Source organism: Macaca fascicularis, chromosome 11 (assembly GCF_037993035.2).
Source record: "Macaca fascicularis isolate 582-1 chromosome 11, T2T-MFA8v1.1".
NCBI lineage: Eukaryota > Metazoa > Chordata > Mammalia > Primates > Cercopithecidae > Macaca > Macaca fascicularis.
Window position 1 is genome coordinate 104,492,269 of NC_088385.1, and position 144,179 is coordinate 104,636,447.

A 144,179-nucleotide genomic window follows, 5' to 3' on the forward strand; every position below is an offset into this window, starting at 1 on the left:
AAAAAATGAAAACAATTTTGACTACATAAGCTCCAATGAATCAAATCTGACAATGACCAGAACAGACACCTGTGTCAGGAAGGCATTTCAGAATATCGGTCAGTTCTCAGAAGTTAAGTGACTTTTATAAAAGAGTTGTATTATTATTCAGATGGGGCTCTTTTTATTTGATAAGAGTTCACCTATAGAAGAGAGACTGTGGGATCAAGAGGACACTGAAAATTTCTCCAATGTGAAATTCTTCACATTGAAGGATAGAGTCTAAATTTAGAGCAGATGAATATTCAAGTAAGTAGACCAGTTTCAGCATTGCATATGCTACTATGCTTATTTCTCCAATGTTTACAATCAAATACTACCTCATTCGATTTTCAGGCAATAGAAATTCTGGCTTTGTACAAAAGTTTATGGAAACTGTATGACAGTTGTAATGCATTAAAATGTCAAAGATTGATATGCATAGTAATTGATTTCATATGGTCATGCTATATTTAGATAATTATAAACATTGCTAATCTAATGTTTCAAGGTACTTATGAACAATTAGCAATTCTGCACTAGCATCTCAAACACACTTTTGATGACAATAATATTGGAGATAAGTTCTATAAATCCCAAAAGGGCTGTTGTGTAAATGATATTAGAAAAAAATCAGAAAATAAAACTAGAGTGTTCTAATAGTAAGCATGCAAAAATTCAGTAAAATTAGCAAGGGGACTCTATTGCTTTTCAATGAGGTGCTTGTTTAAAATAAAAAAAATATGCCATCTGCAATACTGACTTATTTGGACTTCTGCTACTGTTAATGACTAACTTGGCTGTGTAGCCTTTAGCATTTCCACAGTGCTTTCTCATACGTTATAAGATCAGTTATACAGAATCAAACTGAAGTGTGTGTTTGGGTACCCTAACATAAATACAGGCATACTTTAATTTGAAAATATTTAAATGCCTCATACATACTGACTTCACTGATTTTGTGTGTGTGTGTGTGCATATAATGAAAGCCAATTATCTATGGAGAAAAACTTGACTAGGTGGAAGGAAATTAAATTGTTTTTTAAAGACTTCCTTAAATAGCAATAGCTAGGGAAAGGTCCAGTAACATTTTAGGTCAGGAGCATAAGGAGTTTACCGTGTTAATAAATCATGCTTTATCCTGACTTTTATCAGAAGATTTGGATGGAGAAGGCTCCACATGACAGAAGGAAGGGAGATGAGCACTTTCATGTGATGCTCTACCTATCTCAGAATAATACTCTACCAATCGCTGTGCAGCTCTGCAGTCAGCTGTTGGAGAAGCTGGGTAGGTCCTGTGTCACTTAAAGAATGGGATGTAGAATAATAACATATGTTTTGTAAGAAAAATTTCTAGAATGGCAATTCTTGAAGAAAATATGCATATTCTGGAATATTCTGAGATTTTTCAAAAATGCTGTACAAAATAAATGTAGGAAAATCTTTACTACTTTTTTTCTGCCCAGTTCCTTTTGGGAGTTTCCCAACTTCTATGAAATGCTTGTGTGTTAAATATCAACTCTCATCAATCAGCTACATGGACATTTTTTTTTTTCATTGTGATGTAAGCCCCAGACTATTTAAGAGCGCATTTATAGAAACATTTATGGAAAACATATTGTTTCATTTTCATACGCAGCAATACACGTCCTTTCCCTTTGTTACCATTCAAAATGTTCACATTCTGGTCTCTGTGTGCATGTTCTTAGAGTTGACTTCCAGCAGCTACCTTTGAATAAAGAAGGGAAAATACACCACTGTTACTTCTAAATGTCTGCTTGCTTACTAATTAATGAATAAAATACTTCATTGAGCTTTTCTGAAACAAATTTATCTAATTTAAACTGTATATCAGGAAGTGATGAGGTAGACTTTGTAAAATGTGTTATTGCTTTGCAGTGAGAGGATTGTTAGGGAAAACACATATCTTTCCTTCGGCTAATTATCAAATGGTCATACTATAAAATGTTGTAAGCACGTAGATAGTATGAAGTAATTCCTAATATTTTCCATTAAATGTTCCATGACTTTTTAGAACATCATTCTCAGAAATACTGTTTTCACTTAGTTATGGATTAAGTGGAAATCTGATGTTTCTTCTAACCTGGATCTTAAATATTGAAAAGCCTTAGTTTGTATTGCATAATATGTTTTCTAGTCAGTCAAATTACATGATCGAATTTTTCAATATTTCAATTTCGAATGTAATAATAGGCATAATTTCCTCTCACACTCGCAGAAATTTCATCTCTCATGTCTTTCTCCAACTCTCAAACAAGTACATTCCTATGGAATAGAAGTTACCAGGGAATCTCTTCATGTCACTCTATACTCACCATCTAAGGAGGATCTCAGAAGTTGTTCATAGTTTTGGAATATTTTATTTCTATTAGCAATACTCTGTAACACTGCCACTAATTTCTAAGTTGCGATCATCAGAAATCTTGATTCCGTGTGAGCTTTCATGCCAAACCTGTATTTGCTCTCTAATATCAAATTGGCCAACTGAGATAAGATGAAGACTTTTAATTAGAATTTTAATATGTAATCTAAGCCATTTGTAGATTATGCACAGAGGTGATCTTCTATGTATTTAATAACTGCATGGAGAAACTTAGATAATGTTTAATTTGGTGGAGAGATGATTTTTAACTTTGGTAGAGTTTGGTTACTTTTAGCATTCCCAGAGATTCTCTCAGAAGTTATGTCAGCATGAAGTTTACTGTGTGAATGAATAACAGAATGTGGCTGGAGCATGTCCTGGGGAATATTATAAAAATTGGAACATTCTGTAATATAAAGAAGAGATTCTGTTTTCCTTTCACATTTTTTTCTCTGGGAAACCTAATTTCAAGTCTCTCAAATCAAGTGATGTGGATGAAAAGGGATAGATACCCAATGGACTCTCAGGAGCATTAGCCTGTCCCTAACTACTATTAGTGAGTGGTGCCTCTAATCCTCAAATGTTTATTTCTTAAAATCCTAGAACATGCAATAGTTATGGTTTGTTTTCTTTCAAGAAACAGTTGACATTTCATGTTGGAGTCTTGCTTGACATGAATTATTTGGCAAATTAGGGACTGAAGTGTGAATTATAAACTCAGAGCTATATAATGGACCTCAGGGGTGTTCTAGGGACAGGTATTTTAGTAGGGACTTCACAAAAAATTTTATTGAGAAAGAAATGATGCTTTTGCATATTCATGAAGCATATAACATGTATTTTGCACAAGTATGATACTTCTTTATACACACACACATATCTACACTCTTTATGGTGTCTCTGTGTTTTATTTACATGTGCCCATGATTCTCATTAATGGTGATAATCCTCTGTATACACCTCTAGAAAATAATGGACGCTGACTGTGAGAACTGTCTGTATTCAAACATGTTAAGAGCTGAATATTTAAAATTTGTTTGGCTTACCAAGCTTGGCTTTCTGAAGACAACAGAAGTGTGATAAAGAGATCAAAAGAAAAAAAAAAAACATAAAAGGTAATAACATCTGGATAGGTCCTGGGTAATGCTCTAATTAAATGTACTTACACCTAAGTCTTATCACATGCTTAGGAGTGAGCGCTTAGATGCCTCTTTCAAACTGCAACGTTAGTCAGTCATGGGGGCCTTGCATGGAAGCTGTCACCTCCACTGTGATTCAGCTCTGTTCTATATGTGTACCTACCCATAATCTATCCTACTTTCTTTCACTGAATGGGCTTCTGCTATTTTGCTCTTAAGATAGTAATGTGAAACAAGGTTGTCCTTTGACCTTACAAAGATATACATGTTCTTTAAAATGGGCTTGAAAATCATCAGTTCACGCCACTTAGAAGAAGCAGGCTACAAGATTCTCTTGTTTTGTTCTTGGCTTATAGGTTATGATGAGTTTAGTCAGAAACCCCGTATACTTTTCTCGTCATTCAGGCAGTCTTTTGACGTCCTTTCCCTTCTGAACATAATAGAAGCTCTCCCTGAGTAGAAACCACAAGGCAGCTTTTTCAGAAGTCACCAAGTTAAGCAATTTTGACTTCTGAAAGCATTTCTAAAGGCTATATTAATTGCTCAGTCCTAGCTAAATTAGCATGACCTAAAATGTTTTTAAAATGCTGGGATTAGGACAAGAGACAATGTGAAAGGAGGTAACTGTATTTTCTAGGTTGTTATTTTTGTGCGTGCGGAGTTTTGAAACATCATGCAATCTCTTATTAATTTCTTTCTAAAAAATAAAGAATACAAACACTAGATATTTAGAAGAAGCTGTTTGGCAGTGCGCAGATATGTTCTACACGTCTCATTACCATTAACAGCCATGCATGGCTAAACCTCCCCCTATTGCACTGAGGATTTACCCTCTGGCTTTGTTAAGTGATGCCTGAGTGTGGATTTTACAAAGGAGTTTCATAACCATTTTCTACACTATGCAGCACACCTACTATATCAGAATATGTTTCTTGGGTGAATGGTAGCAATTAATGAGAATTGATGTTTATTCAAAAAGAATTCAAAGAGCTTGTATATAAAGTCTTCTGGGGAAGGAGAGTTCCATCTCTTATTTTAACTAAATGACAAGCTACTTTTCGTTTTTCTATTCCTTGTGTTCTAGTATTGCTAAACAATCAAATGCAAGGTATTTTGTCTTCTTTAACTCCTTAAAAGAAAATCAATCAATTAATACACAAAGATAAAAGTTAGAAACCTACTGGAATCTATTAAGGTCCAGGAATTTAAAGAATCAAATGTACCTTCTGGGTTTCAGAATCCATCGGGGAGAATGTAGAGTAAGTTATTTTTCTCTGACCTTCCCTAATTTTGTTTCACTGCCTTAGGTATAATTCAGACACTGGAGCAGTACTGCGGGTGGGAGGTGTTTTGGGGTGCTTGAGAAAGCAGTGGGATCTAAAAAAGAGACGCCAAAGACTCTAGCCTCTAGGGAAATAGGTCTACTGGGGTGGCTTTTTTTTTTTTTTTTTTTTTTTTCTTTCAGGTTTTCAATGTGCCACACCCCTTTGCAAAAGGATAGGACCCCTTGGCTTTATTCGCCCTGTTTGTGTTGGAGTATATATATTTACACTTGGAATGTTTTGAGCAACCCTTATTTCTCTCTTTTTAAATCGGCTGCACTGTTCATCTTGAATATCAAGGTTTTCCTATACTTGCTAAGTCTTGCTCATGTAACCTAATGCTTCATTTCTTCCCAGAAAAATAAGATATTTGCATCAAATTCAGCGTTTCAATAGCAAAAAAGTCCCTCTTTGTAAAAGATACAGGATTAGTTTCTGCTGTGAGTTTATCTGTATCATCTCCATTTATTTCTCAGGGGTGATGAGAAGACCTTGCATTTGACCAAAAAGCACTAGTAAATAAGGAGTTAAAATGAAGGCAGGCTCGCTGGTTTGCTGAGATCTGTCAGAGTCTGACTGGCTGGCTACATATCTGTCTCTGGAACAATAGGTACCTGTATTCGGCACGGACTGCTGGGCAGCACTAGCACTCTGGAGAAGGTCTGCCGCTGTCTGCACTTTCCTGGTGAGAATCCCCAATGACAGTCCCACTTTTCAGTGGAGGAGAACAAAATATCTGTCTACTCTCTTGATGAAGGACAGAGCTTTGATCATTTTTGTTCAGGCTTGACTTGGCTGGAGGTTTTAGGTTCTTAGTCTCAAGTCAGCAGTCTCTCTCTCTCTCTCTCTCTCTCTCTCTCTCTCTCTCTCTCTCTCTCTCTCTCAAACACACACACACACAGGGACGCGCACACACACACACACTCAAGCACACATATACACAAGCGCAAATCCTCTCTCTCTCTTTCTCTCATTTCCCCTCATAGGTTCTGTGCAGGCAGATGAGTGTCACAGCTGTAACTGAGGCACAGAGCAGTACATATAGTGGAGCCGATTTCCGCGATGGCGAGAGGGGGCACCGGAGGTGACTACAATAACAAGACCGTCCTTCAGACAAGTTTTAGGTAAGAAAACATTTACGCCCTGATTCTTGTATTTCTGCACTTTGTGTCTGCAACATTGAGATAGAAAGCGACTCTGGATAGGAAAATATTTTTGTGAGGGTATCATCTGTGCTGTCACTTGCCTGCAAACCTGTGTTCTCGGGGCTTTGTGTTACTGGAATCGTTGGAGGTGAAGTGTGAGCGGAGCTGAGTGGAAGGGTGAGCTGCTTTTTGTGTCTGTCTGGTGATATTCAGCATGCTGTTTAAATTTATATCTGGAAAAAAATTCTGTTTGATGATAGTTAGCAATGTTTTGTGCAACGTAGAGCAGCATATGGCCATGCAGAATTCAAGGGATGCTCTTTCATTCTTAATTTGTAATTATTTTTACACTCAACTGTACTGAGGTCAGAGAGTTTCAAAAATTAATGAGAGTCCCTGTGGAGTTCAAATAGTAATATCTACGTGAGCTGCCATAAAAAGATAAGATTATGATGGTATGTTTTCAACATAGATTTAACTGTCTTATTTGGAATATACTCCATTTGAAATATATATGAAATGTACAATAGTTTATAGAAACCTCTATGTTTTTGGAAATTAGTCGGTTTTTTTTTTAGTGACGAGGAGAAATTGACTCAAAATTAGACTGTAGAGGATGAACACTTTGTGTAGACATATTACTAAAACTTAATAGACATTATTGTTATGGCAATGGAGAATATCTTATACTTTCGAGGAAATAAGAAATAATGAATGAGTCGCACGCTAAAAAGAAATCTGCAAATGTGTTTTCATTTTAAGTGATACAAAGAAACTCAGCAGATATTTAGGGTGAAACATTGCTGGCATGAACAAAGAAGCAAGTGTACACATAGATGAGAATTCTTTGTCACAAAAATGAGTCCAGGACATTGATTTAGGAGGTTAAGTGATTTTTATGTTCTCAGTGCCCCACAAAAGGGGATCTATTGGGATGAGAGCAGACATTTGAAAATGTACCAAAAACTTTCATTTCCCACAATTTAAAAACATTGTTTATGTTCCTGATATAACACATTGTTTAAATGAGGGGGACCGAAAAGCAGTCTGAATATACAGTAATCGGGGCTAAAGATGTTTTTTATCCCCAGGTCCCCATTTATAAGACCCATTCGGAGCTTCCTGTGATATATTGTTATGTAAATACTGTTCAGCCAGGGAAAGCAGTACTATGGAGATTCAATTTACTTTGAAAGTTGTTCATTATAGCAGGGATGAATGTTATTTATTTGATGTGATTCAAAGGCTGGAAATGACTTTTTCATTGTGGCGCCTTTTGTAATGGGTGCAGGGTGATCTAATCTTTTTAATTTTGGCTTTCACACCAGTGGAGATGAAAAGAGATCTGAACTCATTTATCGGTTGCTAGGTCCTTCTGGAGGCCCAAGTCCTGTTCGTGGTTGCTACGGCCAGTCTGACCTCAATCTCCGTGGTTTTGGGGACTTAGCAGTCTTTTTTTTATTGAGGAGCATGTACCTTGATTTATGTCCAAAATTGTGGCTGAACGTCTTTGTCTGCAAGTGATAAATGGTGCCGAGCAATTCATCAGTTCTTACAAGTAAACACTGCTGTCCCACTAAAAATATGTTTTGTTCCGAGTTAATGGTATGGAACAAGGCAGCCTCCACAAACAGCTATCTTTTATTGTGGAGGGGCCACTGAAACTTGGAGCAAAGTGGAGGAAATTGGCATTCATTTTCTTGTACATTAGCATTTCATTTGTGATTCGGATGATGCAGCTCTAGGTGGATTGACTATGAAAGGGTGAGCCTTCCATTTCCTTACCTTCTCTCTAGTTGGGGTGCCTGTGAAACCATCAGGCTCTCTCCAAGTGCCTGGATTCTGCTGGGGGAGTAAGAAGTCAGGAGTAGTTTGTCTGATGGTATTGGGCTCTGCTTTGCAATTGCCAAGCACTAAGGCACAAGCTGGCAGATGTGCTGTGGCTCTGCTACGGGCGGCTCTGTCGCCTTCAGTCTCAGGCTGGTTCTTTGGGGGAAAGTTGTATCCAATATTGGTGACTCCTGGGAATATTCTGCTGGTGTGCTACTTAATGGTCTCTAGGCTTCCTTGTCTTCTAGAACCTTGTTAGAAAGGAGCCGTGGTGATTAAGAGGCTATGGAGTATACAGCCTTGCTTAGCAGATGAGCCCTGATACATTTCCCGTTTCCTTAAAAACGGCTAATTGATGGATGCTGCAGAAAACATGCACTCTGCTAATAAGATGGTGATGACAAAATAGGTATCAGGAAAGGCATTTATTGCTTATAAGCACCATCAGCTTCCTTCCGAGTGAGATTGTGGCTTTGTAGTAAAGTTTTTTATTTTTATTTTTTATTAAGTAATATGCTAATAGTTTTATTCTAAATCAGCCAGCGCTGAATATCTTCAGGAAAATGGGTTCCATGAGAAGTGACATCCTCCTCAAATCAAAAGGTAAACATTCAACATTTTTAAAAGTGCAATTTTCAAAACATTTCCTCTACTTCTTGCCAGTAGCATTAGAAAACTGCTCTCTAAATATAATTATTTAAAATTTGACTTTTTTTAACATTAAAGGTTTAAAGAGAAGAGCTTAGAAAATTTGATTGTTAGTCATTTTCTGAAGATTGGCTAACTTTGGTGATAAAATGCAATCAGGTGCTCCCTATGTTTCCCTTCAGCCTTGAAAATAAGCAGCTTTTCATTTCTTTAGAGAAAATGATCATTTTGGAGATCAATAAAATTAATACTTACGTTATGTGGATTTTATTTCTAGAACTAGTAAATTAAGAACCAGGGTTAGGTGATGTCAAAAGGTCTCTTCTGGCTTGAAAATTCTTTATGAAGTACCAGTTTTCTAAAGGAGCCAATAACCATGCCTATATTATTGTAATCGCACTTATTCAACCAATGTTTAGCTTTCTTTAGTAGAGCAGCAGCAAAAGTTCCATGCTTCGGTATACAAGTAATAATTGTGGCTTGAAGTAATTTCCAAATAATTGATTTTTGAAGATATTAAAAAAAACCCCTGATATGTTAGTGCTTTATTAACTCTGGGATTTTATAGAGCTCAACTTGAGGCTCCTTTACTTGGGTTTCTTACTTCAAGTCCTCTTGAAGGTAATATTTTATATAAGTGGTTAATTTCCCAAGAATTAATTTTAGGTATTCAGAGACAAGTACTCCTCAGTATGTATCTATGTATGTATATGAACACATTTTAATATAAAGTGTCTTATAAATTTCACATTCTGTTTTGCTTTGCTGTTATTTCAAAGGATTTAAGTGAATGGTGGATAGTGCTCAATTTCCTGAAATGATTAAATTCACTCTCTGAAGAATCTGGGGAAAAGGCCTGTAATGACATTTTGATGACTTTCATTTTAAGGTGTAATAGAAATTGAGTAAAATGTTTTAATAGCTATTCTCTAATATCTTGTTCCAAATACAATGTTTTTATTGCTCATTCTAGCTTACAATTTTGTGGTGATAATAATGTTGGCTGGTAATTGTTTCTTGTATAGAAATCATTTTATCCTTATGTAAAAGTTATTTCAGAAAAGCCTTCATGCATTTATCTCAGATGAAGCAATTGCATTGAACTCTTGAGATAAAACAGTGAGTATTTCCAGATTGCGCCTACTTTAATTCGACACTTCCTTAGGAGAATTAGGAGTGTCTTAAAGGGAAGAATATTTGATACGATAGTTTGTAGTTTAAGGAGAAAAAACAAAGAGGCATGCAAGTCAGAGAAAGCTGAGAAAAGAAAAAGGAAAGAAGGAATAAATGCTGAGTGATTTTACTTTGCTTAGTTTTACTTTGTTTGCCAGATGTCATATATGCTTTAAATTTTAAAATTGGATTAAGAAATTAAAAAGTATGTAAATATGCTGTTGTTATAGTTATCTTTATTAAATAGGTAAGTGCAGAGATATAAACTTAATAAGATTACAGCTAATGTTACCAGGAACATCTTTGCACCTCAATTCTTTCAGGAGATGTACACATAAGTAAAGTTAATCACATAGCTTTTAAAGAATCAAATCTTTTGGGAGCTAAAGTTATGACATATTAGATCAATTTTCATGTAAGTCAAAATGAAATCCTTACATCAATTTTTCTGTGCAAGTTACACAAAGCCAATAGCTTCCAGACTGCTTTGTTCTAAATGCTAATTAGACAAATTTTTATACAATTTAACTTGATTATAGTAAATAATTAGTCAGAATATAATACTGCTGAATTAACACACCATTAGTGTAATTTTTTATAGAAGTAAAATTAAGCTCTGGCATCTGATTACATTATTCTCTCCTGATATGTTTACTACATTTCTCCAAGTTTGCTTTCTTTTTGTCATTATGTTCCTTTTCAAATACCACTATTACAGATCAGCTATTATAATACTTACTTATAGTTCCTTTCTGCCTACTATAATTCTGCCTTTGTCTTTGTGCTGTGCCATTATTCTTATCTGTCACCTAGAAAGGTGTATTGACTTTGAAGCTATTTATCTACCCATTTGCCTGAATTTGGGTGAGGTGGGGGAAAGGCTAAAACTTGGTTCATTAGAAATTGTGTATGAAGTGCTAAAAGAGTTGGCTTTGGTATGTCCACGGGATTGATATTAGGATATGGATTTTCTTAGTAGTAGCCGGTTATTTGTGCAATTCAATAAAATCTTTTCTTCAGCTATCTTGGTTTATTTTCCACAAAACAGAGCATCATCTAGGAAATTTATTATACAGAATGCACTGTCAGGGAGGGGCCCTCTTAGATAGCTAGTAAAAATATCACTCCAAGTTACTGTTCTACCTGTTGGCAAGGATACGTGGTAAAGCTTTATCTACAGGTTTTGTATGTAATCATCTTTGTAATCCAACAGCAAATTTTCATTTGTTTCGCTATCAGTTGGATAGCTGTTGCTTAAATGCTAGCAGAATGATTTAAGAAAAAAGTTATCCTAGAAAGCTTAATTACACACTCTAGGACTCACTAATAATTTATTCAGATTTTAAAATGTGAGCATTGTATTTGCTTAACTGTGTTTATAATCTCTTTTCCAAGAGAAGGGCTATATAGGCTCGTTATGTCCCTTAATCCTTCTAAAGTTGCTAGACTTTATGATCCTATAATACTATACTGTATATTGTACAAAACCTTTTTGCATCCTTACTAATATCTCTAAGCCATGCATTCATGCCTTTTATGTTACTTGACATTATTTAAGCACAGCATGCTTGTGATTTATAAGTCTGTGAATGTCCTGTGTTTTTCTGACAATTGAGTTCGTAGTTCAAATGCAGTTACTGAAGTATACTAGTAGGCTAATAGTTTCCTTAGAGAGAGACAAGGTAACACACAGTGGTCAGGAACATATGATTTGTAGTTAATTATCACAATCTCAAGTGTTTTAACATAGTTTACTGTAGAGATCTTAAAACATGCAGAATTTCCAGAAAATATTTGAAGAATTCAGTTTGCTAGAAATTGGAAACATGGAAGTCAAATGAATTATTTTAAAAATCTCCTCCCATATGGATTTAGAAAGCATTCATTTATTCCCTTACTCATTCATCAAATGTTTATTCAGTGCCTACCATGTGCCAGACACTATTCTTGTGGATCTTGATTTGTCACCATTAGTTCAGTATTTTATATATTTTCCTGCTTTTGTAGATTATGGGAATCTTACTAGTGATTTATACATCATCAGTGAATCACACATCACAATCCATATTATTTTGGAGTGTATATTTCTCTTTTCTACTCTTTAAATGGCTTAAGATATATTCTAGGCATATATACCAATTTAGTAAAAAGGGAAAGATTTATACAATCTGAAGTGAAATCAGAGTGTGTATGTGTGTGTGTGTGTGTGTATATATATAAAATATATATATACACCAATTTAGAAGAAGATATTAGTAAAACACTCAGAATGTGCTTCAAGAAGTTAACTTATTGGTATGTATTTAGAAAGTCTAAATTTATCCCATGTTCCTTATTATTCAGTACCACTCTGCAGCAGACACTAAATTGGTTTTATTGTTTTTATGCTTCCTTCCAAGGCTTCCTATATTATTTTAAGGGATTTCTAATTCTAATTATCAATGGCTAACATTTACCTTCTATATGTCAGACAGTGTGCTAAGCCCTTTACCTTCATTTTCTAATTTAATCTTCTCAATCACTTTATGAGAATGGTAGCATCATTACTCCTGCTTGTAGATGAGGAAACTGAGGTTTTGAGAAGTTAAATAACTTCTTCAAGGTCACAGAGCTAACAAGCAGCTGAGATGACTTAAAATCTAGGTCCTTCCGGTGCTATTAATTTTTCTTGATATTCAACACATATTATTGAGCCTCTACAATGTCCTAGGCTTGTTCAAGATGTTCAGAATAAAGCAGTGGCTAGAACAGGCTTTAAAACCCTGTACTTTATTGCCTAAGTCAATGCCCTGAGAATACAGGTGCCTCATAACTACCTTGACACTTTTATTATGTTATTTTCTTCGGCATTCAGGGATTCCCCAGAGCCAACAGGATACAATTTTAAAATGTCAAACCTTTTTAGATCTTATACTATTTGGCTTCAGTCTTTCTTTCCAACTGTATCATTGTCTATTTCTAAATAGGGATGTTCTACACTGTATGGCTGATTTGCTCATTGCCCCCACAAAGTTTGTCTTGCATTTTCTCTGGCCATTCCTGCACCTGAAATAATTCTGCCACTGCCTTCTCAAAGACTTCCAACCTTCAATGTCCGTGTCAAAGCCCCTGGCTCTGAGGAAGCGTGTCTTAGAAATAAAATCCCCAAATTCTTTTATCTGCATTGATTATTTGACACATGGCACTTGTAACAACTAAGATTATTCAAGGCGAGATGATCCTCCACATTTTTTTTTTTACCATGTCTATGTTTGTAGGTGTGCCCAACTGACATACTGGCTAAGAGTTCAGGGACCTAGCAGTGAAATAAGAAAAGACTATTAAAAAGATAGGACCTGAAGACTAGGAAGTAAGAGCCCCCACTGCCTAGCATAGTGCCTCACATAGGGTATGCAGTTCATACATGTTTTGGGCCAGGAAAAGAGGAGAAGGGGAGTGAGGAGGAAGAGAATGACAATGGAGGAAAGCTTACAGGGAAGGAGAAAATAATACTCCTAAAATCATATCCTAAGGCCTTTAAATGTCTTTATATATTTATATTAGGGTTAGAGATATCATTAAGGAACATATTAATATATGCAATACATTTTTGATTCCTCCTGGAATAGATTGTCACTTTTATCTATATTAATACATTTGATATAGAATGGACATTCTGGTGTTTCTAAGGAAAAGTGCAATTGTGTTGTGTTTGTGTGTTTTCCATCACAATTCAGGCCTACAATGCTGTTAACCCTAAGTTGATTTTGCTGTTTTACACTGTAAATGATTATTTTTCTATTTCCTGGGACATATTTCAGTACCATAAAAGTTGCTGACCACCCACCACTCCTCAAAAAAGAGCCATTTCCTTAACCATCATAAAGTTTTATTACCTAATACCTCATGTTGGGTTTTTATTTTCAATAAAAGCCAAATTCAACATTCAAACTCCTAGTGCAAATCTCCTGTATCAATAAACAGTACTTGTGGTTAATTTTATTATATTTTTTTGCTTGATTATATGCAAAGGTGTAGCCTTGAAATCTTAAGAGAGATATGTGTCTGTATTTTTATGAACACTCCAACCAAGTTATTAAGATAGAAATTTTACTTTATAGGAAAATCCATGTGGATATTTAAAAAAATCAACTACTACATCTGACCTCTGCTGTAAGGCTGTTTTACTGGCTGTAAGAGCCAGATTAATGTACACAGATATAAACATAGATAGGGCTTCCTTCAAGGAGGCATTACTTTTGCATAATATATGTGTAGCATGTGCTAATTTTCCTGGGTGAAGCAAGCTAGAAAAGTTGCTTCTTAAACCAGTGAATGAACTTATATGGGAGGACCCTGCTGAAGCAGCCCCGTTTTTGAGAATTCCTACCTGCTAGTGGAGACAAGTGAGCATAAAGCTTTGGCCATAAGGCTTTGAGTTGTCCTGCTTTTAAGAAACAAGAGATATTTCCACAGTCTGTCTTGTAGTAGTAGTAGCTGAACAGTCCATGAGAGTTCCAGAAACGAACTGTGCTCCAAATGCTTATCACATGCTGTGTTGACGTCGGTAAAATGCAGAGGATGAGCTGGGCTCCCCTTTAACCCTAACTTTCTATGGTGCTTTCATTTTGACACTAATTTCCGACATGAACCTTGGCACTTAGCTACAGTGTGTAATTGTTGGTATCTCGCTGCCACCTGGGTGCACAATGAGAGTAGCAAATGGAGAACAATATTTAGCCTCTGTGATTTGCCACAAGAACACACAACATGCAGTTGGAAAGGGAAATATTTAATCAGCCAGTTTTCTCGTACAGTCTCCATCAGTTGAGTTGGTTGAAGATTTTCTTCCTCTGTATTAACGGCTTGTTTTGTCACTGTGAAGATAAATCCTTTGGCTTCCTCTTGAATTCATATTATGCAAATTTGGGGACATTGCATGTTAATTTGAACATACAAGCATAAAGAAGATACTTTTATGCTAAATTCACAGCTCACTTTGGTTAAAAGATTTTTTTAAAAAGCTCCTGGAGTCCTCTGTTTTGTTAGTTGGCTGCGGACTTAATATGTGAAAGGCTGTAAGTGACGCACGAATAATACCATTCCATTTTTAGGCATGTTGTATGATGATGCTGTTGATCTTTAAAAGAAATTCCATTTGGTGACATTTACAGAAATAGTTTTGTGTTAGCAGCTTTTAATTTTAATTTTAAAAAATATTGAGAATGGTGTAACTTTCAAGTGGTGAGGAAGTCATCTAGAAGGTATATACTTATGTAATGGAAATAGGAGACATACATTGACTCTCATCAGATGTTGTGCTTATATTCAATCCAGGGAAACAGTTTGACAAGTAAGAATATGGTATAGTGCAGAATGCCAGTATAACCAGGCGGATCACCTTAAAGACTCAGATCTATTTTATTTTAAACCTGATGTTTTTAAAGTGCTAGGAAGATCCGAATCCAGAGTCGAGTAGTCCTCACTTGAATCCTGCTGATTCAGGGCGATGCAGTCCAGTCCACGACAATTCACTCAGTTACTTACTGATTGGATCTCTAATATTTATAAGCATTTTAAACTCCTCCAGTCAATTATCTCTTTCGTAGTATTATTTTATCTTTCGGTTGGGTAACTACAGTAAGATAGATGGGTACATATGGCAAAGAATTTCTGGTTCTTTCCCACAAAACAAAATATTTCAAAGAGTTCAGAATTTCTACATGGTTTGGAAATTTAATTTTTCATTCCAAATTGGGTAAAAGTCGGTATAGTGTATAATCTTTCAGACTAAAATGGTTTCTCTTTGACCCCAATAATTACAATTATTATTATAACTTTGGAAAGATTTTCATTCATTCACTCAATCATTCAATTGGTTTTTTTCCCTAATTATCTCATCTGAACAATGTTGCTAATGGCACTGTGAAGGATTTTATAAAAGGAGAAAATATAACCGTTCTCTCGTCAACTGTAGTAGAATTGGAGAGAAAAGAAAACCTTGAAGAACTAATTGAATAATATAATGAAATTACTGTTAGCAATCATACTTTAGTAGTGTGAAGGGAAAAGCTATTTCTGCACAGGTAGAAAGCAGTATTAACCATCAAATATAACTTTCAGGCTCAGAATATAGGTTCAGATTATTTGTTGTGAGAATAATGAGAATATTCAGAATAAAGGCTAATCCTTGGAAATGGATTTTAGAATTTTCAATTGATTTCATCAGCAAAAACATAAGGCTTTCATTTCATAAAAACTTAAAAAAAGTAACTACGTCATCCTGTTAGTGATTAATTCAACTGTCTAAAAATTACAAATATTTTTCTTTATTGAAGGTTTATAGTAAAATACGTGTATGTGTATCGAAGACTGGGGGCTTAGTGGATTTATTGGTGCCCTTATTTAACTTTGCAATAGTCTTCCAAAGTTTGGACATGAATGTAAATTGAAATATTTTAAAAATAGTTTACATCATTGCTTATGCCTATCTTCTGAAATTTGTCAACTTCCTCACTATCTTGAGAAGATAGGCTAACACATTCTATGTGATGGAAAACTTTTCAAAGCTGTCTTTCACATCTCAGGATGTGTAAAGCCCTGCCCATAGCTTCATTCTCTGGCAGATATATTATACCATTTACCCACATAGATAAAAACACTATCTCAAACAAAATATAACATTAAGCAAAGAGCTTTGGTATTGGTTCAATTCTCGCTTTCTATCTCAAATATGAAAGTTTACGATTTTAAGGAAAAACAACTTTGTATGCATGTTCATTACCATTTTCCAGGAAAGCCAAAGATTAGCAGGCCAAAAAGAATTGGAAAACTTCACTTTAAAAACCTTGACATTTTTGCCCTTAGTTACCTGTGTGTTGAAAAGCAAAGGCCTAATAATGACTTAATTATTCTCTTCTTTTCTCTAGTGGAGTTTCTGTTTTGTAGATGTAGAGAAAAGAGCCTTGACTATTTCTGGCTTCTCTGTGCAGGGAAGGGAAGAATTGGCTTAAAAAGTACACATTCCTAGCAGATATTTCTTATTGACAGTGTATGGTATTCTGTGAGCTGTGGAAGACAGATGCCCTTTTATTGGGGGCAGGGAGAGGATGTAGCAAAGGACCAATTTTCCTGGAGATCCTATTATGTGAAGGGACTTATACTAGACACATCATGGAGAAAATCAGAAAGAAGGCTGCTTAATGAGACCCACTCCTGGATGCAGCCACTCTCAATTCTCAGTGTCTTTGGGAAGCAAGTTTCGCCATCCACTTGTCTAAACAGATAATGACAGCAGAGGTGCTACACACCTTCTCCCTGTGACTTGTGAATGCCTTTGGTGCTCCCAAATAAGGAACTCCTCTCACTGCTGTCTGCTCTGAGCTGTATTTCATTTTGATAGCCATTTGCAGGAGACACCTTTGAACTCCATGCAATGTAAAAGATGTGGTCGAGAAATTCTTCGGTGGAATTTCTTCTCCTTTCCACCACCCTCATTTTCCTCTGGGTGATTTAGAGCTTGAAGATTAGGTATTTAGAGAGAGTATATCTGACCCACCTTTAAAAATACACATTAAGACTCACACAATTTGAAGAAAAAAGAAGCCAAAAAACAAAACAAAACAAAACAAAACAAAAAACCTTGAGAAGGCCAAAGGATTATAATATTGAGAAAATATGGTATATGGTTAAATTTAGAAATCAGAAGAGTTGAAAGAAAATATGTGGAAAAAATTGTTTTTATTGAATTGCAGATTCAGCTATTCCCAGTTTCACTTTCACTTGCTGGATCATAATGATCATAATGTCCAATGTCTTCTTCCAATTTAATTTTAGTGTCGTCCTTCTAAAGTAAATATGCTTGAGAGTAGGCATACTTACTGTTAGGAGATGGTACACCTCTTTGGTTCATCTCCAGTGTACTCATTCATAATAATGTAACTTTGGCATAAATTGCTCATTGCCTTCTGTCTTTTCTCCAATAATGTAGCCAACGTATTTTGAGTAATGTTGCTTCTGAAAACAAATACATCTCCTTAGCTTTCATCTTGAAATATTTAAACTTGAAATCTGAATTGCAGCGCTGCATCACAGTCAATGTCCAGCAGCACAAAGTTATTTTCTTGCACCTCTGGTGAATTCATATCTTGTCAGTAATCAGTGAGTTTCTACTTCTCAGGTGCATGTTAATTTTTCTAGGCTATATTGATCAGTCGTGGTTTCAGCCGTTTTTACCTTGGAGTTTGTACCCTGTGATTTGAGGGCCTTGGAAGGCTTTTGAAGGTCGAATATTCTAATATCTGAGCTTACACTTTCAAGAGAAGGTAATTGGAATATAGGCATCTATGTCTGATGGTATTTGGAAGATCTCAGCTGATGTCGTCTTTTCTTTTTCACTTTGGGACCATACGAGAAGCAGCAACCTTTGTGGAAGAGTACAGCCTTTGGAGTCAAACCAAATTAGATTAAAATTCCAGAACTACTACGACCTTGGACCAATTGCTTAGTATCTTTGAAACACAGTTTCTTCCTCTGTAAAATAAGGATTATAATACCCACCTTAGTAATTTTTTTAACCATTTCCCACATGTCAGGCATCATTTTCACATGGACTAAAGGCAAGCATTATGATCCTTCACACTTTACAAGTTACTATACAGAGGTTTAGAGAGGTTAAAAAAACACCCAAGAACATACATAGTTGTTAAGTAGTGGGTCCTCTTGTTGATTCTCTTATTTCAGTAGAATTTGTTTTTAGAAAAGGACGCGCAGGGTCCAAAAATATATACTTAATAAATATAGTTTCCCCCATGTGATTTAGTTTAAGCCCTTGGGTATATATTAGAGATATACTAAAGTATTAATACTGCAGTGTTAAAGCTGTAATTTCTATTTCACCCATGTTGCTGCATCACATACTGATGCTGTTTGAGAGTGTGCTTTTAAGTGGCTGTGGAGGACTATATGCTATGAGAGCTGCTTTATGCTTTTCTTTTTGAAGATGTTGATGGTGCTCTCATCTTGATGAGCACAACTCCTTTTCAGTAAAGATTCTGGATAAATGTCTGTTGCATGGAATTGAATGCTAGTCTACAAGGCAATTTTTATACCTTAGATGAAGAGTGGATGCCATTTGCAGAAGAACTTGACATTCTCAGGGAGTCATTTTATAGCCTAAAAGAATTTTATATTTGTGATTGTATGACTCTGGATAAAGAATAAAAAAAAGAATGATTTACTTGGAATTTAAAACTTTCATTCCACTGTGGCTTCATCTGCTGCCCATTTGCAGGACACTGATAACTTCAACTTCTTCTCCTGCTTCATCTGCAGGCTCTTGAAGTCTGTGGGATGTCCAAGTGTGTATAGAAACTCGGAAATAGCACAGTCCCTCTGGTTAAGAATAACATGTCAGTTTTCTTTTCTTGCTTTTGTGTGCTCTCTGGAGCTCACCCATGCATGATGTTCCAGTGGACTTCAAAGGCAAGTCTATGGTTGGATTAGCTCCACAGGACAGAGAGCAAGGTAAGAAATAGGCTTAGTGCTATCAAGGCCCACTGGGGAACTGATAGAGCCAAGCTATGTGGTTTCCAAAATGATTTGTTCATTCATGTCCTCATGGAAGAATAGGCAAATTTGCGTAATACTTTCTATTTTATTATCACCATTAAAATTTCTGCATTTTCAAAATGGTATCTGGACAGTACTCCAAAAGGCTGATTTATAGTTATACAATACCTGCACTTGAGGGGTTGAAGATCTAAAAAAAAGAGATATAGATATAATACATTTGGAATTAGAAAATACTACTAAAGTCATAACGACATAAAATATTCAAATCATAGGGTAATTTGGGGTATTAAAAAAGGAATGGAGGAAAGAATGGTGTGTACTTCAGAAATTGCAACTAAGGGATATTTGCTTTCCAGAAGTTGCCAGCAAAGATGGGCTTCTTATGGAATTCTAGAGCCAGGCATTACTGAGGAAAGGAAGGTGGAAGATTAAGTGATTTAAAGACTCAGGACACACTTCAGGGGAAGGTTTAGAAATAAAATAGGAATGGTTAGATGATGAGGGTATGGAGGTGACTTGACTGAGAATAACATGGCAGACTAAGGAGGGTTAAGAGACATAGTGGATCGGGCGGAGTCAGGTGCCCACATGCGCTTCGAAGTTAGGGAAGCCAACAATATCAAGTATCAATGTGGAAACCTAAGGAGGAAGTAGATGTGGTGAGGTCCATGGATAAGCAGTGGAAGCAACCCTAGCAGTCCTGCTGAGTATTGTTGATAGTCTTTTTTATGAAGTCTTGAAGCCTTGGAAAGGCAGATGAAGAATCTTAATTTTCAGAAATCAAAAGACCAGATAGGAAAGGCCACAATAATCCAGGTGAGAGTGCAACAGATCCAGGACTGAGACCATAGCTACAACGTGAAAACCAAAAAGGAGGATAAATTTAATAGTTGTAAAAGATTATATAAAACAAAATAACAACATCAGCACAATTTAACACTATAGGAGAGGAGGATTCAGAAACATTAAAGGATAGAAAAAAATTAAAAACAACTGGTTATAGGTTTTGCTTCTCTGATAGAAAAGCTACTCATAGAGCAGGACTGAGTAAGAATATGTAGGATCCCAGCAAACCTTTAAGGGACCAAACATACTTATTGCATGGTTTTTCTTCTGTCTCTGGAATGAAGAAGAGGAAGGATAAGGTTATTTCTTTGCACTGTGATTTATTCCATTTTATCTTCAGGATCACAAGTATGTGTTGCTTAAATTTATATAAAGCTAAAAGCACTTTTTAATTGTATAGTTCCCCTCTGACAGTTCTTTGAGGTCATTTTATTCAGCATTGTCTAGGGAGACACTGCAAGGAGAAATTGCAATCTGTGTGGTAAAGAAATCCATAGACTTGGTATGACTGACTGTCAGATTGAATCTCAGCTGTGGTTATATCCTTCTAGTGAATAGAGCAGAAACAGAAATGAATTATTTGTCTCCAGAAATTGTCTTTCTGACTTTGCTTTTGGAGACAGTGGCATATGTACTAAGGCTGGAACAATTCTGCTTTGATTTGTCATCAAACACTTGGTATTGGACTTTGAAAGGGAAGGAAAATATTGTGTAATTCAAATGAGCTTTTCATTTGAAAACGAACAGGCTCTTTGTATAGCTAGTGTTCCTAATTATTATCAGTAGATATTTCTTTGCTAAGATGTACACCATAATTTTATGACCTGAGAACTACTCAATATTTGCTTCAGTATCTATAAATTGTATTTTGATTTAATTTCCTACATTGTAGAAAGTACAACTAAATTATCTGTAGTCTTCTCTTAACTGGAAATTCTGGTAGAAGAAACCATGAAGTGGAAGCATCTCATTTTATTGTCGTAAGGAAGGCTGAACTCGGAAAAAGGAGTTGTTTAAGGTCACACAGCTAGGTAGTGACAGAGCCAGGAAAGTCTCAAAGCTATTTATACCCAGATGAACCTCCTGTAACTATGATGTACTGTCCCTTCTCCTTTTTTTTTTTTTTTTTTTTTCCTGAGAAAAGGTCTCACTCTGTTGCCTAGCCTGGAGTGCAGTGGCACAGTCATAGCCCACTGCAGCCTCAAACTCTTGGGCTCAAGCAGTCTTCCCACCTCAGCCTCCCAAATAGCTAGGACTACAGGCACGCGTACCACTGTACCTGCCTAATTCTTTTATTTTTATTTTTTGTAGAGATGAGGCTCTCTGTATGTTGCCCAGGCTATTCTACAACTACTGGCCTCGAATGATCCTCCTGCCTTGGCCTCCCAAAGTGCTGAGATTATAGGCATGAGCCACAGTGTCCAGCCTTTTCTTTGTTTTACAATTTCCAGCATCTGGCTTCTGCTCCTGCCTCACTACTGATGAACCAGTAATTCCTGAATTGCTAAATCCAATGGGCTTTATAATTCTTTCCTAGATCTCTCTGTGCATTTGACCCCATTGATACCTCCCTCCCTCTGAAAGTTGTCCATTCCCCTGGCTTCCACCGTACCATACCCTCTGGGTGGTCCTCTAATTATGCCTTTTCGCCTCTTTCCTGGACTTCTCTTCTTCCTCTTCCCCTGGGTTCATCCTCAGCCTGTTGCTCTTGCCCTGTACACTTTCCCTCAGTACTCTCATCCACCACCATGGTTTGCAGTTACTCAGACATTTTATTTGTAGCCCAGTCTTTTGTCTGCAGTTCAGACTCAAATATCCAACCGTTTGCCATATCCAACACGCACCCTCCAACCTAACATGTGCAAACTAACCTCATCATCATCCTCCTTAACCTGGTTCCCCATTCTATGCTCTCTGTCTCATTTTGTGGCATCACTGTCCACTCATTCATCCAAACTAGAAACTTAAGACTCACTTTTGGCTCTTTTTTGCCCACTTTTGTTTTCCATATCAAACCCGGTACCAGGAACTGCTAATTTTTCTTTCTTTTCTTTTCTTTTTTTTTTTTTTTTTTTTTGAGACAGAGTCTTGCTCTGTCACCCAGGTTGGAGTGCAGTGGCGTGATCTCGGCTCACTGCAAACTCTGCCTCCCGGGTTCACGCCATTCTCCTGCCTCAGCCTCCTGAGTAGCTGGAACTACAGGCGCCCACCACCACGCCTGCTAATTTTTTCTGTTTTTAATAGAGACGGGGTTTCACCATGTTAGCCAGGATGGTTTCGATCTCCTGACCTCGTGGTCTGCCCCGCTCAGCCTCCCAAAGTGCTGGGATTAGGGAACTGCTAATTTTTCATGCTAAATATTTTGTGAATCCATCTGCAAGGCTCACAATCACTACCACTGTTGTAGTTGAGAACTACTGCTACTTCTGATGTTTCATCTCTTGCTTGGACATCTGCACCATACAAATGACCTTTCTTCCATTAGCCTTGTCACCATGCAATCCACCTAACATACAACCCAAAGCAGACCTGCTGTGTGCAAGCTTAAAACCCTCTGGTGTTTCCCTACTCTGCCAGATAAAGTACAAAATATTCCTAAGCTAAATTCTAGCCTTAAATCTGCTCCTTCCTCCCTCTTTCTAGTCTTATCTCTAACAATTTCCTGTCTTGCACTTTGCTTTCCAGCTACATGCAACAGCTTGGAATTCTACACATGAACCATATTATTTCTTTGCACATACTGTCTACTTTGCCTCTAAGTCTCTTCTCACTCTTCTTTCCTGGCCCACTCCTACTTTTTCTTCAGTCAACACAAGTGTATCACCTCCTCCAAGAACCTTTCCCTTATGTGTCCTGTCCCCACTCCCATCCAGCTAACCTTAGCCTCATCAATACCCCGTACATAATCCAGTCATTATATTGATTATATCAGTATCCAGTTTGTGTTAACCTGAGCTATTCAGTCCATTGATAGCTGTTAGCAACTTATTTTCTTCAACTAAATTCAGACTTCCTTGAATAAGAATTTGGCGCAGAACTGGAATGATCTTTGTCTGTTCCACTGCTGATAATTGAGTCGTGAAGCTGTTCATGTAAGGATGCATTTATATATTTTTTTAACTTTTAATTTTTTTCTTTCGTTTCTTCTGAGGAAGAGCAAATGAGTCACAGATACAAGTATCTTTTATCTTTTTTTATGACATCCATACTTTATGTATATTTTACTCCAAAAAGAGGCTAAAATTAAAGAAGATGAAGTTATTGGCTTGCCTGGAGCATCATAGTGTCAAAGTATCACAAGAATCTGTTTTCTGTTTCCAGAACAATCCTCTTACTATTTTATTACCTTCTTTCTCTGTGATTTTTTAAACATTTAAAGGTCTATTTTATGTTAGCTTTATTCAGTCACATACTAAGAACACGGATTTCCCAGGGTGGCCAGTTACCATGCCAAAGAAAGTCTTTTAAAAGCTTTATTTATCCACATTTCAGATATATTTTTTTCATATCGAGAAATAGCATGCTGAGCTTTGCTGTCCCCAAAAATACTACACATGCTATTTTCTCAGGAAGAAGAGTGAGGTTTATTTTTTGTTAATGAAATGCCAAACAAGCCTGGCTGATGTGCCAGGCAGAATTAAATTGGAGCGTCTTTGGCAGTAGTCTTCATTGTTCCATCCGTGCAAGTGTGTTATGAAAATTTAGCTGAAACATTTTTAAAAAATGTTTTGGCCAGATTCTTTTTAGAATAAAGTTGGGACATTCAGAAATTTGGGCAGTACTCATGATATTATAAATATTTCCAAGACTGACTAAATAAGCCCCATTGTGATCTTACTCATTTGATTCAGGCTGTTCTTTCCACATCCATCTCAAAATTTCAGCCCTTGGCCAACACGAACATGAATGTAGTGGCAAAGTTCAGATTTACAAACATTGTAAAGTCATTCTATTTTTAATTTAAATTCCCTCAACCTATGTTTTACAACACTGTTTATTCACTGTCTCTTTTTGTTCCTCCTAATATCAGAGAAGGAACAAACATACATGCCTTAAGGAATCCCTTTGGAAACCAAAGTTTCCCAAAAGCACACAACAAAATGGAAAATAGACAAAAAGTACATTCCAGGTTTTAAGTACATTGTCCAGTTTTTATTAACATCTTGGGGATTGGCAAACTTTTACTTAGCTAGTTTAGTGAGTATTTTAGTTTTTGTGGAGAATATGAGGTCTATTATGAATACTCATCTCTTCTGTGGTAGCTCAAAAGCAGTCAGAGACAATACCTAAAGAGAAGAGTGTGACTGTGTTCCAATAAACTTTATTGATACAAACAGGCAGCAGCCTGGGTTAGGCCACTGGTCATGGTTTGCCAGCCCTCCATGTAGGTTCCCATTACTCCTCATTACTTCCATTAGTAACTTTTTTTTGTTTTGATTTTTGACATCATGGAAATAAATGTTTATGCTTTACTTCCATCACAAGTAAAATTGTAGGTTATATCAAAGACAAATACAGGAATTTCTCAAAGATTAGAAAAAATTGATACTCTTTAAGATTTTTTCCCACATTTTTATTTATTTGTTTATGGGGGTGGTTAGTGCAGAGGAACCCAGAGGCCCCTCATGCCAAGCACCACCCAAGATTTTTTCTATTTTTGAAGTTCCTGCTTACACAACTGTAAGTTTCTTGAGGGGAGCAAATAGATGAGAATTTGTCTTATACTCTCACTATGACCAGGTGCATGGCTCATGGGACAGTCATATTTTCAAATGAATGAATGAATGACTAGGGCACTGTATGTTATTGTCAGTTTGATAATATTGTAGACAAAATATGAGACTTGAATTTTTAGTTTCTTGGCCCTTTGTGCTCTGTTATTTCAAAGCTTCCCATATTAGTTGCACAGATAAAGGGCTAAAGAACCACGCGGTTGATGATGGTGAAAGTGGGATGTGCTTTCACCTAAGCCCGTGTTCCGAAACAGCTACTCATGGAGGTTTTTGTGTAAGCATGTATAGATAGGTTTTTAAAAAGTAGGGTACAATTTTTATTTCTAGTGCTTTAAATCTGTTCAGTTAAAAACAAGAAGGAACATTCTTTTTGTGGTGAATATGGGCTGAGAGCAAGATGGATTTACTAGTATTTTCTATTCCTTAGATTTGAGGTTAACATGAGCATAATGTCCTGGATGAAGCTTTGGAAGTACTTGTGAAGGGTAAGTGGCCGTAAGCCAGAAAAGATGCTATGTCCTTCAATTAAAAAATGTTTATTTTGCAGAACAATGTGACCAACAGAAATTGGTAGACTCGATGATTTAAAAAAGCTTGTAATTACACTCAATGTTCTCTATGTGGAGGTGCTATGACGTATATCTCCTTCGTTTCTTTAAAAAATAATTGTAAAAATAATAGCTATATTGAAATTTAAATAGTGAAAAGGAACTGTACCTCCACCCTCCCCAATTCTACTTCTTTTCCCAGAAGAACTATTAATTGATTTTTGTCATTTTACACTTTTTTCTTTAAGTACACTTGTCTTTGTGTGTATGTAAAGCCCAAGTGGAACGATATTATACTTAACGTTCTACAAGTTGCTTTTTGACCTAATATATATAATGTATCATTCCATGCTAGCCAATGTAAACCTCCTTCATTCTCTTTATTACTGTACTGCCCTTTATATAACCATTTTATACATTCCTTTCTTTCTTCTTTAAGCACTATGGATTGTGCTTTGCTTATACGCTAAAGATACTTGTATTAGTTAATTAAGGAGATGGAAATAGCTCTTCTTGTGGTGGGGAAATGAATATCTACCTTTATTAACCTAGTTCTACTTTTAAGTGATTTATGAATGATTGTCGATGGAGTTTTATAGCCCTCTGCCAAATATGTCCTCAGTTCTTACAGTGATATATTTTTGTGTGAATGGGTGTGTCTATAGCAATACAACCATAAGAGCTATGCCTGCACATGCACGCTCACTCACATATGCAGATTTATTTATTTCAAGTAGACAGTTCCGATGGCCAAGCTCAGAACCGGAGATCATTCTGACATGTATCTGCCTTTTGTGACAATGACATCCTAACAGATATAGTGTGCAGATGCTGAGCTTTTAGAATATTCTACCATTCTGCAATAATTGCTACATGCTTTTAGCCATATTAACAAGAGCATCTTTAGCTTCCTATGTGCCGAAACCTTTTTACTATTCAGAGACAGTTATTTTTGAAATTTCAGAATTTGCTTGCAGCCTTTTTCTCTGCAAGATCTTCCCATCTATTTCAACTGTGTCAAACTATGATAAAAACAGAAGAAAACAAGGATAGACTATACATGTCACTCACATTGGCTGAGACATAAGCTGAGAGAGCAAGAATTGGATGATGAAGGAATAAATGTATCATCATTTGGAAAAGAGCTCTTCCCTTTCAAGCTATATATAACTCTTCCATTGTAAACTGAGTAAGACTATTAATAGCAATAATTATAATAATACCTTAGACTTTTCTAGTGCCATATAATTTACAGAGTCTTCCTTAGCTTTTAATTCCTTTCATCTTTTTGACAGTCTCATCAATTAGTCAGCACAGAGCTTATTATTTCCTCTCTATTTCCCCTTTCAGCAGTTACTTCTTGCTGTTCTTTCCACACCTGGTGGATCAGGGTCAGGCATGTAGAAGGCTTCCAGCCTTGAACACTACCCACAAGGCGTTATGTTTGGGCAAAATGCTTGGTGATATGTTAGAATGTGGACATTTGTGCTGAGGTTAACATCCCCTTAGGAGAATACAAATCATCAAAAAGCTCAGATCAGATAACTTAGAATGATTGAAGTCATGCTGCATTTTTGAAATAGAGACCTGTGAATATTAAAAATGGATAGCATGGATTCATTCCAAAGATTTATTCTCAGTTATACCATAGAGTCATTTGCATTCCATCCATTTATCTGGTAAATTAGCCACTGATAATCATAATTATGACCCTTAGGTACAATAAGACAATGAAATGCCTCCTGAATTATTAAAAAGTGTTAATTTATGTCTACTCTGTATGCAGTTTTTGAGTATTTTACTGCATTTCCACTCACTGAAAATTGGTTACCTATACATATGATAGATACATAAGATTAAATTTTACTCACAGTAATATTTCATTAGAAGAAATTCCTATTCCTAGTGTTGAGCAAGTGTGGTTATGTTATATACACATTTCCTCTAGATTTCTGTTTGATATACATGATCTTGACTGACTTGCTTGTTAGCTTTAGGTAATTACTTAAGAAAAATAATGCCAAGCATCTGCCTGATAATTTCTTATGAGCCAACATTGTCACATACATTAATTAATTATTATATGAGCCCCCAAAGGCATTATTACCAGTATTTTATAAAATAAGCCTCAGGAAGCATAAGTGGTTTGCTCAAAGCTACATAGCTAATAAGTGGCAAAGAGGAGACACAGGTCCATCTGTCCAAGTCAAGAACTTTTTCCATCAAGGCGCAGCCATGTTGGAAACTACCCTCGTAGCATTTACGTCAGAGTGTTTCAGCAAGCCTTGGGCCTCTCCACATGTAGGCCCACCTGGCAGTGTTTCTTTTTAGAGCTTGTCCAAGCAGGTAATATCAGCCAACAAGCCAGAGATCCAGAAAACTTGTAATCCTGATTATCTGTGCAAAGGGATAATGTTTCCCATAATACATTGCATTCCATCAACTTGGAGAGAGGTACACAGAATGCATCCTTTTGTAGAGGCTGCTTTATTTATTCTACAAGCCAGACCATGATAGAGTAGTACTCTTTGTAATAGCCTTTTACCATAGGTAAGAATGGTAAGCTTTGAAAAAAAATACAGGTATAGACATTCTCCATTTACCTTGGATACAAAACAAGTTTTCTGCCTTTGTCTGATAAAAACAACAGGCAGTGCCCACTCTAAAAAGGCAATGTGAAATAAGAGAGAACTCTGAATGGGCTTAATAATCACCTCCTGCTTTTTAAAAAAAATTCTAATCAGAAATCTGTTTTTAAACAAGCTGCCCTAATGTGAATAAGTGACATAGCAAAGTCATTACCTTGACATCCTCCTATGAAAAGCAGCAAAAGAAGATGGGGGCCATCTTTGAGGAAGAAAGACCTTTCCCATTAATATTAAATAATTATTTGTAAGAAACAAATGATGTCTGAAGGTAGGGCTGATCTAGAGAAATTGGAAACATTAGAGCAGGTTTCAACTTTTTCATGAGATATTACTGATACTGAATGTAAATTTCCAACCAGAATAAAGCTGATAACACAGCAATACTACATTCATTCATTCTGGAATATTAAAGAGAAATGGCTTCTGTATATATTAACCCACTTATAATTATTTCTGACATGTTGAGTGTACTGGAGACAGAGAGAATAGAGGGTGATTGGGAGAAACGAATTTTTAATGGGATGTCAGTCTTCAAAGATTTGAATGAGTCATCCCAGAAATGATCATTCTTTAAGTATGACATTGCCACTTAATAAACGAACAGAGAAAATATTGAAAGGAATTCTGTCAACATTCTGGAACGACTGTAATTTTGCACAATCAAGCAAAATGACAAGATCAAGCTTGATGTCATGCTATATGACTTGTAATTCTGTGAAATTATAAAACTTATGAACAAAAGGGAATGAGAAATGTGTAGCATTGACGTGGGAGCAGCAGGGAGATGAGGAGCCTGAGATTCCAGTTCTGTCCCCTCTGACCTTGCTGATATGCAAATTGTTTCATTATGTAAAAAATAGCAGGGGTGAAACAATCAAGGTTTCCTAAGAAAAGAATTTCCAGTTTCACCACAGAAGAGATAAGTTTTGCGTTTGGAACATCTGAGAGCATCTGAAGTGTTGTCTCATTAAAATTTATGATCATCAGAATTAATTCACATTCATTTCTTTAAGAACCAAATCACCTGGGTTGGATTTGTGTGTGGAATCATAAGAAAAGGATAATGAGAAATGACAGCAGGTCTATGGAGTAGCCAACGAGAGACACTGGGTAGATGTGACCTTTTTTAAACTTTCCATTTGATATTTGGAGATTATTTGTTAGACTTCATATATGATATGAAATAAGGAGTATCCTTTCTAAAACTTAAAAGATCTAAATGTCTTTAAAAGAGACCTAAACATGCAACAAAAAGAAAAATGAAACTGCCACAGAAAATAATAATTTTGTAGTTTGTTCAGAAAATCTGAAAAACACATTTGATGGACCTCGAGCAGCTGAGGTGGAGGGAGTGGGGCATTGAGTAGCAGCAGAAACAGCTGCAGCTAATAATGTTTGTTGAAGATACTGGAGATAATGCTGTGACTGACACTGTGCTTAACATAGAAAGTCTGAACATCATATAACTTCCCCACATAGTTACTGCAACAGTCCATTCCCTTTGCTAGGGAAGCCTCATCCTCTCCAGTGAAACCAGGTTACCTTGTTTAGCTCCTCACAGTCTTTGTTCTTCACATCCCCCTGGTTGTCTGTGCCAATAATTCACGGTTGAGGTTGCTGACATCTCTTGCCAGTAGAAGTCATGTGTGTCTTTCCCTGTGTTTCCATTTTCCTTCTAATCAATTAATTGCTGTGAAGAATTTATTTCTTCTCTAACACTTCAGCTGTCTCCTTTTACCCCCACTGGTTCTAATTCTAAAACTGCTGCTCACTCTGTGAGACTTTCGGCAGAAGGCTGTCTCTGGGACATGCCGTCCCCATCTAGAGACCTGGAGACTGATGATTGCTGAGATCCCATTTCAGAATGAGAGTTTTCTGGCCAGGTGCAGTGGCTCACACCTGTAATCCAGCACTTTGGGAGGCTGAAGCAGGTGCATCACCTGAGGTCAGTAGTTTGAGATCAGCCTGGCTAACATGGTGAAACACCATCTCTATTAAAAATAAAAAAATTAGCTGGTGGTGCATGCCTGTGATCCCAGCTACTCAGAAGACTGAAGCAGGAGAATCGCTTGAACCTGGGAGGCAGATGTTGCAGCGAGGAACCTAGGTGGGGCAGTTAGGATTCACATTGAGACACATTGATTGTGCCTTGTTTTCAGTCTACTCTCTTTGTCCCTGATGAGGCTACACACCAACCCCTTTATTCAAAACTTTAATTCTTGATCAAGCCACTATCTATATACATCAAAACTTTCTTTCTTTGAGGATTGCCAAAGAATATCTGGTCCCTGAGGTACTGGGAAACGAGGCAAAGGTGTCTCTCTTCACTGCTAGCTCCTTGGGGACCAGCAAACGGCTCTCAAGTTCCACGGTGGCCAAACTGGAAAAAGGCAGTTCAGTGCATCCTGGGAATATCCAGGCGAAAGTGTGAGATTTACCTAGAATAGCTTCTGGGCCTCTGGGGTTTTCACACTGTCTCTGGTGAAGGTGTCCATTTTAGAACTGAAGCAAAAAGGTTTCAATCCATTCCGTTTTCTTTGTATAGCATTTACCCAATACCTCCACGCAAGTGGGCACTCAGTAATTAATTTTCTCCTAGTCCTTGCATTACACTTTCTTTGGGATGGAAATTTCTATTTTATGCTCCAGAGTAGCCATGTCTAACTCATCCATGTCTAACTGACCTCAAAGAGTTGGGACTTAAACATCAGCCTAAGCACTCAGATTATCGAGAAGTGTGCATAGAAAATGGACAAACTGAAGATATGGACAATTCTACTGATGTTTAGTTGCACAATTGTTAAAATTGCATCACTGCCATCAAGGTCAATTTGACTTAAGTAACTCTACTTAGAAATATGAATTATGATATAAAAACAATTAAGCAAGCAATACTTTTATGTTATTTAAAACCTTGCTGTATAGGAAAAGCTACTTTTAGGCCAGCCGCAATGGCTCACACCTATAATTCCAGCGCTTTGGGAAGCTGAGGTGGGAAGATCGCTTGATCTCAGGAGTTTGAGAGCAGCCTGGGCAACATAGCGAGACCTCATCTCTACTAAAAATACAAAAAATTAGCCGGGCATGGTGGCATGCACCTGTAGTCCCAGCTACTTAGGAGGCTGAGGCAGGAGGACCCCTTGAGCCCAGGAGGTTAAGGCTGCAGTGAGCTGTGATCATGCCACTGTACTCCAGCCTGGATGACATAGAGAGGCCTGTCTCAAGAAAAAAAGAAAAGAAAAAAAGACTACTTTTAGTTTGTTAGGTGATAACATTGTAAACTCCAATGACTTTTTAGGTGGTCTGTCACAATCTGTAATTTGTCTATGTTCTTGAAAATAGGGGGAATAAAATTATTTGTGAAAATATGTCTCAGTGAATTTTTAAAGCCAAATTGTCTCTGTGATGAAATGATTTCCTGTGAGAACAACCAATTTTTCTTAAATCTGTGTTAATACTTTCACACTACAATGTCCAATTTTAATTTTTAACGCTTAGTTGCAACTGAAGGCTAGTCTATATAAACCAAATATAATAATAACAATAGCTCATATTTATCAAATGCTTGCTATGTGTCATGCACTGGGGTAAGCATTTTATATGGATTAATTTATTTAATCTTCACAATACTAAACTGTAGTACTATTTTCATTCACATTTTAGATAATGGAACTAAGTCATAGAGAAATAAAACAACTTATCTAACCTGGAATAAGTAGCATCAGGATTTGACCTCAGTAGGCCTGATCCCATGAGGTTACATTTAGGTACAAGCTCTATTCTTAGACCCAATTTAATCATTTTTATTCTTACAGTTCCTTTCTTATGTGACATTTTTCACATTTACAAACATCTTAAAATGTAAGTGTTGAAAGGTGTAAAGGAAATCCTGAATGAGATTTAGAAGAATGAATGAGTGAGAAATAGAAGAATGAGCCTGTTGGACAGACAGAGTAGTTTACAGAGTAAAGTCCTAGTTCCAGGCATGTTAATTCCACTCATATAGGAAGGAAAGAGCCAATGTAAAAACACCACCTTTTAATTTAAATCTGTATGCATAATGATATGCCAGTTTCATCACTGTGGCTAGGCCAAGCACGGCACCATCTAAGAAAGTACAGACACTGGAGCCAGACTGCGCAGATTCAAATCCATCTCTACCATTTACTATGTGATCCAGGGCAAGTTACTTGCTGTCTCTGTAATCCCGTTTCCTCATCTGTTAAATTGGGCTAACAGCATCTGTCTTACAGGGTTGTTGGGGGATTAAATGAGTTTCTATACACAAAGCATTTAGGACAGTACCTGGGCCATAGTCAAGTACCATAAGGATGTTTGCTATTTCATTATCATTACCAGCACCAGCACCAGCACCAGCACCAGCACCACCACCACCACTACCATCATCATTATCATCAATATGTGACTAAAACATGTTTGGCAGCAATTATATTTATATTTATATTTAGACATTATCAGGGCTTTCATATAGAAAAAGAAGATATAAAATTCAACTGATCTTAGATGAACTTTGCTAAACAAGGCAATTAGAGCAACTAGATTTCTTTTATTTTATAATCTGAGTGACACTTTAAAAAATTGATCAGCCAGATGTTGTCATGACTTCATCTGAAGTTGGAAGTTTGCACCCAGCAAAAGGGGATTTGATGTATAAATTGCATGACTGTCAAACTGAAACAGAGTGACTGAACACTTATCTTGAAAATCTGAAGTTGGGATTGGCAAAAAAGAAAAGTAATGAGCTACTCCCATTTGCAAAGTCCAAGTGATTATGGAAAATGGGTTTGCATTTGGCCTAATTAATTTATTTTGGGGTGATATTGATAGAAGTAAGTGTACCTCATGGATAACAGTTCTGATAGATTCCCACACAGTTAAACCTTTGCTTCTGCTTTCTTCAATGAATCGAAATGCATGCACTCTGAAGCCCTCTGACAGCATTCACAGGGGTGAAACAGGCTTTATTCCTTCAATGCAATTTAGTCCAACTCTGCAGCTCACCTGTGGGGGAAGGCTGGCAAAATTCCAAAGGTGATTAGTGTCATTTCTATTATTTCACAGGGTGGAGTGTGTTTGGATGGATGGAAGGGAAAGCCTATAATTTCATGGCTGTTAGTAGAACATTTCTGCTACACCACTTTTTATCTAAAACGTTCAAGATGAGTCAAGGGCACGGTATTGTCACCAGAATCGAATGCACCCATAGATGTTACTAAATCTTAACTGATCAAGTCATAAAAATGTAAATGTTTCCTCCAAAACGTTGATTACCTTTTAACTCATTTGTGTGTGTGTGATCAAAATCATCTTTTTAATTATTTAAACTCTGTGGATTTCTCTGTTAATATAAGATTAGCATTGCGAGCTTAACCTGGACCAGTTAGGAAAAGGTATTGAAATTGCATTTTAAAATTGTGCCACCACTGTCTTGTTTAGGAAGAATGACTTGGGTAAAACCAAATGTTGAGTTATCAAGTATTTTGGTACCCATATTCATCATCTGCTGTAAGTGTAAGCATCTTCTCATTCTTATAGATTCTTTGAATTACATTCTAAATGACTACCATGTTAATAGATTAGAACAACAATCATGTCATGCTTTTTTGTTGTCATGGGTCATTTTCATCAAATGTTCAGTAATTTCATTGCACTGTGTAATTAGGTGAAGAAACTCCACCCGAGCGTCCATGGGTCAGCTATGTGGACTCTAGCTGCCAAAGGCGCTTCTCCTTCTGAACAGAGCGCTTTGCTCAGCCAGTGTAGACATGGCCTGATAAACAATGGAACTTCTCCCTTGCGAACTGGAGTTTGGATTGATCTAATTCTTTAACTCAAAAATGTACACAGGTTTGATGTGTGGTTAAAATGCCTGCCTTTTAGTGAAACGAGAGCTTAAATTGACAGTACTGTGAAGAATTCTGTAATTTATAATGAACTCGAAAGGCAGTAGCATTCACTGTTGCAAAAGCTAATCAAGGGACTATCAAATCAAAGTTTTCACATGAGTTTAAATATCTGTGGCAGGGAGGTTGTTCATGCAGATTTTTATCTGTCAGGTCTTAACACTAAACCTGCCAGAGTGCAACATGGTCCTGTCACTTTTAACCAAGATGTCACATATATTGTGGGAAACACACTGCTCTGCATTTTTTCTAGGATTTTACTGGGAAAAGCAAATGTAAAATAAAGTTTTTTGTTGTTGTTGTTTGCTTGTTTTTTTTTTTTTTTAAACACCGCATTTTTATTTTGCAGATTCTCAGGATGATGGAGTGAGTGATGGAATAGGTTGCCAACTGTAGTTACTCCACTCAGCGCAGAATGGCTGCGGGGAAATATAATCAGACATGCCCAAAGAAGTCTGCTTAGGGTGAAACAAATACCTTTGAGGTTTAAATCAGGTGTGTAAAGAATATTGCAAACAAGATTTGTTTTTTGTTTTTTTTGCATTTGTGTTTGTCAAGAAAAGTAGAAAGGCTGATGCTTCTTGCCTGTTTTTCCAACTCTTTTAATGCTATAAAATACACCCCAAATTTAACCCATTTTCTCTCCTAGGATTTGATATACCCTATTTACTCCCTTGAAGGTCCTCTATCTCATCAAAACTTTAGATTTTAAAAGCATGACGGTAGATTTTTATATTCAAAAAGATTTTGATTTTGGAGATATTTTAAAATTGGGAATTGAACTCAGATAGGCTTTACCATTTGTCTATTTCCTTAGAAGAATAAATACTATTTACAGTATAGGAGTTAGCTGCCAGAAACCTAAGAAAGTTATGTTCAAATTATTTTTACAAATAGATGTTCACATCACCTTTAAACAGTTGTTAAATGGCTCAGAAAAATCAAGCAAAGTTAACATTTTTAAAAAAATACAAACCACATTTCTTTACAGGATGAGGTTGTGCTTAATAACCTATGCTTAATTCATTCAGAAACTACACGATTTTTGTTGCTATATTTTGTTAGAAAGGAAGGAGAGACTGTTTCTACAGGTGTCATAGAAAAATCAATACTGAGCCAAGGATTATTGGATCCCATAGAACCATGGAGGCGTGGCAGTGAAATTCTCCCAAAGGTGAGTAGGGGCATTGATTTCCCTTCCATGCCTGCAGAAATATGACACAATGAACAGAGGCTAAATTTGGACAGGAAATAAGTCTGATTTGAAACTGTACTGTAAAAAAAATAGTGATACCTTTTTTTCAAACAAATAAATGAGAAAATGTAAGTAGAATTTCAACATATGCATTTTTCTTATTTATTTTCTTAGATTCTTTTCTTTATCCTCTTGAGTACTTTTGAAAAATAAACCCCCAAACCTGGACTCCTTGACTGATATTTTATCTGTAATTCAGATCCTATGATTTCCACGTGGAATACTTGCATTATACGATATAAAAGAGTCTCTCTCAAACCTATAACCAAGAATGCAGCAACCCGTCAGTTTCTAAAAAAAAACATATTATCTACATAATCGCAATCACACTTACAGATATGAGCCCATCACTAACCTTCCTTATTTAAGCTATGTATTTTTCTAGCTAATTTGTGCTATAATTTTTAGACACAAACTTGCTTGTTTACATATTTTACAGTTTCTTCTTTGTTTAGATTTCTTAAAGCTAAAAAACTATACATAACATATTGGTTGTTTGACTGCATTGCTTAGCATTCCATCCGTGCAGGCAGACGGTGTTCCTAGGTTTGGAAATATAAATCCCATGGGAAGTCAGCTGAAGAACATTTTATGCATCACTTATCCTGTTACGAGCCCTGTGCTGTTCTGTCTCTCTATAAGGTAAGAGATTTATTGTGAGTTGGCTTCCAGAAGTAGAAAATGTTGTATGCTAATGGATGTTGCTTCAAAGTGGCTTCTGGAGCTCATATAGAAATTGTTTTATAAGCAAAAGAATAATTGGAACAATTCAAGTTATGCACACACGCATGTTCATCTGTCCCCAGGTAGCATTTGGTTGTTCTATCCTGGGATCCACATTCTATAATATTATCTTTCTCATGTGAAGTGAGATGGTAAATTGTTCATTTTTATAATGAATTTGAGCAGAGTATAAGATTAAGGAAAATAATTTAGGCCTCAAAGTAGAAAATTGACAAATTACCATCTTGCTTTGTCTGGGATAGATATACTTTGAGTTTTAGTAATTTGTGGGATCAAAAATGGATTATAAGAAAATTAAGCCAGGTGCAGTGACTCATACCTGTAATCCCAGCTAGTTGGGAGGCTGAGGCTGGAGGACCCCTTGAGCCCAGGAGTTTGAGGCTGCAGTGAGCTATGATTGTGCCACTATACTCCAGCCTGGGTAGCAGAGACCACATCGCTATAAATAAAATAACATTAAAAGATAGTTAAAATATAAAATGCTGGCACATTCACAGTAATATAGAAACCTTAGTATTTTTTTTAGATTTTTGCTTTCTGCTGACCAGTCAAAAATTCTTACTTTTTTTCTTATTCTGAACTTTCAGACTGGCTGAAACCACAACGGTTGTTTGCAATCTGCACTCTAACTTTGGATCACCTAGTTAATACTCTGACTCTGATTATTACCAAAGACAATATTCTCTAAAAGATATTCTCTATAAGAAGGATGCTCCTGCATTATTAATAACATCACAGGGAAAATGCAACATTTTGGATGTCACATCTGATAAGGTGAGATTTTATCATGTCTCATAAGATGTGATTTTATATGATTGTACTTATGACTATCCCAGCCCCATGAAAGTTTTCATTTATCCATTCGGTGTAGAAATCTATAATATAAAGCTTCATATACAGTTATTTAAACTGTGACCTAAAAGCCAGGCTATTGAATATATTTTGTTTATGTGTAAGTCACATTATTTTTACTGTTTTTTTCTATCCTTTGCATCTTAGAAAAATATGACTCAGTACACCATACAGCATATTTAAATTAAAATATAAATTGTGTACATCATTATTCTTATGTGGGGAGGGGGGAGGCTGGGAAAGGCATGCTATTCTGTAACCTTGGACAAAATTTGACTTTTGATGTGTGAATTCTTAAATGTGCACAAACCAAAGACAATGGCATACATACTTTGACACGTTCTGAAGTTAAAAGAGGACATGAGGATTGTATGATAAGTGGCAGCCTTGTGTCTACTATTGTAATAATATAATGTCTGCATGAGAAGAAAAAAGTACAAATAACAATGGTGAGATGATGGAGAAGCTGACCATAAGTAAAATTCCAGGTACCTGTTGATGCAATATGAGGATACTAAAATATCTAGCCCTCTATGTATGCTGTATATCCTGTAATCCATCAGAATGGAGGCACTGTCTTCAAGTCCAAAAATATCAGTGTGTTCAACACTGCTACCCTGTATGCTATATTAAAATGTCTCATAATATGTAAAATATATATTATCCATGTCTGAGCAATGTGATATAGTCATTCTCTCTTTGGGTTAAGCATATCTTATGATTTTCCTAAAATGTCGCAAAGATAAGCATCTACTAGATAATTTGTGATTTGTAAATATCATGACTGTCTGAGGGGAAGTGGCAATTAATGGAAGCATAATTATCTTCAATGTGAAGAAGGTCTGGGATGCTGACTTTGGGGAACACAGTGTCTTTGGCTCCTTAGCATTTTCTTGATTTGCTTTGTTGTCGTCCTTCTGGTTCTTTCTGGATCCATCTCTCTTTTGTTTCCATTTGAATCCTCTATTGTATTCCAGTTGGCAGTTAAAGAACAGAAACACAGCAATAAGACTGAGTGGCTACATTTTCCCAGTGCCACCAACTGGGAGTTAAGCTGACTAACATTTTGAAAGCCCAGCCCATTTCATTCACAGCAGGATGGCAGGTAAAAGCATTTCTGTATTAAAGTACACACTTTGTTTCTTCAGGTTCTTGGTCTAATTTCTCTTGTTTGCCAGTTGGGGGGAGAAATGAAAGTAGGTTGGGGATGAAATGCCTGGGGTATTTAATCAAATGCCCAGCAACTCCTGATTATAGGATGCAAAAATTTCACTTTCGAGGATTAATTATGGTGGATTTTTTTCAACCCAAATGGGTGTACCCTTCTCTCCAGCATGTTATGGGGCTACTTTCTACCACTGCCAAAATAGAATGTAGTAGAAGAATTCCAAGTAGTTTTAATAATAACTCCTGGGTTATTAAAAATTAAATATCTGGGGTAAAAAAAATCCCATTAAATGTACATGTTCGTGAAGTACCTCAAATCATTTTGTTCTACAAAATTTTACATGTCATTATTTGCTCCTACTAGAACAAGAAATTGAGAATAGGTTTCACAGTGTTCTATTAATTTGATTACTGTGTCCTAAGTGGTAAGTATAAACCTCCTTATGTATTTTGTGAAGCTCACTTAATCAAGCAAATATTAAAAAGCACATTATCATATTACTATGCTGATCCTTGACCTTTTGGCTTGTCACTGTCTTGTGTTGGATGTCTTTTTCTCATGTGCATGCAGATGAAGCTTGGGGACAGAAAGAGTGAGGAAAAGCATTAGCCCTGCTCCCTGAATAGTAATGGGCTGTGGAATTGTCTTTTGGGAGGGGATTTCCCCTGGGAACAGTGAAATTGGGATGAATATTATCAGTTTGCATTGACATTGAATGCATTTTTAAGGAAGCTTAGATCACTTTATAAGAGTCATCTTGGATGGGTGAATGCAATACACAGTTGCAGTAGGAAGACTAAAGTTCTGAGATGGGTCAGATGACAGTGATAATATCATAACTCATTTTATGAGTGAATCAAAAAGTTCCTCAGCTAGTGCCCACATACTCATATATTGAAATAAATTTTACAAAGCCTCTTCTTTCCCTGGAGTCTGCACATGCGCCATCTTACCATGGAATATAAACCTGCTTTGCCTGGTTTTATATTCTATGGCCATCCTGTAGATATTTCTTATCAGATTAGATCAACAGTTAACAGAGAGTACAGTGGAAAAGTAAAACAACATTTTCAAAGTTTTAGCAAGAAAAATATGAATAATTAAATATGAATGCATGTGCATGTTATGACTGTACCTAGGATCTTTTCAAGGGCTTGAGGTCCCTCTGTCTCAGTAATTAGACGAATTCTGTAGCCAGTTTGGCCTCAACCTGACAAAGATTTTCTATTTATAAATGTCCTTTGGGTCCATGAGGAATTTTGGACACTCATTTATTTTCTAAAGAGAGGTTCAAAATCAATAAGTTCAAAATATTTCAAAGTTGCAATGCACTTCTCTGTTTAAGTATAGCAGCACTGCCATGGATATAACCAAAATCATTCAGATGCTGAACAGGGCAACTCCATGGCACTCTGGTACACTAAATTACCCTCTCATTGTCTAATAACATGAGGCCTTTACATTTGTTTAGTGCTTTCTGGTTTTCAAAACCCTTTCCCAAGATAGTCATAAATGAGGATAAAATTTAGAGAGGTAGGGCACAAGGATGATTTTTTTTTTTTTTGCATTTCTTTTTCTAACTTGTTAAATGAAAAATGCTAGAGAATAAAATGTGTTTTGTTTTTTAATCAAAGAAACACATACAATGTGAATTAGAGCATAATTGTCATGGTGAGGAGAAGGGAAAGGAGGCAGTCACCCTTCAGCTACTGTGGTTTGTAGGGGTCCACTATGCTATGTTAATAAGTTTACAGCTCAAAAGAAGGCTGTACCATTTCTCTCTAATGTGACATAAAGTTAACAGACCCCTTGAACAGATATGTCTTTAAATATGAAGATCAGTGATCCATGGTTCAGGTCAAATACCTGCTCACACATACTTACTGAGCATACTAGTCCAAATTTTTCAACAAAGTAATAATACAAATAGAGGAGGGGAGAGAACAAGGACTCCTTGGGTCTAGGGGTGTTTCCCCAAGCAAGTTTCAAGCAAAACCATTTTTAATTGGGAGCTTTGTGATTTAGCTTAGAAATTCACTCTATTCTGTTATGATTATTTTACTATTTTTAGAAGTTTTAATAATAAGGGGCTTTGGCTTCCTTGCTACGGGAATCTAGAATATTGATGTATGTATGAATGTGGGTAATATGATGAAAATATTACCACTTAAGTTTGATGCACAAATATGGTGGTTGAACCAGAATTGGACCGGTTCGCATTTCTGCTCTACCACTTATTAGCTGTATAAACAGTGTCTAAACCCGCTTCTTCACCTACAAAATGAGGAAAGTAAAGGAAAGTAATCATACCCATCCCCAGAGTGGTTGTAAAGATTAAACAGGATAATGAATATAAAGCCTATGTTAAGAGGTTGATGAGTCTTAGCAATGATCTTTAATATTGTTGTTATTTATTGCCTGTCTTTGCATGTATACACATATCCTCTATATACGGTTTTTCTGTATTCATTATGATTCAAAAAATGTTGCCTAAAATTACCTAATAAAAATATTAAAGAAAATTGTGTCAGGTGATCGTGGTAACTACAGAAACTGGGAAAAACGTGAAAAGGCAATACCTTCCGTCAGCATTACCAGCCTTTCTTGAGAAGGTACACTCTCTCCTTATTTGCTCTGTCTGTTTTTCTCTACTGCTAAGACCTCCTTTCAATAAGGACCTGAAATTCATCCACACAAAGATCTAGATGATTGAGAACATTTGAGGTGCTGCCCTTGTGAAGGTCACTGACCTCTTATTAAGGGTCAGATACTAAGTTGACGAGGTTTCAGGCATCGGTAGCAGCTGGAGACATTTGTTTGACAGTGTGATCTACCCCTTGCCTTCAGGAGCTCTCCTCAGAGTGGTAATGGTTAAGTGGGCCAACAGGTAAGGTTAGTTCTGCTGCTGAAAGTGCCTGCTGGGGCTCTCTATGGGGTTTGTCTGACATCCTCAAAGGCTACCTCTGTCTCTAAGCCTAGGGCCATTTAGGAATGTCTGTCAGCTTTTTCAATTTTTTTTTCTTTTCTCCCATTTATATCTGTGGGTTTTATATCTAGTTATACCTTAAACACAACTGTAATCCTTTGAACCTTTTTTCCTAATATGCTTTATTTTTGGATATACATCAATTGTTTTTTTTTTTCTATCCACATCCCATCCATATTCTCATTCTTGGCTGTCCATTGTATTTCTTTCAGAGATCTGTATTCATAATTTAAAGTGTTTCACATATCTGACTATTTTTCTGAGACAGTCTCCTGAAATACTCTTTTTTAAAATGTAACTTGTTTCACCTGTATTTTCTGTACCCATATTTTGGGATTTGAATGATTGCGTTCAAGTTTAAGGTATGCCTTCACTAGGAATGTATGCTTAGAAAACCATTTAATTTCTCAGCTGAGTTTATCAGAGGTAGAAATAGAAGACTCTGCCCATAGTATTGTAAAAATCAAATCAAATCAAAGTGTTTTGTAAACTCTAAAATGATGTAGAGGTTTTTATGTTTTCTTCTTTTTCTTTTCTTTTTTTTTTTTTTTTTTTTTTTGAGACAGAGTCTCACTCTATTGCCCAGCACAGTCTTGGCTTACTGCAGCTTCCACCTCCCAGGTTCAAGCAACTCTCCTTCCTCAGCCTCCCGAGTAGCTGGGATTACAGGTGTACAACACCACTCCTGGCTAATTTTTGTATTTTTGTAGAGACAAGATTTCACCACGTTGGCCAGGCTGGTTTTGAACTCCTGACCTTGGGTGATCTGCCTGCCGTGGCCTCCCAAAGTGTTGGAATTACAGGCGTGAGTCATCATGCCCGGCCTATGTCTTCTTTTTACTTATTACAGCTAGCCCCTCATGCATGTTTTTAAAAAGATGGGCATGAAGAGACACATGATGTTTAATAATTTGTGAAAGAAGTGATAGGATGATCTCTCTTTTGACATTTTTCCCCATTACCTGAAAGAACTATTCTGTGCATTCCTATGATATGGCTGTCAATTGCCTTCTCCCAGCATTATATAATTCAGCACAGAGAGGAGAATTTTCTCAGATGTAAGTGTAAGAGAAGAAACTTCTGCTGGTAAACAGAAGCAGCCTGTCCCGCTGCTTTGGGTCACATCCACAAACTGTTTCTCAAAGGATTCAGATCCTTTTTGAGAACATCAGTCATGGATTCATGAGCATCAGTCCATGATTCATGGACTGAAATCAGGAGGCACGAGTGCTTCAGGATCCTCTACACAAATGAGGGATGATACAAGTTAATATTTATCGAGGAGATACTATGCATAAGACACTTCAAATAATAATGACTGCTGACTTGAGGTTTTTGCTAGACACTGCATAGGCACTGAACTACAGATTTTATCCAAGTTATTTGATCCTTAAACCACTCAGTGATACTGGGATTATTACATCCACTTAACAGTTGAGGAAACTGAGGGTCGTCTGACACCAAAGCCAATATTTATTGGATTTTCCCCCAGGATCCTGAGATGCAGATATTATGATGTTCATTTTGCAGCTAGAGCCATTGGGACACAGAGTGTTTCAGTAACTTGTCCACATAGCTCTATGTGGAAGAGCTGCAATCCCAATCAGGTCGGCCTGACCCTAAACACTCCACTGCACTAACTTGCTGAATATTTCTAATCTTGGGAAGAATCTTCCTTTTAGTTTTCTTTTAATTAACAATCACTTATGGGTTGACACTTTCATAAGATAGAATACAATTGAATTACTAGAAAGATAAAATTAAAACCCAGACATACAAAACAGAAACTCAATTTTCTATTATTAGATTCAACAAACATAAAATTGCTCTGCCACTTTGCTGTAGGTGTTTCTAAATGATTGCTCACAATGTCTGTGCCTATTTTGTGGTGGACCAGTAACAAAACTGCTGGACTCAGCAGCCAGCCACAGATGAGACTTTGAGAAGCACTTGTCTAGGACTGTGGAATATGACCTAGCTGAAGATAAGTCGATTTCCTTATTCATTAGCAGAAGTCTTGTAGGCATGGATTTAATTTCAATATTTACCAGTAAGGCCTTGGATAATACCCAGGTAGGAAATAGACTAAAACACAGTTAAACGTTAAAAGTCATTGCCCCCACTTTTTGTGCTTTTTTATCTAGGGAAAGTTAAATGGAATGTCTTAACAATATACCCACAGGAATTAAATTAATTTTGTGTGGAATACGTATTTGAAGGCCTACTGTCTTGTAACCTACATAACTGAGAAATGTAGACCATTGTAAATTAGCTTATTTGATAAAAAAGGTATACTACTATATTGCAGGTATATTACTTTTTCTCCAGAGGACAGACTCACTGTTGTGTTGATTAATTAACATTCTCACCCACTGTATCCAAGTAGGTTACAGAAATTAAAACGTGCAGGATGACAAAGCCAGAAAAGCAAACATTTCTGGTTAGTTCCCACAGTGACACTATAGAAATGCTTGTCACCTGCCTCTCCTTGCTGGGCAGAGCAAGTTAGCTCAGCATTGGTCCCCTTTTCAGCATTTGTCAAAGCAGATCTTAGAATGGCCATGAAAAATAGCTGGTTAGTGTCATTCAGGGGAGAACAGGGACTATAGCACGTACCTGTCTCTACCCCGTGAGAAATATCCACAGAAAATAGATGGGAGAACAAGTCTTAATAAATAGACGATGCAAAAGTTGTTATTTTTGTGCTTATTTGGCAATATTATGTGCCAGACTTCAAGACAAAACATAGTTTATCTTGTTTCCTGGCCCACGCCCTCAAAGCACATTACTGCTGTTTGGAATGCCGCACTAAGTCAGTATTAGTAGGAGTTACGATTAGCAATGATTGGACTTTAACTTCAAGGAAGAGGTACTAGATTAGAAGATCTCTTTGGACCAATCATTGCGTTATATGTGTTGTAGTCATGTCAATGTAGGACTTTTTCTGCAATCAGTGAGGTAAAAATAACGGCAGAAAGTAGAAAGAATCCTTGTTTGTCCTATAATGGAGCCTTTCTTGGCCATTAAATTGGTGACCTTAGTGTTCTGAAGTTCAACTGAAACTCCTTCATTCTTGTTCTTAAGCAATGCTTTGTCTTGGTGTAAAATCTATTATTTAAATGTAATGTAACAATTCATGCACTGATTATTCATTTATGGAGTGCACACTTATGTACCAGGTCCTGTGGGAGATTGCTAGATCTTGGAGATAAAACTCTGAATACTTGATTTTGCCCTCAAGAAGTTTCCACCTTGGTTGTGGAGGCACACAGAGGCAGAGATTGAAAATATTGTAGCATCTGCTGTAATAAATGGTTTTTTTTTTTTTTTTTGAGACAATCTCATTCTGCCACCAGGCTGCAGTACAGTGGTGCAATTACAGCTCACTGCAGTCTCCACCTTCTGAGCTCAAGCAATCCTCCCACCTCAGCCTCCCGAGTAGCTCAGACAACAAGCACGTACCACTATGCCTGACTAATTTTTCTTTGATTTTTAATAGAGACGAGGTCTCACTAAGTGCCTAGATTGGTTTCAAACTTCTGGGCTCAAACGATCCACCCATCTGAGCCTCCCACAGTGCTGGGATTCCAGGCGTGAGCCGCTGTGGAGGCTCTATGAATGCAGAACTGACAAGCTCTGGCTGTCAAGTCAGGAAGTGCTTCACAAAATAGTTGACATCTAGCCTAGATAAGGAAAAATAAATAAGAGTTCTAAATGTAGTAATGGTAAACACTTATATTGATATTTTTGTAAGAGTTCTAAATGTAGTAATGGTAAACACTTATATTGATATTTTTGTACAATGTGACCTCCTTGGGCTCTTGTTATTCATGACCTATGTTCTTGGGAGTCTTAGTCTCCCGATAGAGCACCTGTTTTCATGGAATCTTTTCATGTTGTTTCTCTGCTTCTCCGTGTCATGTTCCTTGTGTCTGGGCAATAGCTAAAAGTTAGTGTGGCTAAAAGCAAATTTTGTTTATGCTTTCCATCTCTCTCCACTGCCTGTCTTTACCATATTGATTGCCAGCAGCTTCCTTCTAGTTTCAAAAACTTAGCATCTGGTGATTATTTTTATTTCCTTCTCCTATAACAAAATTCATCAGGAGTTAACAGGCTCTCAACTTTTAAACAGGACTTTAGCCTTGCCTGCCAGGATCTGCAATAAAAGGCACACCTAAATAGTATTTAATTTTTTTAAATGACAGCTTATACTGACTCAATTTTAGCTGCATGAACTTTGACCACATGGAGACTTTTGTTTGAAAAAATTAAAATGGGTAAATTATAGGGAGATTAGAGAATTTTAAAAACACTCCCTTTCTATTATTGTGTATTTTTCTAAAATTCTAGGAAAAGAAAAGGTGGGATGCTTCTAAAAAAAAAAATAAGCACTTTGAGGACTAATGACTGTAACCATGCACTGCTAACTGGCAAACCAGATGAAGTCCACAGAGAAAAAAGATAATGGTTAAGAATGGGAAAAATTCCCCAAGTGAGCCAAATAGGCCTCCTCATGATGTCTGGCTGCAGATTAGACATTGGTGAATCCACCCAAACTTGGAGTCATTAATAAATGCCAATGCTACAGTAAATGTCAGCTAAAGTGTGAAGGGAGCAAATCCCTGCATGCCTCAAGAAAGTGGAAAAAGTTCATCTCAGATCTTATTTTTGTAGAGACACACTTTCTATTCCCATGTAGAGTATTGCAGTTCAGACATGGATAATGACTAATGCATCTTAAGATGCTCACAGTCACTGCTTGATAAATATACGTCACTATTCATTTATTAAGAAAGACCAATTAAAACATTTTTTTTCTTTTTTTCTGAGACAGCATCTCGTTGTGTCACCCAGGCTGGAGAGCAATGGTGCCATCTCATCTCACTGCAACCTCTGCCTCCCAGATTCAAGCGATTCTCAGTCATGTGCCACCATGCCCTGCTAATTTTTGTATTTTTAGTAGAGATGGGTTTTCACTATGTTAGCCAGGCAGTCTCGAACTCCTAGCCTCAAGTGATGGCTTACTCCTGTAACCCTGGCACTCTGGGAGGCCAAGACAGGCAGATCACTTGAGGTCAGGAGTTGGAGACCGGCCTGGCCAACATGAAAAACCCCCATTTCTACTGAAAATACAAAAATTAGCCAGGCCTGGTAGCACACACCTATAGTCCCAGATACTTGGGAGGCTGAGGCAGGAAAATCACTTGAACCTGGGAGGCAGAGGTTGCCGAGAGGAGAGAGTGCTTCAGTGCACTTCAACCTGGGTGACAGAGTAAGACTTCATTTAAAAAAAAAAAGAAAAAGAATGCACAGATGCACAAATTTTAATGAATAGGTTTAATCTAAATCTTAAATACTAGGTTTCCTAAAATGCGTTTCTTATTTTATGTCAGTATTTTCATCATAATATTACAATATTGTCTTAAAAGCATTCTCAGCTCAGTGATCTTCACGTGTAAAGAGTATGATACCATAAAACCTTACCTTTTATTTTTCGGCTTTTGTATTACCAGTAAAGAGGGATTCTGAGAATTGTATTTATTTTTGTGAACATGAAGAAAAAAGGAGTTCCTAGAAAAGTTAGATTTGCCTAAAGGGATCACTTACATTTATTTTAAATATTTGTTTTCACTATACCTTGGCTATTCCAATGCATATGGTTTCAGACTTCAGTTTGTCTTATAACAAGGATATGAGGATAGGGAAAATGAGTGATTTCTCCTTGTGCATTGCTCTACTGAGTTCTAGCCTTTGGACACATAGAAAATGACTGTTGGACTTTCTCTGTCTGATTAGAGAAGGAAATAGTAAAAGAAGTAATATAAAAAGGATTATCTTCCTGGAAACCTTGGTCATCCCTGTTAGAGAGTCTCTCATTTTAATCTTCATGTTATGTTCCCTTTTATTTCACTTTGCTAGTCATGGCTTATGAAAGATTTTAATTGAAAAATATTTGATTCTTATTTTCTCTCTGGGATTTATACTTTGAAATAAGTGAAATTTAGTGTCTGGCATGCAACTTATTCAGAAGTGACTAAAGCAAAATCAATATAATGGTTTTTCTTAAGGTACTTGCAAGAGCAATTAGAAAAATATTAGTAGTTAACTCATTATGCTTACAGAATCACAAATGAGCATCAAAACAGTTCTGATTTAAGAATGTCTGGGTAATCAATGATGAATGCCAGTCTCGTCAAATGAGTGGCTGCTTGAAAAGAATTTGGGTTTTGACAAAACTTTAAGCAAAAATTGACAGCAACATAGGGCTCTGTTTAGATCTCTGGCATGGTAGTGCACTGGCAGATGCTTGGTTCTGACAACAAAGACTGAACAGGTTGACAGTGAAAACTGAGTAACATTTGTCTTCTGCAGTAATGAATTCTCACTGTGAATCACAAGTGGTTTCTTTCATGTAAACCATAAATGTAAATGGTGGCAAAGCCATGTATTACATGTTTTACTAGCTTCAGTCATTCTTATCCATTAACTCACAAAATGTATTTATCTGCTATTGCATATTAATAATAGTGTGGATGGTACACAGGTGGCTTCTGTTTTACTAAGATCACTTTTATTTTTCCACAGCTTTCAATATAATCCAAATACGATTTTAGAATTGAGTTTAACTTTTGATATAACTGCCATGACAGAGTGCTTAAAATGAATTTAAGATGTCAACTTATAAAATTCTTGTTACGAAAAAAATTCAGAATTTCAATTTGTACATTTTCAGATGGGATGGAAAGAAAGTATGGCCAGATCTTAATACCTGAAAACCAGTTTATTATCTTATACATTGCCAAGAGGATAAATATGCAATAAATGTACTACATGCATGTGTGAACATTTAAAATATTTATTGACTTCTGTATAAATGAGGTCAATTAATTATTCTAAAAACCCATATATTTTAATAAAAGTAGTCATTATAACTATTGTAAGTACATGTAATGATACATTACACTTTTAATATGTAAACCAGATAGGTAGATTGAAAAATAGAAACATTCATGACCACATTAGATTTTCTATTATAGTACAATTAAAAGGCGTTTATTAGCTATCAAGCTATCTTTTTAACTGTCTGAATTTATAACACAATTAAAACTTTATAGAATGGCTCAAAACCCTACTTTTTTTATGACTGATTTATCTAATTCATAAAACTAATCTGTATTTAACATGAGAGACATATCGAAATCAAAATAATGGTGAGCTGCTTTTCCTATGTGAAATTCCATAATTATTTTTCAGCAATTAATATACTTATCAAAAATATTAGTCAATATGAACTGATAAACTCTTATATTCCAGGCACTGTGCTAGGCTCAAAGATAGAGATGAATGAGATAAATTATCTGTCTTTTAGGACATTGTCAAGTTGGGATAAGAGGAAAAATCCATAAATTGCCAGACAAAGTAAAGAAAATTTAGTGTCAGTAAATCCCTATGCGGTAAATGGGAAACGTGTCATCTAAAAAAGATGACATTTAAGCTGATTGCTGAAGCATGCAGATTGAAGACATTAGGGGAATCTTTTTTGTTTTTTGTTTTTGTTTTTGTTTTTGTTTTGATATGTAGTCTTGCTCTGTCACCCAGGGTGGAGTGCAATAGCACAATCTCTGCTCACCGCAACCTCTGCCTCCTGTGTTCAAGCCATTCTCCTGCCTCAGCCTCCTGAGTAGCTGGGATTACAGGCATGCACCACCACTCCCGGCTAATTTTTGTATTTTTAGTAGAGATGGGGTTTAACTATGTTGGCCAGGCTGGTCTTGAACTCCTGACCTCATGATCCGCCCACCTTAGCCTCCCAAAGTGCTGGGATTACAGGCGTGAGCCACTGCGCCCAGCCAGATGAATCGTTCTAAGCAGAGAAAATAACACCTGCAAAAGTATGCCATGGTTATGTTGGGAATTTCAATATGGTGGAGCTCTGAGTGTACATGTATGTAAGGAAAGGGAGGTAAACAAGGAGTTAGAAAAATGTAATGAGACCAGGTGGTGATGAATTTTGAATATAAAGCAAAGAAATCTGGATTTTTAATCCTGTAGGTAATAGCTGACCAAGGTATATGATTACATGTCTGCTTTTTAAACAGCCTTATGATTTGAAATGCTGTGTTGTTATTTCTTTTTTTTTTTTTTAAAGATGGCTAACTCTGCCAACCATAGACAAATATACATACTGGCATGGGCAGAAAGAAGAGAGGAACTGTTAGAAAGATTTTATTATTTTCCAGCCCCCAAAATAATGAGGTGATTTTAGGCATAGTAATGAGAATGAGGAAGACAGGCTAGATTCAATAAACATTTTTGAGTTAATATCCACAGATGTTAGTGACCAGTTGATGAGATGGAGCAGAGAGAGTGAGAAGTTAATGACTGCAGTGAATGTTCTGGTTGAAAGTACCACAATGGATGGCAGTGCCACTATGACTTATACCAGAAGTAGGCCAATTTAATAGGGCTAGAGAGGGCGATAAATAGTGTTTAAAATGCCTCTAAGAAATCCTGGTGGAGATCTCCAGAGGTTAGTAATATTAACATGGAACTCAAAAGGCTGTGACTGTTTCATTCTCATTTTGTATGTCTTGAGATAGACGAGTGTTGAATGTAGGAAGTAGTATTTGTGAGGCTGTAGAACTTCTTTTTTCTCAACATCTAACCTGGGAGAATGAATGAAAGCATGGAAGAACATTGCAGCTGGGCACTTGGCAAGCCAGCTCACATTAAAAGGAGGTATAGAATGGAAGAGCCTGTCAAAGGAGACAAAATGAAGCAAGTGACACTCAGACCAGAGTGGCCCTATGGAAACGAAGGCAAAAATGGTTTTGAGCAGAAGAAACTCAGTGGTATCAAATTTCACAAAGTTGCCAAATAGCATAAAGACAGGTTGGAGTAGTATCAGACTTTTGTTGGAAAAAATGTTTGTGATTACCTCAGAAAGAGTGAATTAGTGGGAATGTAAGTTATAATGGATGGATTAATGAATATGACTTGAGGAAGTTCAGAGGCAGCAATGGTAAGAAGGGAAACAAGATATTATTATGATCAAAGGAAGGCTTTCAAGAAAGTGAGAGAGTTGAGCACATTAGAGGGAAAAGATGTTTATAATGAAAGAAAAGAAGAGAAACACTAATGAAGCAACTCCTTGGGGAGGTGGCAAAGAGTGCAAGCTAGTGCTGTGGAGAGAAAAATGTATACCTCCCTCCTCCAAGACTGGAGGAAAGAAGCTAAGCATGATTGTCAACTGGTAAAATGAGATTTCCTCTTCCTGGGGTCTTTTATTCTTTCGGAAGGAGGAGACAAGGTGGTCAGCTGAGAGTGGACAGAAGGAGAATGTAGAGATTTGTAATAGCTGGTTTGAAGACTAGGACAGGAACTGAGCAGATGCAAGTGAAGGAATTTCTGAGAAGCAGTGAGATGCCAAGTTAAGACTGGAAACCATCCCCTTATACTGGCATCAGTCTGCCCAGGGTGTAACTTTTTTTTTTTTTTTTTTTTTTAGCATCTTTGAGTAACTTCAGAGCAGTAGAGGAAATCCATTGATTAATTTACCCAGAGTAGGAGATTAATCCAGGAATTTAACAGAAGGACAGGAGGCCAAAATACAAATATCTGAAAGTAGTAATGTAGTAGGGTGGAAACTAGACAGTCAAGAATTACAATATTGCTTCTGCTTTTTACTGTAATCTTGGAGGTTTAGGCAGAAAGGCTTAATTTATTCTGAGGCAGCTTTAAAGGAAGACAAATATTTAGACAGAATTCAGCTTCCTTTTTTACTAGATTCATCATTGTGGAAGACAGCATAAATGGAGGAAACCTAGACTCACTGGCTTAATTTTCTTGAGTTTTTATAGTAAAATGAGTTCTCAGAAAATTTGTCCTTTGACTAGGATTTTAACCAGGAGACCGTTGTTACTTTGCTTCAACAGCTGTCTGTGTTACTGCTTTCATTCTCCCCTGCATTCTAGTTAGAATGGAATAATAAAAGATTGACCTCTGGAAAGGGAGCATTATCAATTTATTTATAAAGATTTCACCATAGGCATACAGCTGATGCTTGAGTTCCTCTGATCTGTTGATGTCTTAAGTCAAACCTTTAATTTAATGTTATTGAAATCTGTTGAAGTCTGCCTTCAAGTATAAAAAGCTTTTTCGTTAATTTGTTGTATGGGATATGGCGTAGTGGACTATATACTGAACTTGCAGGCCAGGTTCTGCCCTCAGCCACTTAAAAGTCCAAATACATCACTTTATATTTTAGGGCCTCAATGTAATTAGCATAAAAATAACCTCTTTCCTCTGAGGATGAGACAAAGAGCCTGCCTCATAGGAGAAATCACCTTATAATAAAATTCCCTTAGATGGACAACTGAGTTCTACATTCTCTCCTTCTCTCTCTTTCCCCCTCTCTCTCCCTCCCCTGACCCTTCTCCTCCCCTCTCATGCTGAATAAAGTCAGAATATTCTGGAGACAAACACAAGTAAGATCAAACATTACCTCCTTGTCCCTCACTCCAGTCCCCAGTACAGGACTCCTAGATTGATGGAGGTGCACCTCTGTTTTCCTAGTGCAAATGTAACTCATTCAATTATACAGCCAGTCAACAAATATATATTGAATGTCTGTTGTGTGATAGGTGTTTTTTCGGGTGATGGTGACATCAGGAACCCAATTCTCTGTAATACTACTTTTATTTCACTGTGTTAAAATTTTATGCTCATTTTTATGACTTCCCCACTAGACTATAGCTACGTGGGGAAAGAATTGTGCCTTATTTCCTTAGATCTCAATGGTCTAGCACAATGTTTGACACATAGAGGGTGGTCAATAAAAGACTGCTGGATAAGTTGATTATTAGCTAATAGATTAATATACATGTACACTCATTTATACTCTGAGATTTATAAGAGAGGAAGTATTTATGGAAGACATAGTAAGTATCTGCTATGTTTAATTCAAAGAAATACATTTAATTAACTTGATTTGTTCTGTGACCTTAGAAATGAAGCAAATTAGGATTTTAGAAAAAGTTACAGTTAAATTTCTCTGAGAAGCATTTTCTGAGGTGCCAACAACAGATAAAGGCATAGAAAAATCCTATTCGTAAAAACCAGAGGGTCAGGTTAAGCCGACAGAGAAAATAAGATCTTTGGTTTTCATTGTTAGATCTAATAAGTGATTTCCATGAGTCACTTATTTATTTTGTAATTGAGCAAGTAATAAAATGAATTTAGCATCCACAGCTTTGTTACAAATGAAGATGGACCATTATGTGCTCTTAATTAATTCAAAAGTAAATTTTCATGATAGTTTAAAAAATTGGTACAGTGTATGTTCATAATGCTATTATTCAAAGAGGTGATTATCCAGTTCCTCACAGTAGAATCTTAGTTATTCTATTTGAAAGGAATATTTTCACCAAATTGCCAAATTCTTCAATTCATTGATCAAAGTTGCCGTAATCTTTGATCACCTGGGGCGTTACTTCCTGAAGCCCAGTAGGTGAAACAAACATTTGTCTTGCATGTTCACTCTATGTGACATCCACCAAAATAGTCAAAAATTTAAAACAATTCAATTAGTCACTAGTCTATTTTGACCCATTCCCACCAATCAGCTAGATAGGCTGAATGTTATTTTCCAGTCACTTTTTTTTTTTTTAAGTTGAACTGAGTAGTTGATTTGTCATTGTGGAAACGCAATTTATTCACATGGAGTCCATAATTGGGATCTTGTTTCTCCTCTCTGGAATCTTTTTATTGTTTTTTATTTCATCAATTTCTGCAGCCATAGTTACAAAAATCCAAAATTTGACTTACATTTTGAAGTTGAAATTTGTGTTATTATTTTTGTTTGAGACTGGAGCAGAGGAGGGAAATTACCTCAGGGAAAATGTTTGTTTAGTGGGCAATTATAATAAACTTTCTGGGAAATTGTACTTTTGTTTTTTTTTTTTTTTTTTTTTTTTTGAGATGAAGTCTCGCTCTGTCACCCAGGCTGGAGTGCACTGGCACAATCTCTGCTCACTGCAACCTCTGTCTCCCAGGTTCAGGCGATTCTCCTGCCTCAGCCTCCCAAGTAGCTGGGACTACAGACATGTGCCACTACATGCTGCTGATTTTTGTACTTTTAGTAGACATGGGGTTTCACCATGTTGGCCAGGTTGGTCTTGAACTCCTGACTGCAAGTGATCCACCTGCCTTGGCCTCCCAAAGTGTGTGAGTCACCATGGCCTGTACTTCTCTTTATTAGAGCAAATACAAATTACTCCAGAGGGTTTCTCTTTAGAAATTTCTTGTCATTTTTTCCTTTCATGTTATCTTTCAATTTTCTAAAAAGAAATGCATGAGATAGTGAAAGGAATATAGGGTTTGAATTCTGAAGTATCTAATTTTGAATCCTGGCCCTGGAATTTGCTTTTCATGTGACCCACAGCAAGTTATTAATCTTACTATGCCTCAATTGCTGCATGTAGGAAATGGTAAGTACTATTTTGAAGAGTAAATGAAATAACTAATTGCAGCAGGATTAAAAGTGGAATGATTGACCTATAGAGGTGTTTACTTTGTGGTTGAAACTATGGGGTATGACAGTGGCAAAATGACTGTGTCCATTAAGTCTCATAGGCTAACTAGGGCCGTTACTTTATAGCCCCTTTTATACATACACCTTCATGTATATACCTGTTGGTATAGTTTTAGCTATTGGAAACACTCAATCTAAACCAACAAGACAATATTCAATAGTTATAAAGCCCTATATGGTTTTTGTATTTTAAAAATTAGTTTCATGAATAGAGAATGGAAGGGCTCTGATTTGTCAAAAATACAAATAAGCAAAGATCCAGCAGCTTTAATGGACTGATTTATTCCTATACTCATTTCTAAATATTTATTTATTGAGTTGGGTGCCTACTATGTGCTCGATGTTGAAGATGGAGAGAGTCAACAAAACAGACCAGAACTTCTGCCTTCATAGAGCTTCTCTTCTAGTGTTAACCTATAAATTTAACTCTAAATAAATCTGATGAAGCTGTTGTGAGAGAGAGAGAGAGAGAGAGAGAGAGAGAGAGGGGGGGGGAATTAGCTCTTATATTACCCATATAGACGCAGTTTCCAACTACAGTAAATTAGAACTGTAATGAGTTTTATTTTTATTTTGAACACACCCATATTCTTATGTTTATTTTTGCTGATGTAAATCAAAAGGGGTATGGATAAATTGGAGTGTCTGGGGAGCATAACACCGTGAATTTTTCTGAAAACCATGTGCTATGGTAAATGGTGTGCTATGGGAAGTGGGTGAAGGAACTAGATAGGTTATGTCCAGAAAAGAACAGGGTCAGGAGAAATGATAGCTGACCTTGAGCAGTGAAGAGCTGATTCAAAGGAAAGGCAACAGGTGGAGTTTACTTTTTTTTTTTTTTTTTGAGACGGAGTCTTGCTCTGTCGCCCAGGCTGGAGTGCAGTGGCCGGATCTCGGCTCACTGCAAACTCCGCCTCCCGGGTTCCCGCCATTCTCCTGCCTCAGCCTCCCGAGTAGCTGGGACTACAGGCGCCCGCCACCTCGCCCGGCTAGTTTTTTTTTGTATTTTTTAGTGGAGACGGGGTTTCACCATGTTAGCCCATGTTGGGATGGTCTCGATCTCCTGACCTCGTGATCCGCCCGTCTCGGCCTCCCAAAGTGCTGGGATTACAGGCTTGAGCCACCGCGCCCGGCCGGAGTTTACATTTTTGCACTGTAGGTCTGGAACCAAAGAGTGGTAGTTTTTTATGATGTAGATGTTAGCTCAAGACAGAACTTTCCAATTAGAAGGGTTATTCTTAAATAAGAGGTTGTCAAGGAGCAAGAGGTCACCAGCTTTCTCTTTCCAGAAGGTAACTCAGCAGTAACTGGAAGTACAGGGCAAAAGTCAGGTCTGGGTAAGAGATTAGAAAAGTGTGCTTTGGATTCTATGATTCTGAAACACCATTCTTGCTCTGTCATTAATTACTGCAATAATTCATAGCCCAGGAAAGCTCAGAGGCAACATATTTTCAGATGACAATATCCCTATGGGTTTCTGACCTTTAAGGTTTCTTAGAATTTTGCAATTCCATAATTATGTCTGTACCTGGAAAATTCTGTAGGAAAAGACAATGAAGCTTTTCTTACTTGTCAACCATCTTCAAGAAATGTTTTCCGAGCGTATGGATTTCACTTTTGTTTTCCAAAATAGTGATTGGAGATTTGCCTGTTTAAATCCCCCCAATTTTTGGCCAGGATTGAAAATGACAGGTTATTCTAATGCCCAAATATTAATTTCTATGCCATATCTGTATATTTCATTGGCCAATCTTCTGTAAATTTTCTGGATTTCGATTAGTTTGTCCTGAACTGTTGACAAGCAAAATTTATCTAACAATTCATTGCATTAAATGCCTGTTCATTCTTGGAAAGTATATTGATTTTTTTTTTCTTAGCAAAGTGACAAATACCATTTTCATGACAATAATAGAGATTGATTACATTTTATGGAACACAGAGTAAGAGCTGATCTTAGTGAGACAACCTTGGGGCTTATAAAAGTGAAAAAATCATTTGAATTAATAATGAAGTTAATGAATTCATCTGTTGCTAATGAAATAGAAGTATTTAGAGAAAAATGAAAAGTTCTGCTGCTACACAAACGCTGTCAAGAATTAAGACCAATTTCAGTACTTCCGAGGTGCTGGTTTTGTGAAACCATTTTTTGTGTGTGTGTGAAACCTTTTAAAAAGTTAATACTCATTGTTTTCAAAGCTAAAGCTATGATATTGATCTCTGGCTTACCTAAGCATGCTTTGTGATAGTAATTATATTGAAAGACATTTTTCAATTAACTTAGGACAAAAGTAAATCATGATCAATGAAAACTAAATTTGAACTATTAAGAAGTCTATGGGGAGTAGTCTATGTTTCTGATATGATTTATGCTCTAAAATTTCACTAGTTTCCTTTTCCCTCTTAACTTTTTATAGTTAGGCCTAAACTAAACCAAATGTTCATATGCTTTATTATTCTTCCTTGCTTCTCAGTATCACTTTCCTTATAACCTAAAAAGCATTATTAAAAATAAAAGAACAAAAAATCTGCACATCTATTATAATCTGAATGTACGTTTTTAGAGAATAGAAATAAGAAACAGAGATGTTGAAGTAAGTTGTGGCAGACGTGGAAGACAATGCATGTCTAAAGTACAGAATTACTTTCTCTGAAAACTCTTTAAAACAAGAAAACCATTTCATGTCTGTTCAGGGACCTTGCCAATTTCTTCATCTTTCATCCCCATCGCCTTAGCATTGTACCAAACATAGTATCAAGCACGTAGTAGGAGCTCAATAATAATTGTTAAGTGAATAAATATGTTTTCCCAATGGGGAAAAGCAATAAAAATCATCATAGCAATCAATGTTTGTTGAGTTACTAATTTGTGCCATAGAACTTATGTATTTTATCTCTAATATTTATAATTTTTACATTGTTACAGGGTGATAAGTCCCGGGGTGGGGTAAGAAGAAAATAATGAGCATTAATGAAGCTGAATAATATTTCAATAGCTTCTGAAAATATATGTTTATGTATTTGGTATGGTTATGAAGAAAAATGGCCATGCCTGAGGATTTGAGAAACACCAGAGAATTTACCGTGGATATTTTAAATCTATGATTGTCCTGGATCTAGTAATATGCTACTATTTTAAAATATTTTCCAATTGTTTCACATGTATATGCTTTGTCTCTTCTATAAACTCTTTGTTGGTAATTTTTTCTTTTTGGTCTTTCCTAGATGCTATCTGTATCATCTAACTACAACTTTGTGTTCAAAGAGTTTCTAAAAATCATAGGTCATTCTTATGATGAATCTTCAGTTTTTAGAGAACTATGATACAGAAACTATGTCAACAATAGTTGACTATTTCTTTTTATCATATATCTTAAGAAATCCTTTATCATTTTTTCCTTTTATTGGAACTGTAAGTTTACATTATGGAAAGAATAGTTTTGCTCAAGAAACTAATGTTTGCTCATATTCTCACAGTTTGTAAAACATGACTTTGAAAGTAACGTAAATAAAACAACAGGTGTAGGGTGTGCTAATTGCCATCACATTTTATAAAACCCTGCAGTAAATAGCTTAGTCATCATTTCCTAGCTGAATAGACTTGGCAAAGCTGTTCATTTCCCTATAACATACACAGCCAGCAAGGGATACATGTATATCAGTGGTGCTATTAAATATTTGAAAACTTGATTCAATGCATATTAAATATACATTTATAATGTATACATTTATAATTTACTTTTTCCTTCATATTTCTTACCATTAGGAGTGAAGGTAGATTAGAACACATTGCTGAAAAATGCACAGGTAAACCCTAAAAATACATAGATCTACCTAATTATATAGAGAAATTCATGATGAAGTTATGTTCTTTCTATGGTATTTAAAAGTTCAAAGAACTTTTCTGACTCAAAAGATTTTTGTTAGTTTTGTGTTAATTATTTTAGAAATTGCTATATAGGCTATAGAAAAAATCCATCTTTATATTATATAAAATTAGTAATTTAAAGAGCATCTATTGGGCATCCTTTTGAAAGTGAATTGCTGTAAAATTACTTCCTGCATATTACAAGCTACAATATTCTATGGGAAGTAAATACCTAACATTTACAATACTCTGTGGGAAGTAAATACCTAATAGTATTATTATGAGTGTTATAGTCTTATGAACGGTATCTAACGAATGATCAAGTATCATAATTACATAATTTAGCCTATAAGTTCTAGTAATATGTGTATGTATTTATTTCAGACTCTACTCTTTAAAGATTAGATATCATAAAGTCTCCTCTTATCAGATGGAAAGATTGATAGATGAATAAAAATGGAAAGTTTTTGTAACATAAGTCAATACATACATCATTCATTTTCCTGAATGATTTTTAAAGACTGTAATTTCACTTAATTTTGAGAATGAATCAAACAGAAAGGAAGCCAGCTTCTCCTTCACACCATCTTCAAGTGACACTGTTTTCTCAAGTTATTTAAAATCTTTGGCAAGCATTTAATATATTTTTCAAATATTATATCAGTTAAATTTTTAAATTTATTAAGTTATAGAAGAGTTGTACTCATTGTTAAAACAAATCTGAGTGATACAGACATGTAAATTAAAAGGGGGAAAGCCTTATCTTCACTTCTTTTTCCATTCTCTAGACCTGCTAGTTAAGGTTTTTCTTTAAAGATAGAAAAATATACATATATACACATAGAAACACCGCTTTTATCATTAAAAATTGGATTACTCTATATGTATTTTTCTATAATTTGCTTGTTCAAATCAATTATTTATCTTGAGCATTATCCCACAATAACAGGTTTTTCAGAATCTGAGATCATAACTGCATAGTTTTCCATAGTACACATGCACTTTGATGTAACTTTGCCTTTGCTGATGTTCTTGTAAATTGTCTCACACTTTTTTCTGTAAATTAATAACTATACGAGCATCTGTGTGTGTGTCTCTGTGTGTGTTTGTGTGATCCTTCTATTTATCATCATGGACTTCTGTAGTTACTTTTCTAAGCTAGACTATAGTCATTTTTTATCATTAAGGAGTATGTGCATTACAATTTTTCTTATGTATTACCAGTGGTCCCTTGAAATGATGTATCAATTTGAACTCCCATAAATAAGTATCAATTGTCCTCTTCCCAGGACCTTCACCAGCACTGAATATTACTTAGTCTCTTGATTTTTGACAAATATTTCAGTATTTATGGATGATTTATTAATTTTTCTAATAATTATCCAAACTTATTTTTATTTCTCTGAATGGTTAGAATTGAGTAAGACCTTCTGAAAATGGGTACTTGAAGTAGAGTTATCAGAGATAAAATAGAGCACTTTTTAAAAGTTTTTTTGAAAAGATAATAGAAATATTTTATTGAAATTAGTTCAACTTCAGTCATTCTTAAAAAATAAATTAGAATACTGATACAATCATGGCTCACTGCATTCTCAAACTCTGGGCTCAAGGATCTTCCTGCCTCAGCCTCCAGAGTAGCTGAGACTACAGGCACCTGCCACCATGTCCAGCTAATTAAAAAAAAAAAAAAAAGTTGTTTTCGTAGAGATGAGGTCTCACTATATTGCCCAGGCTGGTCTTGAACTCCTGGCCTCAATCTATTGTCCTGCCATGGCATCCCAGAGTGTTGGGATTACAGGCATGAGCTACTGCACCCAGCCAAATCTCACCTCTTCAATGAAGAATTCTATGTCTTTATCCCTCAGTGGTCATCCTCTGCATCGTACATCTTCATCACACATTTGGTACTTAGGGTTTAGTATTGTTACTTATGGCTCATGTGTAATTCTTCTTTTTGTCTCTGACAGTCCCTTACACATAATGAACACTGTAAAAATGTGTTGGTTGGTTGAGTGAGTGATCACATAATTAGACTATGAAGGAGCAGGTCAGAGTCTGTATATCAATCCTAGGAAATCACTTCTTGACATTTGGTGGCTTGTTCTACTCCAGGGAGATTTCATTGCTAGCTATTCAAATTGGATATTGCTTGTTTTGGTGACTACAGCAAAAGCTAATGCTTACCATTTGTTCAAGTTTATTAATTGCATATTTGAATCAGTCTATATCAAGTGCTTGACAAATTGTATCCATATCAAAGTTAGAGTTTTATAATTTTATTTGAAATCTAATGTTATACAATCATTCAATTTTTTCCCCAGTAGGTCTAGGTTCCCAAAGGCCTAGCTTGCTTAGCTCTTTTAAAGTAGTTCAGCTTTCTTAAAAGAAAATTGTTTAGATGTTCAGAATCAGTTCTTATCAGTAGCTACAACATAACTTTTTGGTGAGATCATTAAATACAACATTTCTCACAGGCACAGAATCCTAAGTGCCTGTGCTATCTTCTTACTATAGTTATAGAACCAGGTTATATAATTTGGTTTAGCTTTGAGTATAATGTGGCAATGTGTTCATAAAAGTTGAAATATACTTCATGCTACTAAAAATGATAATTTTCTGAGAATGGAAAACAGGACTAGCATATATTTACCAATGTTATTCAAGATTGTCAAGAAAAGCATTATTCATTTGGAAAAAATAATTGATCATGAGGTAGGAACATTGCAAATGCTGTTTCAAGGAATAGGAAATTTTGCAGTATCTACTTCTCTTATTTTGAAAGTCAAGCGCTTAGTAAAGCCACCTTGGAAAAATGGATGTGATTTATTAATTTATTGTTTGTCTGGACTGAAAATGTCTTGACAAATAAAAAGATATCCATCAGACATATATATGTCTTTCTCTTAAAGTTAACAATTTAGTACAATAGTGGAATGTCTTTGGCCATCCTGGTCTCCTGTAGGTTTGGCTGTGGAGGAGCAGGTGCGAGCTTCCAAACTGTCTTTACAAGTGTCGCAGTGGGGCTACCCTGCCATGCCTCTGCAGGAGACAGCTCATCTGTTTAATCCTTATGTTTTAGTCAACCTTTCTTATTATGCAGACAGGGCTCTGAGCCTCAGCTGGATTTTTGACTCTCTCAATGAATTGATGGGGCTCTTTGATCTTAACTGTGTATTGCATCTGTTTCATCCTTCCTCTTAATGCAGTCCTCCATACTCTTATTTTAGTGGGTGCTCCTAAAATAAATTAATAATTATACAAACAAAAATTGCCATTATAAAACCTAGGCACAAATTCCACTTTTCATCTTGGCCTTTTTTTTTTTTTCTTTTTGGCATGATAAACTTTCTTGAAAAATCCCCCAAACAATTTTTAATTCTGTTGCTTTATAAGGGACTGACCAGACTTAAGAGTATTTAATTAGGTTCCTATGAGTGTGTATGTGTTTTGTAGAGTCAGGTTTGCATAAAAAATGGGAACTGCCAATCTTTACAATTTAGTCAATTTTATGATAGCATAATATCTTTTTGATAGACCATATTGTAGCAAAAGGCATACAACCTACGTAGAAAAATCTACCATGGAAACATAAGGATCCTGCTGGGCAGTGTTCCTCTGTTTGATAGGAGTGAGAAAGTCTGAGTTGCAGAGAAAATCAGTTAGAATCAGAACAAATCCATATGGAGAATCCATTCTAGGTCATAGGGTGCTAAAATATAATCTTTCTTGAAACAAATTTTTAAAATGAAATGTGTACATTCTTATGTGAGGTGGGAGTGAAGGAATATTGAGGAAACAGTGAAGGGATATTGTTTGCTTACCCACCCGAAATCATTTAGAGTTATGATTAATTGAGCCAGAAAGTAGCTATTTTTATCTGAGTGACCTTTGATATTCTAATCTGGTATTTTGGAGATTTGTATTAATTATTTTTAACTCTCTATGAATCTTCATTTATCTTTAAGTATACGATAATCTTGTGATGATAATGCAATGTCAAAGCTGTCAGAACAATTTCAGTTGAGCAAAAAGCTGATGTTTTCTAAGAGCCAAAAGCCCTTGAGAGAGTTATGAAAAAGTCTCTCTCCAAGAGGAGGAATATTGTGATAATGACCTTTTAGTTTATTAAACATTTACTTTATCCCAACATACATATGTATGGATGTATGTGTAATATACTAATAACCATTTATGAAATACCAGAATACACTTTTTCCTTAGTTACACTGAGACATAAAATAAATATGTAAAGAAGTTGATTTCTAATCATAACTCTATAATATTGCTGTTTTAAAAACATTCAGATAACTTTCTTCCATTCAAAAGTATCTCTCAAGCCCCCGCATAGTACTCAATCCTGAACTAGGGAGATTTTCGTCACTATTTTTGTACTTCCCATATGGAATCTGAGAATAACTGTGCAGGAAGGAAATGTGAAAGGTTACTCAATACTTCTTTAGGCAAAGCCTTTCTGAAACCCCCTGAAGATCATTTTACCCCCCAACATTCAGTTTGTCTATCTTGCCACAAACTGAGATGTGACTTTATTTATTTATTTTCCCAGTTAACACTTCAGTTTGAAAGAAAGTATCTAGAAACCAGCCAAGGAAACATAGTTGGTTTCAGTGAGCATTTGATTTAGGTTTCTTAATTTTATTTGTTTTAGTTTCTTATCTCACATACTTGATGGCTGTGTTTCTTCTATTAAAGTGAAATGAAAACGTCTACACTCTTAGTCTATGATGATTTTGTGCTACTTGAACTTGTGAAAGTTATGATCTGGCCTCTTTTGCATAAAGTGGATCAACACACACCATTTTATTTCCATGCTTTCTTGTGATTTATAAGTCCCTAGAAGTTCTAACTTTGTTAAAACATGTCACTTTGCTCCATTGATATAACTCCCAGGTAAGTGCATGTTACTATATGAGAATTCATGTAAAAGATGCTAAGTTGCTCTGTGCACACTTCCTTGTATTCATCAATTCTGACCTATATTCATTCTTAACTTGCTTTCTTATTACATCCTAATAGTAACTGGGTGAGTAAATTTACCTCCATGATTCTTCCTAAATGTGAAAAGTGATCCTCTTACACTACTCTTCAGAAACACTAGGAGAGAAAACACATAGGCTGCGTGGGTTGGGACATGGTTTCTAGCTATGAACTGCCATTACATGCCCTTATGCTCTCTGATCATGTCTTTTGCTTTATGGTCACATGTGGCCTCACTTCTTGACCATCTCCTATACCTATAAAATTTCAGAGACTCAACCTTGGGTTCCAGAAACTGCCCAAGGCTGTGTTACTTTTAAACTCAGAAGTTTGAACAACCCATTAGTGGGTCATGAAATCAACTTAGTAGATCATAACCTAGGTTAAAAAAGTAATAAAAAGATGAGAAATATGAATGCATTTCATGTTAGTAAGGGTATTATTTCATGAATATATTTTATCAAATATATTTCAAGTGTGCGTGCACTACTTGGTTGTATGGTAAATATTTTCTTAACATAGATTTCAGTCAAAAAAGCCTGAAAAACAGAACATTGAGTGAGATCATATAGCCTCTAATAAGCTTTTGTATGGATTATTGGGTTTAGAATTTAGAGGATTATTTTACCATATCCAAATTTGATTATTTTTTTCATGAGTTATCCTCCAGAAAATCAAGGGCATTAGCTCACAGCAATAGGCAAATAATAATGGAAGCTTAGTAAATGCTTCCAGAATTGTTTCAAGCTAGGCTGTATCAGCTTCCTGAAGGTAAAATGTTCTTACTGATTGAACCATTTAGTTGGAGGTAGTCGTATAAGAAAGAGACACGAGCATTTAGTTGCACAAACGAAGCATACAGTTCACAGAAAAAGGATTTTGTTAATACCTTATTTTGTTGTTGGGTCAAGCAGAGTGAATAAATTATGACTGTATACTTGTGTTATGACAAGAAAGGAAATAATAATTATCACTCTTAAAATATCTGAAGATTAAAATCTTTGCCTTTCATTTAAAAACACCTTTGTAAATGTGACCATTGTTTTTATTAAGAATGATATGTGGGGAATAGGGACAGATTAGTCAATGGGGATGAAATTAGAGTTAGATAGGAGGAATAAGTTCAAGTGTTCTGTTTGGTTAACAACCTTGTATTGTATATTTCAAAATAGCTAGAAGGGAGGATTTTGAATGTTATCACTTCAAAGAAATGACAGAGGTATGAGGTGATAGATATGCTAAATACTAATTTGATTATTATACAATGTATACATGTATTAAAACATCACACTATACTCCATAATAGTTATTACATGTGAATTAAAACGATTAAAAAGAATGATATAATTTTTTTTATTGCCTCTGTATCCACCAGAAGTTAGCATAGGGAGGAAATTCTAATTGTACTACTATTGCACGCTTCCATCTTATCTCATGACTGAGAAATATTTAAGTACTGTTCAGCAAGGTAAGCATGAGAAAGAGAAGATAAGAATTCACATAACTGGCCGGGCACGGTGGCTCACGCCTGTAATCCCAGCACTTTGGGAGGCCGAGGTAGGCAGATCACAAGGTCAGGAGATCAAGACCATCCTGGCTAACATGGTGAAACCCCGTCTCTACTAAAAATACAAAAAATTAGCCGGGCGAGGTGGCAGGCACCTGTAGTCCCAGCTACTCGGGAGGCTGAGGTGGGAAAATGGCGTGAACCCGGGAGGTGGAGCTTGCAGTGAGCCGAGATCCGGCCACTGCACTCCAGCCTGGGCGACAGAGCGAGACTCCGTCTCAAAAAAAAAAAAAAAAAAAAAATTCACATAACTATATGACTGAATATCCATTGTGTTATTTACAAAGTATGTCATTCTTTCTGTAACATCTGTGGTGGAATATAACCTTAGTATTATACAACCATCACCAGCAGCCGCAGCATTTGAGAGCTTGGCAGAAATGTAGAATGTCGGGCTCCATCCTGGACCTACTGAATCAAAATCTTCATTTTAGCAAGATCTTCATGTGATATACATAACCATTAAAGTTTGAGAAGGCCTGGCATACAGGATAAGTCTTACCAATTGCCATATAGACCTATGTTCACTTCATGGTTAACATTTGCTCTGGAAAAGAAAACAACCAGTAGAGAGGGTCAGCAACTGTTCATACCCTAGAGCTGCGATTGACCACCTAATGGTGTCTAAAATTACGAAGCTGACAATGACACTGCTGTTGCTGTGGATAACACCCATTATCAAGTGATTCTAAGTGTTAGCCATTTTGTCTAATATGTCAACTAACCTGTTTAACTATCATCTACCTCCTGAGTTTTATGCTTTTTTACAGACAAGGCAATTGTTACCTAGGATCACCACCCCCTTGTAAATACAAGCATTCTGATGACTAGCATCAGGTATGCCCAAGGTAGAGTCTGTGACTGGGAGCTGAACTTTTTAAAAGTAAGACAGACTATTTGTTTGAAACAGGAAGAAACTATGACACTTGAAAGATTCCTATGAAGGTGTCAATTGAAATTTGTTTAGATAATATTTGTAATGAGCAATGTGTTCTCCAATTTGTGTATTTGAAAAGATAAGTAAAGCCTTGTTTTAAGCTCATATCATGTGTTCAGGCTATCAGATCACAATTTATTATGTGTTATGTGCCGTGTGGCATCTTAAGCCCCATTAGAGGCCCTTAGCCCTGGACATTCAACTGGCATCTAAAGGATGCCTTGAATGTGAGCTGCCCTTCTGAGGACAAATATTTGTACATTTGTAACATGGGGAAAGGACTCTTTACTTGAAATGGCTTTAGAATTGTACAGAACATAGAAATGTGGTTTGTCTCTTGTGTGCTAAATTAAATCCTTTTAAAGGAAGTCATCCTTTGAGAAAGGAGATGCAGGAATACCAACATTTTGACGTTTATTGGGTGACAAAAATCAACTCAGTCAACAAATAGTTTTGAAAATCGCATTGAAATGCGAATTGGAAGCAAAAGGTAGTGAGCTCATTTTATGGTGCAGAAAAACAATGCTGTGTGTACTGCTGATCAACTAGGTAGACATTAGCTGGTGGATCGTGGCCATGAGTACAGGAAATGGAAGAATTTCTATAAATGAACTAGGATAGACTGATTGCGTATTCAAGTAGGAATAATGACTTTTTAAAAAAGTTATTACATTTGTTCCTGGTTTAAAACGAGAGCTACATATATAACATAAATCCATACAACATCAAAGGATATACTGTGAAGAGTAGCTGCTTCACCTCTTCTGTCCCCAGACCCAAGTTTCCCTATTGACACAACCACCATGAGCAGCTCCTTGTATCTTTTTCAGAAATATCCTCTAAATACCTCATAATGAGTTATGAAACATCCTCATAAACAAACAGTATATGCAAAATCCTTGTTAAACAAAAGGATAATATACTGGGGGTCCCTAATTCCCTGGCCACAAACCAGAGTAGAGGTCTGTGGCCTATTGGGAGCCAGGCTGCACAGCAGGAAGCGTGTGGCCTGCAAGTGAGAGAAGCTTCATCTGTATTTACAGCCACTCACAATCACTCACGTTACAACCTGAGCTTCGCCTCCTGTCACATCAGTGGCAGCATTGGATTCTCATAGGAGTGTGAACCGTGTTGTGAACTGTGCATGTGAGGGATCTGGGTTACACACTCCTTATGAGAATCTAATGCCTGATGATCTGTCACTGTCCCCATCACCCTCTGATGGGACCGTCTAGTTGCAGGAAAACAAGCTCAGGGCTCCCACTGATTCTACATTATAGTGATTTGTATAATTATTTCATTATATATTGTGATGTATTAATAATAGATATAAAGTGCACAATAAATGTAATGCACTTGAATCATCCTGAAACCACCCCCCACCCCACTTCCAGTCCGTGGAAAAATTATCATCTTTGGAACTGGCCCCTGGTGCCAAAAATATTGGGGACCGCTGTAATATACAATACACATTGTTCTGCACCACTCTTCTTTTCCTTAAAATGTATCATAGAAATAATTTTATATCAGTTTTCCTACTTATACTTTATTCATTTTAATGGCTACATGGCATTCCACAGTATGAATATAACATACTTTATTTAACCAGTTACCTTTGGTGGATTTTTAGATTAGTCTCAGTCTTTTGCTATCATAAATAATGCTGTAACTATGATCCTTATCCATGTATTGTCAAGCATGTGTGACTATATATATGTCCAGGTCTTCACATTCAAAGTCCTGATTTATTTTTACTAAAACTGGGTTAGCAATGGAGAAAAAATAACCAAGTAGCACAGGAGGCAGGGAAATAATAATAATTGAAAATAGCATTTACTATGTGGTAAGTAATTTATAAGTATACATTTAATTCTTAAAAATCTAGAGGAAGATATTTATTACTATTATTATTATTGTTGTTATTACTGATTTAAGTGAGAAAGCTAGGATATGAATTCACCCAAGAAGCTTGTCTTCGGATCCCTTGCTCTTGTTTGCTACACTGTACTGTTTCTTGGTGATTCTGTTGTTACTTTGGCAATGAGAGTGCATTTATTGGATACCTACCATGTGCTCAGCAGATGACATGTGTTAGTCACAGTCTTCATGATAGCACCATGAGACGTTGTTGTTGTTTAACAGATTCTTAATAAGGTTTAGCAACTTGCCCAATGTCCCAGAGCTAGTAAGCAAGGAGCTAGGAATGGCCTGGAAGCAGGATGTCTGACTCTTGTGACTAAGGCACGACAGAGAAGGGAGTTTCAGGTATTGCTTCTACATCTAGCAGGCTGGAAGGCAGAAATAAAACTAATATACATATGAGGCTTAATTAAATGTATTGAAGTGGTAAGAGGGATAGGAAGGGCTGTTACAAGGACCAATGGAAGACAGTTGGTGGGGCACAAAAATAAAAGCGTCTGTAGCAGAGAGAGGAGGGCTTAGTGGGTCCATGTGGATCCAGAATGCACTCTTCTCTATGGAGAATGTTTCCAAATCTAGATTGCTTTGTTCTCACCAACTGCTTCAACTTTTAAAAAAACATTCCACACCTGTACATTGTATTTATACCTTCAACAACCCCTTGTCGTTAGAATGGCAACAATTAGAATGGAACCTGTGGTGCTTCCATGCCCTAGAGAAAAAACAGCCTTAGGTGGCTGCTCTGAGTTGGACTTTGTGGCCACAGGGAGCAGAAATCAGTAAGTGCCCGCATTAGAAAATAAAAGTAAGAGTGCCGAGAAAAGTAAGAGTGCTGAGTTTCTTCAAGGCAATGCCAGTTTCTCCAGGTCAATTTCTCTTATTTTAATCTGTTTCCAGCAGTTCTGCCTCTTTGTAGGTATGCCATAAGCAGCCATATAAAGGCAAAACTGTACGATCTACAGGTCTAGTAAAATTATAAGTCATGTAGGTCTTATAGAAATTATAATTTTAACTGAAGTCCTCTGTATCTATTGGTTATTTTATTTTTTTTATTTTTTTTATTTTTTGAAACGGAGTCTTGCTCTGTCGCCCAGGCTGGAGTGCAGTGGCCGGATCTCAGCTCACTGCAAGCTCCGCCTCCCGGGTTTACGCCATTCTCCTGCCTCAGCCTCCCAAGTAGCTGGGACTACAGGCGCCCGTCACTACGCCTGGCTAATTTTTTGTATTTTTTAGTAGAGACGGGGTTTCACCGTGTTAGCCAGGATGGTCTCGATCTCCTGACCTTCTGATCCGCCCGTCTCGGCCTCCCAAAGTGCTGGGATTACAGCCTTGAGCCACCGCGCCCAGCCTTCTATTGGTTATTATTATTGCTGTTATTATTTTATAAACCAATTTTACTATCTAGACCATATTTCTGTGTTTGGTCTTTTAGGTTTTAAATACTGAGTTTTCCTGTTTCAGAATATCTCATTTAATGCAGTGAAGTTTTGGTAATATTTCATAGAAAAAAAAAGGTGTAACACAAATATGTCAGAATTAATTATTTATATGATGGTTATAATAAAAAAATAATAACCGAGATATATAATTAGTGTTTCCTGTAGGTCAGAAAATATGCAGAGTTTTATGTACATTATCTGGTTTAATATTAAGAACCTATCGGGTAAGTATTACAATTAGTACTGTTGTTCCCATCTTACAGATGGAGTCTTTTTTTCTACATTTTGGGATTAACAATTAGAATGGCAAGAAAGCAAACTTTTGTAAAAGAAGAAAATACTTTCTAATTCTACAAAACATATTTTCTATGTTAACACTTCTCCATCTAGTCTTTCTTCAGGTATACTCAGTAATCAATATATGTACACTTTGTATTCTGCTTTTTAAATTCAGTATAGTCATAAAAACTTGGTTTTATCCGTCTTTCATATTACCATATAATGACCGCCTATGATTAATTGCCAAAATTACATCTTGATTTCCTTCTTTGGAGACATTGTTTCCATTCTCTCTTATAGATACTATTGCAATGAAAAAATATTGTATACATAGCATTATTTTATTCTCTGGGAATTTCCTAGGAAAATGTCCCCTCTTCCACTCAAAGAGTAAAGATCTTTCTGACTCATTCTAACTCCCTGAGTCAAAGTCATTTTCATAGGAACAAATAGAGTGAACGTTATTAATGCTTATTTTAAAATCTTAAGAGAAATGTCTACTTTGAACTCTTTAGGAATAAAGTCTTTTCAGTATTTTAAAGATATAATTTTGAATACATATGCGATTAAATATGGGTAATCCATATAAAGCCTAAAGAGTTAATTTTTGCATCATTTAATTTTAAAAGTAAGTGAGTGGGCTGAGGAGGACGATATATGCAAGGTAAGTATTTATTCTTCATCGACATGTATTTCTTGAGAAACTGCTGTGTGCCAGGCTGTACAGCAGTTGCCAAGGCTATGATAATGGATGGGACAGAAACAGCTTATTTCCAAATAGGGCATCACTGAAAGTCATATCACAGAGTCTTTGTCCTTGACATTGTGCCACAACACACTCTTGTCCTGACATTTCTGATTTCTTTGTTCTTTTGCTTTTATGGAATCTGACTCATTTCTTACTATCAGCCCAAGATACAAAGGATAAAGAATATCTTACTCTCAGAAAGATCTATATAGATATATAATTTCTAAGAATTTCTGAAATCGTATTTTCTCCCTCCCATGCCGATTCTGGTGGGACTTTAGAAACCTTTTTGTCTTCCGAGGATGAAAGTATCTTGCTGTGTAGTTTTAGGAATCCCTAAATCATCTCATCCTCATTGTGTATATCTTAGGTTGCATCTAAATGCATTTATCAGTTTATCTTTGCAGCACTTTAAGCTAAACAGAGATTTTGGGCCCTCCATGGCAGGAATGTTCTCACGTAAAAATAAAATGTAATTTAGGATATGTATCATGAATTATTAATATAGTGTACCGCAACTGCAGTTTTCACAGGTAGAGATAAAACATTTTGGGTTGTGTTCAGCAGCCAAATATACACACTTCTTAGGTAAAATCAACTTCAGAATCACATTTTAACTTTTCCCTAAATTTCTCCATCCCAGAAAGACCTACTAATTTATTGATAAATATAACTTTATTACTTTATGATATAAAATTCTCTTTCAAATTCTGCTGTGCAACCTTTTTATTTTGTTGATACGCAAACATGTTGGTGGTAATTCTTTAGTAAAAATCGCATCAAGGTAACAGCTTACCATGTAGATCAAGCCTTTTGCTGCTCCATTGGATGCTTCGCTCTGGAAAACATTGTTATATCATTTTGTGGGAATCTTCTATGCATTACCTAATATATATTGAGATTTCAGTAAATTCATTATGCATGTGTTGTGTATATTGATCAATCAGTAGACAGACTTTTTGAAGGAAAAATTTGCAATGTGATGATATCTTCCCCCAGCTTAAATTTGTATGTTATTTTTAGCTGACATGCCTGAATTAGTTTTCTAACGTTATTACATAAAAATATAATTTGAACTTTTTGCAAAGATAAGTTTCAGGATTTGGATTTATAGAGTACTCGTCTTCACGAAAAAGGGATATATGGAGATAATTTCATAATGTCAGAATACTGATTCCACAGGTTGACTTGGGCTACCTTGCTGTAAAGCTGGCTCTGCTGGGTAACAGCTGACTCATAGGCATCACCAACACAGCACAGAGGTAGAGAAGAAAATATTAATACAAGGGCATCTGAAAAAGGAGCTGTGATCAATTTCCTAAAACTTTCCTTAAATTTCTAATGTCCTGTAGCCTTAACATTGGGATTGAAATCCTCCCTGTTGCAAATTAGCACATACTCTACTGTCTGAACTCAAAACCCTAGGAACTACTGTCTGAGATCTGAATGTATTCTTGGTTCCAAATCAATCTTGTCACTCCTCGGAAAGCAATGCAAGATAATAAGTAGTATTCACCTGATTGCTTTCCTGCTCTGAGACAGCTGGTGACGCGTGTCTTCCTGATAACCAGGAGTTTCAGATCTAAGGCAGGGATAAAGGGAAACTGGAAGCTCTCGGAATCTAAATGTGACAGTCGATGGCTGAGGAGAGGGTCAGAAGGAATAGAATCTGTGACACGTATGAGAAAGGAACAAAATTTATCTGCTCTGGTTGCAATGATTAGATGTCTCTTTGTCTGGCTTTCCTTGCAGTGGGTGACTGATCATACCCGCCGGCTGGCTAATGTCATAATTAACAAAGTTGCTACTACATCGGCAAAGTTTAATCGAAAAATTTGCCAGTGATATGATGGCATTGTCACAGAGATCACAAGGGACACGGAGTCGACTTTTGCTCAAGATGGAAAGACAGAGCTGTGTAGGCAAGATGAGAAATTGCAAACTTGTTCGGCCAAAGGTATGTTTCTTTCATAATTCCACATCCTAGGTTTTCTTATTAAGATTTTCTTTTGATGGTTCATGGGTTCTTTTTTTGTTTCTTGACCGAAATGATTCAGAAAAAGATCCATATGCTTTTCGGGCATTTATAACATATTCTCTGAAAGCTTTTTTTTTTTTTCCCTAAATCTGTAAATTCATAATATAGCTAAACAGATTTTGATGATGAAAATGGAATATAAAGCAATATTTTCCCTGTTGGGTCTAGCTAATCTTTATCAGTTTTCAGAATAAGTATTTGGTAACAAATATCAGTGGGACATTTATATTGTATAACATTGGATTAATTTTGCTCGACAATGTAAAAGCCGTTGCTCTGCTTTATTCTATTGTGTCAACCTAGTTCTAGGAAAGGAGAAAAAGCAAAGTGTAGTTATAGAATATGTAGAGGTTCTATTTTAGTTTCAAGACATGCTCAAAGGAAAGCTAAGGTCTTGACTTAAGTCGCACAATGTAATTGGGGCTTTTTGAAACAACATTTATGAAGACGACTATCTCTTGAAATTATGTGCTATTCTCCAGGGCCAGTCTGGTCAGACTATTTACGTGTATTTTCTTTTTACTGTGATTTGCTTTGCTTGATTGAATATTCAAGAATTGAGGAGTTTCACAAACGACAGCCTTCCTGTATTGCTAATTAATTAGTGTGAATATTGATGAGGAACGGCATGCACCTCTGTGTATGTGGCTGTGCACTTAATCTAAGTACAGAGAGGGAGGAAGAGGTCTCAAAAAATATGCAGAAGGCAAGTTTGGGTTATTTATGCTGTGTCACACCACCGTTACAATATCTAGGCAATCAATTTGCAATATAACTGGGGACATATATTAAGGTTCTTTCCCTCCACGGTCATCTGGGTCACTATATCATGGCAAAATGCAATAATTTGTCTTTTGCCCATTACTGTTGTCTTTTGTGTTAATAGCAGTTTTTAAACATCATGAAATAACATTTTGGAAACAAATTTTGCACAGCATGTATATTTTAATAAGCTCATTGAAACTTTCTTATGGTTTTATTTCTAATGATGGGAGACTAGACGTTATCAATATATTCATTTTAAAATTTGCGGTCACATTTTATGTTCTCAAATAAAAAATGAATCATTTTATGGGATTATGAATTTTAAAGCCTTTGAGTGTCCAGATAATTTTAAACACTGTTTATCAAAATTTTGGTGGAAATTTGATTTAACAGATTTGATGGAAATTGACTTAACCGAAATTTAATGACATCGGTAAGAAAAACTGAAAATGGAGATTTAAATCATTATTTTATTAACTTCGGGACACCATTTTTACAGGAGAGTGTTATTCTTGTAATAACTATCTTTTTGTTTGTCTTTTGTTTCCTTAACTTTGATTCCCCACCCTAGCCCAATGTCTGGCACATAATAGACATTCAGTAGGTATTTATCGAGTGAATGAATTAATGAATTTAAGTATTTCCTCTGTTATTCAAAGCTGGTTAACATTTGCTTCCTCCAAATCAATAAGTTTTGTATGCAGTAAACATTGTGAATAGAAATAAGTAGATGAATGGCACAATCACAGACAATAGGGAGGATTAAGTGCCTAAAATAATATATTGTTATTTTAACCTAAACCACCATAATATTTTGTGTAATTGAGATTTGGTATTGTCAGAACTCTGTTGAGAGTATTGAAGGTCTATGAGGATTAGATAGTGCCCAGGAAGTGGTTCACAGTTGATGTCACGTTTTTAGTTTTTTTTTTTTTTTTTTTTTTTTTAAACAGGATTATCTCCAGAGATGTGTAGAAATGAACTCTCATCAGAGTTTCAAAGGAATTAATGTTTTTTGGTAAAATGTGCTAATGTAAAGAGTTAGAAGATTAGTGATACATAATGAAAGCAATGCATTCTTTCGCATGGAAATGGGAATATATAAATGTCCTGCAGGTGATTGGCGTTGTAGCAATTTTATTGAAGATTAAAGTTTGATTGACCTTTGTTAGGGTGATTAACCCTTTGAAATTAAAAGCCAGAGCTGAATTATCCTGCTCAATTTAAATGCAAACATTGAGCAGGTCGTATGTCATTCAAATAATAATAATAAGAAAATCTTCCTATTTTAATTTTCATTTTTGCACTTCTGATTGGTATGCTGCTTTAGAGGGACCATAGCTCTCGCAAAAGCATTCTGGTGGCAGAGAATATAGAATAACATTACAGATAATTGGGAACATACAGAGAGAGTCCCAAGCACTACTGCCTGCATTCAAAACATGAAAACCACCATCCCAACAAAAGCAGGGAGCATGAAGCCAATCTATGCACAGTGAAAATGTATGGTCCCAATAGAAAAACAACCTAGGGATGTCCTGAAGGAGTTAGGGGTAAATAACAATGACATCTCTATTCTAGTTCAGTGCCAACCACTGAAATTGCATATCAATATCCATGTTAAATCTACAAGATGTCTCCTGAAAGTGCGTGCTTTTTGGTACAGTTGCTTATGAAGCAATTTCTAAAAGTTGATTATGTCTGATGTCTGGAATTTCATTCTCCATGATCTCTGATACTTTCTGAATATATTCAGTGTTTTCATTAAGTCCAAAATGCTGTAGGAGAAGCTAACTAATTATTTGCAATGCCATTTAATGGTTTAGTTTTATTTTTCTTTGTTAAATTTTCTGAGCCTTGGTGAAAAGTTGTGTATTCACATTGCTTCAAAAACTGTTTCCATTTTTCATATCAAATTAATTTGTTTAGTTCTAAGTCAGTGAATATTTTTCGTTTTAGGTCCCATCACATAGTGAATGCATCTTCCTTTTATGTGTCTGTGAACTATTAAAATGATAATAAAGGTTCTTTTCCTTCCATATGTAATTTATTTCTCTCTTTTCATCAAAGAATTCACTCTGAATCTGTCAAGGTAGAAAAGTCCAAGGCATTATAGTGTAAAAATTAAGAAGCCTGGAGGTGCTATTTTATTTTTGCACAAGCTTTTCATGTATTCTTTTAACATCCTTCTGAAAGATAGGCTGCTACTCCAAGCCTGTGAAGAAAGTCAAAGATGAAAAACTTGTGATAGAGTGACTGAGATTATTCAGCTGGCAAAGTCACTCCGGCATCCTCCAGAGAGTTGGATAATACGTTGAAGCATAGATTAATAATATGTTTAACTAAGATCTGTTTGCTGTAAGGATAATTTCCTAATTCTTAATTGTGGGACAAGTGTTCAACCATAAATTGTAAACAAATATGTTGTTCTGTACCTTGTCTGATAAAGTGTAGATTATCAACTTTAGCTTCGGTACATTCCATTGTCAAACTTTAAAAAATTCAATTGTTTCATGATAATACTTGTTTTCTTATTAAAGATAATTTTAACTAAAAGATAAACATGACCACTAAATTATATCTCTAAAATAAGCAATATTAATTCTTCAGACATAATTTAATTATCTTCTCTAATTTAATCTTATTTTACCTCTTAACAGAACCAAATGAAAATAATCTTCAGTATTAAAATTCGTTATAAATACAACATTCTCTGAAGTACAAAAAGCTAATGTGCTGAACTACAGATAACATCCTTCTCTACATTGTCATTAATTATTAGCAGTCTTTTTATTAAAGAAAATTATGGGTTTGGAAGGTGAAATTCATATTGTCTCAGTGTAGAAAAAAAGTATTAGTGAAAGAGCAAAGGAAAATAAGATTATACTTTGCTAAATCCCAGATCCAATAATTTATTTTGCTTCAGTGTGCTTCGAAGACATTTTATTGCTTTATGTTGCCTTTGTTTTCTATCAAGATTGGTTTCCACCTAATCCACCCAGTCCCAGCCCTGACATTTTCTCTTACAGTTGTGAAATAACATTCTTTGCTATGAATAAGCCAAGATTAATCCATTTGATATTTTATAGACTGCATATTTTAGCTGGAGTGTTTCTGTTTAAAAAGCAGACTGTTTTAAAAAGTGACCAATGCTGTTGTTTTATTTGTTGTGCATTGTTTCTGAGTCAGCAATTTAGTTGAATTTTATTGAAATTTAGAGTAGATGTACTATAAGTGATTTTATTCTGCTGGACTAAGGAGAGATGGCAAGTGGCAGACTCAAGGATTTCCTAAGTTTTTTAAAAAAATTATTCATAGTTAAAAAGTAGTCATATATAAATTTTTCGAGATTATCCTCTTTAACAGACAATAATTCTAAAACAAAATTATTTGGTTAATAATGGTCAATGGAATTACTTCTTGTAATTTATTTAATAAAATCATAAAAAATGCTCTAGAAACAATAAGTGTCCCAGTGTTAACTTTCCAACTTAATTAGGAAGACTAGTTTTCTACGACTAGTTTTCAAATGAGTTGGAAGGTGACCTAATATAGCGTAGTGGTCTGTGGCCTATTTGATACAATTTATGCTATTTGTATTAAAATTATCATACTATCTCTGTACATTACTTTGGAATCAGAGAACTTCATAAAAAGATACTTTTAACTCAAATGCCTTCAGCATTAGCATTTCTGGAGCCATCACTGACTAATCTGTATTCAGTTTTAGCAAGCCTTTATTAAGCACCTACTATGTTTCAGGTACTCCTCTCAATCCGGTGAGGTGAGCCTATGAGCCATGTTGTATAAACAAGAAACTCACACTCAGACTGGCGAAGGTTTTACCTGAAGTCAGATAGCTAGTCAGTGGCACGGCCTGGTTTGGAAGCTGCTGAAGCCTTTCCTTCACCAAAGCTGTCTTTGGGATAATCATGGCATTCCACTTTGCTAAAACTTGGAGACTGTGAGAACAGGATTCTTGCAAGACGAATTTAAACCATTTCTGCAGAAAAAGGAATTTACTAAAACTCAGGAACTATGATGAGATAATTAATTCTGTACCGATTCACTCTAGAGGAAGTAAGAGAAGAAGGGGTTTACAGTGCTTTGAGTAACAACACACTGGGTCACCCATGCAATGAACATTACTCAGTGGGCTTCTGTCATAGAGAGAAGACGTTTTCTTCCGCAGATATTAATAGTTTAGTTCATTGAAAACCAATCATTAGGCTCTGTAAAAAATTGTCTTTCAAATGCTTGTGCTTACCTATCTTTCTTTTAAGATTCATAAATAATTATGTTTAACAGAATCTTAAAGTCAGAGGCATCCGTCCTACCTCATATGGTTTCTTTGGTGTGAGCAGTTTGACAACCTGTTGATAAATGTCTCTATATTTTATAATTCCTGCTCTTGAAACTGAGTATAAGTCTGTTAGATGTCTAGCTGTCAGGAATTGCCCAATTATTTATGACAAATGCATTTAAAGAAATACGTAGAAAAAATATTTTTGATAAATATCAAAAAATAAATATAGAAGTACAGTATTGCTGCAATGGGAGAAAAAAATCATGCAAAATAATTGAAAAAAAATTGTTTTCTCCTTTTCTTATGAGAATAAAAGAATTAACTTGAGTTATGCAAAAAGTAAACTTCTACAAAATTAGACCAGGAGGTTCCAAAAATTTGGGATTGACAGATTGATTTTCATTTGGTGATTTCATCAACCTTCTCATTGTTGATTCTTTTGGTTTGTAAACTCTCTGAAGTTGACACAGAGAAGTGTAGTCAGTTTAAATCCATCTCTATATTTATCCGCGGGGCCTAGAGGAGACCCTGATATGTGGTAGAGAGTGAGGAAGTGTTTGTTAACTTGGATTGAAAGTGACTATTACCATTAAGATAAAAGTAGGGACACTGAGCCCAGTACTTCATTGTAAAGGCCTGGTGTTTATACTAAGAAATAAACCTAAGCTTCAAAGTCTGAAGGAGGAAAAATAAGTAGAAATTTGTCAGTGTGTATATTATACACAAATAATCTCCATCCTAGGTTATTCTTATATCTACTTCAGATGCTTTTTAAAATGATCCAGATTTCTTTACTTTAGCTTTAACTTATGCCCATAAATCTCCCCTTAGCCAGAACTTGTTAGTCACTAGTTAGCCACTTATTACTTCACAACAACGAAACTAGTTTTTCTGAACTGATTAAAATATTTAATCAAAATGATCAGTTTGGCTTATGTTTGAAGAGAGAGAGGAAAAACAACATAGAGTCTTCATTTTGAAAATGAATGAAAAAACAACTAAAGGGCATTGTGTAGAATCAGAGAAGTTGAAGAATATTTGCAGGAAAATAAATTGCTATTGTAATTCTAATTACAAATGAAAGTGTTTTGTAGCAGGGAAAATTAAAGTGTGTAATAAAATGAGACGTACTGAGAGAATCTTTCCTAAGAGATGCTAGACAAGATGGAAGAACAAGTTTGACCAACATCCTTTCTAATTACATAAATACTTGAGAATTCATTAACCATTTGAGTCCTGCTCAATGATTAAACCCTTAGGCAGATGTGAATCAACTTTACTATGTGGAAACATTGAGGAAAACATTTATAAAAAATATGATCCAATTTCTGAAAATACAGGCCAATTAAAGACTGAGATTTAATTTAGGAATTTTACTCTGTCTGCATGATGTATATATCAATGATGATTTCTCTTGTCTCACTCTTTATCTTCACGAGCAAAAGGAGATTTTTACTTATTGACATATTATTGAAAAATCTCGCTTTTTTGCAAAATTACACATTTTTTTTGCATAAATGTGCCTAATTACCTGAATTCAGTTTTGATTAGCAGTGTTAATTGATGCAGCTGTGGATGGTATCTGTTTACCCAAATTACCATGTGCAAACAGCAATATGTCTGGAAGTGAATATGCTAAACTGAAAATACTAATTAGGTAAGACAGATTGTTATTCAAGTCACATCGTGGAGCTTTCTAATGAAAGCCTGGATGTGTCAGGGTTTCATGATATTCAGACAGAAATGTCTATATTACATATGATTTCTAAATTTAATTCATAAGAACAGATGGGATGTCAGCCAGGGTTCTTCTTCCTTATTCTGGTATTAATGTGAATATTTTACTCAACTGGAGATATATTCATGTGTTTTTTTGTGGCAAACTCATCATGTGCTTTGACAATATGCCAGCCCTGTACATCCAGACACATCTATTTCTTGATCAATATATTTGAAGATTATATCCACCTACCATGCCAAAGATGAATACGAATAAGCCATCTTGCAAGCTTAATCACATCAGCTGGTTAATTTAATCAAATCAAATAATAGAAAGGTTAGTTAAACAGGCAGCTTAACTGAGTAATATTTTATGGATGTTTTCCTTTTGCAACCCCCAAAAATAATAATAAAGGTTTGATCCTAGGATTCTTAAGAATCAGTGAGCAATTCACAGGACTGAAAGGTGAATTCTCGTTGCCTTCAGGTTGTTTTGAATCTCTAATCATTTAAAAATGGATAGCAAAACAGTGCTTATTTTCTAGTGCCCGGTTTTAAAGTGTTAACAGCCTTTTTTGTCTTTGGTTTCCATTACTTTTGTCTTAATGCATGACCTGCTTTGCTTAAGGTTTTTCTTGAAAGAAAGCATTAATCTTTACTTTCTGCTGTGGCACTCAGAACTCATTAATGGCAGTGTAAGTTAAAGGTATCTGAAGCTTAGAGTACAAATCCTGCACATCAGATAGTGAAGAAATAATGGACCCATCTTTCCTTTCCCAAGAGGCTAAATAACTGTGCTTAATGCATAATAAGTCTCCTCTTCCCAAAGGCTATGAAAATAAGGCCTCTTGACTCAACCTTAAGAGTTTAAGACCCCTATTAGATATTTTAAGATGCCATGAGCTAAATGGGGGTGATTTTCATGATGCAAATTTGAACATAATTATAGTTCGGCACATTTAATTTAGGTTTAAGTGAGAATTATAATTACCAAAAATTGAATTATTTCAATTACGCTAATTTCTATCCCCAAAGTTTTGTGTAATTTGGGTTCTCTAAAACAGGTTTAGATCCTGCAGAATTACAATGGAGTCTAATACTAAAAATAAAAAATTTGTGAAAATGATTCACAGCTAGTTACATCTTAGGCACAGAAATGTTGACATACTGTTAACTGGTCCAGGAAAACTGGAGGGACCAGAAATGGCTTAAATCAAAAATAGAAAAAAGGACATTATATGTTAACTGTTTGGGCCATTTGATTACCGTTTTCTACATCAATACTAATTTTAACGTATTATTGCTATTTACTGTCTAATCAATGAAGCTAATTTCAGTATTTTAAAAATAAAATGTGTGTGCATTACAGTTATGATTATTTAATAGTACACTTTCAGAAAAAAGAATACCGTAGTCACCTTCAGAATTATCTTGCCTTTGATTATCATTTAAAAAGCATTAGGCCTTTCAAAGGTGCTTAATGTAAAATTCCTTAATCCTTGGAGATGAAAAGTTGGAAAGTTTCATTTCTCTGTGGCTGAAGGTAGCTTGGTAAATACTCCATGGACAGTGCAAAACAGTTCTTTGTTACAGAACCAGAGTGTGTGTGTATGTAAACTGTGTGTGCACATACATTCGTAAAATTGCCTGACCGTTGAATTGAGACACTAGATTCGGCCAGCCAGTTTGATTTGTCAAGTATGTGTATTGCTGAGTTCACTAAGGCAACTGCTAAATAAACCTAAGTCTGCTTTTACAGCACAGACAAAGGAAGAAAATTCCTTCCTAAAAGTATAGCAATCTATTCAAAATAAAACGATGCCTGGGCACTTTTTGCTGTCATGAGATTATCTAAATATTTTAGTGAAGTGTTGTTTTGTTTTGTTTTAATCTTCATGTGGAGATGCGAACTTGTTTTGTATAAGACTCTTGACAGATATGAACATTTCTACATTTTAACTTTAAAATGGGAAACAGGTCAGTGATGTCAAATCAAAAAACAGGCCTACGAAATTGTATCAGACATTTCAATGAATTGTCTTTAGGCAAATCACCCAACCTCAGTGTGCAAATTAGTTAATTTTAAGAATAAATATAGCTATCTTTCTGACTTATTAAGGATTTATCATTTGTACCCAAGGTTCAACGGATCTGTAAATGAAGTGAATGAATCTTGTCTTTGAACTCTAATTGGCATTAGAGGAAGACAGGTCTGACTGAGTTAAAGGCTGAAGGACTTAATCCTTTGAAGAAATTTTGATTTAGTTTTATTACTTCTAAGTATTGCTAATATATTCTAAAATTAATTTGACTCTGACTGCTTGGTGTATCCTGATTTCCTTTCCAAAGGATAGATTGTAGGCACATTGAGGGAAATCGCCTATTTCTTTGTTAACCTTCCGCCTAACCACAGCCACAGCTTTACCACTGAGTAGTGTTGTAGTGGTGTGCACACAGTAGGGACACTTGAAGTGCTAAGAAAGTGAACAGTGGTTACCATGAATAAAAACTATGACCATTAACTCCATTTGTAACTGTCAATCACCTATATTTTACGATCAGTATATTACCTGGACCCAGGGGCCATAAACCACCTAAAGACATTTTAAAAAATTTAAAGCTGTTTTTGAAAAAGATATATATTTTTGGTTGGCTTAATTCTATGGATACTAAGGAACTCTATAACATTTCACAAAGAATAGAATTCATTTGAACTTGTTCTCTGAAAAATATAGCACATGGATTAATATACACTTGGATTAATGCAAATTTCAGACAAATGGGACTTGAATTGCTAAGCAAAGCTTTGTAGACAGGCAGACCTAAATTCAAATTTTGCCTGTGTCATTGCTAGCAGTGTGACTGGGAGGCATTTTCCTAGATCTTTTGGACCTTAGTTTACCCATCAGGAAAAGAAAGAAAATAATACCTATTTATAGTGGTGTTGTGAATGAACTAGATAATGTATATAAATGCCTTAACACAATGCCTAACATCAAGTTGACACTCAGTAAATAATAACTGTAATTACTGCATAAAGTACAGTAGCTCTGTGTTAGAAACCAACAGAGGCAATTAGAGAAGTTTTTAAAATCCGGCATTCATTAATTTACTTAAACCTTTATGCACTAAAATTTCCAATCAGCATGAGTGTATCCATAGATTAGATAGAGATAGATAGATAGATACACAAGTCTATTTTTGTCCCAGGTGTATATATATGTGTTTTGTACACATACATATATCATTTATATAAGGACAAAATTAAATACTTGGCTTACTAAAAGTATATAGTACATACACTTCTGGCTTTTTTATTTTCTAATGATTTCTAGCAGCTATACAACACTTCATAGCTCAAAAATAATTCTATACACATTATCATATTTGATTTTCACAGCAGCAAGACAGGACAAGTGATATTGCATTCATTTTCTATAAAATACACAGAGATGTTAAGTGATTTACTTGGTATTACTTCAGTGAAAACAGGAAAGATGAAGGTAAGAAAATACACTTGGAGTCTTTTTCCAGACTGTTTGGAAAACCAAGCTAATAATTCTATTTCTCCATGGAATATTGGCAAACAAAAATGTCTTAAGTGAATAATACTACATTTAAGTGTAGGGCACAGAAATGAGTATATTAAGAAATCCAGGTTTCAAAAGGTGGATAGAATTAGTTTCTCCTCAGTAAACCTTTATTAAGATACTCTGACTCACTGCCTTACTTACAACAGTTAAACATTCTCATTCCCACTCTTATTAATAGGACTTGTATGAAAATGGAGTAGGTGAGTTAGAAAAGCCGGAACCAGGAACTTAAGTCTCCCTCATGTTCAGACAGAAGCCCAGAGATTTAAATATGATAAAACGTCTAGAGATTTCTTAAGAAATTAGCACATGGAGCCAGCTTTTTTTTTTTTTAAGAACATTCTTCCTTTTTATAAGGGGTTTTGTATAGGAAACAGAAAATGACCCAAGGAAGCCATTGGATTAATATATTTTACTGATTTAACAATTGTCTTACAAATACCTTCTGTATGTGAGCTATTGAAAAGGCACTATAGGAACATAAAACATGCAGGCACAATGTCTTCAAGGATCCTAAAGAACTATCCTTATTATTATAATAATTACTATATGCTTATTGCAACAATGATATCATTAGCCAATAAATTATTTGTCGTTTAATTCTATGGATATTAAGAAACACATTCATTCATGTATTCCTTCAACAAGCATTTATTCCTTCTCGCATTAGGTAGTGGAATATGAATGTGGGCTTGGAAGTCAGGTAGCCTGATTTTAGATCCTTGGTTCTCCACTAATTAGAGTTGGGAACAATTATATGAATGTTAGCTTCCATGTCTATAAAATTGAGTTGATCATAAGATTGATATGAGAATTATTATTTGCAAGGTACTGCCCCTTGTGCGTGGCATACGCAAGTACTGCTACTATTATTATTATTGTGCTTCTCCACTCAAGGGATATACAAGTAGTTAGGGAGTAAAATAAACACACCTGAAGCAACTAGATAATTTTAATATGACATGGAAATAATGCAATTTCACTTGGCCTGGACTCTACAGGTGCTGATGAATTTAGAAACAGGAAAGGACTTCTAGAAAAAGAGAAAATAATGCCAAAAATGTTTTCTGTACAGTGTGGTGTCTACATCTAGCCATGTCTTTGTTCAATATATGCAGCCTGATGAACACCTCCCTGGGGACCACTGTTAATTTAGAAACCTGCAACATCTGTGCAATTTAAGTAGGATCAGAGCCCAAACTCCAAAACACATAGAATATGATTTCCTTTTCAGTGTGGCTGAAGAGGACCACATCCATCCCTGGGGCTTTGATTCATGAACTACATGGCCCTAATTGATGTAGGGTTGTTGCCTTTTCAGATAGCACGCATGGCAGAGTTTCAGTGTGTTTGGACTTGTTCAGGGTTCTTACATCCAGAAAGTCCAAATTAGATTTTTGTCATTAGCTTGTCAAGCTTCTCTTAAGTCCACTTAATGAGGTCTGCAGTGGAATGTCTTTTATGTTCTGTGGCCTTTATGCTTAGTCTCAGCTACTCTCAACTGTGGCTGAGAAGTTAATGAAGTTACCACAGTGTTCACTTGAGGTCTGCTGCTTTTGAAAACACACCTCGTATGTGTTTGGGTATTTAAATTCTGTTTTCTAGCTTTTAGGGTTTATATCCTCGTGGTGCATTCAAGTGCTATGGAAATAAGACCAGATGGATGTGACAACCAGCCATTCGGGAAATTACATACACATTACATTTTAAAAAACCAGTGTACATATGTCTATCTGGATGTGCTCATATGCTGGATTATTTTTGTTGCATCCAAATGGTTGGGATTTCAGTGAAGCAGTTACTTAGAATGTCAGCACGAGCATTCCTTCCAGGAGGAAAGCAGGGCCCGCACCAAGCCTTTTTGTCAAAAACAGTTGAATACGAGGACAGAGTAAAGGCCATTTTGCATTTCTCTACCTCCTTTTAGTTTTTTCCATAGTTCTCACCACTACAAGACTATACCATAAAGTTGTTGGTTGTCTATCATCCCCTCTAGAAAGCAAATGCTATAAGGACTGGCAGTTTTTCTGCCCTGCTTAATACTTTAGTGTTTGGCACATAATGAGCACTCTATATATGATAATGAATAAATTCACAATCACTGAGATAGTGAAATCATATTTAATTCCCTTCCCTTTGTGCTGAAGCTGGCATAACATGGAGGTTTTCTTTTGTCTCTTAAATGATGTGCTTATGACTAGGAATAATGCTTCTGCTGCTGCCTAACATTTATATAATGTTTACTATATGCCAGACACTGTTCTCGTACTTTACATCTCATTCTGACAACCCTTTGAGGTGGGGGCTGCTATTCTCCCCTTTTTATGAATGGAAAATGGAAGCACAAATCCTACCTGATAGAGCCAGGATTCAAACTCACCAGTATGATCTTCTACATCTCGTGTTGTAAAAATGTGGCTTCTGGGGTCTGAAAATAAGTCATCTCAGGAATGTATCCATCATTTCAGTAAGCAAAGAAAGCCATCCTATAACCATGATCTCTTAGTTTTGTGCTATTCTTAAATATGCAATTCAGTTTAGCCCAGTGATGCAAAGATAATTATTCCCATTTTATTCTAAGAAGTAGGAATCTGCAGAGGCATTCACTTTTCCTGTTTTGTATTGTATCTCTTCAGTGATTTGCCTACCTCCTTCTATCAAAAAGAAAGAAGAGGAGACTAAAAGACTAATGCTATAAATAAACACTCCAGGTTTTGACGCTAGTTAAAATATTGCATTAACAAGCCCAAAGCATATTGTCAAAATCAATGGAAAAATCGGCATTGGGGATTTTATCTTGGCTTACTCATGGTTACTCAAGGTCATTCTTACTAATACAAATTGTGATAGAATAATCAGATTTAGATTTGAAGTTAAGAAATATTATATAACTTTTAGTAACAATTGTGCCTGCACAATTGGGTTTGGTTAGCCTAATAGTAAAAATTAGTTTGTAAACCTCAGCAGAGAACCCACATGATGATGTAGGCTTTGTCTTAGGTTAGTGCCAGAATTGTAAATTCCTTAAAAACTGGTGAAAATCACCTCTAGACACATAGGTAATCAGAGAGTGGACAGTATGTACAATGTAATGGCTAAGTTTTCAGAAGAATGGCACAATTTTCAGGGGTGTATTTGTGTACTGGGGGAATCAAGTTCTATAGCCAGAGGTGGGTACCATATCTTTCCTAGAATTGTAAATTATGTTCATTACCTATTAATTTCCTTGAAACCTTTCCTATTGTCCATCCACACAGCAATATTATTTTATCAACTCATTTCCCTGCAACCTACTCCAATCAGTCCAGATGGTCAAATCAATTTTCTTATATCTCTTTTTCTCCTGAATTAATCAGTTTCATGAAATCCCATTTAAAAATCACATGACTTTTGAGGGCTTATATAATCTTATTGATTCCTTCTATATAATATGTACTTATTACCTAATATGATAGAATATCAATTTCTGCCCCCACTAACAGAATAAGATGATTCATGCAACATACTTAGCAATACTAAGTACAGGGTAAAAAATTCCAATAAATGACATCTATTAATAGGCATCTATTATTTGTAAATATATTCAATACATGGAAGATAATTGAAGAGAATCATTTTTCACAAGACCTTTTGGATGTGCCCATGGTTCTTCCCATTCTGGGTCAGATCATCAAAATCACATTTACATTAAATTACGTTCTTGCACTTCAGGCTCTCTCTAGTCTATTTCCTCATATTTTTCCTTTCATATACTGTGTTATGAAGGCAACTGGTACTCAACTAGCAACCATCATTATCACCATCATCATCACCATGATAATCATATCTCCCCAGAATAGTACCAACATTTATGAAATACTTTATAATGCACCTTTACATATGTTTTCTTCTTTCCACAGTCCACAGTGGTTTACATTGCAAGTATAGAGGGAACATCATGGAGCTGGTGAGGGACAGATCTAATATGTAGACTCTGACTCTTAGATGTCCTTGACAATGATAAATAAGAGATTTGTGGGATTATTAATGCTATGGATAATTTTGAATAAACCCTGCAGATATGCCCCACCCTCAGAGAACAATATTTTTAAACTAATCAGTCATTGAGCTTGACCTTAAGGAATGTGAATATTCTCTCCTGTATCTCTTCTTCTATCACCTTCAGTTAGCATCTTTGGAAGGGGCTCCCAGTTTTTGGCTTCCAGTTACCCTGAAGCTTTTCTAGCAAGTAGAAATGCAAGCAAATAATCAGGGGATAGGGCTAGGGATATTTGTACTTTCATTAGGACTATAAAATGTCAAGGGCAGAAATATGGCAGTTCATGGGATTGGATGAGGACAAAATCCTAGGGATTAGCAACTTCTAGTCATATTTCTAATACTGCAGTTTACCTATGACTCCACATAAATATGTCTAACAGCTTTAGAATGGAAGAAGAGATGGATAGGGCACATTTTTTACAAATTACTTGTGTCACAGGATGGGATGAGAAATGGGAATATGCTAGTTTCTTATGTAAACAACAGTTCATCAAGTGGCATAAACACTTCAGATAACAGGAAGGATTTGCCTGCTGGTGCAATTTTGAGTGTTTAGTCATCACTGGCACAAAAAGAAAGTAGGAACTATTAAGAGGATGACTTAAGTAGAGTTGAAGGAGATATGCCTCAATCATTATTACCATCAACTATTGTTATTTTTAATGTATATCCTAAATTTGATAATTTGGTTGTCATTATCCTTGAAGGGCTTATATCTGAGGTGCATTGCTATTTTTGAGGACTTTCAATTTTTCCCTGTCACTAAGAATATTTGAAAAATACTTTTTTGTGGGAAGATCTAGTCTTTCACATCTATGTTTTAAATCAAGGGAATGGGCTGTGTGCAGTGGCTCACGCCTGTAATTCCAGTTCTTTGGGAGGCTGAGGTGGGTGGATCACTTGAGGTCAGGAGTTTGAGACTAGCATGACCAACATGGTGAAACCCCGTCTCTACTAAAGATACAAAAATTAGCCAGGCATGGTGGCACACACCTCTAATCCCAGCTACTTGGGAGGCTGAGGCAGGAGAACTGCTTGAACCTGGAAGGTAGAGGTTGCAGTGAACTGAGATCTTACCACTACACTCCAGCCTGGGTGATAGAGCAAGACTCCACCTCGAAAAAAAATAATAATAAAAAATCAAGGAAATGTTGATGCCAAAGTAAATTTTGTGTCTATTTTATGGTGGTGAAAGGTAAAAAAAAATTTCTTAATTGAGAAATTAAGATTGCATATATTTATCATGTACAACATGATGTTTTGAAATATGTGTGTATACATGGGGAGTGGTTCAATGAAGCTAATTAACATATACATTATCTCACATACTTATCTTTTTTGTGTGTGGTGAGAACACTTAAAATCTACTCTTAGTGATTTTTTAGGCAAGCAATTAACTATAGTCACATATTGTACAAAAGGTCTCTTGGGCTAATTCCTTCTATCTAACTGAAATTTTGTATCCTTTGCCCAACATCTCTCCAACCTCTAACCCTCTCCAGCTCCTAGTAACCACCATTTTTCTCTATCTTTCTATGAGTTAAACTTTTTTAGATTCCACATATAAGTGAGATCACACAGTGTTTGTCTTTCTGTGCCTGGCTTATTTCACTTATTTCACTTAGCATGAAATAGCCAGGCATATGAAGATTGAACTGGAGGTCAACTGGAGGATGACCTCCAATTCAATCTATGTTGCTGCAGGTGACAGGACTTTATTCTTTTTTTATCGTGAAATAATAATAATAATATAATAATATGTGTATATAACATCTACACTGTGTATGCATATCACATTTTCTTTATCCATTCATCTGTTGATGAACACTTAGGTTGATTCTTTGTCTTGACTGTTGTCAATAATGCTACAATGAACATGGGAATGCAGATATCTCTTTGACTCTTTGACATATGAATTTTATTTCATTTGGAAAAAAGCCCAGTAGTGGGATTGCTGGATTATATTATAGTTTTATGTTTAATATTTTGAGGAATCTTCATACTGTTTTCCATAATGGATATACTAATATACATTCTAACCAATGGTGTGAGAGGACTCCCCTTTCTACACATCCAAAAGAACCCTTGTTGTCTTTTTTCTTTCTGATAATAGCCACTATAACAGGTTGAGGTGATACCTGATTGTGGTTTTAATTTGCATTTGTCTGATAATTAATGATGTTGAGCCTCTTTTCATATACCTGTTGGCCATTCATCTGTCTTCTTTTGAGATGTCTATTCAGGTGCTTTGCTCAGTTTTAAATCAGATTGTTTTCTTGCTACTGAGTTGTTTGAGTTCTTTATATATTTTGGATATTAACCCCTTATCACATGTATAGTTTGCAAATAATTTCTGCCATTCTGTAGGTTTTCTCTTCATTTTGTTGATTATTTCCTTTGCTGTGCACAAGGTTTTAAATTTGATGTATTCTCACTTGTCTATTTTTTCTCTTGTTGCCTGTGCTTTGGGGTCACATTTTTAAAAAATTTATTACATACACCAATGTCATGGAGCTTTTTCCTTATGTTCTAATCTAGTAGTTTTACGTTTTCTCTTCTAACATTTAAGTCTTTAATCTATTTTGGGTTGATTTTTGTATATGGTTTGAAATAAGGGCCTACTTTCATTCTTCTCCATGTGGATGTTCAGTTTTCTTGACATTTCTTAAAGAGACTATTCTTTTCTCATTATGTATTCTTGACACCTCTGTCAAAAATAAATTGACCATAAATGGGTGGGTTTATTTCTGGTCACTCTATTCTATTCCATTGGTCTATGCATTTGTTTTTATGCTAGTACTGTGCTGTTTTGATTACTATAGCTTTGTAGTATATTTTGAAGTCAGGTAGTTTGATGCTTCCAGCCTTGTTCTTTTTGCTTAAGATTGCTTTGGCTATTCACAATCTTTTGTGGTTCCATACAAATTTTAGGATTTTTTTTTCTATTTCTGTAAAAATGCCATTGGAATTTTGATAGGGATTGCTTTGAATCTGTAGATCATGAATATTTTGACAATATTAATTCTTCCAATCCATGAATATGGGCTATCTATTTTAATTTCATTTGTCAATGCCTTATAGTTTTCAGTGTGTAGGTTTTTTACCTCCTTGGTTAAATTTATTTCTGAGTATTTTATTTATAGTTATTATAAATGGGATTTTTAAAAATTTCTTTTTCAGATAGTTTATTAGTTCATAGAAGTACTGCTAATTTTTATATGGTAACTTTGTATCCTGCAGATTTACTCAATTTGTTTATTATCTATAACAGGTTTTTTGTGAAATCTTTAGGGTTTTCTATAAATAAGATCATGTTGTCTGTGAACAGGGACAATTTAACCTCTTCCTTCCAATTTGGATGCAGAAAATATATTTTGATCACATAAAAAAAACGGAAAAAGTCTAGCAATTGAATTTTTAAAATAAATAATGGAGATTGACTTGAAAAGGTTTATTTTCACTTTATCCCTTGCAATAGATATTTTTTCAAGCTCTAACATACACTAAGATCTGACAGCAGAAACTTTTGAAAGAATGATTTGAGAACATCAACAAAACAAAAAGATTTGAGAGTTTGCAAGAAGTCTGGCCTTACTATTTATTAATTAATTATAATTAGTCAAAACCTATAATATGATAGTCAAAACCTACTATGAACTTTGGGTGGCTTTGAACTCTGAGAGAGACTATGAAATATATATATATATACATATATATGCACATCATCAGCATTTAAACGAGGTTCCATAAGAAGTTGAAATCTCCTTAAGGGAACATTGGTAGAACTTCAAGTCCTTTACAGTTTTCAGAAAAAAAAGTATGTTTTATCATACCAAATCACTGGCAGAGAGTTAAGAATACACATTTTGTATAAATATGTATTCACTTAATTCATGAAACAGAATCTTTTCTTTTATAGCCAAAAGAGCCATTCTCAGGGAGCATATGGGCAATCAAAATATTCTCAAAGCCTGAAAGCCAGAAGTCGGTTTTGGTTTATTTACTGGGGTATGTCTTTCTAAACATTCTTTTTAAAATTAGCCCCAAAGGGCAATAAATTAGGCCTCTCTTAGGCCTGAGTGAATAAGAAAGATGAGGATTAAAGGACTTTCAGCAAGGATACCATTCACATGGTGTCTGTCTCAAGGTGTAGACCCAATGAGGTAAGTTTAAACAGGAGAAAGTAAACATAGAACCATTACTCTGTTCATGCAGAGCAGTCAAAACTTGCTCAGCAACATGCTTTTCACAGACTCAATGAGGCAGCTCAAGTGTCAAGAAAATGTACCTATGAAGGTTTTTCTTTCTTAGTTTTTTCCCAGTTCCAATCTCATTACTATCTATCAGCAGTGTCTGAGATACTGATGAGAAATCATAAACATTAAAGAAATAGATGGGTCAATTTTGATAGAAATGGAAATGTTGACATATAAGCAGGTGTTCGTTAATGAAGGATAGGTTCAAGACTAGTGCTCCGCAGAAAGAGAACAAAGTGAAATAAACCAAGTTTGATTTTCAAATACCTATAGAATTCGGCATTTTGTAATAAACGTTTTCTTTCCCATTGTATATGCCAAGAGACCAAAACATACAATGTTTGTTAAGTAATTAGTATCAATCAAAAGTTTAATGTTAAAAACAAATGGAGAATATCAAATGGTATCATTGGTGAAGCCCCCTTTCTCAGTGTTCTAAATATTGTATTGATGGCCATTAAAAATAAATATTCAGCACTTTGGAAGACTGAGGCAGGCAGATCACCTGAGGTCGGGAGTTTGGGACCAGCCTGACCAACATGGAGAAACCCCATTTCTACTAAAAATACAAAAATTAGCTGGGCACGATGGCACATGCCTGTAATCCCAGCTACTTGGGAGGCTGAGGCAGGAGAATCACTTGAACCCAGGAGGCAGAGGTTGTGGTGAGCCAAGATCACGCCATTGCACTCCAGCCTGGGCAACAAGAGCGAAACTCTGTCTCAAATTAATTAATTAACTAATTAATTAAAGGAACTGAACTAATGTCCATAGTGTCCAGATATAGGAATATTGTGTTTCAACAATCCAACATGAAGCTGCTGAGGGAATTCACCTGTGTCAGATATTTTAAGATGTAGTTAGCAAATTCTCACTTTCCTGGAATCACATAAAATATTCATAGATTCCTGTCAGTAGTTGCAAAGTTAAATTTAAAGCCCCATTCTTAGCTTCATGAGATAAAATATTTCTATAGGATCTCTATTTTCTCGACTTTATTATTCCTAGTGCAATTGGAACTATTTCGCAATCCCATGCCACCATGGATCTAGAACATGGCATCATACTTTGTGGCATCTCTCCTTCATAACTGTCTTTGGAGCCATACATTCATTCACATACATGCAAAATGCAAGTGAGAAAGCATTTGGCTTTTCTAGAATTGCAAATTTATGGAGTCTATATAATGTCATTGATCCATTCATCCAGGTGAATAGAGCTACCTTTATTGAGCACTGACTCTGTTCCAGGTAGCTTACATATATAACTTCTAATTGTTGCAACCCAGAAAAGTGGACAACATTACCACTATTTCATAGAAGAGAAAACTTGACTAATTGTGTCAAATCAACTTTTCTAAAGTTACTCAGATCGAACCCTTAAATGAAGCTGACTCCAAAGACCATATTCTTTCTATAACACCACAATATGTTCTCTTATTATTTTGAGAGGCTCTACCAATTTAAATAGAAAAAGCGTTAATGGCATTCATGGCTCATTGTTGTTTTTTTTTTAAAAAAAGACTAAGTTCTGTTTCATTTTCCACTAAACCTCCTTAGTCCTCTTGGTAATTGAATAACCAAGCCCTGCCTTTTGTATGCCATCAATGGGCAATATAGAAAGGTAGATAAAGAAGAAAAAATAAAAATAAAAAAGAGAGAATATTCCATCTGTCTACCTGGTAGTGGCTCATAGAGGAAGCAAAAGGAAAATTCTTATTTTCCTGCTAATTATTTTTCTGTTTAAAGGAGGAAAGGAATGGCATGAGGTGAAGGATAAATAGAGAATATTGATGTGGTAATAATGATCAAAAAAAAGAACAAAGATGAGTTGATTTGGTGGTTATTTCTCCATCTCTCTGGCCATTCCACTCTTCACTGAATAAGTGTATTCTATTTGGCTTTCAAGCTAGGGTTGTCATGCGAGAAGTGTACGTTAATTTCCTATTTTCTCATAAGTTTCTTTTGGGGATAAGCCTTTTGCTTTCTGCTGTTTATTATTTCAAAGGCATCTATATGCTAATATGTTTTATGCTTATTATTTTCATGTTTGTCCCTTAGGTTATGCTTCATATCACCTACCAGGGAGGATCATATCTCATAAAAACTTTCAAATTTGATTTTGAAAATTATTCAGAAAAATTTAAGCCATGCTCTCTCCCCACATAGGAAAGACTATGCTCTGGAGAGTCCTGTAATTTGCAGAAAATGGACTGGGATAACATTTGAGTTGCATGCTACCAAAATCCTCTTGAGAAGGACAGCTAGCTACCCAGAATATTTAACACTGTTACATTAAAATGTTGGATGAACGATTAAAATAAAGAATCTAGTCATAGGTTGTAAGAAGTCGCTAAATTATTACCTTTAATCCAAAGAAGAGAAAGGAAAAGCTGTTTTCATTCTCCCCAGTCTCTGAGGTGTGTTACCTGCTTCGATTGCTATAAATACTGCATTTTAATTGTATGTTATCCTTCCTTTGTATCATTTCTAGAAAGTTAATTTTAATGATACTAAGGACTGAAGCTGAGTTTGTGCATAGAGGAAGAATCAGATAAAATAGAAATCTCATATAATAAGCCAGCTTAATGTTTTCTTCCAGAACTTTTATTACAGAGATTTTTAAATAAAGTCGTAATCTATTTTGAAAGTAGGTTGTTATTTTAAAAATAAAATAAAATTAGCCAATTAACCTGACATAAAATATTTTTTCAGGCATCATCTTTTAAAGAAATCAAAGCTTAAAAACGGATTCCTTGACGTGAATTCCTAGGATTCCTAATTTACCTTGGAGGGCATTTATCATTCCTCCCTTGATTGAGAATTGGACTCCTTTTGTTCCAAAGCCCTTCAGGGGTACAAATAAAGGGCATCATTTCACCCTCTACTGTATCATTCTCTGCCCTACTCTGTTCTTAAGCAAGGAGTCAACAACACTGAGGAATTTTTACACTAGGTTTAAGTTCGTTTTGTGTACCAGCCTCCTCTTTACTCATTCCTCTACCTTTCAGTAGCTGCACCTAAATCCCTTTCTATTTTGTTGTTGCTCTTAAATGCTTTCACTTTTAGACCTCAGCAGTGACTTCATTCTGTAAGAAATGCAACTCAATAACTGGTATTTCTTCTCTTGGTTCATTTTAGTGCCTCTTGAACTACAAGACAGTTTTGTTACTCGGAGAGTATGCTCTCAGAGTTGAAAGAAAGGTCTCCTTCTGAAAGGAGTCCTGACAAGCAAACTAGGCTCTCCTCCAGACAGAAGGGGGTAAGAGTGAGCCTACAAAAGTCAGGTGAAGACAGGTAACTGAACAACATGTGCTAGACCAGCCTACCAGCATTTCAACACTTATGGTCGTAATCTCTCTGTAAATAAGAACTATCGCTGGGGACACATTTTGTGGATTTGTTAGAATAAATGATTGGTAAAATGTTATTTTACCAGTTGAAACATGACTGTATTTAGTGCATTTTGTTAAAATAAAAGACCTATAATGGTTTGTGTGCTAAACCCTGTGACCCATCACATTTTTCTTTTTATTCTAATTATCTGCCTGGGATAATAACAAAAGAGCTACACCTTTTTTTACCTTTCAAAGTTGTATTTGGAGAATAATTCATTGAACTAGCACATTTGGCTTAATGCAGCCCCAACTGAAAAGAAATGGCCTTTTCTTGCTCGTCTCAGAACATAATTCAAAGATAATTCAAATAGAAAAGAAACTGTGTGCAGTTAGACTACAAAATTTGTGGGGTGCTGTTGAGCTATGCAACCTGATTAAGCAGCCTGCTAGGAGTGTATTACTGTCTTCATGAACTAAGTTCCATGAGGGCAGGAAAGATGTCTATCAACAGCTCTTAGCTCATAGCTCTAAAAGGTGGCTGCAGGTTGTGACTTTTAGCAAATGTGTTGTGGTCATGCCTCAGTCTAAATGAGCAGTGAACTTTGGCTTAACTCAACTTCAGAAATGCTGTGTGATCTTCAACAGTTGACACTCCTGGTCCTGTAATACCCCTGGAGCATGATGAATAGCTTGAAGCTTTGAAATAATATAGACTCAAATCAAATAAGCCTGGGTTTGAGTCCCAGCATCAATACCTACTAGTTTTCTGACCAACTTCAATCTCTTCTAAGCCTCATTCCCTGCATGAGTAATATTAATTGAAAAAAAAAATCAAGTTTACTTAAGTTGACTGCAAGGACTAAATGAGATGATGTATTTGCATAGTATGCACACATAGTAAATGCTCAACTAATGGTGACTTTTCTTTTCTTTTCTTTTTGCAGTTGCAAGATTTAATAGAGTGAAATAGAGTGAAAACAGAGCTCCCGTACAAAGGGAGGGGACCCAAAGGGGGTTGCAGTTGCCGGCTTGAATGCCTGGGTTTATATCCTGATCCTTGTCCCTCCTGCTGTGCTCTCAGGCAATAGATGATTGGCTATTTCTTTACCTCTGTTTTTGCCTACTTAGCATTTTAGTGAACTCTCTGATTGGTCGGGTGTGAGCTAAATTGCAAGCCCCGTGTTTAAAGATGGAAGTGGTCACCTTCCCAGCTAGACTTAGGGATTCCTAGTTGGCCTAGGAAATCCAGCTAGTCCTGTGTCTCAGTACCTCCTCTCAACAGGAAAACCCAAGTGCTGTTGGGGAGGTTGGCCAATGACCGTTCTAACTGCTTCCTGCTGAAATGGGGCATAGTAGGGGTGGTGCAGTTGAGATTTCCTCGAGAGGAGTGCCTTCGATGTCATTAACATCAGAGCATGGGCTAGCAGGCCGGTGCAGGGGTCCGCGATGGATTTTAGTCATGGACTGCATCTGGGGCTCCATTTGAAGATGCAGTCTTACTCTGTCACCCAGGCTGGAGTGCAGTGGTGTGATCTCAGTTCACTGCAACTCCACCTCCTGGGTTCAAGCGATTCTCCTGCTTCAGCCTCCCGAGTAGCTGGGATTACAGGCATGTGCCACTACACCCGGCTAATTTTGTATTTTTAGTAGAGATGGGATTTTGCCATGTTTGTCAGGCTGGTCGTGAACTCCCGACCTCAGGTGATCCACCTGCTTTAGCCTCCCAACGTGCTGGGATTACAGGTGTGAGCCACCACACCCAGCCAATAGTGACAGTTTCTATTGTCATTATGACTTTTAATAGTAATAATATTTCTAGGATTGTTATTATTATCATTATTAATCATATTAATGGTTATGCAGAAGTTTCAAAGTTTATCCCTATGGATAACTTAAGTAGTAGAAATCAAAAGATGCATACATTAGATACTTTTCTGCCAATAAAACAGGGCCTACAAAAATAAACGTGGACAATTTCAAGTTTTCAGTGTGATTCACTGGAAACCTGTATATCATTACAAAGTTTTAGTAAACACTTTTAATTAAAAAAAAAAAAAGTCTTAAGATAGCACAAAAGGTAAAAATTTTAAAGATTCACACAATATTATTACTTGTATCTAGCCAATATCAATTATTCAGGTGAGATAGAAATAAAAAGTCAATTAAAAGCTAGATATTTCTACCCTCAATGCCAAGAATCTAGGCGTCTAGCTAATGGTTTTGCTCTTTCCCTTTTCTGGGGTACCTGATATTATGAAACATTGTTTTGTTATTGGCTGCTTTTGTTGCTGGTAGTAGTGATTATAGGATACAATTTAAAATTATTAAATATTGTGAGGAATGGAATTGATCAGAATGAAGGCTTTCCATAAGAAAATACACCTTGCTAGTTGAAAAGCTCCAGTGATCTTCCAGGACATCTTCATGGGGCCGGAATGTGATATGAAAGCATACGGCCTAGGGCCATTGAAAAGTTATGGTCTTGCTGCTAAGCAAGAGAAGAGTAAATAGGCTTGTATTTGCCTCTACAGCATATGGCATTACACAGAAAGAAAAGTCAGATGTTGATTAAACCTTTGAAGGACTGGAATGGATCATCCCATTCTGTACTAAAAAGTCAACTTTGACCTTTAATTGCATGACCACCTCAACAAAAGACCTGTAAACATATTTGCTAAAAGGCTCTTATTGCATCCAAGACTCATTTCAAGTAAAAAGAAAAATCTTTTTTCTTTGTATTTGGAAAAGCTCTAATGACAATACAGCCTTTATTGAAATACTATCTTGACCGTATATTGGTATCTTTCATTTAATGTTTATCTTTTCCTGTGGATTTCCTTCTTTCATGAAACCTTCCCTCCAAGGAAAGGCTGACAGTAAATTAACATCCATGCTTTGGTGTATTTTATGGTGTTTCATTTTAAATATGCACACTTGGATTAAAATCCAACATCATCTACGTTTCACGTGTTTAGCAAATAGTAGAGGCTAAATAAAAGCAGTTAAAAGAAAGTAATCTCACCAGAATTACAGCCACAGTTTCCTAGATTTCATTTCTATTCTGTCAGCCCTCAGTGAAGCTGGTATAATTTCCCTTCAAATGGGCAAGATTTGGAATTGTTCACAGTCACAAGTGAGAGAACAAAATAAGAGAGATTTTCATTTATAAGATTGCCTTTCTCTTATCTATTGGTCTTGCCTCACAGACCGTCTGTCTGTCTCTGGAAAGCAAAGTCAATAAAAATGATTAGAGTTGACATCTCACAAATGTACACCCTTAAACCATGAAGCATTAATGCTGTGCAGGAAATATTTTTCTGACCTTTTCAAATTGCATCCAACTGTCTTGGGAATTTCTCAGTGACTAGAGGTAATAAGGTTCAATCCATTTTACCGGCTGGCTTCAAATTTAGTTCCTCCGAAGGTCTAACTTATCTATTCTTTGCATCTTGGTCCCAGCATCCATTCGGCACAGAAACCCATGCATCTAATCTTTCTTCCCCCTTCTCAGGTTCTTGCTAAAGGATCACACTGTGGAATCTACAACCATGACAACTTTCCACTTATTGCTCCCTTGAAAAATAAAATATTAGCACAAGAAGATAAGTGGGCATGTTGTCTTTTGAGAAGCCCTGGTTGAATTTAATTAGCTTTTAGATTTCATCCCATCTTACATCTCAGTTTTTACCTATGTGATTTATGCCTCAGTAATCTTCATTCTGTAAAACTTTTTCAACTTACAAACCATGGGCATTCTCTCGAATATTAAAGAGGCAAAAATATGTGAATTTCTTTTACGTTAAATTAATTTTGCTTTTTCTTCTGTGAGTCCAAATGCAGTAGACATACTCCTCTAGAAAGGAAGGGAGTCAGCCAAGTGTGACATGCTAAAAGGCAGCTGGGCAGCCTCTTCACCGTGTTCCCTGAAGGAGAACAGAAAACAGAAGCTGGGGACACATTTCTTGACCTCATGAAAGTATTGGATGTCAGGAAGCCTTGACAAGAAATTAAAAAGCTTGTCTTACTTTTTATATTTAGAGTGTCTCCATGTTGACTGTGATTCTGGGGAGATATCAGTGTTTCCTCATTTGTAGGACATACCAAATTCAACAGCATTCTCTGCTGTGTTGTTCCCATCCATTGCCTCTGTACTGCCTTCTGCAGAGGAGATTAGAATCTTGGCTGGAATTTCCTGTGGTCAGTGGAGCTTGGAGCCTTTTTCTGGCTTGGAAGGCATGTTCATGGGCAAACAGCCACCAAGTTGAAAAAATCTTTTTGAAGTTACCCTTTTAAGATTTCGCATTTTCTTGTACACTAATTATCAAGTTTGATCATCATAAGATACTTGACTTTATAAAAATGAGATTATTTCAGACAACCCTATTTAGAAAATAGACTTGGAAAAAGGAGGTGAAGAGCAGATAATTTTAATATTTAGAACACTGTATATTTTTTCCTGAAGAAACTGTATATTCATGCCAAAGTTCATCTTCATAATATGGCTTGTCTTTTTCACTTAAAACAAGGTGCTTAAAGTTTTTGGTCAAAGTTAAAATGGAATATAACAAGTTATGTTTAAGAATAAGCTGCTATTTCATCATTTGAAATTTTACCTGTCTTAATAATAGAGTCACAGTCCTGATGTTCTTTTATGACTTGGGTGTCATTAGATGGCATTTTGTTTAGGGAAGATGGAGTATTTTGGCAGTTTTACAAATAGATTTACTTGATATTTGCAATGCAACTTAATGTTTTTATCACTAGCAACTTAATGTTTTTATCACTAGTCAAGGAAAAGTGAAGACTTTCAGGTGCAGTAATTAAAGCTGTCTGTTTCTTGAGTGGAGCTGCAGTATACCTGAGAGGTTGTTAATTCAACTGTGTGTATGTCTGCACGTATGTGTGCAGCCATGTGTGTGGTGTGCATACTAACTTAAATTCAGGATTGGAAGGCAACAACTCTGAAAACAAATGGACTCTATTTTCTCCCTGTGGATGCCACCTCTTAATAAATTGAAAACTTAGCTATACCTATGAAACCCTTTCAGAACACAGAATGGCTTAGCTGATTGCTCTAATTATTACACATTTAGTGCCTCCTCTTTCTCATTTCTGAGATATACTGTCTTTGCTTCAGAACCTGGAGGTAAAACAAAGTCCATGTTTAGACTTCCCATTGTAAGCAAAAGTGATTTGAATCTGGTAGAAGAACGAAGTGAAGTGATGCTGGGGGTCACTTTGTACTGGGGTTGTTTTGCTTTGCTGGGTGTGCTTAGAGTTTGGAAGATGGCTGTGGAATAAATCAGGTAGAGGGGCACAAAGGGAATAGGTCACCTAATTAGCAGTGCCAATAATAATAATGGCTGATTCTTACTGGATAACTACTACTTACCGGGTGTATCACAGGTAACTCATACAACTTCACTTAATCTTTACAGGAGCCCAATAAGACAGGCACAACTATCTTCGACTTATAAGGAGAAAAAGTGAGGCTTAGAGAGAAAGATTGTATGAAGAAAATAATTTTTACATGGAAAGGAATGAAACAGTCTCTTCGTTGCAATCATTGGTGTTTTTATTTTTCTTCCTCTGCCTTTTCCTTCTCCTTTCTATCCTCTTCCTTCATCACCTCCTCATCTTTCTTCTTACTTAGCTTCTCCTTCTCTTTATTTTTCTTTTTTTCTTTTTTCCTTTTCTTTTCTTTTTTTTTTTTTTTTTTTTTTTTGAGATGGAGTTTCGCTCTTGTTGCCCAGGGTAGAGTGCAATGGCACGATCTCAGCTCTCCACAACCTCCACCTCCCAGGTTCAAGCGATTCTCCTGCTTCAGCCTCCCTAGTAGCTGGGATTACAGGCATGTACCACCACACACAGCTAATTTTGTATTTTTAGTAGAGACAGTTTCTCCATGTTGGTCAGGCTGGTCTCGAACTCCCAACCTCAGGTGATCCGCCCTCCTCGGCCTCCCAAAGTGCTGGGATTACAGGCATGAGCCACTGGGCCTGGCCTTTATTTTTCTTTTCTCAAACACAGAATGAAATGTGGCCAGGTTGTTAAAGCACTATTCCATTGGGTTTTGGTCAACAAGGACAGGTCTTTTTCTCTCCTTCATCATGGAGTTGCTCTTAGTAGAGCTACTTACTTAATTATTTTGGAAGTTTGATAAGGGCTAAGAGTTCTGGCCGATGGCTTACTTTATCATCACATACTTTTTCATTAACTTAAAAGATGAACACAGGTAGCAGAGTATGGTGATTATATGCTGTTCCTTATAAGCTCACATTCAAATCTGCCTTCTATCTTTTGTCTGTGTTAATGATTGTTCAGGGTTAAAAGGGAGAAAGAATGAATTGAGGATAGCAGATGTCCAAAGATATTTTTGTGAGTTACTCAGTAAAACCTGTTTCTATAAAGAGAATGTTTTACTGTATCAGGATATCTAGGAAATTAAATTTTTTTCAGATATACAGCTGAGATTTTTTTTTCTATTTCCCTCACACATCAATATTGCAAACATAAATTCCTGATTGCTAGAGCAGGCTTATTTTTGTGACATTAGCTCAATGGAGATATCGATGCCCTGGGATTCAATTTCACTCTTATATGATGCCTAATATACTTCAATTTGTGTCTCAGGGAAGGGGCTTGGTTATTTTTTCTGGGTAAACTGGGCTTTTTGTGTTGCCACAGCATCACTTAGACTCATGATACTGAGGCCAGCAACCTGACTGGGCCTCATTTGTTCCCAGGCGTAACAGGAGGATAGAAAATGGATTCAAATCTAAGCAGAGTGGTAGAATCTCAAAAGCTCTGTCACCAACACTTACTGCAAATATACTCTTCCTAGAGGGAGTGTTCTGAAAATTTGGTCTGCATCTCACCTGTGATAAATATCCCCTTTAAAAACATTCACACAGAACGACACAATAAAGGCAGCATGGTTTTAGATGCAAATATGATTTTGAGGTCTCTCTCTCTCTTTCTCGTATACATTGGGTCTGGGGTCTTTCGAATATGCATGTGATCTCAGTTTAGGGTTCATGAATGACTTCGTGTTTTGTGTAAGGTCCCTTTGATTTCCACTCTCAGCATTATTGGAAATAAACTCAAAATTGTATAAACAAACAGAGTAAATTGTTCTGAAACTCTGCCATGCAGAGTTCATCTTCAACACTTTGCTTTCTATTATTGCCGAAGGAAGGGAAATGACAGCATTGGCTTTAAATCTGTAAATTTAGTAGTGGGGCACCTGCCTGTGCTTCTGTGATATACTGGTAATCTCCACTTACTGTCAGGGCTGCGGCAGTATTTATTTTTCCTTAATTGGAACCCCACTGATATCCTGTGGGATTCCCTCCCCTCCGCCCCCCACCTTGGCAAGGCAATATATCCTTATAGACCTAGATCATAACCACCATGGTCTATTGTAATATAGTCAGGAATATCAACACTGGGATCAAAATTAAACCAACCTCCAGTTTCTGGACTGCCTTTTGATATTATTAGGAACTCACCATTTTTCTCAGTGTTTATCTTTGAAGTTAAAGAAATGTCTGCAGGAGTTCAAATTGAATATGCTTTATCACAGTGTTTCCTCTTCTGTTTTAATTCTTCATTTAGTTGCTTCTAGAAGTGTGGGGATGACTGATTACATTGCAAACTGTTACCCATAATGAACAAGTAAACAACAAACATGAGTGATTTGGGCGCTCTATATAGAAATGTTATTTTAAAAATACCTTCATCCTTTCTAGGTGAACAAATATAATGAGATGCCTGGAAAACCTTAATTTTATTAAAATTAAATTCATTAAAATTAAGTAAATCCTTTTAATCTTAACTTTTGGTGTCAAAACAGGATTTGTTACCTTGGACATCAGAGGGCCACTTCATTGTCTTTATTTATGGTTTCAGCATTTGCTTTTCCCATGTGCTATTTTTATTTTTGTCATTGAAGTTCATGAAGACTTAATCATTACCCCTCTAATTTTCCAGAAAAAAAAAAAAAGTTGATTTATTGAACTGACTGCAGAAAAAGAAGAAGAAGAAGAAGAAGATCAATCTGACATTGTAGGTTAATAGTAGGAAACAAAGCACATTCATAATTAGAAGAGAAAAGGACTTTCCTTGTTCATTCCAGTTTATAATAAAAAGCCCCTCGCTAAAGTGTCTTAGAAAATAATGCATTCAGACTGAGTCGAATTACCGCCTAGCAGATTCTATTTATCTGTAGCTTAAAAAGCAGCTGCGTTTTTGTAAAAAGCAATGAATGTGGCAGTCCTACTTAAAGGTAGAAGAAAAAGAACACCCCTTGTTTTGTAATAAGGGGATTTTCCATTTAAAAGAGAGAGCAAGCCTGTTGTGTGAAGTAGGGTTATTACATTCACTGTATTCTATCTCACCCACCAGGAGGCTAATAATGAAGGGGCCGGGAAGGAGGCCAGTGCTACCAGGGTTATCTCACAACCTCAGATGCTGGATAAGTCGAAGGAGGCAGAATCGCTTTGGGATGACATTCAGAAAGGCTGGAGTGATTACTTGGAAGAGAAAAGCCTACCTATTCTTTCCAAGGTAAACAGTTCATTTCATCTGGTCAGTGGCATGTTGCAGTATACAAATATGTTTATATAAAGATATCTATAAAATTTTCCTTTTAAAAAATCATTTTAGGTTCAGGAATATTCCCCTGACCTGCTCATCCAATGGTCCAGTAATGAATTACTGGAGACCTGCCTTAGACAAAGAATGCACTCGGAGCCCCAACACACCTAAAGCCACGCTTTGAAGGATCTGCCAAGCTCACTTTTAATCATGAGAAAGAAATTACCCACACGGAGTCAGCAGAAAATGAGAAAGTAGAGCTCGTGCTGTGAATAATTCTAGCAAGTGCCAAGGGGCTAGTTGAGGAATGGCTACATGAGGTGAATATCTTTAGCTTGTACTTAGGGTTTGGTTAGCATATAATCATTTTCTCTTCTAGGAGCAATGACTATCATACGTGTATTTCCTAACTAAAGAGTGCTCAGAGCATTTGTCAGGATGTTGACAGATTTAATATCAATCTTGCCCATGTTGTTATTTACTATGACTAATTTTACGTTTGTAAATATGCAAAAATCAATTTAGGTGGAAAGGCTCTCATCCGAGCCAATGACTGCTACTAGCTGTGCGTATTTGTGTGTATTGCTGTGAGTGCACGTCCAGTAATTTATGTCTCTGTGTCTGTATGTGCCCTTGTTCTCGTCTTCTCTCTGTTGTGAATGCAGGTTGGGAGAATTAGCCAAACATTGGGTTCTCAGATGTGGTCCCAGGCTTTCATTTGATTTTTGGAACGGGAAAAAAGAACGTGTCACATCATGATTAATGGTGAATCTGAATTTTCAATTCACATGAAAGTAGGAAGGGGAGGGGATATGAGTCAAGTGACAAGACTAACCTTTTCCCTTTGGGACGAGCATGATTCAAATTAAACATCACTTTCAGTGTGAAATTAGTTCGAAGGCTGTGTGTGTGTGTGTGTGTGTGTGTGTGTGTGTGTGTGTGTGTGCCTGGTTTAACTCCTTGGTGGCTGCTCATTCAGAGAGGATTTCTTCCATCCCAGCTCCGTGCCTGGGTCTACTCCCAGTAGCCCACAGTTCCTCTTTCTTTGTTTTATTTTTCTAAAGATCAGGTCCAGGAAACGAGTATTTTACTATTTCAAAAGCTTCACTCCTCACAAGATAAGATTCTTCCTAAAATGTGCATCCCAAACTAATGTTTTAATACATTAAATCAATCAGTCAGTTAATCAATAATAACATTCTTCTTTATTTAAAGCTAATTTTGTCAGGGAGGAGGGAGAAAGGAAGCAAGGGATCCTTTTGAAAGGCATTTTGAGTGCCCTCCACTCGGTGCCAGTTTTTGCTGGCTGAGTGAGCCACAGAGGAAGAACAGCAACAAAAACCCCCAAGTTCTCTCCTGAGTCTCTAGTTTCCCACATAACAGTCACAGGATTGCCATGCCAACCTTCAGCAATGTTGGCTTTCAGCAAGCATGTGCCTTGACACTTTAAAACTGCCCTTCAATACTGATCCAAAGGATGCAGGTCCAAACTTGTAGAAAGAACCTGCTGCCTGAGCAAATGCAAGGCTGCCTTTCCATGTATCCACATTCTTGATGCCACCATTTAAGCATCAGCAGGATTTGATATGTGATTGACTCTGTTTCTGGAGTTTGGTGGCTGGTGGGGAAAGGGAAAGTGTTGAGCTGGCTAAGAAACAGTGTTATTCTTCTAGTGTATTTTCAAAAGGAAAATGGTAGGGCTTTTAAACCCCTTCCCTAATGGAAGGAGAGATGTGGTAGAGGAGCGATGGGTGTTGCGGGGGTAGCGAGTGGGGAGAGCTGAGCCAGCTGAGGGAGGAGGTAGAGGTGGAGTCTGGGAGGTAGAAAGTGGAGGCAGACAAGCAGCTGTGTTTATTTTAAAACATATCATTTAACCCTCACCTAAAAACAAATTGGAGAGGTTTGGGAGTGCATTAATCTGGACCCAATTAGCATGTCTTTCTCCTTCAAAAGTGCAACCTGAGATTAATGAATATAAACTAGAGTTTCAGATGCAGTGCTTAAATCATTTGCATGTTTTCTGCATGATAATTGAATTTATGTGTGCACTTCCTTTCATTTAACTATTTCCAGTCTCTTCCCTGTGATTCACATGAACCAAGATGTCATGGTAGTCACCTCTAGATGGAAATAGCATACCTAGCCTTTACTCCTAAGGACAAACTCAAGTTCTTGTTTCTTGTATTTGAATTTGAATAATACATTTTAAAAAAATAAAGCAGAGGGCAGAGCTTAATAGTCTGGAATGCTGTTTTGGGAGCTGGTAGATAGGCACCTCAAGTTTATTTTTGAAAGGCCAGATAAAACCATTGGGATTTATGGTATTGAGTTTTCAGTGATACAGAGAATTGGGTTTCAACATGGCCACTTAGAAGTGTTTTAATAATACCAAGAGCAATGTCACTTTAATGCAGCATGAAGAATGTTCTTGGTCTTTGGACCTGAGTTATTTAGATCACTGAGAGATTTCAGTGCATAGTATTGTTTCTGGCATCATTCTCTCTTTTGTCGATGGGGTGGGGGTGCCTCTCTATAAAAGGCTGTAGGTGAGCAGTTAGAACTTGTGGTCCCTTAGTATGCTATGCTTTTTTGTTTTCTTTTGTTATTTAGGTGTAGAGAAAGCTTAATGCTTACAGAGTCAAACAGGTACCAAGATCCCCACTCCCCACCTGCCCCAAAATGAAAAGTCTAAAAGCCGGCATGGATATGTAAGAAAGCTTTCTGGGGAAGAAGTTGGAGCAAGAGGCTTGAAATAATTCCTCTGGTTTCAGTTTGCATCAGTGATTTGTCTGTCTTCTGTCTTTCTGTATGTGTTTCCAAGTTCAATGTCAAAGTGATGAGCTTTTCTCCAGGAATTCTCCTCAGTGTCCTTTGTTTTTGGTGAATTCAATGGCTGAATGTCTCTGAGTGTCTCTTGGTCTTGTTTCCTGGTCCTTGTAGCTAAGAATGTCGTGGAAGGATAAAATCTTGTTAATTCATGATGTCACAATTTAAGTGTGCTTCCTGTCACTTATGTGCAGTTTAAAATGTTCTTTAATGTAGCATGAAATGATTGGTTAGCTTTGAAATTGTTGTGAAGTCATGTGAAGAAAATAAGTTTTGCATCCGACCAAGATAAATTCACTCTAGTGCTTTATGGCTTTTTATTCCTATGTGATAGTAATAAAGTCTCATGTAGGGATGGAAGCCATGAAATACATTGTGAAAAATCATCAACTAAGAAGGGACCATCAGTATAGAGAACGTTAGCCTGTGGAGCTGTGAATGTGTTGGAGACATGATTTAGTGTATAGCTCTGCTACCTGCTTGGTGTTCCTTTGAGTTTCTTTATCCTTAGATTTGACAGCTGAGGAATGTAGGTGGATTCATATTTGTAATCATTGATTAACATGCACATTTAGATTTGCACATTTTTGTTTATCATACATTTTTCTCCGTTTTCTATTAACGAATATGCTCTAGGGGAACTATTAATAGCCCGCCAGTCGGGTAGGCAGCATTCAATCCTTCTATGCCTTCTTTCACCACCTGTTGAGGTCTTTCTTCTGAAACAAAGAAGAAATAGACAAATCAGACTTGCCCTCTTGGAAATGTGGTCCAGATTTCTCTACTCCCAAGCTCCAAAAAAAGGTATACATTGGATGGGCTAGATCAGTTCCTCCTGAGAGCCATAAATCCACCAAGAGTTGTTTTCCACGTAAGGGTGTGGTACGATGGGGAACACCTGGTGTTGGAGGAAAGTGGGAGAACTTTGGAGTGGAGTTGCATTCTAATCTCTCTGCCACATCAACCATGTGACCTGGGGCAAATGATATAAACTCTATGAGCCTCCTTCCTTATCTTTAAAATGAAGAGAAGTTATACCTTGTAGGGCTGTTGTGAGGATTAAATGAAGTAATGCATATGGTACCTAACAAAGTATTTAACATCATATTTTTTAAAAGCTCATGAAATATTAGTTTTTCTTCCTTCCCCTCTTTCTATTTTCTCCCCTGTTCCCTTTTCTCTCCCTCCTCTGCCCTCTCCTTCCTTCAGATGTTAGTCTAAAACAGCACCTTGGATCTAAGCAGCACCTTTGAGAAAGAAAAGACTGCTTCAAGAATGTCTAGCTGCACCTCCTTTCCATATGTGGCCTAAGTGCCTAGGTTGGATCAATAGTTTAATTTTTTTATTGAACTGTTTGATGTTGACTATGGACTTACGTTCACTTTTACTGTTTTCTGTATATTTATTTTTGCTTGAACTGTTTTAATATTGACTATTTACCTCTGCTCATTTTTATTGATTTTCTGTATTTTTTCAATGAAAATTATAATAAAAATTAGTTTTTGTTATCTTTTGTCTCTCTATTCCCTTGTGTCTAGACTGCCCCAGTAAGACAAATGATTCTTTTTTCTTAAGAAACACCCACTGTTAGTACCAAAAGAACTATATCCCCTCTCTACTCTCCACTTCCACATTTTGTTTGCATATCAATGTGTTTGGGGACATTTATCAATTTAGTTGTAACTGTGATGCTCATTTATGTTTTAAATATATAAAAGTTAGAATTTGACTTTATCACTAAAGCCTAGGAATAATTGCCAAGTAACAGAAACTTTTTTAAATTACAGAATAATGTAAGTGTATTGCTATAAAAATAGAATGTTGTGAAAATCAGTGACACCACATTTGTATCCAGAGTTCTTTTATCATCATCAAGTTTGTTCTTTAAAACTCACACTTACCCCTATAACCCCAGGTCCTAGAAATATCCCTGATAGTAGGGCATTAGTTATTTGTGAAAAAATGAATGGGAAAAGAGGGGAGAAAGATGATGCGGGAGGGAGAGAGGAAGGGGGAGCAAGGAGGAGAATAAAGAAGCAAAAGGCCTATAGGAAAGATATTGTATATAATATTTAGGAAAGCAGGGCAAACATGTGCATGCATGGACACACACACACACACACATACACATACACATACACATACACATGCACGTAAAGGCCTACTGCAAGAAAGAGGAGAGTTTTAGAGTAGATATTACTATACCACTCAAGATAAAATGTAATACGAGTGGCATAGAAAAATTACTATAGGGACCTCATGTAAAGAAAGTTTTCTAGAATCAAGGAAAGACTAATGTCTTTATCAAATTTCCATAGGCAAGAGTCAAGGATTGAAAATTAGTGTGTCAAGGAATTCATGAAAGCTTAAGTGAGTGGTTCTTGGGAATTTTTCCAACACACAAAGTATTCTACCCTGGAGAATGTATTTACTTCTAAATATCTTCACAAGTACCCTTTGAAGCAGATAGTAGGTTTTAATGGACACACTTACTTAGATTAATTAATTACTGCTGAGTCTCAGTGGTCTGCAATCAGCTATTACCCATATGGGATGAGATAAGTCTAAGCTTCCAGTGTGCTGGTGATTTCAGGAATGGCCATGTATTTGCCTAGTTTCCCCTTCCCTGTGCTCTTGTGTGGTTCTATCTGAATTCCAATACTTGATACATCTCTGAGGCAACTTGTGCAAAAGTGATTGTCTCCAAGAAGGGCTCAGCAGCTCCCAATAGCTCTGGATATTGACTCTGTCACCAGATTCTGACCTTTTAAAAAGTATTGGCTGGCAATAAATCTCACAGGGTATGCCTACGTAAAGTGCATATAAATATGTTGGTCAGTGGAACAGAATGCTGCAATGAAAGGTGATCTCCCTCAGCAAGTGAATGAGTAAACCTCTCAATCTTGCCACTAGTCTTGGCACAAGCAGGAGACACAAGCATCAGGAAAGAATGAGAGTGTGACAATATTGCAGAGCCATCTTTCTCATGTTGCTTAACTCTATGCCCTCATCGGAAATTTCTCTTCATCAGAGGTCTCACCAACAACATTGTCTTCTTAGTCATTGGGGGACAATATTCACGGGATCTGGGTTTGGGCAGCTTAAGAAAAAAACCATACATCATCCTACATATTCAAATCCCAAAATGGTGCTATGGAGTTGGTAGGACTCCTAAGAAGGTGAAATAGAGAGTTTGGAAACCTTATCTCATTATTTGAGTGGTAACAGGCACCCTGAATCCATGGTTCAAATCGCAGAGCCTGATCTTTCTCATCACAATTTGGACATCACCAAGTAGACATGTACACTGTGTTTCTCAGGTGCGAATGAGCTCATGCTGGCACACACCCTTCCTCTTGCTCACCTTTATCAGAAAAGTCACCCACATCTGCACGTGAGACATGACTGAGGAAGAAATAAACCTACAGCTTGGGATCAGGGTGGGGTCTACCAGGAGTGCAGAACCCAAAACCTCAGTGAGCACCAAGTAATGGGACCCTCTTGGTCATGAGCCTCAGGTTTTCCGCTTCTAAACCAATTCCTGGAATCATATCTCTGTAGGGTAGCTACTCCAGAAAGGGTTTCCCCAGACCCGGGTTTTATAGATTAGACTATTCTTGGATTTGAAACACTGATGTCCAAAAGGTGGAGTGGGATGAGGTTTGAGGAAAATATCTCTTGATACTATTAGATGGCCCTTCTAACAACCTTCCATAAAAGAGACTCTGAAACATATGATAATTCAGAGATGGAAGTCAGTAATACCAGGCCTTTTTATCTTTCTCTTCACCTTTATTCCTTATCAAGAAGAATGCAAAATAAACTGGTTGGTTTAAGGTAATAAGGTTTGCCCTTACAGTTCATTGTTTCATTCCATTAGCTTTTTTTCTCTTTCATCTGTTTAATTGGACGTTAAAAAAATCTTTTTTAAATGGTAACAAATATTCTGAGAGTATGTTTTAGTAGGGAATACATAAGCAATTTATTGGTAGTTCAAAATTAGGTTACACAATGAGGACTCAATAAATGTTGATGACTTAATTGCTTGCTTAATTAAGCTCAAAGTTCTTATAGTGACACCCAAGGCTCGTATGACTTGCATTCACCCCATCTTTCCGACCTCATCTCTTGCCACTCTCCCCATTGCTGACTTTAGGGTGTTTCATAAATACACCAAGTGTACTTCTACTTCAGAGCCTTTGAAATTGTTTCCTTGACCTAGAATACCCTTCTTGGATATTTACATGTCCACTAGCTCACTGACTCAAATCTCTGCTCCAAAATCTGTGATCAATGAGCCTTGCCCTGACTGTGACTATAAAATCACAAGTCTCCTCTTCTTCCAGACTCCCACCACCTTGTTTTTTTCCGTAGTACTTTTCATCATCTGATATACTACATATTTACCTGTTTCTTTCTTTGTTTATAGTCTTACCTTACTAGTTCTGGGGGGCTGGAAGAGAAATCTTTCTCTTTATTTGCTACTTTGTCCCCAGAGCCTAGAATTATGTCTGCACATAGTAGACACTCAAATATTTGTTAAAAGAAGTAAACATATATGGTACTTCCTGGCATTATTGTGTCAAGATACCACCATTATATGTTATGACAACAAAGAAGCACATTTCTCACAGAGTTCGGCATGCTCTAACCATTATCTCCTTGTAAGACACATAGTTTTGCTTTTCTAGTTTTCTCTCTTATAAATAACGCTGAAATGGATCTTTCTTTGACCATCAACTTTTATCTCTATTTTTCCTTAGAATAAATTCTTAGTAGTGAAGTTACCAAGTTAGAAATTAATGGACATTTTTGTGACTCTTTATTATCAAATTGTTTTCCAGGAATGTTGCACCAGTCTACACTCCTAGCAGAAGTAAATGTCAGAAAATTCGTATTTACCTTCTTTTCTTTCTTAATCAGTGTTATGCCATTTTGCACAAAGTTAACCAGATTCCCTTGCTGTCTCCATTCCTTTTTTTTGTTCCCTCTGGGAGTGTCTGTCAAAATACGCTATTTCTATTTACTTTTCAACTTCGATCTTAAATTTCTAGAATGAAAGCAATCATTTTAGAAATGGAAAGAAACCATAAATTATATATTTCAATCCCCCATTCTACGTATGAGGAAATGGAGTTCATAGATCACACTGCTGACTACTAACAAGGCCAGGAGTGAGAGACACAGGACTTTGGTGACTCACGTCAGCACCTGAAAATATTTGAAAACCATGAATCACCAAATAGGAATCAAAGTACAGCATGCTAACTTTTAAACACCAGTGTCTACCTGTTCCTTGTTAAAATTAAGGTCAAAATGTCCACAAGAGTATCTCTTGATGTTGAGAGATTAGCTCTGTTTGTGGTGTGTATGATATAACTTTGAAGTTGCACTACCTGTTCTACTTACTGTGTTAGCTTGTTCCGGAATCTTTTGTTTATCTAAGACTCTTGCACAATCTGGCTCCTTCACATTTGTCTGTTTTTTTGTGAATTTCATAAAATTGTAAGGCAACCAAGAAATGAGCAGCATTTGTTAAATTTCTTTGAATAAAAGTAAAACAATTAGATAGTTGGTATTCCTACTAAAGAGAAAGCTCTTGGGCTTTTCCAAAGCTATCACCAAATTGTCATTTGGAGACTTCGTGGGAATGGCGACTCACACCAGCATGTACATTTATATAAGCCTTTGGAGACATCCACATCTATCTTCACAGATAAACACATATAGTCTCTCATTTCTCTGTAGAGAAATATACATTAATGAAAAACTTAAAATTATATGTTGCCTTTCCTTTGAAATCTTCAAGACTAGTCCTACGGTTTTCTTCCACATTAAAAAAGTCTTAATAACACTTTTTTCAGCTATGATGTTCTTACATTACTCATGAATTTAATTGTTAGAGGAATGCCATAGATCAAATGGTAGTTAATATCCATATTAACTACTGTTAATAATAAACAAGAACTGTTTATTCCCAGATTTTGAAGGGTGAATCAGTTGAGAATTTAAATAGGATACTGTGTTCTGATAAAAATTAGTAGTATATGAAGATATATCTTAACTGGCAACTACTCTAAATGCAGGATGTCCGTAATTTCTATTTATGAAGAATACACTGTTATTTACAAATGGGCATTAATGTCTCTAAAGAAAATGTAATAGCCTAGGTAAAATAAACAGATGACTTAAGTTGACAGGAGAAATCCAAAAGGAATGATAATGAATAAATTGAATAGATGCTCACTATGGTTGTATGTGTAGATGTGTACATGTGGGTATACCCATTTGTTTCAGGGCCACAAATTTCTATTAAATTCAAGGACCAAAAGGCATGAGGCTCGAAAGAAAACCAGGCTTTAAGCAAGTGCTGCACATGCTTTTGCAAATATTATTTTCATCTAAAATATCTATCTCTTGGTTATGACCCCGTCTTATCCAGATTATAGAAACTAATTTCAGTATTTTTCTCAGTTTCATCAAATTCAAATTTTTAAAGCCAATGAGACCCCCACCATCTGTCAGCAGTTGTAGCCTCTCAAACCTAGAAAACAACTTTGTCTTAAGATGTTTATGGCTTTCTTGCCTCTCACTCCATTTCTGCACTATCTTCCTCTCTGAGACACCTTGGAACTAAGAACACAATAATCCACTAATATAGCCTTTTAGATACCCAGTCTTTTGCATAAATTTTCTTGATTAATTCTCCCAACAATCTCACTAGGAAGTTATTGCCCTAATTTTTCTTCTTCCAGATTTGGAAAGTAAGGCTTTTAGAGACTGCGATTGCCTGGGATGTTTTTCAAAATATTATCATCATAACCTTGATGTCAGTTCTCAGACCCAGGACAGGACTCATACTAGGTGTGCCAATTATCAAGATATTGTCTCTCAGCTCCAAACTTACCTTCTATGCTTTGTGTAAGGTGATATAGTCAGATCCCTTCACTCCTACTTCTCATCAGGGCTTTGAGGTCAGAGTGCCCACCACCCCTCCACATATATTCCCCTGTCCTGTTGCCTCTGATGATTGAGTCTGCCCAGTCAAGGGAAAGCTTGCAAGCCCTCTCAGCCCCTCTCTTTCTCTCTGTCCATATTGCTAGTCTTTCCCCATATTCTTGGTAAAGGTCAGAATGATCCTAGAACAGGTAAGCATGGCCCTATTTTGGCAAAAGCCTCTGAGTACCCGCATAGTACATTTCTTGCCTCCTAGGAGGAAGCAAAGGGTCAAGGGTCCCTAGGTGTCTGTGGGGTGGATTTTCAGACTTTCCCCACATCCTTATTCAGACGGTGCAGCTAAGGAAGGCTTATATCCTAATTCTATTAGGGCATGTGACATCAAAACTAAAGGGAAATTGAGGAAGTAGATATTTGAAAGAGGCTCAACCATCCTGTGGCAATCTACAGAAGCTTTTGATAATGGAACACAGAACACATCGTGTGCAATGGCAGCTGGTAAACAGGCCACTGCAATCATTAATACAATGAGAGGACCCTCCTCCGCTCCTGGCTAGATGTGTGGCCATGAAGAGGTTACTTACTCCTTTGAAGCCCAAGTCCTCATCTTGCTTTTACAAATGTTATTTTCATTTAAAATACATACCTTTTGGTTATAGCCCCTTCCTATTCAAATTATAGAACCTAATTTCAATAAATAGTTGTTTCAGTTTTATCAAATCCAAATCCAAATTAACCCCTTAACTTGGGGGTGATTTCCATCCTTCCCATTTCAGGTTGTTCTGAGGCTCTCCTCAAGAGACATAAGCAGAAATGCTTGAAAACCATAACAGCACTATGGAGACTATGAAGATATAACATCTCCAGGGTTATTAGATTAGAAACTGACATGAAAAAGACAAAAATGTCATTTCAGTTGAAATGTAATGTGTAGATTTGAAATTCATTTGCTGATTTATGTGCCAAGTCCTGTGCCTGGAGCTAAGGATGTTGCCAAGAACAAAGCAGACATGGTCCCCAATTGGGACTAATGGCATGGTGGGGTGATAGGGGAACAGACTGAGTGAGTGGTGAAAGTGGAATGAATGTGCTGAAAAGGGAAGCCCAGGGTTTAATGGATGCATAGGTCGATTCCTTTGGGAGAATCAGAGATGGCCTCCTGGAGAAGCGATATGAACTCTGGTTTCAGAGGAAGGAGGCCACAACATCACGACTATCATAAAACTAGAAAACAGAGTTGACATTCTTCCAGTCTCCATTTCCATATCTTAAATAAGGATTCAAAGTAGTTCCTCCTATTGTTGCACAGATATAAAAATAAAATTAAAACGAATTCTTAGGTTGAGGGTGAACTTTTACACAGAACATTTTCCATTCTGATCCTCCTTGGCTAGCCGAGCAGGACCCAGTATCTCCTGAACCATGGTTGAGAGATAAAACCCCATTTCTCTTGATAGGTATAAAATAGAAGCCCACACCTCTATCTTTGAGGGGATACAAATATCTTTCCTATTCCTACATAAACAAACCAAGGGGTTTCCCTTAAAGGGTGAGGACAAGTCAACTCTAAAGCTTTTCAGTTACTTTCCTCTATTTTCAGCTACTTTGCTAAATAGATGTCTCCTTCCCTTCACATACAAAGCTTCTTCAGAGAATTGTCATCGTATGTGACCTTAGAGAAGTTATTTAACCTCTCTATAGAGGAATGGTAAAGCCACAGGATGTTTCTCATACGGTTTTTGTAGAGAATAAATTAGGTATGACTTAAAATAGTGCCTGGAACATATAAATGTTATACAAGTGTAAGCTAATACTATTACGATTATAACCATCATCTTTATTTTCTTACTTCCTCCTTGCTCTCAGTTCACTCTAATTTGACTTATAACCCATGACTCATCTCTGTAAATAGCTGCTGCTAAGGTCACCAATAATCTCCATGTAGCTAAATCTAATGAACTATTTAAATCCTCATTTACTGACTTCTCCATAGTAATCTATGCTGTTGAGCAGTGGCTTTAAATATATATATATTCTCTTTCGTGTCATTCTGGCCTCTATGACACAACAATTTTCTGTTTTTCTCTTATCGCTCTAGCCACAGCTTCATTTCTTTAGCAGGTTTTTCCATTTTTGCCCAAACATTTAATCTGAAGTTACTTAAGATTCTGGGTATTTTCCTGGGCCTAGATATTTTCCTCTTCTCTCTCTGGGAAATCTCCTCCAGGTCCATGGAGTCAATAACTTCTTCCCTGATCTCTTCTGAATTCCAAATCCATATATCTATTGTCACTAGAATGGTTCAAAGGTATACCACTTGCAGCAAGTTCAAAACTGATTAGTTATCTTCTGCCCTAACCCTGGGCCTCCTACACGTTTTCCTATCTTAGTGGTTTATACCATTTGGGTAAAGCAGAAGTCCAGGAACAATCCTTGAAATAATTTTTTGACCCATTTCTAATCTAATTCAAAGTTATATTGATTTTTATGTCTTACATATCTATGAAATCCATTTGCGTCTCTGTCCTCACCACCACTACCCAAGGTCAAATGCCAAAACTGCTGCAATGGCCTTACAATTCCAATGTGTTTTGAATCCTCTCTGGGCCTCTAATCTCATGGTACAGTCAGACATAGCTCTTCAAATTCAAGTGTGACGTGTTGACTTTCTTTCCTTCCTGAATCCCTTTAATGATTTGCCAGTTCTGTTAAAATAAAGGCCCAAGTCACCACCATGGTCTGTAGGTGCTGTATGATTTGGGCCTTGTTTACCTTTTCAGGTTTATCCCCATTCTCTGAGCACTCTATTCACCTTAGCATCCCTTGTTTCCTCAAACATGTTTGTGCCTTCCCACCTCTGCCCACCCTCATGGCTGCCTCCACCTGGAAGCCTTTCCAAGCCCACTTCTCCACCTTTCTCTGTCTAGTTCACATCTATTTAGCCTTCAGACTCTTCTCGCATATATCACATTCCTAGTTTTCTAGTCCAGACCAGGCTCACCTGTTACTTATTCCCATCAAAGCATATTTCTTTCTTTCAGAGCATTTGACTTGGTTTCTAATCAATTATTCATTTGCACACTTCATTCATGTTTTTCTTCTCAACTATAATTGATACTCCATGAAAGCAGGGACTATTTCTGGTTTGTCCCTATTTTTCTCCAACGTTTACCAGAGGGCCTGGTACAAAGAAGGAACTCAATGTTTGTTGAATGACTGGGTGAATAATTTCTCCATCCTGGGGTAACTTATCAGAATATTTCATGTTTCTTTTCAAAAATCTCACATTGCCTCCCAAGCTTGATTTCACTACATAATTATTCAAATAAATAAATTTGAGGATTATAATTAAATTTGGGGATGAAATATGGCAAGAATTCCTTTTTAATAGACGTAGCCTCCCTATAAAAGTGAGGTTCATTAAAGTAGAAGTTGGAAGAATTTGTGAAAACATCCTCAAATAAAGTATATAAGATTCAAATGGGAGCACAGCTGCAATTAATTTGAAACCTAAATTGTGTTTTTGCATCAACAAAGTTATAGAAAAATGAGTCATGAAGTAATTATTATTGTGACATAGCTCCATGCTACAGTTGAAGTACTTTGCACAGCTGTAATCTCAAACTACCTTGAGGTTTGCCACATTCTTTAATTTTCTGATTGATTAAATGGTTTATTTGACATTTTGGCAGATCACAGAAATTGCTGAATAACAAAGCCTCCTTTCACTCTTCATTATTTGCTCTCTTTGAGCTTAATGCAAATTCTTTAGAAACAAAAGTGTAATATCAGTAAAATTCAGCGTTGTATTTTTACTGATAATAGTAGCAGTTCCTACACAATCACATTATTAACTTTGATATCATTCTGCCTAATAAAATGTAATGCATAATAAGATATGAAGTTCATACCATATTCAGACTTTTCTATTCTTGTCATTTGTATAGAGGGTTATATATTTTTATATTCTTGTCATTGGAACAGAAAATTAAAAAAAAAAATAAAACCTCACTGGTGATGGGAAATTTTTTCAATTTTGACTGTCAGGGTATTCTTTGGGAAACTAGGTATTTCCAGGTGGCTAGCTAAATGATGGTTTGGACAGCTTTACACTGACTAGACTGGCCAAGGGAGAGCTTTTTGATTCCAAGCTCATTTTCTCTAGCCTGTTGAGTTAGCACTGATTATATAATACATATTGCATAGTTGGTCTTCATCCACTGGGACAGCCCACAGACCTCTGTTTACCACCACCATCTGACCTCTGACTTGCAGAAGTTTCTTAGGTTAGCCTCGCTAATTAGATTCTCATACCTACTCAAGGAGAGAGGGTATTTGTTATGGTGCTGACTGACTAGAAAGGCTACGCTAACACGTGTTCATTGAGTTCCTACTAAGTGATAGGGGCTTTGCTAGGCATAAGAAATAGACACTGGAAAGACACCAACTTCTCTCTGATGCAAGATGCCCAGGCTCAAGTGGGGAAAATAATTGTAATGCAGCATGGTAAGTGCTCTGTTAGAAGATTGAGCCATCCCCTACCCAGACTTGGCAAACAAGGAAAGGCTTGTTAAGGAAGACACATCTCAGCTGAGATTTGAAAGGTAAGTCGGGAAGCCTAGTGAAGAAAGCTGAAGGAGGAATGTAGAGCGTTCAGGATAAAGCAGCAGCCTGTGGTAAGCTTAGAATCATCATCCACCACGACAAGATGCAAGATAGGTAATCAATTCAGTACATCAGAATCACAGGCTATAAAGAGAAGATTCAAGTAGACACCTGAAGGGTATGTCAAATAAGGAGTTATATTTTATCCTGTGTGCAATAGAGAGCCACTTAACATTCAGAGACAGAGAGGACTGTGATCAGCTTTGCTTCTCGGGAAGATCTCTCCAGCTGCAGGGTGGGAGAATAAGATAAGATGGGGCAGAGAGACGCATCAGGAGACTGACGCAGTAATCCGGGAGAGAATTTATCAGGACCCAAACTACAGTGGTAGCAATGGAGATGGAGACTACAGGGGGCAGATTAGAAAGCTATTAAGGAGGACTATTAGGAAGGAGTTTGCAACCAATTGAACATAGGCAGGGGAGGAGGAAATAGAGTTGAGAGTAATGTTTAGGCTTCCTTGGGTTCCTGCGTGGATGGCATTACATTCCATGAGATAACACATTTCCTATTGGCAGTGCTAATTAAAAATAGCTGGGCACACGCCTGGATCCTGGATATTTTAAGTAGAAGGCATCCATAGCCTTCTGTAGCTGGAAGCTTTCCTCCCTATGCCAGAAATTAGGGACTGTGGCCTTTTTCTTCCACGGGGAGCTTCAGCTAGGTGGCCCTTATGTTCTTATGCCCACCCTCCCCTCTAGACTTAACTCTTTGATAACACAGATCAGACGGTGCTATAATTGTCCCTTAACTGTTTTCCCCACCAGACTGTGAGTACCTTTTGAGCAGAAACTGTGTTTTATGAATCATTACTCATTACTCAGGCATTCAAGAACTCAACAATGTGTGCAACATTCCTAATGTTTACTATGTGTCAGGCTCTGCTTTATTGTATGCTAAGGACCTATGTGCCTGGCACATAGGAGACCCTCAAAAAATGTTGGATGAATTGAATTCAGCCCAACATACAATTTAGTTGGCTACTACTCAAAGATTTTCACTCTAATGTGAGAAAATCTCGAAATGTAAGCTTTTGCAACACATTCAAATGTACTCCTCCTTTCAGTACAAGCTAAACTTTCTTCTTTACTCAGTGCCACCACTCAACTCTTGTCATAAAGGTATAAGTTTTTCTCCTGTCTTGTTTTATCGGTCTCATGCTTTTCTGGGCAGACTGCATTTTGGTCGTACTCAGTATAGAGAACAATAATGTCTGCTATTTTTCCAGGACAATGGCAATTAGCCATTGGTGCTTTGCAGTCAATTCAATCTGTGTTCAAATCCTGACCCTGTCACTGGTTAGTGGGATGTCACATCTATTTATTTCTTTTTCAGAAAACTCATTTTCTCATATTCATAAAATGGGATTAATAATAGTATGCACATCGTTGGATGGTAAGAAATAAATAACCCAGTAATTGACAGAATTTACTAAATTCTACCTACAGTGATTCCACTTATGGAAATGCTTTTCAACTTTCAGCCTTTACTTAATGATACTTATTGATGATCTGTGACATATAAAACCTTATAGCATGGAGGATGCAAAGTTACATACCTTAAGTCTAACGAAGGAGACAAAATATCAACTAGACAAGTTACTGTACTAAAAGGAAACATCTACTAAGTGCCACAGCCTGACCCATTGCTATTTCTCAATGTTGCTTTTATTAAGTATTGATAATAGACCCCATCCCCAGAAATGATGATTCAATTGGCCTGGGTAGCTGGTGATTTTTTAGGTACACCCTGGGTGGTTCTCTGTGCAGCACATTTCAGAACCACACATAGAAGAAATACAATGAAGGAGAAATTACTTTTGACTGAGACTCCCGAAAAAGGCTTCCTGTAGAAAGAGTTACCTTGAGGGATAGATATGACCATTTTTAAACTTAACCAAGTGTTATACTTTTTATTATAAACAATTAAAATGACAATTATTTTGGGGAAAAAAAAAGCAAAAGACTCATCCCCAAATCCTATCACATTTTTAAAACACTGTATTTCTATATATTTTCCTTTTTTTTGTTCATACACATATTAATTTGTCACAGCAAAGCAAAACTATTCAATAGAAATATAATTTAAGCCACAAATTCAAACAATATATGTACTTCTTAATTTTCCAAGACTCACATTATAAAAATTTAAAAGACAATGTTAAAAGTAATTTTAATTTTTTTTTCTTTGAGACGGAGTCTCACTCTGTCACCCAGTCTGTAGTGCAGTGGTGCAGAATTGGCTCACTGCAACCTCCACCTCCCAGATTCAACTGATTCTCCTGCCTCAGCCTCCCAAGTAGCTGGGACTATAGGTGCATGCCACTGTTCCCAGCTCATTTTTGTATTTTTAGTAGAGATGGGGTTTCACCATGTTGGCCAGGCTGGTCTCAAACTCCTGACCTTAAGTGATCTGCCCACCTCGGCCTCCCAGAGTGCTGGGATTACAGGTGTGAGCCACCGCACCTGGCCTTAATTTTTTATTTGACTTAATATGTATCTAAATATTATCATTACAACACGTAATCAATATAAAATTAGTGAGATGTAGTACATTCTTTTTGCATACTAAGTCTTCAAAATCCAGTATATATTTTACATTTACAGCACATCTTAATATAAATTAGCCTCATGTTAAGTGCTCAATAGGCCACATGTATCTGGTGGCTACCAGGTTGGACAACATTGTTCTAGAAGGTATGATTTATACGAGACATAGTAGAGAGTCAGAAGTAGTCAATACATATTAATTATTGTGTTTTTTGTTGATATATTAGGTTGGTGCAAAAGTAATTGCAGTTTTGCCATTAAAAGTAATGGCAATTAAAAGTAATGGCAAAACCACAATGACTTTTGCACCAACCTAATAGCAATCTAGTACAAAACAATCTCATAGAGTCAGACCATAGTGTAGATTGCCTCAAATACTGGGTTAAGGAGTTTGTATTGTATTAAATGACCATTAGAAAGCACTGACAATTTTGTTAAGAATATGGTTTAGCTGGGATATGTTAGATGAGTTGAAAGAAAGAGCAGGCGGAGGTAAGAAGACATCAATTAGAAGTCAAAGGGAGTGGTCATTATGGCGTGGATTCCAGGCAAGACAGAGGAGGTGGGAAAGAAGGAACAAATGGGATAATGTTCACAAAGACATGGTGATCTATTTAATTCAGGATTGCAGTAGAGAAACAACAGAGTCAAAAATGACTTCTTGGCAGATGAGAACGTCAAGAGAAGAGTGTTTTAGGAGTAGGAGTGATTCTGTTCCATTTTTATCACGTTGAAATTGAAATCTAAGCAAGATGACCTCCTGATCCAAATGTCCAGCCAACAACTGGAAGTTTACCTACAGTGAAAGCTGAAACAGGAGAGTAGAAAACATAACAGAGGAGATCTCTAGGGGAATACGAATCCTGTCTTTAACTACCTAAAGAACTGGTATTTGGGAAAATGAACACAGTTTACCAGCACAACTCTGTAAGGCAAAAGCTATAGAGAGGAAGTCTTTACATATGTAAATAAGTTATGTAATGCATTGATAATTGTACATGCATGGAATAGATGGCCTCAAAATGTAGCAAATCCCTTGGCCCTTTTTCAGAGCAAACATTTAGAAATTAAAAACATATGGGAAATACAGGTCAAATGCCTTTCTTCTGTTCTAATTAGGCTTTGTATTATTTCTGTGAGAGCTTATTTAACCTCCAATCTTAAACACATAACCCGAGTAGACTCTACTAAATTCATTTATTCATGAGTTGCTGAGCTTCCTACCCATTCATAGTTTAACTATTAGCAGACAGACACTATTCTCTGGATTAATCCTTCCTCTGCTTGCTCTGGATCTTTCTAAGAGAAAGATTTTCTCATCACATGGTTCCTCTGTTGTCCAACTAGGCCTACATTTTCCTTGGCTTTCTTCTCACTATTCTACCAATGGGAACTATTAAGAGAAAGTGTGTGCTTTGTCTACAAAGAAGAGTTCATGACTCCTTTTACACCTCTCGTCTCTCCCTGGCTTGAATAAGAATCAATGAAAAGGAAAGTTATTCAACTATAAGGTTAAGTTGTGATATGGTTTTGGTATATGTGAAAAAAAGTAAAATCTAAAACTGCACGAGGCTGCATGCTCTCTTCCTCTTTCCCTCTTTTTTTTCCTCTGTTCCTCCATTCTTCCCTTTCCTCTTCTGCCTTTCTCTCTTCTGCCTCCTCTTTTCTTGAACATTTGTCTTATTTTGCCTTGACATTGGAAGTGCTTGTAATAAGAAATGTGTCTCAGTCTTGCTCCCACTAGGGATAAGAATTCTTCCCTTCCACTTTTAGAAAGCAAGAAGGATTCTGGAGGGTTTGTGGGCATGCCAGATAACACTGTTTTTTTGTTTGTTTGTTTTATTTTGCTTTGTTTTGTCTTGAGCCAAGCTTCTACAGGTAAAAGAAGTTGTGTGGGTTCATATAGCCCAGACTATTAATTAAAACCTCCTCTATCAGAAGAGGGTACAAGGAAATAGCTAAAAGAATGGACACTGGACTCAAGCTACTAGATTCGGTCTTAGTTTACTAGCTCTATGTCCTGGATTAAAGTGAATAACCTCTTTGTTTTTTCCGTTTATAACCTGTAAAATGGGGATGATGCATTATTTTTATATTAGTGTGGCTGATACTAAGGATACAGCAGCAATAAAACAGATAATATCTCTGCTCCAGTAGAGCTTGCATTCTAGCAAAGACAAAAATCAAGTAAATACATGTTTTCGTCACTACTTAATAACTTATTAAGTAGTGATAAAAACATAACAGAAATACAAAACAAGGTAAAGGGGTAGAGAGTGATGGAAAAGGTACTCATTTTCACAGAATAGTCAGCTAAAGCTTTTGTGGGGAGTAATGTTTTGGCAAAGACCTCATATATATCTGGACAAAGCATAACTAAGCTGAGGGAACAGCTGGTTTAACATACAGCTATTTTGTATCTTCAAGGAAGAGCAAGGAGACCAGCATAACTGGAGTAGAACAAGAGACACGAACTATGGCAGGAGAATGAAGTCAGAAAGGTAGAGGGAGGATGGATTATTTATGGCTCAGAGTCTGTGGGATTGAAGGTTGGATGGTGTTCTGAGTAAAATGGAAAGTCATTGGAGAGGAGTCATGATTACAAAGTATTTTGCCAGTGCACTCAGAATTCTGTATAAAGCTGTCATTTATGGAGATGACAGAAGATTGAGGGAGAACCAGAATGGGGAGATCCAGAATTTATAACCATATGCATTAAATTTGAGATGACTATTAAATTTTTATTTTGAAAAGTCAAGTAGGAAGTTGAATATATACATTTGGAGGAGCATTTGAATGCCATTGAAAGTCCATGTGAGATGAGAACTGAGAACTGACCACTGAATTTGATGACAGGTCATTAGTGACTTTGACAAGAATAGTTTAATATTTCCATATTTCCATGGGAAGATGAAAACCTGACAGCAGGGAGCTATACAGAGAATGGGAAGATGCTGCTTCTGGCTATAATGGTTGAGCTTGTGTCAAACGAACCCCCTGCTGAAATAACTAGAAAAGCTGGATTGAAGGGCATTGAAGAAAGCTCAGCAATTGTTGCTGGGGTTTTTTCCCCAATTTAATTCACTTGCTTATTTATAAGTGGTACCTGGAGTAAAGGCTTGGAGGCCAAGCAGAAAATGACAGCCATGGATTTAAGAAGACGATCAGGAAGATGGCTGAATAGGAACAGCTTCAATCTGCAGCTCCCGGTGAGATCAACACAGAAGGTGGGTATTTCTGCATTTCCAACTGAGGTACCCAGTTCATCTCACTGGGACTGGTTAGACAGTGGGTGCAGCTCATGGAGGGCGAGCAGAAGCAGGGTGGGGCGTTGCCTCACCTGGAAAACACGAGAGGTCGGGGAACTCCCTCCCCTAGACAAGGGAAGCTGTGAAGGGCCGTGCCATGAGGGACAGTGCGATCTGGCTCAGATACTACATTTTCTCCATGGTCTTCACAACCCACAGACCAGGAGATTCCTTTGAGTGCCTATACCACAAGGGCCCTGGGTTTCAAGCACAAAAACTGGAAGGCCATTCAGGCAGACACCGGGCTGGCTGCAGGAGTTTTTTGGTACCCCAGTGGCGCCTGGAATGCCAGTGAGACATAACCATTCACTCCCCTGGAAAGGGGGCTGAAGCCAGGGAGCCAAGTGGTCTAGCTCAGCGGATCCCACCCCCACAAAGCCCAGCAAGGTAAGATCCACTGGCTTGAAATTCTCACTGCCAGCACAGCAGTCTGAAGTCGACCTGGGACACTTGAGCTTGGTGGGAGGAGGGACATCTGCCATTACTGAGTCTTGAGTAGGCAGTTTTCCCCTCACAGTGTAAACAAAGCCACTGGGAAGTTCAGACGGGGCAGAGCCTACCACAGAGTGGCCAAGCCACTGTAGCCAGACTGCCGCTCTAGATTCCTCTTCCTTGTTCAGAGTATCTCTGAAAGAAAGACAGCAGCCCCAGTCTGGGGCTTATAGATAAAACTCTCATCTTCCTTGGACAGAGCACCTGGAGGAAGGGTCAGCGGTGGGCGCAGCTTCAGCCAACTTAAACGTTCCTGCCTGCCAGCTCTGAAGAGAGCAGTGGATCCCCCAGCACAGCACTCAAGCCCTGCTAAGGGACAGATGGCCTCCTCAAGTGGGTCCCTGATCCCCATACTATTTTACGGGGAGACACCTCCCATCAGGGTTCAACAGACACCTCATACAGGAGTGCTCCAGCTGGCATCTGGCAGGTGCCCCTCTGGGATGAAGCTTCCAGAGGAAGGAGCACACAGCAATGTTTGCTGTTCTGCAGCCTCTGCTGGTGATACCCAGGAAAACAGGGTCTGGAGTGGAACCCCAGAAAACTCCAGCAGACCTGCAGCAGAGGGATCTGACTATCAGAAGGAAAACTAACAAACAGAAAGGAATAGTATCAACATCAACAAAAAGGACAACAATGCAAAAAGTCCATCTGAAGGCCACCAACTGCAAAGACCAAAGGTAGATAAATCCACGAAGATGGAAAAAAAAAAAAAAAAAAAAAGCTGAAAATTCCAAAAACCAGAAGCCTCTTCTCCTCTAAAGGATCACAATTCCTCACCAGCAAGGGAACAAAACTGGACAAAGAATGAGTTTGATGAATTGACAAAAGTAGGCTTCAGAAGGTGGGTAATAAAAAACTCCTCTGAGCTAATGGAGCATGTTTTAACCCAATGCAAGGAAGCTAAGAAACTTGATAAAAGGTTACAGGAATTGCTAATAGAATAACCAGTTTAGAGACGAACATAAATGACCCGATGGAGCTGAAAAACACAGCATGAGAACTTCGTGAGGCATACACAAATATCAATAGCCAAATTGATCAAGCAGAAGAAAGGATATCAGAGACTACAGATCAACTTAATGAAATAAAGCATGAAGACAAGTTTAGACAAAAAAGAATGAAAAGGAACAAACAAACCCTCCAAAAAACAAGGGACTATATGAAAAGACCAAACTTACATTTGATTGGTGTACATGAAAGTGATGGGGAGAATGGAACCAAGTTGGAAAACACATTGCAGTTATTATCCAGGAGAACTTCTCAACCTAGCAAGACAGGCCAACATTCAAATTCAGGAAATACAGAGAACAGCACAAAGATACTCCTCGAGAAGAGCAACCCCAAGACACATAATTGTCAGATTTACCAAGGTTGAAATGAAGGAAAAAATGTTAAGGGCAGCCAGAGAGAAAGGGCAGGTTACCCACAAAGGGAAGCGCATCAGACTAACAGCAGATCTATCTGCAGAAACCCTACAAGCCAGAAGACAGTGGGGGCCAATATTCAACATTCTTAAAGAAAATAATTTTCAACCCAGAATTTCATACCAGCCAAACTAAGCTTCATGAGCGAAGGAGAAATAAAATCCTTTATAGACAAGCAAATTCTGAGGTATTTTGTCACCACCAGGCCTGCCTTACAGAACTCCTGAAGAAAGCACTAAATATGGAAAGGGAAAACTGGTACCAGCCACTGCAAAAAGAAACCAAAATGTAAAGACCATTGACACTATGGAGAAACTGTATCAACTAATGGGCAAAATAACCAGCTAGCATCATAATGACAGGATCAAATTCACACATAACAATATTAACCTTAAATGTAAACAGGCTAAATGCCCCAATAAAAGGCACAGACTGACAAATTGGATAAAGAGTCAAGATACATCAGTGTGCTGTACTCAGGAGACACACATCTCATGTGCAAAGACACACATAGGCTCAAAATAAAGGGATGAAGGAAGATTTACCAAGCAAATGGAATGCCAAAAAAGAGGAGGACTTGCAATCCTAGTCTCTGATTAAACAGACTTTAAACCAACAAAGACCAAAAAAAGACAAAGAAGGGCATTACAGAATGGTAAAGGGATCAATGCAACAAAAAGAGCTAACTGTTTTAAATATATATGCACCTAATACAGGAGCACTCAGATTCATAAAGCAAGTTCTTAGAGACTTACAAAGAGACTTAGACTCCCACACAATAATAGCGGGAGAATTTAACACCCCACTCTCAGTATTAGGCAAATCAATGAGACAGAAATTTAACAAGGAAAGTCAGGACTTGAACTTAGCTCTGGACCAAGCAGACCTAATAGACATCTACAGACTCTCCACCACAAATTAAGAGAATATACATTCTTCTCAGCACCACATAGCACTTATTCTAAAATTGACCACATAATTGAAAGTACAACACTCCTCTGCAAATGCAAAAGAATGGAAATCATAACAAGCAGTCTGTCAGATCACAGTGCAATCAAGTTAGAACTCAGGATAAAGAAACTCACTCAAAACAACACAACTACATGGAAGCTGAACAACCTGCTCCTGAATGACTACTGGGTAAATAACAGAATTAAGGCAGAAATAAATAAGTTCTTTGAAACCAATGAGAACAAAGACACAACGTATAGAATCTCTGGGACACAGTTAAAGCAGTGTGTAGAGGGAAATTTATAGCACTAGATGCCTACAGGAGAAAGCAGGAAAGCTCTAAAATCGACACCCTAACGTTAGAATTAGAGAAGCAAGAGCAAACAAATTCAAAAGCCAGCAGAAGACAAGAAATAACGAAGAGCAGAACTGAAGGAGATAGAGACCCAAAAAAAACATTCAAAAAATCAGTGAATCCAGGAGATGGTTTTTGAAAAGATTAACAAAATTGATAAACCACTAGCCAGACTAATGAAGAAGAAAAGAGAGAAGAATCAAATAGACACAATAAAAAATGATAAAGGGGATACCACCACCGATCCCACAGAAACACAAACTACCATCAGAAAATACTATAGAGGTGTTTATAACCTCTATGCAAATAAACTAGAAAATCTAGAAAAAATGGATAAATTTCTGGACACATACACCCTCCCAAGACTAAACCAGGAAGAAGTTGAATCCCTGAGTAGACCAATAACAAGTTCTGAAATTAAGACACTAATTAATAGCCTACACCAACCAAAAAAAGTCCAGGACCAGATGGATTCACAGCCAAATTCCACCAGAGGTACAAAGAGGAGCTGGTACCATTCCTCCTGAAACTGTTCCACACAATAGAAAAAGAGGGACCCCTCCCCAACTAATTTTATGAGGCCAGCATCATCCTGATACCAAAACCTGGCAGAGACACAACAAAGAAAGAAAATTTCAGGCCAGTATCCCTGATGAACGTCAATGCGAAAATCCTCAATAAAATACTGGTGGCTGGGTGTGGTGGCTCATGCCTGTAATCCTAGTACTTTGGGAGGCTGAGGAGGGCAGATTGCCTAAGCTCAGGAGTTTGAGACCAGCCTGGGCAACATGGTGAAACCCTGTCTCTACTAAAAATACAAAATTTACCTAGGCTACTCAGGAGGCTGTGGCACGAGAATCGCTTGAACCCAGGAGATGGAGGTTGCAGTGAGCTGAGATTGTGCCATTGCACTCCAGCCTGGGCAACAGAGTGAGACTCTATCTCAAAAAAATAATAAAATAAAATAAAATAATAAAAAATATTGGCAAACCAAATACTGGCACATTAAAAAGTTTATCCACCATGATCTGATCAAGACGGCTTCATCCCTGAGATGCAAGGCTGGTTCAACATATGCATATCAATAAACGTAATCCCTCACATAAACAGAGCCAATGACAAAAACCACATGATTATCTCAATAGATGCAGAAAAGGACTTTGATAAAATTCAACACCGCTTCATGCTAAAAACACTCAACAAACTAGGTATTGATGGAACATATCTCAAACTAATGACAAACCCAGAGCCAATATCATACTGAATGGGCAAAAACTGGAAGCATTACATTTGAAAACACACACAAGACAAGGATGCTCTCTCTCACTACTCCTATTCAACATAGTATTGGAAGTTCTGGCCAGGGCAATCAGGAAAGAGAAAGAAATAAAGGATATTCAAATAGGAAGGGAGGAAGTCAAATTATCTGTTTGCAGATTACATGATTGTATATTTAGAAAACCTCATCGTCTCAGCCCAAAAACTCCTTAAGCTGATAAGCAACTTCGGCAAAGTCTCTGGATACAAAATCATTGTGCATAAATCACAAGCATTCCTATACACCAATAATAGAGAGTCAAATCATAAGCAAACTCTCATTCACAGTTGCTACAAAGAGAATAAAATACCTAGGAATACAACTTACAAGGAATGTGAAGGACCTCTTCAAGGAGAACTACAAACCACTGCTCAAGGAAATAAGAGAGGACACAAACAAATGGAAAAACATTCCATGCTCATGGATAGGAAGAATCAATATCATGAAAATGGCCAAACTGCTCAAAGTAATTTATAGATTCAATGCTATTCCCATCAAGCTACCATTGACTTTCTTCACAGAATTAGAAAAAACTACTTTAAATTTCATATGGAACCAAAAAAAGAGCCTATATAGCCAAGATGACCCTAAGCAAAAAGAACAAAGCTGGAGGCATCATGCTACCAGACTTCAAACTATACCACAAAGCTACAGTAACCAAAACAGCATGGTACAGTACCAAAAGAGATATATAGACCAATAGAACATCACAGAGGCCTCAGAAATAACACCACACATCTACAACCATCTGATCTTTGACAAACCTGAGAAAAACAAGCAATGGGGAAAGGATTCCCTATTTAATAAATGATGTTGGGAAAACTGGCTAGCCATATGCAGAAAACTGAAACAGGACCCCTCCCTTACACCATATACAAAAATTAACTCAAGATGGATTAAAGATTTAAACATAAAACTTAAAACCATAAAAACCCTAGAAGAAAACCTAGGCAATACCATTCAAGACATAGGCATGGGCAAAAACTTCACGACTAAAACACCAAAAACAATAGTAGCAAAAGCCAAAATTGACAAATGGCATCTAATTAAACTAAAGAGCTTCTGTACAGCAAAATAAACTATCATCAGAGTGAACAGGCAACCTACCAAATGGGAGAAACCTTTTGCAATGTATCCATCTGACAGAGGGCTAAAATTCAGAATCTACAAGGAACTTAAAGAAAGTGTGCAAGAAAAAAACTACCCCACCAAAAAGTAGGCAGAGGATAAGAACGACACTTTTAAAATGAAGACATTTATGTGGCCAACAAACATATGAAAAAAGGTTCATCAGCAGTGGTCATTAGAGAAATGTAAATCAAAACCACAGTTAGATACCATCACACCCAAGTTAGAATGGTGATCATTAAAAAGTCAGGAAACAACAGATGCTGGAGAGGATTTGGAGAAAGAGGAATGCTTTTACATTGTTGGAGGGGATGTAAATTAGTTCAACCATTGTGGAAGACAGTGTAGTGATTTCTCAAGGATCTAAACTAGAAATACCATTTGACCCAGCAATCCCATTACTGTGTGTATACCCAAAGGATTATAAGTCATTCTACTATAAAGACATATGCACATTTATATTTATTGCAGCACTGTTCACAATAACAAAGAATTGGAACCAACTCAAATGCCCATCAATGATAGACTGGATAAAGAAAATGTTGCATATATACACCGTGGAATACTATGCAGCTGTAAAAAAGAATGAGTTCATGTCTTTACAGGGACATGGATGAAGCTAGAAACCATCATTCTCAGCAAACTAACACAGGAACAGAAAACCAAACACCACATGTTTTCACTCACAAGTGGGAGTTGAACAATGAGAACATATGGGCACAGGGAGGGGAACAGCACACACAAGGGCCTGTCAGGGGGTGGGGAGCTAGGGGAAGGATAGCATTAGGGGAAATATCTAATGTAGATGACGGGTTGATGGGTGCAGCAAACCACCATAGCACATATATACCTACGTAACGAACCTTCACGTTCTGCACATACATCCCAGAACTTAAAGTACGATTTTTAAAAAAAGAAGAAGATGAAGATGACCAGATCCATGGGCAGTCTAACAGCTGTAGAGACAACAAATTAGAGGTAAGGGGCTGCTGCTGAATGACTCAGGGCTTCACCTTAAGAATAAAAACAAGCAGGAATAGATCTAGCTTCCCAAAGAGTAAAACCCAGCTTCTATTCACCTCACAATGGAATGACTGTCATCCAGAAACAAAAATAAGTCCTCTGGATTAAAGCTGTCCAAGGGAACTTTCTGTGATGATGGAGATGTTCTATATCTTTGCTGTTTAATGATGTAGTTACTAGTCACATGTGGCTATTGAACACATGAAATGTGGCTAGTGTGATGAAGGAGTTATACATTTTAATTCATTTTAACTAATTTAAGTTGAAATAATTTCCTGTGCCTCGTTACTATTACATTGAATGGTGTAAATATGGAGGAAGATAACGTTACCCAGACCCTCTATTTATCTTTATAATTTTTATATGTTATGTCCATTTTTAACAAAAAATTACTAGCCATGTCAGAATGCAAGAGAAAAAATTACTAAGAAAGAGAACCAAAAAAGAGAACTATAATTAATGTACCAAAAAACTTGATAAAAACATGGATAATTTTAGTAGAAAACTGGTACTAGTACAATAGAAATAAATGGAAATTATAGCAAAGAAAATCTAAAAACTTAGTGGATGTGTTTGATCACCAATTAGAAACAACTGATAAGAGAATTAGTAAACTAAGAGACAAATCAATAAAAAATGCCTGGATAGAAATCCAGAAAAAAAAAGGATAACATAGAAAAGCATCCTTCAGGAATATGAAACATAGTAAAAAGTTATAGCATACATGCAATTGAAATGTCAAAAGGAAAGGAGAGAGAATGGAGGAGAAATAAACATTCAAGATGTAAGAAGTTTTCAAACCTGATGAAAGGCTTCAAACCAGATTCAAAAAACCTCAAACATTCCAAGTAAGATAAATGCAAGAAAAATACACCTAAGCACGGTCTAGAAAGATTACTGAAAAAGAAAGACAAGAAGAGGCTCTTAAAACAGCCAGAGCATAGAAAATATGTACTACCTTCAAAAGGAGCAACCATAGGACATTGCCTGTCTTCTAAATGAAAATGATAGAATGCAGGAAGACAATGGGGTATCTTTGAAGGGATGAAACAAAATAATTGCAAAACTAGAATTCTATACCTAAATGAAGATATCTATTTAAATGAAGGCCAAATAATGTTCTTGCACAAAAATAAAGAGAGCAGACTTGAAAACGTAGAAATAGGAAGTGTTTTAGGCAGATTTTTTACAGAAGGATTTAGGCAGAACATTTTGATCTCAAATGAATGGCACAAGTGCCAGAAGACTAAAAATCACTAGAAAGGGTAAAATGTAAGCACTTCACATAAGACAATTTAATGGCTGGATGGTGAGTAGTGATGATCTATGATTGTATATATTTCAGGATTGAAGATTCAAATGAATCATGTAATTCCTTTTTGCATAGCATATATCAGTTTCTGACCTAATTAAATTATAGCATCATATCTCTTACCCCCCCATAAGAAACTGGGATAAATCTATGAATAAAGCTGGACTGGTTGTCAGGTTACCCCATAAACCTAAGTAACTGACATTATTAGAACAGGCATTGTTGGAAAAATGAAACATAACAGAGCAATGCGCTGAAGACTACATAAATGAAAACTGTCATTTTGTGTTGAACATCTGACTCTTTTCCCTCTCACACTGGAGATTCAGGCATAGAAAAGATGTGCTAATTCTAAATATTTTATTGGCTGCCATTTTATTTTAAGACAATAGACTGGGCTATTGACTTAAGAGAAATCTTCACCCTAGTTTTCTTTTTCATATTAATTAAAACTACTTCACTTTTTGGAACTTGTCTTTAAGGGAAAGTTGTAGAGAAAAAAATATATATGATAATGAATTAAACACTTGAGGTAGAACTTTACTTAGAAGTAAAATAGCAAAACTAGAAAGGACCTAAACGTTATTAAGTTGGTGCAAATGTAATTGTGGATTTTGCCATTGAAAGTAATGGCCCAAACTGTAATTACTTATGTACCAACCCGATATTTAGTCCAGGGAATTTTGGAGGTTTTAAAGAGGGATGGGTCTTTGTAGGGGTGAACACAAGGTTGGTGGGGGGGTCTTCTGATTTTTTTCTTCAGCCTGAGCTGACCTGGGTGTTCAATTATAATTGTATTTGAAGGAAAGTTCCACTGATTACATGGAGGGGAAATAAATCACTTTGCAAATGAAATGGCAGCCACTGGTCTAGTCCAACCCACTCAATGAGGAAACTGGCTCAGTAAGATGAAAATAAACAGCAAAGCTCTACATTTCAATTTTGTGGAGCTTCAAAACAATTTTTTTTGTACTAAGCCTGAAGTTTTATTCAATGAAAGTACTCATGTGTGAAACCTTACATTAGTCAGCTTGAGAAAATTACCTGGATAATTTCACTGGCAAATATAGCAGTAATCTGAAATGATTTAGCATGGGACTAATGACACTTTATATCATTTTAAGTATGGTTAAACTTCTTAATTACAGACACTCTAGAGACTTAGAAAAATTGCTACAATTATGGAATGTCATTAATTCTGAGGAAACATGGCTTCCTGGGCAACACCTGCTAGGTACATACAGTTGCCAGGCTAATATGGAGTATTAGAAATTAATGGTTTCCTTGCTTTCAAGCCACAGTGAAATGTCTGAAATTTCCATCCAACTTAACTAGTGTCCATGGTGGTTCATTTCAATATGTTATGTCTATATACTTACATTTCATAACTTTCAGAGGTTGAGAAAAATCATTGCAAGCGTCATGTGTTGGTCTTAGAACAGGCAGAATCTGATTCCCCTAGAACTGCACATTCTAAAAATGAATCTTTTAAAAGAAATGATATGTGCTCAATGCAAGAGTATAGAATAGAAAAGAAAAGATGGCACCCCACCCATATTTTTCACTTCCAACTACAAAAGTTGAGTAAACAGTGATGTTCTTGTTATCACTTCATATATGTTTGATGGGCTAAGCAACATTTATGTTCATTTCCTTCAGCTTTAATCAAATTATCCTTTGGCTTTAAGTATGAGAGCTTCCAGATCTTCTAGGCCTTAAAATTCAGGCAGAATTTTGCCTTCATCAGCCACAAGAACTACAGAGCTGTAAAAAGGTAATTTCAGCCATGCAACACATCCATGTTCTTTAAAATCAATATGGTGATAAGAGTTAACATTAATTATCAACTGCATGCCTGATCTTGTGCTTTACACATATGATCCCAATATCATCCACCCAGCAAGCTGTAAATACTGCAATTATGCACGTTGCATAGATTCATAAACTTAGATATAGGGGGAAAAAAGAAATTGTCCAGTATTGCAGAGTTTGTAGGAGCTAAGCTGAGCCTGGAGCATTACTTTTTACTCCAGAATCTATGACTGAGAGATACTTAACTCTACTTGCAATACTATGACAAGGAAAAGTAGTATCTCACACTTGAATAATAAAGCTTTGTAGGTTACAAAGCCTTTCAAGTCACTTGTTACATCTGATCCATAAAATTTTTTAGTGAGGCAAGAAAATGAGGGACATAAGATAAAAAGAAGTTATAACATGACCAATAGTGCATACATTTTTTTTAACTCCAAAGCCCAAGGTTTTTTCCCCACTAAACCATACTTCTCCCCTGGGCAGTAAAATAATAATAATATTAAAATAATATAAACATATGTCAAATGCATACAACGTGCCAAAAGGCTTCTCTCCTCTCTGCCATTATTTCTTGCTTGAACTTCTTAGTATTTCTTTTAATATTTTATTGTCTACAGTAATGTTAATGGGCCCACAGTTGTCTCAGCTTTCAATTTGGAATTATCTTTCCATTATACACTGTTCCATATATTACAAACATTCAGGAGCCCTGTAGATCATTCCTTTATCCTTTTCTTGCTATTTTCAATATTACTAACCTAGTACAAGATCTCTTCATTTCACACCTGAATTACTACAGCTTCCTAATCAATCTTCTTGTCTCCTCCAATTTTATTCATCTTCTTGTTTTTATGCAATACTTTGCCTCAGCTGTAACTTCTTGAGCAGAGTAAGTTATATTGTACATTATCTTTCCTTCCCTCTAATTAAAGCATTTGTGTTAGAAAAAGGCCAAAGTTTCTTAAAATTCCGATATTAAGAGATTCCTACAGATCTCTTTTTACCAGGGTACCCCGCTTCACCTTCCATGGCTCCCTATTACCTGCATCTTAAACTCCAACATTTTTAAAGAAAATGATCTTTTTCAATTATGTCCTAATTTATCTTTCTAATAATTCATTCCTTTCTTTAAATTGTCATTTATTCCATAAATGGCAAGTTGGTTCTAGGTCGCACACTATGTTTTTTCCACTCCCATAAAAGTTATAAGCCTTGTATCTTTTCCCCAAGGAGAGCTTCACAAGACTACCATAAATAGAAGAGTACACTCTGAAACAATAAAATAAGCATGTTTAAAATATTTGCAGGATAAAAAGGAATAGAATCAATAATGGAAAAATTAGACCTAATAAAAAGGATACACATTTGAAAAAGAACCAAATAGTTTCATTTTAGAAAAATTAAATAGACAGATTAACGCATATACTAAATGTGGCTGGTAAGAGAATCAGTAAACTGGAACACTAATTTAGTGAAATCATCTTTGCAAAGCAGAGATGATAAAGCAGAAAATTGGGAAGAGCATTTAAAATATGTGAAAGCAATAATAAGAAAATCTAATGATAGCTGTATCAAGAGTTGTAAGGAATGAGAAAAGCAAAGAAGTGATTTCAAAGAAACAATGGCTAGAAATATTTTGTTGTTGTTGTTTTTTAATGAAGGAGCACATCAAACCATAGATTGAAGAAGCACTAGTTAGAAAAAGCTGTTACAGAAAATAAAAATAAACCTATAGATCCTAGTAAAATTGCAGAACATGAAATGCAAATAGAAATTATGATATGGAATAAGAGAAAAAGATTACCTTCATAAGAATGGATTCGAGTAACAGTATACTTATCCATTATAATAGGTGCTATGATACAAAGGAATAGCATCTTCAAACAAACTAAAATTTTATAATCTGTTAAATTATCCTACAAGAATATAAACAAAAAATTACCTGTCTAGAAAATAATAAGATTATATAAAATCATGATCATCCCAGAAAAATCAAGAATCTGTCAATGTATTTCTTACTTTAAGGAGTGTATACACTGCTGGAGAAGATTACACATTCATTTTCTCATTTCTTTTCACTAATTTATTACCTTATACTAGATCTATTAGTACAATTTTTTCTACACATTGTTTTTTGATCAACATACTTAAAAATCAACCTTCATCAAACTACTTCATGCTCAAAAATGCTCAGAAGTTGGCTGTCTAAGATTATCTAAGCTGGGAGTCAGCAAACTTTTTCTCTAAATATTTTAAACGTTCTGTAAATATTCTAGGCTTTGTGTACCACATATGGCTTTTCTTGCATATTCTTTTTTATTGCTTTCTTTAACATCCTTTAAAAATGTCAAAACCATCATATACAGCTTGTAAGCTGTACAAAAACAGGCTATAAGCGAGATTTGCCTAGACCATGTTTTTCTGACTTCTGATCTAAACTCTGAACTTGTCACTTAATGTCTACTCTTTGCAGGCTTTGTTTTAAACACAGTACTACAGAAACCTGATGTATTTAATAGAATAAAATATGTTCACCACAAACAATAGCAGAGGAATATATATACTGACTTTCTGGATGCCAGATACCATAGGTTGACCAGGCAGGGGTGGGGCAGTTATTGACCAGGGAAATTTAGAAAAGCTTGCTGTTTAACAGGGCTATGATTTAAAAGTGAAGCAGTCAACTGGAGGCTTTATCAGTCCATATTTATCCTTGGAACTATGTCCATATATAGGAGACAACAAAAATTAATGGGGTTTTTCTCCTAAATGTGAATATTCGGTTTAACATTCACATTTTATGAATACCCTGAGCAGATCAAATGCTAACTTAATTGCTGGGGTTGCAAAGAGGAATAAAACAGTGACTTTCTTGGAGGACCTCAAAATCTACAAAGAAGAAGAGGTAGGTAAGTTAGTCAAATAATAACATTTTAAATTCATGGTTGCCAATTTCAAACCATTGTTAATTAAAAGGAGGTCAAAGGCAAAGTCGAGAGATTAATCTTGAACACTTACCATAAGCCACGAAAAAACAAAAACAAGACACTTCTTCCATACAAAAAAATACTTGGTTATTTAAAGGTGTCGTTTTCCTTTGGGTATAATTTATTAGTTACTCGAAAATTCACAATGTATTGGTTGTTTCCTCCAGTTCTTGTTTGTTCAGATACATCCTTATCCTCTTTTTATCAACCACTGTGTTTGGGGAGGGTTTAGATTAAAAACTGTTTTAAGCCACTCACGTTTTCTGCAGAGAATGTGGCTGTCTGTGGGTTATGGTGTGTGTGTGTGTGTGTGTGTGTGTGTGTGTGTGTGTGTGTGTGTGTGTGTGTGTGGTGGGTGTGTGGGAATGGGGGTGGATATGCGTATTGCTGTTGGTAGAGGGATGAAAAGGCCTCCCTTAACAAACAAGAAAATTGCTTTGCTTTCTTGATCTTTTAAACAATTAAGAAATCCCTATGAATTCTGTTCTGCTTCCAGTCATGAATTACATCACTCAGTCAAAACCCCAGTGCAATCACCTTCCAGCTCCCCACATAGCCAATGCTATACAACATAACTCCAGCCATCTCAGCACTGAAGCTACAGCATTAACAGAATGTATCAAGTTACTTGTGATGCTTCATTCCCTGTAATCAGAAAAAGAAGTCAAGCGGGCACATTTATCATGGTGACCGCAGAGTTTGTAGGTGAGACAATCCGAAGGGAGAAGATACCTTTGATTAAGTTAAGACAAACTATAATGGATGAGAGTTCTGCTCAAGTCCAATAAATCAGCAGAGCCTTTCTAGGCTGGCAGACACAGGAATCATTGGTAAATTAACACTTGCTGGAGTTGCTATGCTGATGCCGTTAATGTGAATCCTGCCCAGATACCTCTACAGCAGACAGCTGGGAAAGGAAGTCTAAATAATCTTCAGAGGATATTTGTGATTGATGACTGCAAAATGTATTACCCATTGGACTTATTCAGAGCAATGCTTTAATATACCTTGGTCTCTTTTAATGGTGGGATATGGTGAAAGGTCGCTGGGCTCAGTGCTAACAATCAGACCAACTGACTGAAATGGCAATGATATTGAAACCATTTTGTACGTGGATTAGCATCTCCTCAAATGGGCTGGGGGTCAGAAGGTGTCATTTGAAATGAGAAAGTGGGAACCTTTTGTTTTGGGTTTCTCTGTGTCTATAAATTTTGGGTTCCCCCCCCCCCGGGATTTCTGAAGCCATGAATAAAATATGAGTGTGTTGGATTTCTTTTTCCTTAATGAGTGATTGCCCCGGATGGTAGGACATTCCCCGCACAAAGAAAGCCACACTCTGGATTTATTAACTCTTAGCAAATGTTTGTTCGATGCTGAGTAATGAGCAGGTTTGCCGGTGCAGCAAGATAAAAGGCTTCTCCACTTTGTGTTTATCCTCTGGGTAATGAACAAACAAATTGGCGATTTTGTATTTTTCCTGTTGGAAATTCATAAGGTCACCTGGGGAAAACAGAGAAGGTTAACTGGCATGAACACTTGCCTGTAAGCAGGGTGTCAGCAAAAGAAAGGTCACAAATGGATGAAATATCCCAAACCATAACCAGTGCAGCCGCAAATGCAGGGCCCGAGGAAAGGAAATTGCATTTAATGAAAGCAGAGCCTTGGGAATTGCACTGACGGGCATGCAGCAGATCCTGTGTTTTCAGCATGCACATGTTGAGAAAACCTTTCAGAAAGCCAGCAGAATAATATCTCCCTTGCGAAAGCCCTTCACTTTTTGCCACCTTCTACTATGTCCTACTCTGTTGTTTTTTTCTGCCTTTTCCCTTTGTATTCTGTTTCTTTACCCACTTTTCACATTTCATTTCTCACTGCAGAGAAAAGCTACTTTCTAAGGGTCAAAGGGTGGTAGTAAAAGAGGCTAGAGGAAGCTGAAGCTATAGCCTTCGGGTGATAGATAATCTACACAGAGTACAGAGTGTCCAGACCTGCCTTCAACTTTGGTTGCCAACTTTTCTTAACATGAAGCAAAACTCTTTCTTTCTTTCCTTTGTTAGACACCGACTCATGAGGAACCAGAGAAATGGGATTTCCTGCAAGTTTGTTGGATATTTTTCTGCAAAGGTACACTGGTGATTCTCTCTGAATGAACAAAACAGTGTGGTTAAGTATTCTGTTAAGTTAGAGGTCAAAGACTGGGGTCATTTCCTGTCAACAATCTTATTTCTTTGCCCTGGGAAAAGTTACCTTTCTTCATCCCATTAGAAATCTTGATTCTGCTCCACAATGATCTAGATTGGTTGAAACTTGGGGAGAAAAAAAAGCTCCTCTGATTGACTGCTTTTCCAAACTGGAAAATAATCCTCTTCTTGATGAGGGAGACAGACAAGTGACGTTTGTCACCAGAATAGAAAAACTGAAGGAAGAATGAGAGAAAAAAGTAAAAAGATGGAAGGGGGAGAGGGAAAGATTGGAAAGAGAAATGGAAATATGGTTATCCATAAAGGATCAATCTGTGAGAAGGAGGAAAATTGTAGAAGGGAGAGAAAGAAACAGGGATACATCCAACTGGGAACAAATAAGGTTGGTATAAGAGAGAGTGGGCAAGGGTTGCAGGCAGTAAGTTAGCTCAGAAGAGGATAATGTTGGACTTCAATTATTCCCATAGTTTTTCAGTCCTTCACAAGTGGAAAACTACAGGATTTGCACTGGGAAAACCTTCTCATTCTTTACCTGGGAGGAACGGAAGACCACAAAGCACTCAGAGGAAAAGGTATTGTGTACATATTACATCTCAACTTTGAGGCTTTGGGGAAAGCCACGGGTGCGACATGAACTCCCCAAGTTGAAGGGAAGCATGGACATCTGTCCGGTCTAACTTGCTCATTTTGCAGATGAGAAAATCAAGGTCTGAATTGTCTATCAGAGGGGCTCATCCAAACTCAAGACAGCTTGTTAGAATGATGCAGGTGGGAGTAGAACCCAAACGATCTGCCTCTCTGTCATCTGACTTCCACAGCTGCTGCTAGAGCTGACCATTTATTTCTCATTGCAGGCGCCTGGTCCCTGACAGAGCTCTGGGCTTCTGCCAGCTGCTCACCCCTCACAGCTCTGACACTAGAAACAATAGGGGGTTACTAAAGGTTTCCAAGCAGGGGAGTGATGTAACAAAACTGGGTTGGCAGAGGATCATTCTAGCAGCTGAATGTGGTGAGCAGGTGGAGTATAAAGAAATCACAACACCATAAGGCCCTGATAAAGTACCTGTGTGACCTTGAACAAACCCATTCATCTCTAAACCCAATTTTCTCATATATAAAATGATGGCATTGGATGGTCCTATGCAAGTCTACTGTTTTATGATTCTTATGCACCCCTTTCTGCAGTCGTGGCCATTAACGTTACTTAATTGTAGCAGCTGACAGGCTATGGCACGCCTGTCATTTCTTGCACTTGGTGTTAGCCACAGAGGCTTTGAGGTAAATTGGCCACTTCACAAACAAATTCCTGAAAAATGGCAACTCTAGCAGCCTCCCAGAGCTTGGACCATGGAATCTAAATGGGGAAAAGATAGGAGCACATAAATGTCTGTTTAACTCTGTTCTCTTTGATTAACGAATATTATTCAAGGCAATAGTCATAAAATACAAAGAATTTACATAGCAAGAGAATCTATACCAGTTTCCTCGGCCCCAACCAGCTAACAGGACTAGAACCGGGGGCTCTGGCTGAAGTAGTTCAGTAAGCAATTGAAGGCAAAGAAATAACAGTCAGCTAATTCTGTCACTGATGACGTCATTATGAGGAAAACCTAACTCCTTAACTGTTTTGAATCAGTTGCTCGCTTATTTTATGTTTTAAAAGGTGCCATTTTAAAGAAAAGGCCATCTCTTGGCACAATCTCTCCTTTAAAATCAGGTTGATAATAGCCCATTATAGAGAGAAAGGGGTCAATAATGAGAGTGTGGAAGTAGTTACCGCTTGTCATCTATGAAGATAACAGAGTCCTCCAAAAAATAAAATGCTATAGAAGAACATTGTTCTAATATTTTCAGTAATGTGTGAGTTACTGTTCATAAAGCATTCTCTGGGGTTTGAGAAAAAGTTGCTTGCAAAAGCTAAATAAACAGACGCTTTGGAATGTTGATTAAAGACGGGAAACTAAACCAGGATTTGTTGTCGGATAATCAAATTTTATACTCACAACTGATGGAGGAGCAGAAATGATGTCAAAGGAAATGGATTTGTCTGGAAGGAAGGACTAAGTAAGTATTAAACATCTACCCCATTCCCTCAACCTCAGATGCACAATAGCATATGTCTCTAACTCACTGATCAGACTGAAGAAAAACCTGGAGTTGGGAGGCGCCATCTTGATCTTTACTAGATTTTATTTTTCCTAAGAGAAATTCACAAAAGAAACTAGTAAATTAGCCATTGTGCAACTAAGGCTTTTCTTTTTTTTTTTTTATTTTTTTTTATTTTTTCTGAAATGGAGCCCTGCTCTATCATCTAGGCTGGTATGTAGTGGTGCGATCTTGGCTCACTGCAACCTCTGCCTCTGGGTTCAAGCAATTCTGCCTCAGCTTCCTGAGTAGCTGGGATTACAGGCGCCCGCCACCACATGTTGCTAATTTTTTGTATTTTTAGTAGAGAGGGGACTTTCACCATGTTGGCTAGGCTGGTCTCGAACTCTTGACCTCGAGATCCACCCGCCTTGGCCTCCCAAAGTGCTAGGATTACAGACATGAGCCACCTTGCGCAGCCTAAGGCTTTTATTTTCATGCTAACCACTCATTAGAGATTTCCATTTATCTTAATTGAGATGACCTCTGTTTGATTCCTTGATAAGACCTTTGTCTTAGGTACTATGCAACAATTTTCAAACAAGTCTAAAAATCCAACTAAACATTAGCAGTATGGGCACCAGCTCTGTCAAAAAAGCAACTCAAGATAGGAAACAAAAGAACAAAAACAGACAAGTACTGGCTCTCTCAACAAATACTTATTTTGAACTTCTATATGCCAAGCACTATGCTGTGAACATGTAGATCCCGGTTCTAGTTTTCAGAAGCTTCCTTTAGTATTGAGTAACATTACCTAACAAGTGCTTTCATTCATAACTTATTGGAAGTTGTATATTTGATTAATAGAGAAAAGTAATACATTTTTATTCTGTGTTTTAATCTCTAATAGTCTTATCACCATAGATAAATTTATGTGTCTCTTTTTAGCACAATTTTTAAAAATGTCCCATGACCATGCAATTTTTAAATAAAGATACTAGCAACATTACCTTTTTGTTATATTTGTTGCCTCTTCCCTTTCCCATTTTTTTCACATATCAGATCTAAAAGTATTTGTACTCTTACTTTGTATTATCAAGGTTGATAGCATTTACATTTTGTTCTCTAATTGTGATGAACCGTTATAATTTTCCATAAATGTTGAAAGCATTTAAAAGCATTTACATTATTATGACTATGTAAATGTTTCCCTGCAGAACCAATGTAACACTCTAATTCCTTCTCTCTCTTCCTGTTTCACTGAAAAATAGAATGTTTCCCGAACCAAGGTCAAAAGATTCTTTATTCTTACACTTCACCAAATTCTAATTTGTTTTTATTTAGGACACAATATTCCTGTTTGCTTTCTGGAGTTTTTAATTGTCTCTTGCCTTGAGAGGAGAAAAATGTAATTGATTTTGTCTAGCTCTTAATCATTCTAACTACTCTTTGGAATCTGTTCCCTTCTTCCTGAAGGCATGCTCATTGGACAGTGATTTCTTGTTCTACGATTAGTCAATTCTTTTTTGGCCTGTCACACAGCAGTCATTCTAATTGATCTTTTCATTGGACTCTTGGTTTTTTTCCTCCATTTTTTTCTTTTTTCTTTTCTTTTTTTTTTTTTTTTTTTTGAGATGGAGTTTTGCTTGTCGCCCAGAATGGAGTACAGTGGCACAATCTTGGCTCACTACAACCTCCACCTCCCGGGTTCAAGCAATTCTCCTGCCTCAGCCTCCCAAGTGGCTGGGACTATAGGCACCCACCACCGCACTCAGCTTTTCTTTTTTTTTTTTTTTTTTTCGATTTTTAGTAGAGACGGGTTTCACCATATTAGCCAGGATGGTCTCAATCTCCTGACCTCCTGATCTGCCCACCTCGACCTCCCAAACTGCTGGGATTACAGGTGTGAGCCACTGCGTCTGGCAGTTTATCCGTTTCTAACATCCTATGTCTTCACTTTTCTAGTTCTTATCCTCTGTTTCGCTGGAGTACATCCTTAAATAACTACTTTGAACTAAGGAGACAAACTTAGTGAGTTCTGACACATCTGAAAATGATGTGACTACTTATAATTGCTTATTAGTTGGGTTAGGTATAGAATTCTAGGATCAAATTCATTATCTCAGAATTTCAAAGGCTCTATTTTATCATTTTTCAGCATGTGTGACTGATGGTGAGGTGTTTGATGATGATCTACTTTTATTCTAACATAAATTACTTCTTTTTCCTCTTTGGCAACTTTTAAGATCTCTTTATCTTTAGCATTAGGAAATTTTAGAAATTATAGAATGGTATTTCTTTTGGTATATTCTTTCTCCAGGACTTGAAAAGCTCTTTTAAAGATTCATCTCACTTCAGTGCTGGAAAGTTTTGTTCATATTTCTTCATTTTGTTTTATTTAAAAATTTTTATTTACATATAATCTACTTAGAGAAAAATCCATGAGTCATAAGAGTATAATCTATTTTTTTCCACAAGCTGAAAATATCCCTGTAACAAGCAGTAAAGACAGGAAATGGGATAATTCCAGCATCTCAGAAACTTTTCTCCCATTTTGTTCTAATCACCCTGGCAAGGTAACCACTATCCTGACGTCTAACAGAAAGATTCAGTTATTCTGTTTTTTTTTTTTTTATTTTGTATAAATAAAATCAATGTTTGTTGTTGTTGTTGTTTTTTACTAATTTTCTCCTGTTCACATTTTTCATCCTTTCTCTAGAACTTCTAGTTGTCAGGCATTGAAGCTTTGGCATTGATACTTTATTATCTGTTCCCTTGTATTTTTCCTGTCTTTTTTAGTGATATGTACTGGGATAGATCCTCAAGTTATCTTCCATTATTTTGTTTTTTGGCCATTTTGTTTATTAATTTCCCTGTGCTTGTTTTGCTCTCTGTTACTTTTTCACATCATCTATGTTATTGACATAAATCTAGGTTGCTGTCACAATAGGCCCCAAAATATGGTGACTTAAATAATACCAAACTCTATTTCATTCTTGGGTAAGTGACAGGAGATGGATGGGGTGATTGTGCTTCCTGAAGCCATTCAGGAACTCAAGTTCCCTCCATCTTCCACCATGTCATCCCTTAAGGTGTCACTCTCTTTTGCATGGCCAAAGCTGCATCATAGCCACATCCACACAGAGAGGAAAAAAGAAGTTCTGGGACAATACTTGCATGCATTGCTTCCTTTCACATTAAATAGAGTAGAACTGTCACATGTTACAACTAACTGTGAAGGAATATGAAAAATAGTCTAGCTGCATGCCGTCAGGAAGAAGGGTAGAAGTGTATTTAGGGAGGAAAACTAGAGCTCTGTTACACCATCCTGTATTTGTATTATTGATAAAATATCTTCCCAACTTTCCTGGAAAATAAAGAGGGTATTCTTTATTTATCTTTATTTCTCTACTCTTTTCTCCTGTCTCTATCTCTTCCTTCTCCCTCCTTTCTTCCTTTCTTTCTGTTTCTGTCTATTTTCTGAATATTCCCTATTTCTCCTGGCCTCATAATTTTTGGACTATATTATTCCATCACTTCAGACTGGGACTTTCCCTAAATGAATAATGAACCTTACTTGTCTATTTGCAGCGTTAACAATGAAGAAAGATGAATGTTGACTGGGAGAACTGTGTATACAGCTAGAAAATTGGCAGGAAGGCTCTCCCTCAGTGTAAGTGCACAAGGCAACGGTTATTATATAAGGACCTCCCAAGTTCAACAATGGTGAGAATGATGAGTGCTTTTCCTCTGTAGCAATGACAGCCACAATAGCTGTTTTAATTCTCTCCAGTTTGTTCTTTGAAGGAGAACCTTATGTGTGTGTGTATGTGTGTGTCGGGGCGGGGGGCATTCTTTCCTTGTTTTGTATTGAAGTTTGTATTAGTTTAGGCTAAGCAATGCTATAGCAACAAACAATCCTCCAAATCCCAATGGTTTACAATAACAAAGATTATCACAAGTCTACCATGCATTGGCTTATGTTCCGCTTCCTCTCGCTGTATTATCTGACCTGGGCTAACAAAAATAGCTCCTCTCAGAGATACTGGCAGTGTTGTGGCAAAGGGAACAGACACATGGTGAACCATGTGCTGGCCCTTAACACTCCTGCTTGAAAGTGAAACACATCACTTCTGCTAATATTTGTTGCCAAATAAATCACATGACCTTGAGCAAGTACAACAGGATGAGGCTATTTAACTCTTGGACAGGCATCTGTACCACAAAAAAAAAAAAAAAAAAAAAAAAAGGAACAAAAGTATCTGTAATAATAGTACAGTCTCCTAAAAGGTTAAATACTCACCCTCTGTTTTTTTAATTGGGGGTAAGGGGGTAAGGGTATAAGTTGACCTATGCGTGTAACTTAAATCCGTTGCCTGTGTTCAACCAAACTTTATGGCTACCCTTCACTTGTTCTATGATTTCTTAATCAAGATCCTCCCTGTAATTCTCTAATACTCTCCACGGTAGCCCCTGCTTCCTGCCCAGGAGACAGGTATATTTAAGCTGCAGCTTTTTAATATTTTCTTAATCAGTGAGCACCCTTCTTTCTCTCTTCCAGAAATTGTTGAAATCTATTATCTGCTTATAATTTCCTTTTCTGTTTTCTTTATTATGATGAGTTTATACCTTTTTAAATTCTTTTATTCTGATACTCATGGATTTTCAGGAAAAAAAAAAGGAAAGCCTTTGTGTTCATTTGGCTGTATTAAAAGGAAGACAAAAACTGAATACATGCAGAAGAATTGCTGAATCACACACACACACACACACACACACACACACACACACACCTTATTTTCTTAAAAAAAAAAACCTCAAAAATTAAAAAAAGAAAAGATCAGGAAAAATAGTAGGCAGTTAAAATTTGT

The 144,179-nt window shown here is 36.6% G+C and overlaps 1 protein-coding gene across 19 annotated transcripts; it reads left to right on the forward strand.

Moving 5' to 3' along the window:
* Nucleotides 1-5,478: 5,478 nt before the first annotated feature.
* LOC102122889 (uncharacterized) lies at nt 5,479-106,241 on the forward strand. Of its 19 annotated transcripts, none has more exons than XR_012419768.1 (12): nt 5,774-5,986; nt 8,381-8,440; nt 25,217-25,274; nt 34,259-34,404; nt 34,975-35,083; nt 35,678-35,806; nt 36,496-36,682; nt 37,738-37,865; nt 71,009-71,213; nt 101,718-101,879; nt 101,979-102,229; nt 105,945-106,241. XR_012419768.1 is itself a non-coding variant. In XM_074005933.1 (11 exons), the coding sequence occupies exons 9-11, from the start codon at nt 71,103-71,105 to the stop codon at nt 102,078-102,080; spliced, it is 375 nt and encodes a 124-aa protein (XP_073862034.1). In that variant the 5' UTR covers nt 5,774-5,986; nt 8,381-8,440; nt 25,217-25,274; nt 34,259-34,404; nt 34,975-35,083; nt 35,678-35,806; nt 36,496-36,682; nt 37,738-37,865; nt 71,009-71,102; the 3' UTR covers nt 102,081-106,241. The 19 variants fall into 19 exon arrangements, 12 of the variants coding, with proteins under 12 accessions (XP_073862038.1, XP_073862034.1, XP_073862030.1 ...); XR_012419766.1 differs by having other exon boundaries at nt 35,694-35,806; XR_012419767.1 differs by lacking the exon at nt 37,738-37,865 and having other exon boundaries at nt 35,694-35,806.
* The last annotated feature ends 37,938 nt before the right edge of the window (nt 106,242-144,179 follow it).

Bases quoted from the DNA above. Each gene is read 5' to 3' on its own strand.
- LOC102122889 (XM_074005937.1), top strand. From the start codon at position 71,103: ATGATGGCATTGTCACAGAGATCACAAGGGACACGGAGTCGACTTTTG. The intron at 71,214-101,717 runs GTATGTTTCTTT...CTCACCCACCAG, and splicing joins GCAAACTTGTTCGGCCAAAG to GAGGCTAATAATGAAGGGGC. The intron at 101,880-101,978 runs GTAAACAGTTCA...AAATCATTTTAG, and splicing joins GCCTACCTATTCTTTCCAAG to GTTCAGGAATATTCCCCTGA.